Here is a 143,192-nt window from a genome sequence, read left to right as displayed (position 1 = left end):
GCTCACAGGGCAGCCAAAGGCCATCACAGCAGCAGAGGCAGGGGCATCTCCAGGAGCAACATTCATGGTGTCCAGGCAGGGTCAGCCTGCAGAGCAGTGGCTGACAGCGACCTGGAGGGCAGGCTATAGGTCAGAGCACCTCCGAGTTTAAGACTTCCCAGGGATCAGCCTGGTCCTAATCAAGACAACTGCTCCTGGCCCCCAGGTCTCCCAAAAGGCATAGGTAGGTAGTTTTCCAGGTGTGCCAGGTGTTCCCTGGTGGTGGGAGCCCTGGGTAACCTGGCAGGGGGAACCCTTCTGGTGGGGCTGGCAGGGATTGTGTGCTGGGAGCTCCAGCCACCACTCTGTCCAAGTGCACTGCAAGGTGCCGTTGTTAGCATCGCTGCAGGTGCTCCCACCATTGGAAGAGTAAACGTGACTTCCCACAGCAGCACTTCTAGTCTGAAGGTTCCAGGAGGGCTGTGGCTTTTTGCATGGATGCTCAAACTTCAATGGCCTCAGAATTGTTCAAGGAGCTTTATTAAAAATGGAGATGCCAAGGCCCTCCCTCAACACATTTGCTCTGTGTTGGTGACCACGTGTGCAGGCAACTAGCATAAACCAAAACTGGAGAGCCACAAGCTCACGAACTTGAGCTAGGGCTGAAAAGGGAGGCTGGAGGCATACCATGCAGGGAGCCAGGCCTGCACGCAGGTGCTGAGGCAGAGGAGTGTGACACAAGGCACCAAGAAGATGCCTGGACCCAAAGTGGGTAGTAAGAGGAGACACTGATTGGGCGAGGCCTCCGGGTGGGAGCTCAGAGAATCAGGCCGAGATGCTCGTGGCCTTGGATAGGCCCCCTCTCCCATCTAGGTGGCAGAGAGAGAACAGGGCACTGCTGGATTGGTGTCGAAAAGACCTGTGGTGGGGCCAGCGCTGTGGAGTAGCGGGTAAAGCCACCACCTGCAGTGCTGACATCTCATGTGGGCACCAGTTTTAGTCCTAATTGTTCCTCTTCCGATCCAGCTCTCTGCAATGGCCTGGGAAAGCAGTAGAAAATGGCTCAAGTCTTTGGGCCCCTGCACACGTTTGGGAGACCTGGAAGAAGCTCCTGACTCCTAGCTTCAGATCAGCCCAGCTCTGACCATTGTGGTCATTTAGGGAGTGAACCAGTGGATAGAAGACCTGTCTCTTGTCTTTCCCTCTGTCTGTAGCTCTGCCTCTCAAATAAATAAAATCAGAACAAAAGAAGAGAGAGAGATAGGGAGAGAGGGAGAGAGGGAGAGAGGGAGAGAGGGAGGGAGGGAGGGAGGGAGGGAGGGAGGGAGGGAGGAATGGGCCTGTGGCTGGGCCAGCATTGTGGCGCAGCAGGTTAAGCTACCGCCTGTGACACTGGGATCCCATATAAGCACCAGTTTGAGTCCTGGCTGCTCTACTTCTGATTAGTTCCCTGTCCATGCGCCAGGGCAAGCAGTAGGTGATGGTTCAAATGCTTGGGCCCCTGCCACCCATGTGGGAGACTAGATTGGAGTTTCAGGCTCCTGGCTTCAGCCTGGCCCAGGCCTCCCATTGAGGCCATTTGAGGAATGAACCAGTAGCTGGAAGATCTATGTGTGCATGTGTCTTTAACTCTGCTATTCAATTAAGTAAAGAAGGCCGGCACCACGGCTCACTAGGCTAATCCTCCGCCTTGCAGCGCCGGCACACCGGGTTCTAGTCCCAGTCGGGGCGCCGGATTCTGTCCCGGTTGCCCCTCTTCCAGGCCAGCTCTCTGCTGTGGCCAGGGAAGGCAGTGGAGGATGGCCCAAGTACTTGGGCCCTGCACCCCATGGGAGACCAGGAGAAGCACCTGGCTCCTGCCATCAGATCAGCGCGGTGCGTTGGCTGCGGCCATTGGAGGGTGAACCAACGGCAAAAGGAAGACCTTTCTCTCTGCCTCTCTCTCTCACTGTCCACTCTGCCTGTCAAAAAAAAATCAATTAAGTAAAGAAATAATAGAGGGGGGGTACCCTGTAGCATCAGGCCTCCTAGGGCTCTCAGAAGTTAAGGAGGACACAGCTTTCAGCTCCACGTGGCCAGCAGCATCCACCAGGCATCACACTCAGAACCCTGGCTGACTCCAGGGCTGGCTCCATGGCTGAGGGACCTGTCACTCAGGGATCCACTTGCTTTAAGGCCCTGCTGTCACCATCCTGAAATACTTCGTAACTTCTTAACACACAGTATTTTTATTAGGGAAAATCTCACATGAACTTGGCCATTATAAAACATTCCGGGGCATTTGGTGCATTCACAATATTGTGCAGCCACCACCTCCATCGAGTTCCAAAACATTTTCAGGATGGGAGTCGGCCTGGCAGTTAAGCTGCCTGTTGCAATGTCCACGGCCTGGGTTTGAGTCCCAGTTCTGCCCCAGTTCTGGCTCCCTGTCTTTGCTTACCCTGGAAGGCAGCAAGTAATAGCTCAAGCAGCTGAGTCCCTGCCACCCATGTGGGACACCAGGGTTGTGTTCCAGCTCCTGGCATTGGATACAGCCTGGCTCCAACTACTGCAGGCATTTGGGGAGTGAACTGGTACATGGGACCTGTCTCCCCTTCCCCCTTTCATAAATAAAGAATTTTTATCTTAAAAGAAAACCCCATATCCATTATATAGTCACTCCCGATTTCTCTGCCTCCACCCTCTGACAGCCACCACTCTGCTTTCTGTCTGTATGGATTTACCTATTCTGGACCTTTCATATCAATGGAATCACAGGTAGGTGACCTTTTGTATCTGGCTTCTTTTATGTAGCATAACGTTTCTGAGGTCCATCCATTGTAGCGTGCATCAGCACTTCCTTTAGACAGCTAAGCCATATCCCATCACACTTCATTTCAGAACGAGACACTTCACATTTTCATTCTGCACTGGGCTCTAAGATGATGAAGCTGATCAGAGCTGGCCCTGACTGCGGAATGGAAGTGGGCACTCTACCAGACCCCTGCCTCCTGCATTCCCCGCCCTCCATGCACCTGCTGCCACGCAGCCAAAGTGATCCACTCCAAGAGAAGTCTGATGGCGCCGTCTCCCTGCTAGGTCTCAGGCCAGCTCTCCAGAGGGGCCAGGCTGTCAACAGCCTCCACACCTTCTCCCAGACTCCTTCTCAGCCCAGGGGGACCGTCTCTCCCTGCCCACTTCCTCTCACAAATCAAATACCATAACTCTATGATTCTAAGGTCTTCAGCCTCAAAAAGAGGCAAATAGTGGAAGGGCTGTGAGCTCAGTGGTGACAAGGATGCAATTTGCTTCAAAGCTGACCTTCAGGAAGACAGAGAAATTAATGAGTCAATTTAAGCTTCCACACTGACACTTTGGGCAACCGCAGTGCTTACTTACAAGGGGACTTATGTAACCAATGAGATATAAATAAGCACATTAAAATATTCCTGTTCCAGTCTGGCTTAATGGCCAAGAAACTAATTGTAAGAGACTGGAAAGGGTCTGAAATGCATAGGGCTGGAGTGATGCTTGACATCACGGAAGGAACCAGGATGAGGAGGTCAGAACAAATGTAAGGGTCCCCAGACAGCTGCGGACAGTTTCTCATATTGGTCATCAAGTCTTCTACTTCTCGTGTCGGCCTTCATTAAACAATAACCAGCGTGACTTTGAGCCTGGAGGGTGTGGTGCTGGAGGAACCCAGGAAAGCCTGGAGTCGAGGGCTCACCTGACTGGCTGATGCCTCTGTGGTCAGGGGCCTCCCACTTGAGAACCTCGACCTCATAAGTCAGTCTCTAGCTGAACCCAAACCTGTAGGCTGAGTCTCTCAGCTGCCAAAGTCAACACCTGCCGCCTCGGCCCCCACTCCTCCCCCCCCCCCACCTCTGGTCCTGGATCGCTGTATTTGGCTATTTTCCAAGATGACAACGAACTACACGATGCTGGATTGCTTATAAAGAAGAGAACTCTATTCAGCTCACACTTCTGAAGGCTTGAGGGCATGGTGCCAGCACTGCCTGCGCTCTAGTGAGGACCTCGGGGCAGACACAGCACATGCAAGAGGGAGAGATCATGGGTGAGACAGGAAGCCAGGGAGCAAGACCAGGGACCAACTGGGACCCCATGAGAACTATGCCGATTCCTCCCAAGGGCCCACCCCCAGTGACCTACTAACCTCCCAGGAGACTGCACCCCTTAAATCCCCACCCATTTCTCACATTGTCACACTGAGGACCTTTGGGGAAACCCACTCAAACCACAGATCTCGACCCTCAGGACAACACTCATCTATCTTGAGTCCCTCCTCCCTCCATGGATTCCTTTGTGCCAACCTTCGACTGTGCTCATCTCAACATCTGGACAGAGCCCCCTGGTTGACTCTGCCCCTCTCACTCCTTTCCTCCCCCAATGCCTACACCTGCATCTCCTCCTTCCCACTCACCCCAGATGTGCCAGCCTCCAGCCATACCCAACCTAGTCCACCGTCGACCAAGCACTCTTTCTAAAGCACACCTGAACCTAACACTCTCCTGGATAAAGCATACAATAGCCTTTCACTCCCTCCAACAAGAGGCCATGTCTCAAGCTGGGCATTCAATGTCCGCCTTAGCCAGGCCCTCACGACCATCGCATGCCCTGCGGCACCCTCCCCCATTTCCTGCCTCCCACTTCTATGAACCTCAGTTTCCCCATCTTCAAAGCGGTTAGGACCAGCAAATCCCTGAGCTCCTCCATTCTGTCTCTCAAAGAAAATGCACCACACACACACCACTTAGCCTTTGCACCGAGGATCTAAGTGCTTCCCTTGGAAAACTCAGGCACAGGCAGCTAGGATCCCAGCGGAAGCAGCGGACGCAATCTCTCGTGCTTTTTTATCCTCACTGCTTTCAATGTATTTCCCCATCTCACGAACAAAAATAGCCTGGTTTGATTCCTGAGGGAAAAATAGAATGAATGCTGAGAGTGAAGTTAGCATCCACTCTCAGAAAATCAAAAGGAAAAGTCAAGAGAGGAACAAAATGTGATACATCAGATTCACAGCTCAGCTTCTCTGCCCACAGCTGGGATCCAGAGACACTGGGGAAGTTGAGGCAGGGAGAAAGCTTGGGCTAAGCTTTGGGCTCCCTCATAGGACCCTGCTCACAGGTGTTACAACCGATGCAGTTCACAGAGCAACACTGGCACCTGTCAACCCTGACATTGCACTTCACTGTTCTCACCTGGTTCCTCAGATAGACCCAGAAGCTCACCTGGCCGTGAGCAGGCTGACGCTCAGATTTCAAGCGTACGACTGTTCCTATCTGGGGATGTGGTCAGCGTTCCTTTTACTCTTCCTTGGTCCTCCCTGTAGTACTGAGGTACGTCTGGCCTTCTGGGGAGAAAAAAAGAGAACAGAGAAGTGTGTCCTAGAGGACTGGGACCCCGGCTGTCACCTCTGAGTAGTGGGATAGGAGACGGGCAATGAGGAAGGGAGCTTTCACTTTGGTCCTTTTGTCCCACCTGAATTATTTGATTCTCTTTCAATCAGCACATGCTGTAGTTGGCTGGGATTTTGTTTTGTTTGTGTATTTGAAAGGCAGAGAAACAAATGGAAAGCTCTCATTTGATGGTTCACCACTGCTCCCCACCACCACCACCAATGCCTACTGCAACCAGAGCTTGGGCAAAGCCAGGGGCCAGGAATTCAACCCAGGTCCCTAACATGGGTAGCAGAGACATAACTGGTCAAGCCGTCTCCAGTTGCCTCCCAGGGTACACATTAGCAGGCAGCGGAGCCAAGACTCTAACCCAGGCACCCTGATACTGGGAACAGGCAACCTGAGCAGGGTCTTTACTATACCAAATGCTCATCCCTGCCTCATTTCTTTATCATGCACAGAGATCACAGGAGAGGATTCTTTGCCCAGGTTGTTCAAAGGAATAAACAGTGAAAAAGACAAATTAACTTATTGGTTCTTTCTGCTTTGTAAAACCAGCACAAGCCAAATCCAGCCCACTGCTTCTGCAGTGCCACATACTGAGAGTGATTTTTACGTTTCTCTACACTTTTTTAAAATCAAAAGAAAACTATTTTGTTATGTGTGAAAATTATGTAAGATTCAAGTTTTAATGTTCATATATATAAAGTTTTATTGGAACACAGTCATGTGCATTCATTTACATATTGCCAAATGGCTGCTTCTGCACTGCAAATGGGAGTGACTACCCAGCCCAAAGAGCTAAAAAATATTCTCAATCCGGCTCTGCACGCAGTTTGTCAGCCCTGATTCTATTATACCACATCTTGTCATCTCAAGGCTTCAAGAGTTCAGACAATATTAAAAATTGCGATGGCAGTCAAACTTGGCAATGTTCTTGGGAAACACTGCGAATTCTTAAGGACTTTTTAGTGTGACATGGTTTTTCTTTTCTCTTTAAATGTTTCACATGGAAAAAAATTACACATACTCAATAGTACACAGAATACCACCATGAATCCCCATGTACCCACCACCCAGCTTCAACAGTTATCACTTTATGGCTGATCTCGTTTTAATGATACCATACCCACTTCCTCCTTCTGCAATGTTTTGCAGCAAATCCCAGACTGTGTATGATTTCACCTGCACATATTTCATGGTAAGCATTATTTTTAAAGAAAATTTTGTAACTTGGGGAGACCACAGCAAAGCTGTGTGTCATAGGTTTCCCACTGAAGAGTCTTAAGTCCACAAGGGTGGGGGTGGGAGGCACGCTCTAGCACTGGTTGACAGACACCTGTGTGCCGCTACTTCATCTTCAACCAAAAGTCCTGCACAAATGACAGTCAGCACTGTTGAAGCAGGACAGACTCTGCCCCATCTACTGAGAGCAAGGCAAGAAAAAAAGCTCCAGCTCCAGCTCCTGCCGTGGAGTTTGCGGCTTCCAGCCTGCCCTGGGGATCTGCGACTCGTCAGCCCCACAATCCCAGGAGCCAACGCCCTCAAGTAAGTGCATCCTAGATACCCTCCTGTTCTACTCCTCATGGGAATTCTGATGGGTCCATTTCCTTCATATTTCTCTCCCTCTTTGACTCCAGACATTGGTGATAATAACAATAATACCCAACTTTAAAAAAAAAAAAAAAGATTTGAAAGGCAGAGTTACAGAGAGGCAGAGGCAGAGAGAGAGATCCATCAATCTTCCATCTGCTGGCCCACTCCCCAGATAGACGCAATGGCCAGAGCTGGACTGATCCAAAGCCATGAGCCAAGAGCCCCTCCTGGGTCTTCCACGCAGGTGCAGGGGCCCAAGGACTTGGGCCATCTCCCACATCCCGAACTTGAACCATATGGGATGCTAGCACTGCAGGCAACAACTTATCCACTATGCCACAGCACTGACCGCAATATGCAATGTTTATTGGACATATACTACATGCCAGACACTGTTTTAAATGCTTTATGAGGGCCCTTCCTGCAATGCCGGCATCCCATGTGGGCACTGGTTAGAGTCCTGGCTGCTCCACTTCCGACCCAGCTCTCTGCTATGGCCTGGGAAAGCAGAAGATGGTCTAAGTCCTTGGGCCCCTGCACCCACGTAGGAGACATGAAAGAAGCCTGGCTCTTGGCTGTGGATGGCACAGCTCCAACCACTGTGGCCAACTGGGGAGTGAACCAGCAAATGGAAGACCTCTCTCTCTAACTCTGCCTTTCAAATAAATAAATCTTCAAATGCTTTACCTATAGTAACTCAGCTAATCCTCACAACAGCCCCATCAGTGTGGCAAATTTCAGTGTCCCCATTTTACAGTTGAAAAAACTGAGGTACACAGAGGTGAGATCACGGTGTGTTTATAGCAAGACATTGATGCGGGCTGGGAACAAGGGCGAGGAAGATATTTGTTCCACCACTGTGGGTGCACGTGAGATACAGTCTAATTCTCTCCTTTCACTAGAAGCAGAGGACTTGGAAGGCAGATGAACAGGAAGAGAAACAAAAACCCAAGCAGATTGTGTTCAGTCTCTGCTTCTACTGTAGCAGCCTCAACAAAGCATGGAGTAATCCCATTAATTATCCCATCACATTCCTATTACACCTAATGCAGCAAGTGTGTAACGTAGTCAGTCTCCACACTTTCTCCTTTATCTCCTTTCCATGGGTGGGTTCGAGGAGGCACTAATTCAAAGACACCTGTTGCTGGGGGAGGGGCGAGAGAAGAGGCTGCAAAGACATCAGAGAAGCCAGTGGAGACTCCCAAGGGACCCTGGCTAGGGCACCTGCATCAGACAGGGCCCGAGCCCACACGGCTGCTCGCCAGCCTCGCTCTCTTGGGCTGCATTTCTCAGCTCCAGCTCCACCCCCGAGGCCATGCCACGCTTGGGGATGTTTCCCCAGCAGGGAGAGGATCATGTTCCCAGTCCTCTCCCTGGAAAATATATTTGGCTGCTTTGCGATCCAACCCAAACAGCCTGACAGGTGTCGAAGTGCCCCAAAATGCAGGGAGCCCAGAGGAAGGCTTGGTTCTCCTGAGGGAGGGGCCCGCGTGCCGGAGCTGCACAGGCAATCAGAAGGCGTCTTGGGAGAGATGGGATTTGTTTTCTGGTACAGATCAACGAATTTTTTTTAATGTTTAGTTTTTGACAGATTCAATATAGTTCATGGATGCGGTTCTAAGAATATATTCCCTTCCTCCCACCCTCCCTCCTTCTTTCTCCCTTTCTGTCTTTTTTTAGAGATAACATAGTTTTAATTTACATTGCAGACAAGGGCTTAATACTCCACCAAATAAAAAGTTCAACAAGTAAAAAGCAAAAAAGAACCTAGTTTAGCGGAAACTTAGGCAAAGAGCTACAGACCAGCAACTGAATGGAAAGAGGACCATTTCACCCATAAGTAGTGAATTTTAAAGTAATCACAGATCATTAAAGCTACAGTAGAACAGCATTCCTAACCATGGGTTTGACAAAGGTATAAAAATAAGATTGACAAAACCGTATTTGCAGCAATACTGACACAAAAAGGCATTTTTCTTTAATTTCTGCTCCCACTAATAAGGGTCAACACGCAGTGTTTGTCTTTCAGTGTCGCACTTATTTCACTCAACATGATGTCCTCCAACTTGCATCCATTTTGATGTACATGGCATAATTTCATTTTTTAGAGTTAATATTCCATGTGTAAATAGACCACACTTTCTCATTCATCTGATGATGGACACCTTGGTCGATTCCATGTTTTGGCTGCTGTGAGCAGTGCTGCTATAAACATGGTGGTGCAGGTGTTATGTGTTCATGTTGTGGGGGTATATATCCAGCAATGGGGTTGCTGGATCATATGGCAAGTCTACTTCTTTTGCAAGAAATCTCCACAGTTTTCCACAGTGGCTGCACTCACGTACATTCCCACCAACAGTGTGTAAGGTTCCCCCTTCTCCACTATCTCACCAGTGTGTAAGGTTCCCCCTTCTCCACTATCTCACCAGTGTGTAAGGGTCCCCTTTCTCCACTATCTCACCAGCACTTGTTACCGCGTTTCGGATCGCAGCCATTCTGACAGGAGTGAAGTGATATCTCATTGTGGTTTTGATCTGCATTTCCCTGATGGCTAGTGATGTTGGGCATCTTTTCATAGGTTTGCTGGCCATTTGTATTTCTTCTCTTGAGCGCTGTCTATTGTCATAAGTTGACAAGTTTTTCCATGAGCAAAGTGCAGCACTTGGGGCAGCTGGGCAGACCCCAACATGACACATGCCCGTGACCATGGGAAACAGATCAACCAAGGCACCACTGCACGTGGAGCTCAGATGCTGGCGGTGAGCACTGGGAGAGTTTCTGCTGCCTCCTGCAAGTTCTCGCACCACCCTCAAGCCAGCAGAGCCCAGGGAAACGCGGGACAATGTCCCTTCCACAGCTTTCACTTCAGCCCCTCAGCTGCCCAGAAGCTGTCCCCGGGATCCGGTTCTCCTACCTCCCTCTTCCTGCCCACCCAGGCCCCCGTTCTCCCTCACTGCACTCCAGCGGCCCCTGCGTTTGTTCCCATCACGATTAAGCCAGACCACGTCACAGTGGTCTATGAGCAGAAAGATCTACCCGCAAGGAACCAAGAGCTTCCCAAGGGGGTGGGAGGATCTCATGAGATGCAGTCCCGACCCACTCCGCTGACGTCTCCCTCTCCCCCCCCCCCCGGCCCTCACAAGGCGGTTTCTTTGCTCCAGGAATTGCCCTGGGTGCTGGAGAAACAATGGATGTGGCAGACATGGCCTGCGCCCCTGTGCACACTGCCATCCATTTGTGCACGTGATGCATGTCTATTGAGCACCTACTCTGGGCCAGGCACTGTTCCAGTTGTGGGGGGTGGGGGGTGGGGTCAGAGCAGGGGCAGGGATACAGAAGTGCACAAACGAAACCAAAGTCCTGGCCATGGCAAGGTGTGCATTGTATTTTTTTTTTAAAGATTTGTTTATGGGCCGGCACTGTGGCATGAAGGGTTGCACCTCCGCTTGGCAGTGCTAAGATCCCACATGGGCTCCACTTTGAGTCCCAGCTGCTCCACTTCCAATCCTGCTCCCTTCTGGTGTGCCTGGGAGGGCAGTGCAGGGTGGCTGGGTGCTTGGGCCCCTAAGCATGGGAGACCCAGAAGCTGCTCTTGGCTTTGGCCCAGCCCCAGTCATTGTGACCATTTAGGGAATGAACCAGCAGATAGAGGATCTGTGTTTTTCTTTCTCTTTCTCTGTAATTATATATATATATATGATTTGTTTATTTACTTGAAAGAGACACAGAGAAATCTTCCACCCACTGGTTCACTACCTAAGTGCCCTCAATAGCTAAGGCTGGGCCAGGCAAAGCCAGGAACCAGGAATTCTACCCAGGTTTCCCATATGGGTGGCAGGGACCCAAACATTTGAGCCTCCAAGGTGCATTAGCAGGAGGCTGGATCAGAAGCAGAGCAGCAGGAACGTGAACCAGGCTCTCCAAGGTAGAATGCAGGCATTGCAAGTGGTGGTTTAGTCCACAGTACCACAATGATGCCCACCCTAGGGTTTGCACTTCAGAGGCATTAAACAAGTCTTTACCTAAGTCGCTCATTAGAGCTGATGCGATGGAACAGTGCAGCATTCAAGACAGCGCCCAGCAGAAGCAGCCTAACCTGGTATCCATCCCCAGGAAGGGCAGTAACGGAGGCCTGGCAGAAGGGGAGGGATCGGAGGGGCACTGCTGGCAGAGTCTATGACAGATGAAAGGTGAACATGGAAGTGAGAGGAGACCACGGGGAGGCAAGCGCTGGGACAGGCAAGGCTCTGTGCCCTACACACACGGCACTAGGATTTGAGTCTTTATCCTCAAGCCACAGGCAAGGTTTAGGCGAGGGAGTGACCAATCAGATGCGTGTTTATAAAACACGATGCTGGTGGCTTGGCAGAGCAAAGGTAGCAGGGGTGAGAGCAAAAGCATAGAGTAGGAGCCTGTGCAGGAGTCCAGGGAGAGGGTGGTGGTTTAGCCCCAGTGGAGGCTGTGAGGAGCACACCGAGACTCGAGAGGCCCCCTGCAGGTGCAGCTGTCTGGGTTTGCTGGGGTCCCACAGCCCAGGGAGTGGGGGGCTTCAACTGCACCATAGCCATCATCTCCCAGGTCTGAAAGCTGGAGACTTGCAGCCATGGGGCCAGGAGGGCCGAGGGCTCTGAGGGCAGGACCTGCTCCAGGCTACTCTCCTGGGCTGGCAGGCAGCCAACTGCATGTTCACGTGGTGCTCAGTACGCGTGTGTATCTGTCTCCAAAGCCTCCTTCTATAAGGACACCAGTCCCCTTGGACTAGAGCCCACTCTGAAGAGCTCACTTTAACTGCATGACCACTGTAGGGGCCCTGTCTCCAAACAAGGTCCCATGCTGAGGGACTGGGGGTGAAGATTGCAACCCAGGACCTGGGAGGGACACGAGTTACCCTGAACACTGACGCAGGAAAGTCCCAGTGGACTTCCAGGACTGGAGAGAGATACCAGCTAAACCAAGTCGGCTTGTCTCTCTGAGCTGATGAGCCTGGGTGATTGCTTGTATTACAGAGATGACCACATGGCCTGCAGTTCCCATAGGATCAAGGATGAAGTTCGGCCCCAACAGATTTTCCTCTGGGTACTCTAGCCAGAGGCGGAACAGGGGAGGATGGGCTAGATCCGAGTAGGGCCCCGAGCAACACTAGGAAAGGAGCTGGGGCAGGTGCTAGGCACAGTGATTAGAATGTCGCTTGGGATGTTCACATCCCATAGTGGGGTGCTCGGGGTCAAGTCTTGGTTTTGCTCCCAATTCCAGCTTCCTGCTAAAGTCCACCCTGGGAGGCAGAGGGTGACGGCTCAAGCAGATCTCCTGCTACTCACTTGGAGATCTGGGCTGAGTTCCCAGCTGCCAACTTCAAGGCCCAGACTTGACTGTTGCAGGCATCTGAGGAGTGAACCAGCAGATGGGAGACCTCTGTGTGTCTCTCTTTCCACCTTCTAATCATTTCTTAAAAACAGAAGAAAGCACGTGTGTTTAACTTTATTAGAAAAAGAAAAGAGCCTGATCTGGCTGCCTGTTCCTGTCCTTTTCCAAAACATATTTAGAACCTCACCTGCAGCAGTACTGACTCCTCTCAGAGGCCCCCAAACCCGATTCAGAGCCAGCCGGGGTCTTCTCAAGTACACCTTGCACGGCCCCACCCAGGACTCCTGACGGGAGACCCCAGACTGGGATTTTCACCCCATGCCCTCTGGTTCCCAGAGGCATGGGGAGATAGCGGCTCCACAGGCCTCCCTTGACTGGGCCCAAAGATAAACATGTGCTCAGGGCTCTGCGGAGGGGAGCTGGCACAATTCCCCGCCCTTGATTATCCCTGTAAGTTGTTGAGACAGACTCTGATTTCCATTTCTATTCCTGCCTCTCAACTCTGATTACTTCAGCAAGTGCCTTTCAATATGCCCCATTCTTCTCTTTCCTGAAGAAAGGCCCCTAACTCCAATTTAAAATATCTATCAGCTATTTTCCCCTGTTCTGGCAGCTTTGTGCTTCCTACCCCTACAGAGAGGGGTTTAGGAAAAGATGTTATTTGTCCTACTTTTGATTTCTTTAGATCAACAGAGACAGCCTTAACATGGCATTTTGAAGGAAACTTTTCATGTAGCTGGGGATGGCCACAGGTGGGTTGGTCCCCTGGCTGGTGGTTGCCTGCCCATGACCTCTCAACACTCACCTCGAAGCACTAAGGGCCACTCAGGGCACCCACTGCAGCGTTCTACTTCTGGTTATGGGTGCAGGGAACGCCAGGAGACCCAGGGAGTTCACACCCCCAGAAGCAGGCTTCAGGCAATAGACCACGAATTAGTGGGGAAATGCCCCAGCTTCCTTGTCTTCCTCCTCCACGGGCCGGAGCTCCAGCTGCCCGCGGTAGTAACCTGTTTGATAACAGCCCTTTCGTGGACCTCCTTCCCTTGTGTGTCTCAATTCCTGGGATCACATCCCAAATAAATTCCTTGTATGCAAATCCTGGCCCCAGGACCTCCTTCCAAAGGAACTCAAAGCAAGGCAGGCATCCTTCTAAGCTATTCTCCCTCTGCTGGATCACAGAACTCACTCAAGAACTCAATCCAAGCTGGACTAAATTTTCCATTTTATTACAGGATATTAAGGTGGCAACACTGGAAACCTGAAGAGGCCTTTTCTGGCAACGCTAAATCAAATACTATAATTCACACTCGGTCTTCCTCCGAGACTTTGGACCAAACTGGACTTGAGGCTCCAATAAATGACAGCATCGGCAAACACATTTGCACCAACATCAACCATAAGAGAGTTCTTGGAGGTGGGCTTGTTAACACGGAAAAACCACTTTAGAAAACAGTCTGGCAGTCCTTCCAAATGTCAGACACAGAGTTATCACATGACCCAACAATTCCACTCCTAGGTCCGTCCTCAAGAGAAATGAATAGATGTCCACACAAAAGTGTACACTTGAGTGTTCATAGCAGCAGCACTCACAACAGCCGGCAAGTGGAAACAGCCTGAACATCCATCAACAACTTGATGAATGTGATACCAAGCCACCCTTTACCAGGTTCTCCCCAGTGCCCCAAACTCCAAAATCTCTTATTATGTGCCCTGTTATTTTCCTGGAAGTCTCCCTGTCTTATGTTCTAACAATGAGTCTGATGTTTCTTTAGGTCCCTGTTTTTAAAATATATTATATAATTTGAAAGTCCAAGTTACAGAGAGAGATCTTCCATGTGCTTATTCACTCCCCAGAGAGCCTCAACAGCCCGGAAAGAGCCAGACCAAGGCCAGGAGCTTCATCCAGGTCTTCCACATGGGTAATAGGGGCCCTCATGCTTGGGCCATCTTCTGCTGCCTTTCTCAGGCCATCAGCAGGGAGCAGGATCAGAAGTGGAGCAGCTGGGACTCAAACCAGTGCCCACATGGGATGCTAGCCTTGCAGGCGGCAACTCTACCTGCTACGCCACAACACCAGCGCCCAGATCCCTGCATTTTAGGACATGGCCGTGCATGCACACAGGGTACCCAGCACCAGCAGCTTCATGTCAGGCATCCTGAGCATGTGCAGAAGGACTCAAAGAAACCAGAGCCGCATGGGAACCTAAATACACGGGAGCCCTTTCAGAAATGAGAGCTCCCTCAAACACAGAAACTCAGAACCAAAAGTCTGACCTACCCGCTGGCCTGAATCCAAGCCTAACTTGGCTTGTGAGAGGCTTCCACATACCAGCTCTGCTATCTAATCCATAAAGTTCCCTAGGCCCAGGCCAGGAAGCAGACTTGAGTCATTTCTCATGCCTCCTTGTTGGATGGCAATAAGATCGTTCCCTTCTCAAACACCCAGAATCACAGAGCGTGTCTGGGAGTAACAGGCAGGGAATCAGCCTTGTTCTACAGTGAATGGATAAACACGTGGTGTATCCGTTCACTGGGCTATTACTCACCCGTGAGGAATGAAACACTAACACGTACTACTGCAAGGAGGAACCTCGAGGTCAAGCTGCGTCTTGCAGCACCACCATCCCACAGTAGTACCCGTTCAAGTTTGGGCTGCCTGCTTTTGATCCAGCGCCTGGCTTAAGCACCTGGGAAAGCAACAGACGATGAACCAAGTACTTGGGTCCCTGTTACCCACATGGGAGACCCAGATGGGGTTCCAGGCTCCTGGCTTTGGCCTGGCCCAGCCCTGGCCTTCAGGATCATTTGGGAATGAACCAGCAGATCAAAGATCTCTCCGTACTCTGCCATTCATATAAATAAATCAATCTTTAAAAAAAAGAAAGATGAACTTCAAAAACATCAATGCTAAGTGAAAGAAACTAGTCACCAAAAGCCACATTTCATATGATTCCATTTATATGAAATTTTCAGAATAGGCAGATTCACAAAGAAACAAAGTAATTCAGTGGTTCCCAGGAGTATACAAGGAATGATAACTAATGGATGTATGATTTCTTGGGGGGGGGGGTAATAAAAATGTTCTAAAATTAAACAGTGGGAGGCCAGCACTGTAGCATGAGCTAAGCCACCACCTACAGCGCTGGCATCCCATATGGGCACCGGTTCTAGTCCCAGTTGCTCCCCTTCTGATCCAGCTCTCTGCTATGGCCTGGGAAAGCAGTAGAAGATGGCCCATGTCCTTGGGCCCCTGCACCCACGTGCAAGACCCAGAAGCATCTCCTGGCTTCAGATCAGCTCAGTTCCAGCCATTGTGGCCATTTGGGCAGTGCACCAGTGGATGGAAGTCAGTCAGTCAGTCAGTCAGTCTCTCTCTCTCTTCCTCTCACTGTGATTCTACCTCTCAATATATAAAATCTTAAAAAGCTCTGTTTCTTCTGGGTTCAGAATCATTCGGGTCAGATGCGCCCCACTGAATGCTTACAACCTGCTGAGGTCACAGAACCAGCAAGTGGCTGTGCTGGAATCCAGAGTCAGGTCTGCCGGCCCCAGAAACAAATCTTAAAGCAACATTTGAGGAAGGTTGCTCACCCATGTATAGTCAAGGCAATGGAATCTTCCTTTTCCATTTTTAAGATGCATAAAGGGCCCAGCACCGTGGCACAATGGGTTAATCCTCCACCTGCGGCACCAGCATCCCATATGGGTGCTGGTTCTAGCCCTGGCTGCTCCTCTTCCAATACAGCTCTCTGCTGTGGCCTAGGAAAGCAGTAGAAGATGGCCCAAGTCCTTGGGCCCCTGTACCCACGTGCAAGACCCAGAGGAAGCTCCTGGCTCCTGGCTTCGGATCGGTGCAGCTCTGGCCATTGCAGCCATTTGGGGAGTGAACCAACGGAAGGAAGACCTCTCTCTCTGTCTCTCCCTCTCACTGTAACTCTACCTCTCAGATAAATAAATAAATAAAATATTAAAAAAATATATGCATGAAGACCGCGCATGTTTGCCGTGGCCCACATGGTGTTCACAACAGTGCACTGACTGGGTCAGGTGTCCCTCTAACACTGATGAGCCCTCCTCCCTGCAGCCAAAAATCCTCTCCAGAGGACCGAGCTCATTCCCTGGGGTGAGAGTGGAACACTGTTCAATACGCAGTTAAGGTCAACATAATGGTCTTTAACCCACTAGAAAAGTCTTAAAGTCTCAAAACCATCCCGATTTTACAGAAGAGAAATAGAGTCCAGAGAAATCAAGTGAATGACAGTCCCTGGGGAGAAACCTAGAACGGTCAACGATTCAACAGGCACCAACGAGCCGGATGGTTTCTCACAGGATCCAAGGAGATCACAGGTGAGGGTGTGCAGGTGAGCAAACGACACACGAATAAATGCAGTGACTCTCACTGGTCCATGGAGAAGGTGAACACAGGCTCAGATGCTCTTGTAATCTTGCCAGGAGGCAGCAAAATGTGGAAGAAGGAAAATGGGTGGAAACCTGGCTCTGCCAGTCGCACACTGTTTCAACAAGAGCAAATCCAGACCAGTACAACTCCAAGTCCTATGCTCTTTGCCACATGGGTCCCTCTTAGTAGATAACTCCAAACAAAAATAGCTACCTTTAAAAAATCTGGTTTTTTAAAGATTTATTTATTTGGAAGAGTTACAGAGAGAGGTAGAGCCAGAGAGAATCACCTGCTGGATCTGCGCCGATCCGAAGCCAGGAGCCAAGAGCTGCTTCCAGGTCTCCCATGCGGGTGCAGGGGCCCAAGGACTTGGACCATCTTCCACTGCTTTCCTAGGCCATAGCAGAGAGCTGTATTGGAAGTGGAACAGCCAGGACTATCACCAGCACCCAAATGAGATGCTGGCACTGCAGGCGGTGGCTTTACCCACTATGCCACAGTGCTGGCCCCTAAGAATCTTTGTTGAACTTATTTAGGTGTGGGTAGGAAAGGCTGGACATGACCCCAGAAGTAGCAGTTGTGCCTTAGCTTACAGCTCTAAAATGGAAATAAAACTCATGCCACAGAGCTGCTTTGGGGAGTTATGAGTTGATTCATATAAAGCACTTGGTAGGATCCTGGCATATCGTAAGTAGCCTAAATGTTGACTCCTTCCCCTAGACAGGAAGATGGGCAGCCAAGGTCAACAGTCTGCTCCTTGGCATACACAAAAACAGCAAGACTTACTTGTGGCACACGGAATTACAAGACAGAGTAGGCAGGGCTTTGAAGAACATCCAATTCTATCCAGTAACTTATGGTTGAGAACCTGAGGCTTAGCTAGATGGAGCATCTGGACCACGGTCATCCAAAGGATTTGGTCAGAGAAACTTAGACCACATTCCCAATCTTATCCCTGAATTCTGAGACACAGAAATAATTCCTCCTCCAGTAACCCTTGGTAACTCAGCAAAGACACTTACTCTGGTATAAATGCTCAATTGCCTAAATATGGCTAACTCTTAGATAATGCTGGTTAATCCTGGCTAATGTTTAATTCTCCAAAGCATCTTTTCCCATCAATAAACTTTTTTATGGGAAACTCTCATTTGCCTCGTGTTTCTTATGGAAATGTGATTTGTACATACATCCTCTCTCTGCATAAATATTTAGCTCATCATTGTGCAGCACAAATTCCCTGCAAATTAGGTGGAAATCAGCCTCAGCTGACAGAAGCATCTATACTCATCCGGGAGAAAATCATTATTATTTAGAACTTATTAAGCCCTGACAGTAAGTACTGGAGGGACCTGGGAACCTCAATAAATATTGGATGCAAATATACAGCAAACACTTGAGCCTAGATGGCTCTCGTAATTCCTACCTGCCAGAAAGCAGCAAAAGGTAGGGGAAAGAAGACAACCTGAAACTTGGCCCTGATGATTACAAACCACTTCAAACAAGAACAAACCACCAAGTCCATCCTCATCTATGAAATGGGTCTAACTGTATCCACAGGTTTTATGATAAACATCCACTGAGCTCAGACATGGAAAGTACCTAACATGAACATAACTGAATTATGTTCATTTCTAATGAACGAATGAACCCCAAGCAGGTGAGATGTGGAATTGTTAACAGACAGGTTGATTACAGCTGTATCCCATCCCCTGTGCTATGAACACAGTACTTTGCTCCATTAGCAACCAGATTCTATTTGAAGACGGCCAATATGATATATGTCTGAGTAGAGGACCCATTGCTAGAAAGCGTGGGATAGAAATCTAGACCACCTCCATTATTAAACTTTGCAGCTGATGATGTTTGTCAATGTGCTGCTCACCCCCCTTGGACATTTCACTGTGCTCCAGCAACGCCCACCTGTCAATATCTGCACCTGTTCCCAGGCACCAAAGCAAGCTGCCCATCCAAGGCATGGACAGGGCAGATATGCCAGGGAAAGAACACTCCCAGGAGCTACACTCAACCAGTGACTGAGAGAATGGTGTACAGGTCTCTCTGCTTCCTCACCTCCTGCCTAGGATCAGTTTGAGACATGTTCTGTACCAATTCCCCAAGTCTCCCCACAGCATTGAACTATCACGGCTGCTGACTCAGTAACACACTTTGCTGTCTCCATTCTTCCCCCTTCTTCACTTTCCAACTTGTGCGAATTGAAGAAATTCAGAGTCTATCATCCCAAAATATGCCACTCTGGCATAGGGATTATTTTTGAGCTGAAGGCGACTGAGAAAAATCAAGTGTAGGCTTAGCTCTCTGGCCTCCCAGTCTGCCTGAAAGCAGGACATACATCCTGGTGAGGGTGTTCCCCCATGTCACACCAGGAAGGGAATGACAACCTTATCCCCAGAAAGGAAGCAACATGGAAGACGTTTACACAAAGTATCTCTAACTACCCTTATCTGCCTCTACTTTCCCTGTGGTCTGTGCCTATTTTCTGTTGCTAATAGCCCCAGTAGCACAGACAGGGTATGTTGGAAAGCAGAGAGATATTTTTGGCTCCCAGTTCTGGCCCAAGGTTGATGGCCTTCTGGCTGGAGAGTCCCAGGGTGGCTCCACATACCCCACAGCCAGATGCAGGGATAACCTAGCCAGACTGACTCTGACAGCAGACTCGCTCCCCAGGTAATCCACTAATCACATAGTAGATTAATCCATTCACAAGGGCAGAGCCCTAATCACCCCTTAAAAGTCATACCTGGTCACACCTCTTAATATCTCACAAGAGGAATTAAATTTCAACATGAGTTTTGGAGGAGACAAACCATATTCAAACCACAGCACCCACATAGTTGCCACCTTCAGGAGTTCGAAGTCTTTTTCCTCTGTCACGTCACTTCTCTACAAAACCACTGTTCTTTGACAAGATGCTGGTAGGAGCCCTAAGCTCGTGACACACTCCCATCCATGTGAACTCTGCCGTGTTAATAAACTTTTTATTTTTCTCTTGTTCATTTGGCTTTTTCTACGTCTAATTTACAGGGCTCCACCCAAAGTGTATAAGAGTATAAGAGAAACGCTTTTTGCTCCCCTACTTCCTCTGCTTCCCAAATTTTCTTCCCCTGTATTTTTTTTTTTTTTTTTTTTGGACAGGCAGAATGGACAGTGAAAGAGAGACAGAGATGGAGAGAAAGGTCTTCCTTTTGCCATTGGTTCACCCTTCAATGGCCGCCGCGGCCAGCACACCGCGCTGATCCGATGGCAGGAGCCAGGTGCTTCTCCTGGTCTCCCGTGGGGTGCAGGGCCCAAGCACTTGGGCCATCCTCCACTGCACTCCCTGGCCACAGCAGAGAGCTGGCCTGGAAGAGGGGCAGCCGGGACAGAATCCAGTGCCCCGACCGGGACTAGAACCCGGTGTGCTGGCGCCGCAAGGCGGAGAATTAGCCTAGTGAGCCGCAGCGCCGGCCCCCCTGTATTCCTGTCTCAGCATCCAGGAGAGCACAGGCTGAGAAGGTGCCAAACTCAGTGCTGTGCCTGAACTCGAGACCACAACAAGCACCTTGTGAAAACAAACATAACCTCAATTCCCTGAAAAACAGCCCTCCAGGGCCCCAGCCCTGTCACCCAAAAGCACACTGGAAACCCCCACTTGCTGTTCGATTCAGTGTGAAAAGGCAAGCTCTCATCACCTGCCAGTCACCCGACCCCACACCAGGGCGAACTCCAGCATCTACTCACCCTCTCGAGACAGACACACTGACATGATCCCCACTCCTCCCCTTTCCCACCACCGCTTCCGACCCCCTCTCGCCACTCACCAGGTCCTGCCAGTTTGACTTTCTTAATCTTTCCTGGACTCACTTTTCTCCATGTCTCTAACCACTGATCCACACCACCACCAAATGTGGCTTGGACTATTGCAGTGGCCTCCTCCCAACTCAACCTTGGCTCCTCCCAATCCTTTCTCCAGGCCACAGCCAGATGAATTTTTCTTTTTAGCTATAAGTAATAATTACAAAAATTAGCCTAATAGCGACTACTCCCTCGTGTGCTAGGCATTGCTCTGATCCCACTACTCCCCAATCTAAAATCTTCCTGTGGTGCTTAGGATAAAGCCCCCAACTCCTTGTTTCCGTTTCCAAGGTCCTGTATGCTCTGGTGCCTCTTTCCTCGAAGATTGTGTGGGTTGGTTTTCCAGTGCGAGTTTTCCATGGAGAACTGACCTTTGAATGGCCATGGGTGCCACTGTCCAGCCACACCCCCCATGCCTACCCAACATCCCCCCAGACCCTGTCCAAAGCCTCTTCCAGCAGGAGGAAGCCTTTTCTCCTTGGGGTCCTCCCAGGGGGCACCTGGAATGAGTGTGCAACGAAAGGGGGCTCCATTTATCCCCTTTAACAACCCACAGTGTCTACAGAGCAACAGCCATCCCTGTCCTCTCCGCCTCCAGAGCTTGGCACAGGGCCCATCACACAGTAGGTACTCAATGAACACTTGTTGGATTAATGAATGAAGCCGTCCAGCCTTAATCACAAACGTCTGGGATGCTTCCTTCAAACCACCTTCCCTCGAGGGAGCCTATGGTTGGCCGGACAATTACTCCAGTGCTGGAACAAATCACCCTCAGGCGCTCGATAAAACTATTCAATGAATGCTGCTGACAAAAGAGCTGATTGCGCTGCTTTGACCCTGAAAGTAATTACATGCACCAGCATCCATCTGCCCGTGGGGTAGCCCGGAAGGGGGTCCTCACCTCCACGCAGCTCTGTCTTCTAAATAAACTTAAAAGAGCATACGTTGTCATTTCCCCCAGGATCCCAGGATCGTTGTGGCTTGTTAGAAATCAAACAGAGGGCAGGGAAGAGGTGCAAACTGCACATGCAGCCGTCTCTCCAGGCACCAGCAGCGCTCCCTTAATCATCTCTGTCACAGACACCAGACACTGACAGCCCTGGCTCCCCGAGAACTCAGCATGCAGCCGCCACGCCCTCCAAAGAGCCCAGGCTCCACAGTCTCCTCTGCCCTCAGCCCAGCACCATCCGCCCTCACAGGAGCCGGCGCTCACCCGTCCCTGTCTCTCTGCCACGCCGAAAAGGCAGAGTCATCCTTGATGCTTCTAGCTCTTCACACATCCGTTCCATCGTTCTTCCCATGAGTGTTTCCTGAATCCCGCACTAGGCGAGAAGCACGCTGGCACCACTGTGTCTGCCCTAATGAATACCACGGGCATGAGCCCGGACCTCACGAAACTCGCCAACCACATAGATAACAGATGTGTACATTACATTCCAGTTCAACACACCTGTTACCCCTTGGGCATGGAAGCCAGGGTCCCCCACCCGGAACACCTCACTTCCCCGCAGTCCAGCGAAACTTGAGATAGGTTTCTTCGTGACCGCTGGGTCCTGTCCTCCACTTTCCTACAGCATTCACTTTAGAAAACTCTGCTATTGTGGGGTGGAAGAGTGCAGGGTTCCTTCAGGATGTAAGCATTCTCCCCATCTTGAGCCAGTTTTACAGCCAGACAATGTTTTTTTTGAGAGAGAGAGAGGTCTTCTTTTTCCATTGGTTCACCCCCCAAATAGCTGCTATGGCTGGCGCACTGTGGCTGGCGTACTGCGCCAATCCGAATCCAGGAACCAGCTGCTTCCTCCTGGTCTCCCATGGGGTGCAGGACCCAAGCACTTGGGCCATCCTCCACTGCCTTCCCGGGCCACAGCAGAGAGGTGGACTGGAAGAGGAGCAACTGGGACAGAATCCAGCACCCCGACTGGGACTAGAACCCAGGGTACCGGTGCCGCAGGCAGAGGATTAGCCAAGTGAGCAGTGAGTGACACTGGCCAAGGTAATGTTTTTCTTAAGGACCCGAGAGCCATCCCATTAAAATGTAATCAGGAAAGGAAACACCCCATCTCCCAGTCCCTGGGGGAGCAGAGGAGCCTAGCCTTGAGAAGCACCAGCTGGGAACCACAGATGGCCTGGCCACCCTGACCAACATCCTACTAGTGCCCCCAACAACTTCTGCACTAGATCCTCTCAGAGCTGCAAACGCCCGTGTTCTGCTGCAGTGGACGTCAGTTCAATCTCTCTCTCCTACTGCAATTGCCTTAAATAGTCTTCCTGGGGGTGAGCACTTAACTTAGCAGTTCAGATTCCTGTGTCAGTCAGAGTACCTGGATTTCAGCTCCAGCTCCAGTGGAACTGGAAAGCAAGCAACAGATGATAACTCCAGTAGCTGGGTCCACGTCACCCTCGTGGGAGACCTAGACTGTATTCCCAGATGCCAGTTTCAGTCCACCACCGTGAGCATTTGGGGAGTGGGCCAGTGCATGGCATCACTCGGTCTCAAATATCTGAAATTTTAATAGTCTTCCTTGCTTTAACTTTGTCCAGTGCACTCATGGTACAGAAATGAAAACAGGGGACGGCGCCATGGCTCACTTGGTTAATCCTCCACCTGTGGTGCTGGCATCCCATATGGGCACTGGGTTCTAGTCCCAGTTGCTCTTCTTCCAGTCCAGTTCTCTGCTGTGGCCCGGGAGGGCAGTGGAGGATGGCCCAAGTGCTTGGGCCCTGCACCCTATGGGAGACCAGGAAGAAGCACCTGGCTTCTGGCTTCAGATCGGCGCAGCGCTGGCCATAGCAGCCATTTGGGGAGAAAACCAATGGAAAAAGACTTTTCTCTCTGTCTCTCTCTCACTGCCTACAACTCTACCTGTCAAATAAATTTTTAAAAAATTTTTAAAAAATGAAAACAAAGATCCTGACCCCCAAAGAATTTCAGACCTGATAGGAGGACAAATTAAAACATTGAAAATTATAGTAAATGCTATGAAAGAGGGTGTAATAGGGGAAACTAAATTAGATGCACAGGGGCTCAAGGAAGTACTCTCTGGGAAGTCCTATTCAAGCTGGGACAAGTGCTACAGGCAGAGGGCCAGTACACCCAAAGGCTCCTGGAGCGAACATTCAGCCCCAGAATATTAGGCCCCATCACACACCTCCCTACACCCGCACACGTGTCTCTCCCCTCATTTAGTGGAGCGCAGCTCACTGCGCTCCCTCAGCCCAACAACCTTCCACAAATCCCAGGTAGCCCTGACCAAAGCCACTAGCTCACGGCTTCCTCAGCCTAATGGTCAAGGTTGTGTTTAACCTGGCTCCTTAGGTCTCCAGCCATGTGCCTCAGTGACACACAAGCCTTCTGGGGTGTGACAGAGGGAGGGAGCGAATTCTGGGCATGCAGACCACCCAGCAAGCACAGGTGCAAAGCACCCACTGGGTTGAGTCTACTCAGACGGCCAAGTGATAAGAGGAGGGGAAACTATTATTTGCCACTGGACCAGAAGTAGAGCTATTTTGCCTTATCCTGTGACACAGGACCTTCAGCAACAAGAATACCCAAGACCAGGCTTTGATGGGTTCATTTCCCTTTCCCCTCACCTACTCAGGACTCCCCCCACACACATACACACATACAGCTCCTCCCACTCCTTTGATGGGGTCAGAGCATCAAGGTCACTCTTAGGTTAGGAAAGGAAGTGGAGTCTTGATGTGTTTACATCTGGGCACCTTAGAAAGCCTGAAAACACCAAGAAAGTCCAGCCTCCCTGCAGGATTGCTGGGGAGCCCTGTCACACCCCATTATGCTGTGCTGAGTGGCACCCATGCCCAGCCCCCACAAGACTCAGCGGACCTGGGGCTGGAGCCCAGATCTGGGATGCACCTGGCTCCCGGCTTCGGATGCTGTCCCTTAGCACAGGACTGTCACAGAGGAAGCTCCTTTGCTCCAGAGCCATGCTCTCCATCCCAAGGGTGAAGCCCTAGTCTCCTCATCCCCAAACACCTTCCTTTCTTCACACCTAAGGCCAGGACCTACCTAGGCCGGCCTTTGAGCTCTGGATAGAGGCCCAAGCACTCAGCTCCTACCCTCTCCGAGTTGGGAGCTCCCTAGAGCCAGGTCCGCAGCCCAGCAACCCTCCCCGCCCTGACTCTTGCCTCCGAGACGAGCTCTATGTGCATCCCGTCAAGGGCGATGAGTTACCGTGGAGATAGGAGCAGGACTTTTTCTCCTTTAATTCAATTAAGCCACATGCTGACTGTGATACTTTCCCACTATCTAAGGCAGCAGGTGCCTTTGCAATTATGTCCCCTCTGCTGAGGCTGCATGTCGCCTGGGGTCTCCAGGAGACAGAGACGAGGTTGTGCAATCACAAAGTCAATGTGGCGGGGGGAGGGAGGGACTGGCCAGGGAGATCAGAGGACGGCCGGGCAGTTCCGGGCAGGACAGGGCGGGCAGTGCAGACTTTCCAGGGACCGGCTGAGATGCGACTTCCACTGCTGATAACGGCCTCAGAAGCAAAGAGGTATCGCCCCCAAAAGCAGACTTGCGGACAAGGATTTGGGTGCGCGGTGCCTCTTTAGGAACAGATTCAAACAAGTTCAAGGAAGGAGAGCCGACAGGGAATGCAGGAAGTTAATAAAGGCTGCACTCACGGGAGGGTCCATCTCAGGGGGCTGGCGAGGTTTAATCTCACTGGGAACCCCCTGGGAGGTGGTGTGGAGCCCACCTGAGAAAGGAGAAGGAGGAGGTTCAACAGCCTGCACCATTCAGTGACAGCAACAGAAATGGAATTAGGGGAAGAAAAAAAAAAAGGATTTCCTCTCCCTCTTGGCCAGGGAGGAAATCTGCCTGGGATTCCAAGCTTCATGGGTGCCTGAAGGTGCCAACTGCAGGGGGCTGAGCCGGCCCTGCCCTGTGGAGGAGAGTCAGAGCCCCTGGCATCTCCCAGGCAGCATTGGGCTGGAGACCAAGAAAACCAACTGTCATGGTAACATCATCCCCTCCACCCCAGCCAAGGGAGTACGAGGAGGCCAACAAGGAGGAGAAATATTAACAACACAGACATCCCAGGCCCCAGAGCAGCTCCTGAAGCCCCTAGTGGCAGCATTACCACAGGGACCTTCTCCCCTCATGCCCCCCACACACACACGAGGCCAGGAAGGGGCTCACGTTGGACAGTGGCATTGTAGGCAGCATTCAGAGAACTCGACTCATAGCACTGGCGGTCTCCCAGGTTACATCTGTAATGAAACATGTTATGAGTGACAAACAAAATGAGTAAATTTGAGTGCAAAAATACGCCATGTTTCAGGAGTTTGTATCATTAGCAGAATTAGATCATTAAAATCGTAAGCCAGGAATGAGATGCCCTCCTTCTCTGGGTCACCCTGTATGTGAAGGGAGACATTGAGCATAAAAGACTCAGCAGAGCCAGCAGACACAGTGCATCTCCATTAGAAAGGATTGTATTCACACACACACACACACACACCCTACTATACAGCAAAAATTATTTCCAGTAATAATCCTGTTGTAATTAGTAATAATCATGGCTTCCCTGATTCATTCTTTAGCCTTAAAACAATTAATTATGAAGAAGAAGCTTTATTGTTATATAAACTATTCAGACTCAGTAAAATATTTTCTGTAGGAAAATTTGCACTTAGCAAGCAAAAATATTCCAGGTCACCGTCCACATTGCATTCACTGTTCAAAATTTTAGGCACAAACTGAAACCCTACATGGTCATATAGAATGATAGAATTCGAGGAACTCACGTCAGATTTCTTCATTATATAATTAGTGAGCTATCATTGCTGATATTGGATCAACTGTTTAAATGCAGGGAAATATAGTACTCCAGGAGCTAGGGACCTGGACCAAGCCCAAAGCAAGCTCGAAAGATACTGAAATACTAGGAACTTATTCAAAATGAACACATGTAGCTGAGCCCACGTGTATAGAGGAATGACTACATAACAGGGAATTTTTTGAATTAACTCTCATGTAAAATAGAAAATTATTAAAGAATAAATGATTAAAATTATCATTTATTAAAGGATAAATGATTAATATATGCTAATGTGAAGCTTACATGCATATCATTAAAATACAACTCAATTCACAGTAATTTATACCTTAGATCAACTCATTTTCAGTTTTTTTTTTTTTTTTTACTTTCAAGGCAAAGAAACAGATCTTCCATCCTGGTTCATTCCCCAGATGCCAGTAACAGCCAGGGTTGGGCCGGGCCAAAGCCAAAAGCCTAGAATTCAATCCTAGTCTCCCATGAGGGTGGCCAGGGCCCAGCTCCTTGAGCCATCACCTGCTGCCCCCCCAAGCTGTCCATTGGCAGGAAGCTGGATTAGAAGCAGAGTAATGGTGACTCTGATATGGGATGTGGATGTCCAAAACTGTGACTTCACTGCTGTGCCAAGCACCTACCCCTCAACTCAGTATCTTAGAGTAAAGCAGTAGCTTGCCTGTGACGTGGCGTAGCAGGTAAAGCCACCGTCTGCAGCGCCAGCATCCCATGTTGATGCAGCTTTAAGTCCTGGCTGCCCTACTTCCAATCTGGCTCCCTGCTAATGCACTTGGGAAGGCAGTAGAGGATGGCCCAAGTCCCTGAGCCCCTGTCACTCATGTGGGAGACCTGGAGGAAGCTCCTGGCTTCTATCCAGCCTGGCCCACAGCCGTTGTAGCCGTTTGGGCAGTGAACCAGCAGTTGGAAGATTGTTCACTCTCTGCAGCTGTGCCTTTCACATAAGTAAAAAACAATTCTTTTTTTAAAAATTGCCCACACATAAGAAAAAACAGGCTGACCTTGTTGGGCTTTTTCATTGCTTTTAAATTCTCTAAAGATAATGCTCATTACTGTCTGCTCCCGTGGCAACACCTCATCCTCAGGAGGCCATCAGTGAGCTGCCTCCCTCTCGTTCCTTTAGGGAAATCACTCCAGCCTCAAAAAGTGAACATGGGGGCAGGTGCTTGGCATTCATATCAGTGCACCTGGGTTCAAGTCCCAGCTCCACTTCCAACTGCAACTTCCTGTTGATACACGTCCTGGGAGGCAACAACTTGACTCAAGTAGCGGAGCCCCTGCTAGTCCTGCAGGAGACCCAGACTGCGTTCTGGGGTCAGAGTTTCAGTCTGGCCAGGCTTTTGCAGGCATTTGGGAAGTGAACCAGCACAGCTGGCTGTCTCTCTGCCTTTCAAATAAATGGGAGAAAAATCATGAAAAATAGAATTAAAAGATGTTCATTTAAAAAAAAAAAAACAGAAAGTGAATGTAGTTCACATTTATTGTCTGCCATGTGTCACTGTTCTCAGAGCTGCACTTACATGAATTCATTTAATTCTTATTGCAGGTAGGAGGTGGCTATGACACCGACTCAGGGCTCGTTGGCTCACTGGGTTGCCAACACGCAGCCCAGCAAGGTTTATCCGGGGCGTATGCTCCAGCACAAGGCAGACGGCATGGCGGGAAGAGCTTCTACCAACTGGCTCCCTGCTGGGAGTGCCACAGGTGCTTTCGGGGGGGCTGGGGAGGCAGAGCGCTTGCCCTTCGGCACATGGCACATCGGTTTGCACCCCAGCTCCGTGATCTGCACAGCCACTGCTGGATTTTTTGGCAATGACACGCTTTACCGGCTGTGTTTCTCACCACCGACGCCCCAGGCAGGTCACATATAGGTCGAACGGGTTATTCAGGCAAGAGTGCAGGTTGGGGAAGTCCTTACAAAGCAGAGGGGAGTCTTTGCAGTTGGGGCCTGGAGGCTCCTTGCTCCTGATTGATTTGGAGCTGGAGCTGGAGCCAGTGAGGTCAGGAAGGCCCTGATGTCAGGAGTCCTGAGTCTATGCTGTCTCAGCTACCGTCATTACTCCTATTGTACAGATGAGAAAATGGACACATCAGAAGCTTAAATAATGATCGTGAAGTGTAATTGGCCCCCCAGATCCAACCAACCCGATGGGAAATATTTGCAAGAACTGGTGCCTGAACTCAACATGTACAGAATTCTCTCCTTATCGTTACTACCTAAACATATGGTGTAACAACTATTCACAAAGGGCTGACATTGTATTAGGTGTCATAAGGAATCTAGGGATGATTTAAAGCACATGAGAGGATGTGCATCAGTTCTGTGCAAACACTACATCCTTTCATATACAGCACTTGAGCATTGTGGCCTTTGGTATCCACAGGGGGTTCTTGGAACCAATCCCGTGAGGATGCCAGGGCATGGCTGCACTCTGTAAGTCACAAGTAAAATACGAGTGTTCTCAGAGGGGCCAGCGCTGTGGCACAGCAGGTGAAGACTTCTCCTCAACACTGGCATTCCACATGAGTGCCAGCCTGGGTTCAGGTTGCTCCTCTTCTGATCCAGCATCCTGCTAACGTGCCTGGGGAAACAGCAGGTGGTGGTCTGCGTGATTGGGCCCCTACCACCCATACAGGTGACCCAGATAGAGTCCCAGCCTGGGCCTGGCTTCAGCCTGGCCCAGTCCCAGGGAGTGAAACGGAAGTTGGAAGTTTCACCTTCTCTTTTTGTCTCTCCCTCTGTCATTCTGCTTTTTTAAAAAATGCCCCTAGAGATAGCAGTAATAACAGGAGATAAGTATATTTTGTCACAATCATGGCTGTGAACAACATGGGCAAATATCACAGCAAATTCAACAGTGCCACATGGGTGGCAGGGGCCCAAGCTTTCCAGCCATCTTCCGTTGTCTTCCTAGACTCATCAGCGTGGAGCTGGATCAGAAGTGGAATAGCCAGGACTTGAACCTGTGCTCAAATGGGATGCTGGTGTTGCAGACGGCACCACAACACCAGCCTCCTGCCCTCCAACTTCTAAGCTCAACACACCTACCAGAGCATCAGCCACCTTTCCCCTCCTGCATCTCTACCCCAATGCAGTGCCCAGGTAGAGAAGAGGAGCTCAAAGCAACAGTTTCAGGACCTCAGGTCAGCTTTCTAAATCCAATCCCCTAGCCAGCGCCGCGGCTCACTAGGCTAATCCTCCACCTTGTGGCGCAGGCACACCGGGTTCTAGTCCTGGTCGGGGAGCCGGATTCTGTCCCAGTTGCCCCTCTTCCAGGCCAGCTCTCTGCTGTGGCCAGGGAGTACAGTGGAGGATGGCCCAAGTGCTTGGGTCCTGCACCCCATGGGAGACCAGGAGAAGCACCTGGCTCCTGCCATCAGATCAGCGCGGTGAACCGGCCACGGTGGCCATTGGAGGGTGAACCAACGGCAAAGGAAGACCTTTCTCTCTGCCTCTCTCTCTCACTGTCCACTCTGTCCAAAAATAAATAAATAAATCCAACCCCCTATAACCTGAGTCTCCAGCTTGGCCGTGCATCAGACTCTGCAGGAAGGCTTCTTAACACAGAGGCGGGGGCCATGCTTGAGACCCCCACTTCCACTATCGGAGTGCCGGGGTGTCAGCTGTGGCTCTGCTTCCCATCCAGCTTGCTGCTCAATTTGCAGATGGTGGCTCAGAGACTTCAGTTCCTACCACCCAAGTGGGCAAACCCAAACCGAGTTCCAGGCTCCAGGCTTTGGCCTGATCCAGCCCTGGATGTTGTAGGCATTTGGGGAGTGAATCAGTGGCTGGAAGATTGTGTTTATGTGTCACTCTGCCTTTCAAGTAAATAAAAAGTAATTTTTTAAAAAAAAAGACAGAGATGGTTGGACTCACACTCCAAGTTTCCAATCAGCGGGCCCGTGGTCAGACAGGAAAGTTTGCACTTCCGCCACATTCCCAAGTTGTGCCTGTGTTGCTGGTTTAGGATCCTGTTTTGAGAACCGAGAAAGCACAGAGCTTCACTGAGCAAGCTCCTTGAAGGCTATTCCCAGCCATGGGAATGGCTTACAGGTTGGGGCACAGGAGGCTGGGGGCCTCCGGCAACAGTCTGCCTTTCTCACTAAACAAGATGTCCTGAGCTGTTTCAGGCAATGGTGACCACCTACCCTGGGAGGCAGGCGGAGGCTACAAGACCGTATCACCCACACAGCATCTCCACTCGTGCTTTATCTAACCTCTGCTCGTGTACTCCAGCAAGACGCTCACTACTCATCAAAGTCAGCCTACAACCTCTGCTTGTGTATCTCCAAGATGCTCACTACTTGTCAAAGTCAGCCTACCCAATATTCAGTTACTTCTTTCACTGAATGACTTCTCCCCCCTACCGAGAGTTGCCAGATAAAAGGCAGGATGCCTAAACTGGGATCTCACATAAATAATGGATAATAATAGTTATTTGTATTTGCTAAGTCTGGCAACCTTACCTTCCTACCCCTGAGGTCTCCCGGTGCTTGAGCCACATTCCTGCTAACCCTGAAGCAGCCAGGTGAGCCTCAACTCAAGTGAAGCTATAGCCTCTGCTTCACAATAAAACCACATTAGCCAAAGCGAACGAGCAGAAAGAGTCGATCTCAGGAAATACACTTTATCAGATCTACACTTCGAGCCTGAGTCTTCACAGCTGATGCACAGCTTGGTCCCCATCTGCAAAATGACATCCACCTAGGCTCCTCCAGTTGAGGCCCTCCTTGCCCTCAAAGCTGATGTATGCTGGAACCCTACCGACTGTCAACACCTGGTCACCATCCACAACCACACCTTAGGTCAGTGTTAGAGCCAGGACCAAAACGTGCTCCTGACCCCCAGGCTGGAGCCTTTTCATTAATCCAGGAATCACTAAGAGGTGACCCCAGGGTCTAAGTGCAGGTGCTTCCTGTACATATATTATTGAAGAAGAATCCTGCCCACTTTGTGGGGTCCCCTTTAGTTCTCCCTAAATACCATAAAGCCCAGTATCCCTTAGAAGGCCAGTAAGCGGGAAAGGCCACCCAATCTCCAATTCAAACAGAGCTGAGCAAGAATCTAAGTCTGCAGACCCCAGCTCAGACCTCGACCCTCCGCCCTGCCAAGGCCTCTTCTAACCAGAAGGAACTACTGGTGACTGGAACCACACAGGTAAACCATTTTTCTCCCACAGAACCAGCAACAGTAAAAACAACTCTGACAATATCGAGTGTCGGAAAATATGCAAGAAACTGTACTCTGTACTGCTGGTGGGACTTCACATCGCGAGAGCAACTTTGGAGAGCAATTGGTAACACCTAATAAAGTGGGAAAGGCACACGCGTGCACCCTCGTGAATCCACTTCCAGGGACATGCCACCTAGACACGCTCCACGTGAGCCCAGTGAGGTCCATGACAAGGACACGGGACACAGCATGGTTCACTACGCTGAAAACTGGAAACAACCTAAATATGCAACAAGACAGAAATGAGAAACAAAACACGGTCTGTGCACGTGACAGAACACCTCACGGCAGTCAGAATGAGAGCTCAATGTGTCAACAGAAACAGAAGTCAAAAGTGGCCTTCTGTGAAAGAACCATGCGTGAGGGGACCCAGCACAGATCTGTGTGGGCACAGAAAGGCTTTACCACAAGAATACCATTTATTTATTTATTTATTTTTCTTTTGGACAGGCAGAGTGGACAGTGAGAGAGAGAGACAGAGAGAAAGGTCTTCCTTTGCCGTTGGTTCACCCTCCAATGGCCGCTGTGGCCAGCACGCTGCAGCCAGCGCAGCACACTGATCCAAAGCCAGGAGCCAGGTGCTTCTCCTGGTCTCCCATGCGGGTGCAGGGCCCAAGCACTTGGGCCATCCTCCACTGCACTCCCGGGCCACAGCAAAGAGCTGGCCTGGAAGAGGGGCAACCAGGACAGAATCCGGCACCCTGACCAGGACTAGAACCCAGGGTGCCAGCGCCGCAGGTGGAAGATTAGTCAAGTGAGCCGCGGCATCGGCCAGGAATACCATTTTTATAAACTAACAGGTAGTGCATGATAGTTTATATATATGGAATACAAAGCTTTAGAAAATTACTGTAAAAAGCATGGCTTTCATGAACATCATGATGGTGGCTGAGCCTGGAAAGGGGTCATGATTAGAATTTAAGGATGTCCACTAAAAGACACTTCTACTTTCTCTGTAATGCGCCATCTCCTTATTAAAAGTATACTGCAGGGTCGGCCCTGTGGTGTAGTAGGCTAAGCCTCCACCTGATGCCGGAATCCCGTATAGTCACAGTTCAAGTCCCAGCTGCTGCTCTTCCAATCCAGCTCTCTGCTAATACCTGGGAAAGCAGTGGAAGATGGCCCGAGTTCTTGAGCCCCTGTGTACCAGCGTGGGAGACCTGGAGGAGGCTCCTGGCCTCAGATTGGCACAGCTCCAGCCATTGAGGCCATCTGGAGAATGACCCAGTGGATGGAAGACCAATCTCTTCCTCTCCCTCTCTCCTTCTCTCTGCCTCTCCCTCTCTGTAACTCTGCCTTTCAAATAAATAAATAAAATCTTTAAGAAAGTATACTGCAAGTAAACACAACAAAACTTATCGTTATCATCCCAGTGGTGGGCAGGCCAGTTCTTTACTTTGGTATTTGTCTTTTATTTTAAGTTTCTAAAGAAAAAATCATGCAGTTATTCTGAGGTGCAGCTCTCTGGGGCTCCCAGAACCTACGTGACTGACCAAATGGTGTTTCAATAATTCATCAGAGTTGCAGAGGCGTGAGCGTGGGGGAGGCTCTGTCCTTAGGGGGGCATGGAAGAACACATCCAGCGGAGGCTGACTAGAGATGACCTTGGGCTTGAACAAGAGGGAGAGGGCTTAATGCACTGGATGAGGCTCCCAATCTACTTCAGAGAGGTGGAAGAGAAAGCTCACCTGGCTCAATAATTTATCAGAGCCCGATCACGACGAGACAAAGAAACTTCCAGAGGCCTGGGCCGAGTCCAGCAGTAGCTCTCGCTGGCTACTGTCTCTCTGTTGGTGGTGAGGACTCATCCCAACAACATCCTCACCTCCAGGACTGTAAGGGGAACATAAGCTCCATGGTGTGAGTGGTAAAACCCAAAGGTGCACACAGGCCTCACGGGGATTCTGTTGAAATGCAGATCCTGGTTCAGTAGATCTTGGGGGAGGACAGGGGGTCAGGGAGTGGGGGTGAGGGGCCGAGATGCTGCCAGTCCATCAGGAGCCCAGACATTGCTGGTACTGCTGGCCCAGGGATCACACTTTGAGAAGCAAGTCTCTGTACTGCCTGTACCTTCTGCTCCATCACCCTGCTTACAGATAAAAGCACAAACCTCAAGGCTATGTGGGGTCAGGAGAATAGAAACACCAGACTCCTGCCCTGTTCATCCCAAGACAGAGGGCAGCTGGGAGGACCAGAGCATCCTGCTGCCAGAGGCCGTGGGTTTTGTGAAGCAGATGAAGGGGCAGTGGTCGGAGCATCAAGATTGGCTGAGGTAACTGACCACCCCAGATGCAGGACTTAGAGCACTAACACGGGAAAGGTCCCCAGCAAACCAGACCACGTGGGTCACCCCAACAAAACCCGCTTGGAAGATCAACCTGTGCTAGAGAAACCAAAGAGTGGTTCTCTCTGGGAAAAGGAGAACGTGGGGTGGAAGAACTGACAGCAAAGACTCCAGAATCGTGGGCTGATGCGAGTGTCTGTATCTTGGTCCCAGACGTGTACACGACTGTCAGTTGTACTCATCACACTCGAGACACGTGCAAGGAGAGCAGGCATTTAGTCTTGTCATTAAGACGTCCATGTCCCACATTAGAGTGCGTGGGTTTGATCCCCAGCTCTGGCTCTAGACTCCAGCTTCCTGCCTGTGCAGACTCTGACAGGTAGGAGAGGATGGCTCAAGTGATCAAGTCCCTGCCATCCACATGGAAGCTCCCGGCTCTAATCCTGGCCCAGCTCTAGCCTTTATAGGCATTTGGGAAGTGAACCAAAAGATGGAAGTGCTTGCTCTAACTCTCTCTCTCTGCCTTCAAGTAATTTTTTAATTTTCTAAAGATCTATGCGTATTATGGGATGTAAATTATACATCAGTAAAACAGAAACCAGCCTCATCCACCAAATCCCTTGAACTTGAATCTGAATCTTAGCATCGTGCCACCCACTAACTGGCCCAAAGGAAATGGTCCCTGGTGATCCACCCAAATGACGGAGAAGATCCTGGGGACGGGTACTGGGTAACAGTGGTTGGGATGCCCACATTCCAGAGTGCCTGGGGTCAAGCCCCAGCTCCTCTGCTTCTGATCCAGCTTCCTGGAGAGGCAGCAGTAAATACAAGTACTTGGGTCCCTGCCACCCCTGTGGGGGACCAGGATTGAGTTCTGGGCTCCTGGCTTCAGCCTTGCCAAGCTCCAGCTGTTACAGGCATTTGGAGAGTGAACCAGGGGCTGGCGCTGTGGCGTAGCAGGTTAAAGCCCTGGCCTGAGGTGCCGGCATCCCATATGGGCGCCGGTTTGGGTCCCAGCTGTTCCACTTCCAATCCAGCTCTCTGCTATGGCCAGGGGAAGCAGTGGAGGATGGCTCAAGTCCCTGCACCCTCGTGGGAGACCTGGAAGAAGCTCTTGACTTCAGATTGGCACAGCTCCAGGTGTTGTGGCCATCTGGGGAATGAACCAGAGGATGGAAGACCTCTCTAACTCTTTCAAACAAATCTTTATAAAAAAAAAAAAAAAAAGGCATGAACCAATGAACAGAAGACCTTTGTGTGTCTCTGCCTTTCAAATAAATGAAAATAAGTAAAAAAATAAATAAATAAAAAGCACTTGAACCTGAAGAGCCAATCAGGGCACACAGCCTTCTCCCACACAGTGGTTCCACCCCCGGTCAGCACAGTCACGGAGGGGCCTGGAGTTCACCCCACTTAGGAACTCTGCTTTATTTGCAGGAAGGGCCCCTAAGATGAGGCTGGCAAGGACAAAGCTTCTCTTCTCCCCCAGCAGAGACCATCTTCACAGAGAAGCGCAGCTACTGAGAGACTGTGTGGCTAGGGCAGTGGCACCAAACTCTGACCCTGTTACTGCCCAGGGGCCCAGGCTTAGCCACAGACTGTCTTCTCTGGGAATCGTCACAACCACAGTCCGCATGGTCAGCACACAGGGCAGTCTCTCCCAGCCCTGGGTCCCCTCTGACCTCTGCTTCCCCAGTATCCTACAAACAGCAGGCCAGTGGCTCACAAACCAATCACCAGGAGAATCCCTCAGAGACGAGACGACTGGCCTGGACCTGAAAGTGTCTGGGGCTGGAGGATTTGCATTTCTTTTTTATTTTATTTTAATTTCATTATTTTATTTTATTTTATTATTTTAATTTGAGAGGTAGAGTTATAGAACATGAGAGGAAGAGACAGAGAGAAAGGTCTGCCTTCCACTGGTTCACTCCCCAAATAGTCACAACAGCCAGAGTTGTGCCGATCCAAAGCCAGGAGCTTCTGCCCAGCCTCCCACACAGGTGCAGAGGCCCAAGCACTTGGACCATCTTCTACTGCTTTCCCAGGCCATAGCAGAGAGCTGGACTGGAAGTGGAGCAGCCAAGTCTCAAACCTGCGCCCACATGGGATGCTGGCACTGCAGGTGGAGGATTAACCTACTGCGCCAAGGCACCAGCCCCAATTTTCATTTCTAACAAGTTCCCAGGGGCTGCTATTGCTGTTGTCAGCCCAGGGACCGCTCTTGGAGAATCAGTGCCACAGACTTTCAACAACTGTTGGCAGAGGGGACAAGTAACTCGTGTTGGACGTGGAGTCTAGCCAGAGTGCCCGTCCTGGTTCTGCAGCTCTCAGTGAGAGACTTTTTAGGCAAATTTTTTTTGCGACGCATCTTCCCATTTGTGAACTAGGGATAACCATATAGACCTCACGGGATTATGGTGTGAATCCAAGGAAGATTTCCTGAGTACCTATTAGAACCTTCCTCTGCCTGGAAGCCCCCCACGCCCAGGACATCTCCCCCCCAAATTCCATAAGGGTTTAGTTCCCTCTGGACTCTTCCAGCCATAACCACTCAGGACACTAAAAAGCAAACTGCCTTATATGGGAGGGCACACACAGGGTCTTCAAAAAGTTCATGGAACATGTGCATTATGAAAAAAACTCTGCATGGATCTCAGTATTTTTTGCACCAAAATCAACTCACCTTTTGTTTTTCCATGAACTTTCTGAAGTACCCCATATGTCCCCTCAAACCACTGCTTCTGACAGGGGTCAGAGTGGTTCCCAGGCTGGTGGGAGACAGCTATAGGAAGATGCACTTGATGCACACAGAGTCAACACCGGGCCAGAGCCCCGAGCTCAGAGCCACTAACTTTTAGGAGAAGATGCCAGAAAGATTTCTTGTTGGAGGTGATGCATGAGCCGAGGACTTAAGGGTGAGCAAGAATCTGTGATGTGCACAAGACACAGAGCTTCCTTCCATGGCCTAGAAGAGACCTAGCTCAAGGACTCGCCCTGTCTGTGAGAGCAGAGACCTGTGCCCAGGCCAGGGGCTCACACACGTGTTACCGTGGGATTGGTGGGGTGGCCCCTGCAAGGCCTCCAGAAACAGTGCCCTCTCTGACCTGACATTCAATAGACCGTTGGCTCTGATGAACAAAACCTGCCCTGGTTTACATAGCAAAGCAGGTGATCACTTCCTATATGCAAATGAGGAATTCTCCAGCTAAAGCAAAATAAAAAGGAAAAGAGCTCCCCTATGCACACCAAGGCTTGGCCTCTGGCTCAGCCACCATTTGAGGAAGGAATCAATAAATGGGAACTTTCTGTTTCTATCTCCCTGCCTCTCAAATGAACATTTAAAATACAGGGTTAACACTGTGATACAGTAGGTTACCTGGCATCCCATATGGGTACCGGTTCATATCCCGGCTGCTCCACTTCCAGTCCTGCTCCCAGCTAATGGCCTGGGAAAGCAGTGGAAGATGGCTCAAGTGCTTGGGCCCCTGCACCCATGTGGGAGACCCAGAAGCAGCTCCTGACTCCTGCCTTTGGATCGGCCCAGCTCCAGCCATTGCAGCCATTTGGGTAGTGAACCAGTAGATGGAAGACCTCTCTCTGTAACTCTGCCTCTCAAATAAATAAATATTTAAAATAATAATAAAGAATAAAACCAAGAACCCTAGCAGCACCATTCATGGCCAGTTAATTCTCCCACTGGGCCTCAGCTTCTCCATCTGTGAAATGGGGACAAAATGCTCTCCTCTCAAGAAGGTGGTGAAGACCCCGCTCCCAGGTGAGCACCTACAGTCTCCGCCTCTGTCCCTTTCCATCCATGCTGTGGGGCCCGCATGGGAGGAGATGAGGCTTGCTCTGTGGCATCACGAGTGGCGGCGTGAAGGCCAGAGTCCTCTGACTCAGCCTCGGGCAGAAATACCACGCAGCAAGCCTGCGCTGCTGACATTTCAAATCCACAGCGTCCACCGCTCAAGAACTTACAGGGGCCCTCTGTCTCCTTGCCACAGGTCCCGACCGCATCTCACGTGGGGAGGCACTGTACCACATACAGATCACTGCCACACGGCTTGACCTTATTTAATCCTCCCAGCAACGCCATCAAAGAGGAAACCAACACTCAAAGAGGCCAACTCAGGGGCTGGTGCTGTGTAGGGCTCAGTAGGCTAAGCCTCTGCCTGTGATGCCGGCATCCTATATGGGCACCAGTTCACGTCCCAGCTGCTCCTCCTCCAATCCAACTCTCCTCTTATGGCCTGGGAAAGCAGTGCAATATGGCCCAAGTGCTTGGGTCTCTGCACCCACATGGGAGATCCAGAAGCTCCTGGCTCCTGGCTTCCAATCGGCCCAGTTCCAGCTGTTGTGACCATTTGGGGAGTGAACCAGTGGATGGAAGACTTCCCTCTCTCTCTCTCTCTCTCTCTCTAACTCTGCCTCTCAAATAAAATCTTAAAAAGAGAGAGACCAAAATCATCCAGATTTGTCCAGTGGTAAGTGGTAGATCCAGGATTCGAACCCAAGACTTCCTGGCTTGCAAGCCTCACCTTTTGTAGTCACCCACTGACAAGGTAAGGCTGCTGTTCTCTCAGCCTTCAGATGTATCTGCAGCACCAGACAAGAGCTGAGCCCGCCACTGGACAACACCCTCGAACTTTCCAGCACCTGCTTCCCTGTCCACAGACATGCAGTCCGCCTGGGGTCCAGGAGCCCTGAACACCCAACCCGGGTCCCTGTCCTCAGACAAGGCAGCTGGCACCTCCCTGGACAGATTCTCTACAGAGCCTGCCCATGGTCGGCTCCTCTCCCTGTCTCCCCCAACAGCTCAGCCTCAGGGTAAACTGGCAGACAGACCTGGATTTACCCCCAGGCCAGCCTCCAGCATGGGGGGGAGGGGGGGAGACGGGGCAGCACTCGCCTTCTCCATCACTCCTTCTGCCTATCCTCTCTGGATCCCCTCTTTTATATTTAAACATTTTTTGTATTCCTTTCTATTTTATTTGAAAAAGAGAAAGAGAGATCTTCCATCCACTGGTTCAACGCCCCAAATGGCCACAACAGCTAGGGCTGGGCCAGCCTGAAGCCAGGAGCCTGGAACTCAATCCTGATCTCCCACGTAGCAGGGACCCGTGGACATCACCTACTGCCTCCCACCTGAGCAGGAAGCTGGAATGAGATGCAGAGGCAGGACTCAAACCCAGGCATCCCGAGCAGCACCTTAACCTCTTTGCCCAACACCTGCCCCAGAAGCCTTCTTTCAAATAAGCTCATTCCAGGCTTAAACCTCCCCCCAAATGCCCAGCACCTGCACCTGGCTCGGTGGACCGATCCAGCCCCATTTCCCTGCAGCCCTGCTCTGCCCCTCCCTCCCTCTGACCCCAACACACACACCCCCACCTGAAGGCCAAATTCACAGTGAGTGTCCTCTGCTCCTCATTGCCACTCCTGGACATGGCTTCCTCGCCTTAGTAAAGCTGTCTCGTAAAGCCTTCCTCTCCCCTCCTCATCATCTCTTCCCTATTCCAGAGCCTTAGCCTTGACCACCCCAGCCCCGGGAAAGCCACTCCACTGGGCTGTACCCCTCTGCAGGTGAAGCCACCTGCCTCTGCCCTGCCACAGTCACCCAGGGAGCAGGGGAAAGTCAGAGTCTCAGTCACCAACCCCAGGGTCTCAGCTTTTGGCCACTCCATTTGGTCACCAGCCAGCCCAGCTCCCGCACAGCCCCACCCCCTGTAACTGAGACATTCTTGGTTAATATTTCTTCCCTCTGTCTTTCCCTTCGGTCTTTTCCTCCTCCACTAGTTTCTAACTTCCCTGAGGGCAGGAACTTTACCTTCCCCACTGTTCTCTCCCTTACACTAGTGGAGCACTGGGCACAGCAACACTTTACGGAAGGAGGGAGATGATGGGAGGGAAATGAACAGAATAAAGAGCAGGCATTGGCTAAGTCCCCACTTGCCACTTCCACATCCCCTCCCTGAGTGTCTGGGTTCAAGTCCCAGCTCTGCTTTGGATTCCAACGTCCTGCTAATGTGTATCCGGGTAGGCAGCATGATAGCTCCAGTAGCTGGGTCACTGCCACTCATGCAGGAGACCTAGACTGAGTTTCTGGCCCCTGGCTTTGGCCTGGCCCAGTCCTGGCTGCTGCAGGGGAAGTGAACCAGCAGATGGGAGATAGCACTCTAGCTTTCAGATAAAAATAAATAAATAAAGCATTTTAGAAAGGAAGGTGAAAAAATTAAGGTTTTCTAGAAGGAAGGGAAAAGTTTTGCCAAAGAGAGGTAGTGACCAGATGAAGCAACAAAGACAAACCTCACATCTGCCTCACATCCTGGGATATTTCGCAGGTAATAGAAGGAATACAGGGAGACCAGGAAAAGCACCTGGCTCCTGGCTCCTGCCATCGGATCAGCATGGTGCGCCGGCCGCAGCGCGCCGGCCGCGGCGGCCATTGGAGGGTGAACCAACGGCAAAGGAAGACCTTTCTCTCTGTCTCTCTCTCACTGTCCACTCTGCCTGTCAAAAAAAAAAAAATAGAAGGAATACAGTAGCTCTTTCTGTTCACCGACATGGAAATACCCCTAATAAAACCAACTATTTATGTGCCCATCTGTGTGTTTATGCCCAAAGAATTACTCAAATGGTCAAAGTTTTTTTTTTTTTTTTTTTTTTTAAATCACCAAGCAGTGAGATTCCTGGACAGTTTTGCTTTCTCCTTTACTTCAGTGTCCCACACTGAGAATGCATTATCTTTCCAAACAGATAAACTTAAAAATCATGTTTTCAAAGAATATATCTTGAGACAGGAAACCTCTCATGCTAAAATCCCCAGTATATTGTGAAGACGACACACACGGAGATTCTTCCAAGTGTTTATGGGAGGTATGTATTTAAAAAAACCATGCATGGAATTCAAACATGCCTGCAACAAAATAAACTTTTATCTTCTAATTCCATTTTTCCATGGTTGGTTTGAGGTGCCCATGTCTGTTGCAGTTAAAGCAGTTTTTCCATACGTGAGGTGTTAAGATCAGAATGCAGTCGGCTGGCGCCGCGGCTCACTAGGCTAATCCTCTACCTTGCAGCGCCGGCACACCGGATTCTAGTCCCGGTTGGGGCGCCGGATTCTGTCCCGGTTGCCCCTCTTCCAGGCCAGCTCTCTGCTGTGGCCCAGGGAGTGCAGTGGAGGATGGCCCAAGTGCTTGGGCCCTGCACTCCATGGGAGACCAGGAGAAGCACCTGGCTCCTGCCATTGGATCAGCACGGTGCGCCGGCCGCAGCACGCCGGCCGCAGGGGCCATTGGAGGGTGAACCAACAGCAAAGGAAGACCTTTCTCTCTGTCTCTCTCTCTCACTGTCCACTCTGCCTGTCAAAAAAAAAAAAAAGATCAGAATGCAGTTCAGCCCATGTGCACGACAGCAATTCTGAAGAGTGAAGGCACAGGGATAAGATCACGTTGCCATTTGTCTTTTGTACTTTTCCAAGTCCTCAGTACAACACTATTTAGGATGACAGAGAGGTGGGCATTTAGCCTGGTGGTTAAGATAACTACATCCCACATTGGACTACCTGGGTTCCATATCTGGCTCCAATTTTCTGCTAACGTAGACTCTGGATGGTTCAAGTACGTGGGTCACTGCCACCCATGTGGGAGACCTGCATCGAGTTTGCAGCTCCTGAATTCTGCCTGGCCTAGGCTCAGCTGTTGCAGGCATTTGGAGAATGACCCAGCAGATGGGAGGATGTTCCCTCTGTCCATCTCTCCCTTTCATTCTGCCACTCAAAGGAAGGAAGGAAGGGCCAGTGTTGTGGGGTAGTGGGTTAAGCCACCACTTGCAGCTCTGGCATCCCATATGGGTACCAATTTGAGTCCCGGCTGCTCCACATCTGATCCAGCTCCTTGCTAACGTGCCTGGGAAAGCAGCAGGAGATGGCCCAAGTGCTTGGGCTCCTGCACCCACGTGGGACACTGGGAAGAAATTCCTGGCTCCCTGCTTCAGCCTGGACCCTGCCCCAGCTGCTGCAGCCATCTGGGGAGTGAATCAGCAGATGGAAGACCTCCTTCTGTCACTCCCTCCCTAACTCTGCCTTTCAAATAAAATAAATTTTTAAAAATAAAAATAGCCATAGTCACACATGGTTCTTGACATTTGAATGTGGCTAAATGACTAGAGTCCTAAACTTTATATTAACTTAAATTTAAATTAATTTAAATAAAGCTTAACTATAGTAGCTGCTAGACAAGTGGAGAACAGCACTCTAGGATGTTTAAGATGAACAAATACTTTTGGGGTTTTTTTGTTTTTAGATTTTATTCATTTATTTGAGAGGTAGAGTTACAGAGAGGAAGAGACAGAGAGAAAGGTCTTCCATCTGCTGGTTCACTCCCTAAAAGGCCTCAACACCAGAGTTGCACTGATCCAAAGCTAGGAGCCAGGAGCTTCTTCCGGGTCTCCAATGTGGATCCAGGGGCCCAAGCACTTGGCCACCTTCCACTGCTTTCCCAGGCCATAACAGAAAGCCAGATGGGAAGAGGAGCCGCCAGGACATGAACAGGCACCCGTATGGGTTGCCAGTGCCACAGGTGGAAGCTTTACTTACTATGCCACAGTTCCAGCCCCAACAAGTACTTTATACCTATAAAATGAGCACTCAATGCAATTCCTACGTTAGTGAGTATAAACTCAGAACGGAACATCTAAACGCTGCCCCCAGCGTCTGGCTGGGTGCCAGTCCGGCGTTGTGTTCTGCATCTGTTTCTGTAAGATCCAAATACCCCAGCCATCCCTTCTCGGCAGATGTATCCTTTTTAATACTTTTTCAGGAACTCAAGGATGATTTCTTCATCTCTTATTCAGTCTTTGAAAGTGAGAGTCAAAGAACTCACATCTATTCCAGAAACTGAATTCCTTAGACCCCAACAGAAGGTACTTAAGTGCACAGATGTTTGCTGGTTTTAAAGGAGGCCTTGCTGGGTACAAGAAAACATTCCCCCTAATTTTTTGCTCAATTTGTTGTAAGTTGGTAATGAAATCTGTGAATCTGCACTCCCTTTCTTTGGGAAAAATGGAATTTTGAGCTCTTTTAAAAATCAGAACTCAACAAGATAATGGAGGAATCAGGCTCAATGGCACATTTCTTGTTCCCTTCGGAGCGTGATGTGAATATGATGATGTTACATTTTTGGGAACCTTTGAGATGTTTGCCCTAAGCACAGGTGGATCACTGCCTTGTGCGTGCTTCTCAGGTTGATTTTTAACCAACAAATCACACGTCTGCCCTTTTGAAATAAAATCCCACGGCTGTGAATGGCTTTGCACAGAGACTGCCCATTCTGTCAGCACTGGAGAAGACGACTTTGCACCAATCGCTGCTCGCTCTCCAGAAGAGCCGAAGGCAGAAGAAACACTGAGCTCCCGGGCGGTGCCCACTGCAGCCGCGCAGGGGAGAGGTTAGGATAACAACTGAGGAAGGACAGCTTGGCCCCTGGTTTCACAAAATAAATCAGAACATTGTAGAACATCGGGCACTTGTGTTTCATTCAACACCCTCGTGCGTGCACTTTGTAGACTGTGCATTCAAAAAATGCACAACAGCCTAAAGACAAAAAAAAAAAAAAAATGCCCCCAAATCTCACCACACAGATACAAAAATCATCCCCTTTAGGAGAGCAAGCTACCAATTCCTGTGCCAGTGCTCCAACTGAGGGCTTTCTTGTTCCCCACGGGACATTGGCAGTCTGGAGATATATCTGGTTGTCACAACCGGGAGGGGTGCTACTGGCATTTAGCGGGTTGAGGCCAAGGAGGCTGCTCGCCAGCCTACGCCACTCCTTCTCCTACGAGGAATCATCCGGCCCAAATGTTAGTAGTGCCAAGGCCAAGAAGCCGCATTGCAGACATATGGACGTGCGATTCTGTGTGGATGATGTAATCGAGTCCTCGCCACGCAGCTGCCCGTCCTCCCACGAGAAGACACACCCGCTCCTTATAGAGGCTCAGAACCCTGTAAGAGACAGGATCGCTCCCCAGCTCATGCACAAAGAGACGAGGTTCAGAGAGAAGTGCCTCACTGAAGGCTGCACATGAGTTATTCACGGCACCAGGCCTGAAGTCCAGGTGTGAGGGATTCCAACTCTGTCCTTCCTACTATCTAGGCTCAGATTACAAAAGGGAGTTGGGGGGGGGGGAGGCACCAGTGCTGTGGTGTACCACTCAAAGCCACCACCTGTGGTGCCGGCAACCCACGTGGGTACTGGTTCAAGTCCCGGCTGCTCCTCCTCCAATCCAGCTCCCTGCTATGGCCTGGGAAAGTAGAAGATGGTCCAAGTGCTTGGGCCCCTGTACTCACATGGGAGACCCGGAAGAAGCTCCAGGCTCCTTCAGATTGTCCTAGCTCTGGCCGTTGCAGACATTTGGGGAGTGAACCCATGGATGGAAGGCCTCTCTCCCCCTCTCTGCCTCTCCTCTGTCAACTCTGAAATACATAAATTTTTTTATTTTATTTTTTTATTTACTTGACAGAATTAGTGAGAAAGAGAGAGAAAGGTCTTCCTTCCATTGTTTCACCCCCTAAATGGCCACCACGGCCGGAGCTATGCTGATCCAAAGCCAGGAGCCAGGTACTTCTTCCTGGTCTCTGATGCGTGTGCAGGCGCCCAAGCACTTGAGTCATCCTCCACTGTACTCCCGGACCACAGCAGAGAGCTGGACTGGAAGAGGGGCAACCGGGACAGAATCCAGTGCCCATATGGGTTGCAGGTGCCACAGGTGGAGGATTAACCAAGTGAGCCACGGTGCCAGCCCCTAAAATGCATAAATAAATTTTTTTTGACAGGCAGAGTGGACAGTGAGAGAGAGACAGAGCAAGGTCTTCCTTTTGCCGTTGGTTCACCCTCCACTGGCCGCTGCGGCCGGCGCACTGTGGCTGGCGCACCACGCTGATCCGAAGCCAGGAGCCAGGTGCTTCTCCTGGTCTCCCATGTGGGTGCAGGGCACAAGCACTTGGGCCATCCTCCACTGCACTCCCTGGCCTGGCCACAGCAGAGAGCTGGCCTGGAAGAGGGGCAACCGGGACAGAATCCGGCACCCCGACCGGGACTGTGTGCCGGCAACGCAGGAGGAGGATCAGCCTATTAAGCCGCGGCGCCGGCCAATAAATATTTTTTAAAAGGTGGGGAGGGTACAGTTAGGGACTTGGGAATAAGCTGAGGGAGGCAGTAACTTCATTATTTAAATCTTCTCTAAAGCACAATTTCTATTTTTGTCAAAATAACCTGTCAAGAAGTAGGCGCTTCCAAGGCTCTCACCACTTGTGTGTCCATTCCCTGTCTTTCCAACTTTTTTCACATGCACTTATAGGCTACATTACAGTCAAACGGTCGTGTCTTACTTGCAGGCTAAGCACCCCTCCCCCAAAGTCAGTTTGCTCTGAGATCTCTTGATCTGGTTTAATCTACTTTGATTTTTTTTTAAAAGATTTATTTATTTATTTGAAAGGCAGAGTTACAGAGAGGCAGAGGCAGAGAGAGAGAGAGGTCTTCCATCTACTGGTTCACTCCCCAAATGGCTGCAACAGCTGGAGCTGTGCCGATCTGAAGCCAGGAACCTGGAGATTTGTCCAAGTCTCCCCATGAGGGTATAGGGGCCCAAGGACTTGGGACATCTTCTACTGCTTTCCCAGATCCTAGCAGAGAGCTGGATCGGAAGTGGAGCAGCCGAGGCTCAAACCAGCACCCATATGGGATGCCAGCACTGCAAGTGGTAGCTTTACCGGCTACGCCACAGCGCCAGTCCACTTTGATCTAGTTTAACCTTGAATCCCCTTCCTCCCATAGGAGTCTTGTACCCCATGCCTGCTTTCTGTCTACATTTGGCTGATAGATGTGTCCATTCAGTGTCCGACTTCACTTCAGGTGTATGCCTGCAAATCGGCATAGGATTGGACTTTGGTCAGATAGATCCGATCTAAGAGTGGCTTCCTTTCAATGTGTTACTTTAAGCTTGCTTTCCTAGTAGGTATCTTTGGCCTTCTCTGCATTTTCTTGTATTTTTTCTAGGCTTCCATTCCCTTATTTTCTAGTCTTCCCTACCTTCTATTAATTTGGTAAACAGAACGCTTTTGTTGTACAGGTGCTTATTTTTATGTCTTTAACTACCATGCTTTAACTCACACGTCTGAAGTCATCAACTTCAAGCAAGGAAAAGCGGCCACTGAGTCCCCTAATGAAAGCAGTGAAGCCTTGCTTCCCTCCACTTCCTCTCTCCTCACCCCCATCTTCTGGCTTCCAAAGAGATGATCTGGGAACTTCTAGGTTAGGGGGTTATCTTGCTACATATATTTCACATTGAGAATGGGAATAGCTACATTCTGTTCTGTAACTTTTCCATGGTTGTTTACATTTGGTTATTTATAAATAATTAACTTCGAAACCAATCACCATAATCCATTTTCTTTTCCAGAAATGCTACATGCTCATCTCGAGTCCTTTGATTCATCCCTGGGGCGACTGAGGCACCTTTCCGTCTATTTCCTCACCATTCTTTCCCCAAAGAAAGATACATGGATGATGCATTTCCTAACTCCTTACATACCTGGACGTGTATGTCAACCTTTATAAAATGTTGGACCTCTTTTCTACTTCCATTGTCTTCATTGTTTTTTGTTCGTAATCTAATGTCAGAGTTGCAAAGCTGAGGTCTTATGGTTTATATTTTGTTGCAGACAACCTGCCTCTTCTGCCGGAGTTATCACTGAACTCTTTTTATCCTTGAAGTGTAACAATTACATCACCGCATATGTCTCACCATTTGGTCCTTCTGTGCATTGTTTACTTGGTAACCTTCTTTAAGCTGAACACTTGTAACTACCCTTACTTCAGGAATATTTTCTTCTAATTTCCCTTTAAATATTGTTTCTGTTGCATTCTTACTAGCCACAGTTGCAGACCATGCCCACATCAGTACAGGTTTCCTTCTTTTCTGTATCCGTCAGTCTATCAGTCAAGATCTGATCAGGAGACGAACTCTTATCATGGAGGCCAGTGCAGCAGGTTAAGCTGCGGCTTGCAATGCCAGCATTCCAAATGGGCACCAGTTCGAGTCCTAGCTGCTCCACTTCTGATCCAGCTTCCTGCTCATGTGCCTAGGAAAGCAGTAGAAGATGGCCCAAGTCTTGGGGCCTCTGCCACCCATGTGGGAGACTGGGAAGCAGCTCCTGGGTTTGGCCTGGCCCAATCCTGGTCATTACAGCCATCTGGGGCATAAACCAGCAGATGGAAGATCTGTCTCTCCCTTTTTGTAACTCTGCCTTTCAAATAAATAATTTTTTAAAGAAGTTATTGCTCATTTTATTAGAAATAATTGTTAGGGAGCTAGAGACAAAAGTGTTAACTAGGCACTAAAGAAGCAAAAATAAAACACTAAAGTGTAATAGATTGGAACCACCATTGTAGGGCTGGGGAAATAGGAAGTTGGTTATTGAAACTTGAAAACTTGGAGCAAGGGCTCTTCAGCGTCAAAGACAAGACCTCTAAGTAGGGGGCCCCACTCAACTGTGCTGGTGTCTGACCTTGGAGGTGGGCCCTAGGAAGCTGGGCCCCAGACCTAACGTCCCTATGCTCTAAGCAACACGTCTAACATCCCCTTGGAAACCTGCAATACAACGGTCCCATGGCTCTCAACACTGGCAGCACACTGGAATCAGCTGGGTTATATTTTAAACTGTTTGTACCTGGATTCCACTCCCTGAGATTCTGAATTAACTGGTCTGGTCTGGCGTGCTGCCTAAGCACTGAGAGTTTAACAGTCCCCAGATGACTCCACTTGGTGGCCAAGCTTGGTCACCACCGGCCTCGAGTTATCTCTGCATAGAGCCTGTTCCTGAGTCTGAGAACAAGAAGCAGGTTCACGACCCTGGTTTCATATCATAGTAATAGCCTCAGAATGTCTTACTTTTAACTGGTGAGGCTCTCCCTTCCCCCACAGAGGTCCCGACACGTTTCATTTGTGTAGGTCCAACATCGAGGATCTTCAAGCTCAGGAGATTCTCAAGTGCAGCAAAGGTTCAGGGGTGAGGCCAGTTCCTTCGAAGGGCCATTTGAATATTTATAGCATCATTCGTGGGCCACACCAAATTATCGGCTTAAAAACTTGCTTGCTAGGGCTTCACTGAATTTCAAGTAACACCTGCAGTTGCCTTTGCAGGGCCAGACCACAGGACTTTATGGATTTTTTTTTTTTTTTTTTTTTTTTTTAAGATTTGAGAAGTAGAGTTAGAGACAGAGAGGGAGAGAGAGAGGTCTTCCATCCACTGGTTCACTCCCCAAATGGCCACAACGGTAGGACAGTCTGAAGCCAGGAGATTCTTCTGGGTCTCCCACATGGGTGCAGGGGCCCAAGTACTTAGGCCACCCTCCACTGCTTTCCCAGGCCACAGCAGAGAGAGAGATCAGAAGAGGAGTAGCTGGGACATGACCTGGTGCCCATATGAGATCCTGGCACTGCAGGAAGAGGCTTATCCTACTATGCCACAGTTGCTGGCCCCTTCTATGGGTCTTATAGAATACACAGGCTGGACATTCCCCTCCCCTGAAGGAAAGACCTACCACATATGTGCTACCTGCCAGAGTTTTGATGAGTAGATGCCAGGTATCAGAAAGAAGCAAAGATTTCAAACATTAGGTCACCATCAAGAAGACAGGCTAGAGGGTGACATCTGACAGACTTTAAAAGGGAGCTGGTTGCCTTGTGATGTCAGAAATGAAAGGAAATCCAAAAGTTGCACCTGCATCCCTCTCACTCTCTCACACACACACTTGCCATACAGTGGAGAGAACAGCACCATGACAAAATTATGAATGTGAGTTGAGATGAATTTCAAGTGCCTTTGATGTCAGAGAGTAGCTTTGGGCTCATTTCCCTAGGGTAGTGGTTCTCAAGTATGGTCCCTGGACCAGCAGCATAAGCATCGCTTGGAAATGTTTTAGAAATGAACATTCTTGGGCCACACTCCAAACCTACTGAGTCAGCAACTCTGGAGGTGGGCCCAGCCATCTGTGCCTCCAGCAGCCTTCCAGCTAACACTGACACGTGCTCAACTCCGAGAGCCACTGACCCAAGTTGTGACATCTGGAAAAGGAAAAAAACCAAAAAGCCTGTGCCACGCTTTGTGCCAGGAGCTCCTTCAGTGGATGGCCCAGCCATCTCCATGCAGACCAGTTGTATCACCATGGTAACACAGATGCTCCCGGGGGTCTGAGATGTTCACCACCAGAACGTCTTCCAGAATATTCTGGGAAGTTCATGAATTCTGCCTGCTGTACCCTTTATCCCTTTGGCTACCTGCGACAGCCCACACCATCTCTTACCCTTTTTCTTCATCACACTCCCAACTTATCCTAACCCCGCTTTATCCTCTCAAATCAGGGCAAAGTTCTCCCCTGTTTTGCCGACAGATCAGTTGATGGTCTGAGCTTCTACCTGCACTTGTGGATTTTCTTTAGTGATGCTTTTCTGAATGCCTCCTGAGGTCTCTTTCACTAGCTTTTGACTCAACTGTTTCTAAACTAACGTGTGGGTAGGGATTGAGCACAAGATAAACTAGACCCCTTCATTTATTTTCTATAGGTCAGGTTAGGTCCCACCTCCTCCTGTCTTGCCTCTAAGCTGTCAGCACTTTGGACTCAAGTCTATACGACCTCACATCACCCTGTGTGATTCTAGCACATCACCAATTCCACCATGCTGCTGTAGCAGACTTTGTGCCAGGGTGACTAACTTCCTGGTTCACCTGGAGCTGAAAGGCTTCCCAGGTAGTGGAACTTCTGATACTAAGTCAGGAAGCCCCCTAAGCACAGCTTTCAGCCAGTGAAAATGAGACCAGCAACCTTGCTCCCTGGAGGGCGGGACAGGCAGGCTCTGCGAAAGCCCCAGCACCTACCCCTTTGTGTAATCTCCCCTTGCGGGCTGCATCCAGTGATCCAATTCTGATAAACAGAAAGCAGAAGTGATGGGGGTCACTTTCTTTTTTAGGAGTTTTATTTATTTGAAAGGCAGTTATAGAAAGAAGGGGAGAGACAGAGAGCGAGCGATCTCCCACCCGCTGGTTCACTCCCCAAATGGCCCCCATAGCCAAGCCTGGGCCAGACTGAAGCCAGGAACTTCCTCAAGGTCTCCCCATGAGTGCAGGTGTCCAAGAACTTGGGCCATAGTCTGCTGCTTTCCCAGACACATTAGCAGAGAGCTGAATCAGGAGTAGAGCAACCAGAACACAAACTGGTGCCCATATAGGGTGTCAGTGTCGCAGGCGGAGGCTTACCCGCTATGCCACAGTGCTGGCCCCAGGGTGTCACTTCTGATACTTGGTTACAAAAAGACCCAGTTTTTCACTTGCTGACTTTCTCTACCACTTTCTCCCTTGCTGGCTCTGGGAGAAGCCCGTTGCCACCTTGGGAGATGCCCCAAGAACAGGTCTACGTGGCAAAGGGCTTTACCCAGTCAACTGTTACAGGTTGAATTTTGGCCCCCCAAAATATGTTGAAGTTTCACCCTTGGTTTGTGACCTTTTTTTTGGAAATAAAATTCTTGCATTTGCGTTATTTGAGTCATACTGGAGTAAGGTGGGCCAGACGCAGAGACACAAACACACAAAGGGAGACACCATGTGAAGTCAGAGGCAGAGACGGCAATGACACTGCTACAAGCCAAGGAACCCCACCCCGCACTGCCAGCCAACCCCAGAAACTCGGAGGGGCGTGAGACACGTTCACCCTCAAGGCTTTCAATCAACCCTGCCAACACCCTGCTCTTCAACTCCAGCCTCCAGACTTGTTTAGGGATGGGATTCAGTGGCTTTAAGCATCCTGGCTGTGTTAATTTGCTACAGCTGCGCCCTAGGAAAACAAATACACGTGAGGGAGCGTAGAAGCAGCAGGGTCCGCAGTCAAGCCCGAGATGTTGGGCTGCCCAGCCAGCACCGTCTGCCGCATTCTGAGAAACCCCAGGCCAGGAAACCCAGCGAAAACCATCCTGGATTCCTGACCCTCGGAAACTGAGAGGCGGTTTAGGGTAATTTGTTTTTCAGCAACATACAAGTGATACAGCAGAGGCCTGGGGAAGGGGGAACAATCTGTGTGGCTCCCAGGCTAAGCCCTAGTCGCCAACAGTAGCATTGCTTTTAACAAACCCTGTACCATGTTAGTTTTCTTCCCTCCCGGATCAGTTATCTATTGCAATGTAATAAATAGACCCCAAACTCAGAGTAGCGATCACCATTTGCTCAGGATTCCGCAGTCTGGGCTGGGCCCAATCCTGCCGAGGATCCATCAGTGCCCTCGCTTGCATACCAGGGGCTCTGGTGCTCAGGGTGGCTGGGATTTTCTCTCCACGAGGACTCATAGAATAATCTATCTGGGACTTTGTTACTTCAGGGTGGGAGGATGCCAAGTGGGTACGGCTCTGAAAGTGGCAGAGCTTCGCTGATACTGCAGTCTGTTAACCAAAACAAGTCCAGCGAAGCCCAGACTCAAGGCTTGGTCCAGGGCCCTCATCCCTCTGCTCCGATCCTTCCTTAGGAACCACAAGCATTCAAATCTACAACAAAGACTCCCAGAGGGCCACCTCTAGCTCAACCCAGATTTCACATCCAACTCCACTCCCAACAAGTCCATGTTTAAAACGCTGAACTGGCCAGCGCCGCAGCTCAAGAGGCTAACCCTCCGCCTTGCAGCACCGGCACACGGGGTTCTAGTCCCGGTCGGGGCGCCGGATTCTGTCCCGGTTGCCCCTCTTCCAGGCCAGCTCTCTGCTGTGGCCAGGGAGTGCAGTGGAGGATGGCCCAAGTGCTTGGGCCCTGCACCCCATAAGAGACCAGGAGAAGCACCTGGCTCCTGCCTTCGGATCAGCGCAGTGCACCGGCTGCAGCGCACCGGCTGTGGCGGCCATTGGAGGATGAACCAACGACAAAAGGAAGACCTTTCTCTCTGTCTCTCACTGTCCACTCTGCCTGTCAAAAAATAAAAATAAAAAAATAAAATAAAACGCTGAACTGAAGTCCCCCCTCCAATACCTAGCTCCTCTTCCTTGGCAGACATCTCCGTCTCACCTCCATAGGCCCAGCTGCCATCCTAGTTGCCCCTGCCTGTGCTACAGGAGCCCAAATCCAAGACAGCTCATGCATAATATTCACTAATTCCAAAGAAAACCACCCAGAAGTCCAGTCGGGGGTTACCTTCACTCAGGGGAGAGATCACGGCGGCTGGCCGGTCAGTGGTAATCTACCCTGCCTGACCAAAGTACACACGTTAAATAGTACTTGAGTAAACAAGTACAACCGGGCTCCACATGCTGTCAACTCAAAGACACAAGCTGCAGGTGTAGTCGGCTCACATTGGCCCTCCCCAGCTGATTCTACTGACGATGCTTACCCCTGGGGTGGGGGGGTCATCCCAGAGGCCACCCCCAGGGCATAGAACGCTCTTTCTCTTGGGGAAAGGGCAGTGTAGTGAGTCTTTCCTGCTTCCCTCCATCAGCCCAGCTGGTCATGCCAGGAACCTCTCCGAGCCCCATCCATCCCCAAGTCTCAGGTTCCTCTCTTCATCACTACAACTACCACCGCTGTGAGCCAACCCATGCCCATCTCTGCCCTGCACGATTACCACGGCTTCCCGATGATCTCTCTCTGCTTCTGCCTTGCCCCTCAGAAACCGGTTCTCTATGATGTCAGAGACTGCTGGGATGTTTTTATAACGCAAATACTTCACAGTCATGATGTCCCTCTGTTTAAACTCGTCTATGTCTCTTCCACTGACTTTCCTTTTTTAAATAAATTTTATTGGCTCTTCCAGGCCAGCTCTCTGCTGTGGCCCGGGAGTGCAGTGGAGGATGGCCCAGGTGCTTGGGCCCTGCACCCCATGGGAGACCAGGAAAAGCACCTGGCTCCTGGCTCCTGCCATCGGACCAGCGCGGTGCGCCGGCTGCAGCGCGCCGGCCGCGGCGGCCATTGGAGGGTGAACCAATGGCAAAGGAAGACCTTTCTCTTTGTCTCTCTCTCTCACTGTCCACTCTGCCTGTCAAAAAATAAATAAATAAATAAATAAATTTTATTGGGTAGATTTAAAGAATACAATGTGCCAGGCAGCTAAAATGGGCTCATTTAGCATGAATCCTGTATACAGTGAAACTACCACCTGCAGTCCTCAAGTTGTGCTTCAGATCTCCAGCCTTGTTCACCCTGCACATCTGCTGCTAGGTGTCCTCTGCCCTCTGTCTCCACATTGCTTTCCCCACACCCACCCTCACTCCAGGTGAATACTGCTTTGTTCTCTATCTCTGCATATTTGAACTTTTTTAAGATTCCACATGAGATTATGCAGTATCTTTCTATGTGTGGCTTATTTCAATTAGAAAAATATACTCCAGCCTCATCCATGCTGTGACAAATGCCAAGATCTTGTTTTTATGTATAGGGCTGAATAATATTCCATTGGATAGATGTACCACAGTCTCTTTATCCATTTGTCAATGAAAACTTAGATTGTTTCCATATCTTGGCTATTGTGAATGTGGCTGCAATGAACATAGAAGTGATTATATCCTTATGAGGTTGTGACTCAATTTCCTTTGGGTATACAAGGGTACTTCAAAAAGCTCACAGAGGAGCTGGCATTATGGTACAGTGGGTTATGCTGCCACCTGCAACACCGGCATCCCATATGGGCACTGGTTCAAGTCCCAGCTGCTCTACTTCCAATCCAGCTCCCTGCTAATGTTCTTGGGAAGGCAGCAGAAGATGGTCCAACACTTCAGCCCCTGCCACCCATGTGGGAGACCCAGATGAAGTTTCTGGCTCCTGGCTGTTGCAACCTTTTGGGGAATGAATCAGTGGATGGAAGATTGGTCTCTCTCCCTCATTCTCTCTCTCTCTTTCTCCCTCTCCCAGCCCCTTCTCTGTAACTTTGCCTGTCAGATAAGTAAGTCTTAAATTTTAAAAGGTTCACAGAAAAAAAGGAACTAAAACATAAGTTTATTTTGATGCAAAAAATATGAAACCCGTGCAGTTTTTGAAATTTTTATAGAAGATAATCTCTTTGAAACCATTTATTTATTTATTTATTTATGAGTCAGAGAGAAAATACAGACAGAAAGGTCCCATACACTAGTTCACTCCCCAAATACCTGCAACAGTGAAGATAGCTGGTCAGACCAAAGCCAGGAGATAAGAACCCAATCCCGGTCTCCTAAATTGGTGGCAGACCACAACCACGTGAACCATCACCTGCTGTTTCCCAAGGTCCGCATTAGCAGGGGATAAAATTGGGAGCAGAGCTGGAACTTGAACCCAGGCACTCCAATATGGGATGCAGGTTCCCAACCAATGTCTTAACCACGATGCCAAACACCTGCCTTGGCGTTCTATTTTCAGTTTCTTTAGAAATCTTCGTAGTATTTTCCATAATTCCCCCCAACAGTGAACAAGAGTTCCCTTTACTCCACCTCCACTGACTTCAAAGTCCTAAATCCTACCTTTCTAGCCATTTTTCACATCACTCTCTCCTGTCTTAATCTCTGTTCCAGCATTACCAGGCTTCCTTGAATATATCATGATTTATTTATCCTTCTTCAGGGCCTTAGCACAAACTGCTACTTTTGTTTAAAGATTTATTTTATTTTATTTTATTTTATTTGAAAAACAAAGTCACAGAAAGAGGTAGGGACAGAGAGAGAGGTCTTTCATCTGCTGGTTCACTCCCAAAACAGCCGCAATGGCTAGAGCTGCGACGATTCGAAGCCAGGAGCCAAGAGCTTTTTCCAGGTCTCCCACGCATGTGCAGAGGCCCAAGGACTTGGGCCATCCTCTACTGCTTTCCCAGGCCATAGCAGAGAGCTGGATCAGAAGAGAAGCAGCTGGGACTAGAACCAGCACCCATATGGGATGCTGGCGCTTCAGGCCAGGGCTTTAACCTGCTGTGCCACAGTGCTGGCCCCAAACTGCTTCTTCTAATTTATATATTCTATCTACTTCACCTCCCATATCCCGTTAGTTCTTCCAGCTACATTCCCATTCACCTACACAAGAATAAAAGAGATCAGGAAGCACTCAGCACAGAGCACTTCTCCCTTCCTGTGTGTGTGTGTGTGTGTGTGTGTGTGTGTGTGTGTGTTTACAAGCAGAGATAGAGAGAGAGAGAGAGAAAGGTCTTCCTTCTGTTGGTTCACCCCGCCAAATGGCTGCTACGGCCAGCGTACTGCGCCGATCAGAAGCCAGGAGCCAGGTGCTTCCTCCTGGTCTCCCATGGGGTGCAGGGCCCAAGGACCTGGGCCATTCTCCACTGCACTCCTGGGCCACAGCAGAGAGCTGGACTGGAAGAGGAGCAGCCGGGACAGAATCCAGCGCCCCATCGGGGACTAGAACCCGGGGTACCGGTACCACAGGTGGAGGATTAGCCTATTGAGCCACAGTGCCGGCCCCTTCCTGTGTTCTTATTACCATCTAAGGTTGCCCAGGACTGAGGGGTTTCCTGGAATATGGAACCTCCATGTTAAAACCACGGAAAACCCTGGGCAAACAAATAAACTGACCACCCTAGGGGAAATGCCGTTTTTTTCTACCGACAGCTGCTTAGAAACCAAGAAGAAGAGCCAAATAGTCCTGCCTGGCCCATGACTGCACATTCCTCTGCCCTTTCCAGCTCAATCATCCAGTTACTGAGAGCCACTGTTAATTAATAATGTTATCAACCACAACTAATTGCAATAAATATTTTCCTAATTCTCAAAGGTTGGCTTCCATTAACCAAGTGTGAAAAATTTGATTATTGTGGTTTGCACCTATGCCCATGGTTACGTGCTCCAGTCAGCAAGCTCATGCCCTACACGCCCTCCCTAGTGCATGCATTTATGACATAGCAACAAAAATAAAAAGCTGTGATGCCATGGCGTAATTTTTTTAAACTCCATGAAGGACAATCAAAAAACATGTTTATAGGGGCCAGTGCTGTGGCATAGGAGATAAAGCTGCCACCTGCAGTGCCACCAACCCATATGGGTACCAGTTTGAGTCCTGGATGCTCCACTTCTGATCCAGCTCTCTGCTATGGCCTGGGAAAGCAGTAGAAGAAGGCCCAAGTCCTTGGGCCACTGAACCCGCATGGGAGACCTGGGAGAAGTTCCTAGCTCATGGCTTCGGATTCGCCCAGCTCCAAATATCGCAGCCATTTGGAGAGTGAACCAGTGGATGAAAGACTCCTCTCTCTCTCTCTCTCTCTCTCTCTCTGCCCCTGTGACTCTACCTTTCAAATAAATAAATAATCTAAAAAACAAAGAAAGTTTATGCAGGATTGTAAAAACAATCATTGCACATTATGACATAAAATCCAACCACATTTTCAACATGTTTGCCAAGTGTGCCATCCCACATAAGTGCCTTACATGGAAATGCTACTATGTCTTATATATAATTGGCTCTTAATAAAAGGTTTTTGACTAAAGTTGCTGCATAGCAGAGCTGCACAGATTCTTGGAATTAATTCTGTGCCGTTATGAGGCTCAGAAAACTTAATTTGAGGCAGGTGTGCCATTTAGTGGTTAAGTCACTGCTTGGGATGTCTGCAGCCCATATTGGAGTGCCTGGTTCAAGTCCCAGCTATCCCACTTCTAATCCATCTTCCTACTGATACGCACCCTGGGAGGCAGCAGATGGTGACTGAAGCATTTGGGTCCATGGTACCCACACAGGAGACCCAGACTGAGTTCCCAGCTCCTGACTTCAGCCTGGTCCAGTCCTGGTTGTTACAGGCATCTGGGGAGTGAGCCAGAAAACTGAAAATCTCTCTCCATTTGTCTTTCTCCACCTTTCAAATGGAATTCATTTTTTAAAATTGTGAAGTGACCTTGACAGGATATCCCAGCTCTGAAGTATGGCTAGGACTTACAAACAAGAACATCTCGACTTCAGCACTGCTGATATTTTGGGTGGACGGTTCTTTGTTGCAGAGGGCTGTTCTGTATTGCAGGATGGTTAGCATCCTTGGTGTCTACCCACAGACGTTAGTAGTATCACCCTACCGAAACATAGCAACCAAAATTATCTCCAGGGGTGGGCATTTGGCCTAGCAGTTAAGATGCCTGCATCACATACAGGAGGGTGCCAGTTCAAGTCCCAGTTCTCCTGATTCCAGCTTCCTGCTGATGTACACCCTGGGAAGCAGCAGTGATGTCCAAGTATTTGAGTTCCTGCCATGCACACAGAAGACCTGGACTGGGTTCCTGGGTTCCTGGCTTTGGCCTGGCCCAGCCCCAGCCATTGCAGGTAATAGGTATTTCTGGAGCGGACCACACACATCTGTCTATGTGTGTGTCAGTTTCTTTCTGCCTCTCAAACAAATAAATCAAAATTTTCTAAAAAATATTCATTCCAGACACTGCCAAATGTCTCCTGGAGAGGAGGGCAGGGGCAAAGGTGGGGAGAGGGTATCAGCAAGGTGCCACGGAATCTTCCTCCACTGAGAACCACACAAATGTGGACCACCAGTCCTCAAAGTTCAGCTCCCATCAAGTGGTGTGTCAGCACCACCAAGAACTTACTAAAAACACAGCTTACCACCGGCGCTGCGGCTCACTAGGCTAATCCTCCACCTTGCGGCACCGGTACACCGGGTTCTAGTCCCGGTCAGGGCGCCGGATTCTGTCCCGGTTGCCCCTCTTCCAGGCCAGCTCTCTGCTGTGGCCAGGGAGTGCAGTGGAGGATGGCCCAAGTACTTGGGCCCTACACCCCATGGGAGACCAAGAGAGGCACCTGGCTCCCGGCTTCAGATCAGCGCGGTGCGCCGGCCGCAGCGTGCCGGCCGTGGCGGCCATTGGGGGGTGAACCAACGGCAAAAAGGAAGACATTTCTCTCTGTCTCTCTCTCTCTCACTGTCCACTCTGCCTGAAAAGAAAAAACACACACACACACACACAGCTCAGCTTACCAGACTACGCCCCAGAGCCGCTAAGTCGGAAACCCTGGCAGTGGGTCCCAACCATCAGCCCCCAGCAGGTTCTAACGCACCTGCAGCTCTAACTCAGGGGCATGGATCAGGGTCTTCTCTAATCCTGGCAAAATGGCTGTTCTTGTCCCTGTGTCATAGGTGAGGAAACTGGAGCCCAGAGAGGCTGCCTGCCTCGCCCACGTTCTGATTTAACACTGAACTTCAAGTGTCAGTTACGACACCAAAGACCCACTCTTTCAGCTCTGCTCTGCTCCTTGAACACAAAAAGCAGGGAGCGGGAAGGTCTGGATTGGACCACAGCCTGTGTCTCCCTGACGAGGAGTGTCACAAAGGCAAGGCCACGAGCACCAGGACTCCTTCGGTGATCGGCCTGGCTCTGGAGGGTCTGCAGTAATGAGGGAGGGAGTCGGAGCCTGGAAAGGCTCATCAGTGCTGACTGGACGTTCCTGGGGCCAAACGGAGCGCCTTGGAAGAGGCACGGTGTCTGCAGACCCACTCCCAGATGGGTGAACCTTTACAGAACACACGCTTTACCTCCCAGGCACCCTCTTTTCTGACCACCCCCACCCCGTTCCCATGGTTACTGTGGAAGCAGCCAGCTTGTAGATGGTGACGTCCCTGCGCTGGCCACAGTCGGCTGGCTTGGAGTAGATGCTTGACCTAAACTGAACCAACGACTCCCTGTCTTGGGACTTTGACATCAGGCAAAGTGAGAACTGACTCCAGCCCTCCCTATCGGAGCTGAAACTGCCAGACTTTGAAGCTATTCTTTTACTACCCTGTGCACATTCCATTCCCTTATTCAGATAAGAAATAAAAGGTCCATTCCCCACCATAGCCAGCCAGGGGTGAGGGCAATTTTTGTCAAGACATTCAGGAGACAAGGGGGAAACAAACTACCACAGCCTTCACCCTAAGTCAGAGAGGTTTGATCTGGAAGATCCCTGCCCCTCTTCTCCATGACCCACGGCCTCTGAGGATGGTTCCAAACTGCCCTGAAAAGCCAGAGCCATACTGGACCCCCTGGTCCCGGGAGCTGTCACTCAGGTCTCCCTCTCAGGCCCAGCACCGCTACTCAGGCTGATGACAAAATTGCACATGGCAAGAAGCAAGGGAAAACACTGTGAGTCAGAGAGATTGCAAGTTACCAAAGAATAGAGATTGATTCAGTAGACAAGGAAATGCAGGTGCCTGGGAGAAAACAGACAAGAACTATTTAGTACAACAGCTGTGACCCCAGACCCTCCTTGCTTCAGTGGGGAGTTCCTGTCCCCCATCCCCCCACCATAGTCACCTCTGCCTCCCCAACCACAAAAAGTGAGGCATGGACAGCATCAAGCTTTTGTTAAATGCAGGGAGGGGCTGGGGAAGGGAGGAAAGGCTTCGGGTGATCCTTGCAACACCTTTCGGTGGTGAGATCTCTTAGGTGCGTGAACGTCACCACAAGGGGTGTGCAGAGGATTCCAGAGGGGGAAACGCGCCCACCTGGAAGTGACCTGCTGTGGGACTTTCAGGCACTCCCTTCACCTCTGTGAGCCTCAGTCTCCCCCCGACACAAATGCAGGGCTGCCTAGCTTCTCCCTCTCTGGTCCCTCCCCTCTCCCAAGTCTGAGCACACTTCACAGGGTTTGGGTGCCTCCGAACAGCTAAAGCAGAGCTGTGTTTCAGGCCCTCTGCAGAACAGGTCTCTCTGCCCATCTGCCAGCCCCGTGTGTGGAGTGACACCAGCACGGGTGGGCAGTTGGGACGTCTCCAACTTCTCCGAGAACATCGCTGCAGATGCTTCTGAAAAGGGTGAGACGTGGGCCTTGTGGCGAGCGAGAAGTTTGGAATGCTGCCACTCGGTCCTGTCCCCACGCTCAGCACACAGGCACCAGCCCCCGGATGCTGTGAACTGCCCATGCCAGGGGCAGGGAGCACCATCAGAGACCACACCCCATCACCCTGCCCACGTGTCAAAGGCAGACTTCAAGGGATGAATTGCAGGAGCCACCAGGATGATGGTGGTGGTGACCGGTACAACCCTCCAGTCCACAGCTACACACAGGGCCACCTTTGGGACCATCCTTTCCCCTCAGTCTGGTCCACTCTCCACTCCTGAATGCCCTGGAGATGGCTGAGTCTCTTCTACAAGGATGCTGCTTAGCCCCCAGGGACTCGGTAGACGCACAGGTACAGCACTGAGGGGCTCTCAAGTCCATACAGCAGGGGCCGGCACTGTGGCATAGTGGGTAAAGCCACTGCCTGCAGTGCCAGCATCCCATATAGGCACTGGTTTGAGTCCCAGCTGCTCCTCTTCTGATTCAGCTCTCTGTTATGGCCTGGGAAAGCAGTAGAAGATGGCCCAAGTCCTTGGGCCCTTGCACCGGTATGGGAGACCCAGATGAAGCTCCTGGCTCCTGGCGTCAGATCAGCACAGCTCTAGCCGTTGTGGCCAATTGGGGAGTAACCCAGCAGATGGAAGACCTCTCTCTCTCTCTGCCTCTTTCTCTCTCTCTCTCTCTGCCTCTCTTTCTTTCTGTGTAACTCTGACTTTCAAATAAATAAATAAATCTTTAAAAAAAATTCTACAGAGCCAATCACCTATTAAAACCAGCCAGGACATCTTGGTGCAACATGCTAATGAATCATTGCCTCTGAGTACTCCCTACTACTAGGGGCCACATTCGGCTCTTCCATCGGTTCCTGGCAGCAGCTGTATGCAGGAGGAGGCGGTCTGTGCCCAGGAGAACCCTGATGAGGGCACAGGGTGAGCGAGTGGCAGAACTGAGATGCAGTTCTGGTCTATCCACAGGCTTGTGCCACACGGCTTTCCAGCACAGCCCAGATCTGAAAACCAAAGGCTCTTCTACTTGGCCCCATCAGCCCTGCCCTCACACACGCTGGCTGCAGCCCCAGCAGTCATTTGCTCTCCCTGGAATACTCCAGGCTCTACTTGTGGTCCCTCCTCCACAAAGACCTCCTGACCCTCCGCAGCCCCTAAGGGAGAATTCACTCACACCCCCACTGACGGCAGGGACCCCTATCGCAGGAAATGATCCCCCCATGGATAAGGCTGTCCATGTCGGCCTTCTGGTTTCCAAGTTTCTGGTAAATGCAGGTCATGCCTTATCCATTTCTGCCTGCCCAGGAAGCAACACGAGGCCAGGCACCCAGAAACTCTCAACAAACAGGAGGTGAATAAGCATTTTCATTAGAAATCCCATCTCAAACTACCCAAGGTAGCAAGTTCACGGTGCAGGGGTGCTTGGCACTCACACATGCTTACTCAATAACAATTTACTTCATGGATGAAAGAATAAATAAATGAGAAGACAGCTGAGCCCTTCGATCCTATTTGGATTGATTCTCCTTCCAGCTGGCCTAGAGGGTTGGGTCAAGTATAATCTCAGGATTTAGAAATGGAAACATCAGGGACTTCCTAGTAAACTGACCACCAACCCTGAAGTTCCAGAGTGGCTTCTTAAAGCTTTGGCCACCTTTAAGAGATGACAGCACCTTCAAAATGCAACCAGAAAACACCTTAACACAAAACCTTGACAATAAAAGGCTATCAGTCATTCTGCATTGCAAACAGGCTTGGCCTACACTGGGGGTGGGGAAGGATGAGCGAGACCCTCAAAGTCCATGTGTATCTATGAAGCCTTTCTTAGCACTGGGTTGCCCCAGATGCAGACCCTGAGACAAGGATTTGAAGCAGAAGCAAGAGAGAAGGGAAGAGAGAGAAGAGATGGGAGCCCAGTAGCAGTGTGTTAGCAGTCTGGTTGCCAATGTGAGCTACAGCAACTCAATCCTACGGTGGAGCTCTGGGAGGCACAGTGGAAGACCAACTCTGAACTAACCCACCTATGGGAAAAGAGACATGGGGTATTTATCTCCAACTCCCATCCGCCATTGCCTATTCTCAGAGTCAGTAACTCCTCAGTATCTGCAGCCCACCCAAGTACCCAGGAGACCTGCAAGTGGAGAGTGGCAGGTGCCTGTGGTAGGGCACCATGACAGGCACAGGAATGGTGAGTGCCACCTGTATGCATCCTCGGGGTGAGCAGAAATCCACTGTCAGCAAAGCCTGCTACAAAGCTCAAGAGAAAACCCAGGTGTGTGGGGAGCAGTTTGTCTTCAGTGAGCAAATAGTCCTGAGAACCCACTGGAAACTAAGGCAGAAGGTGGACGTCTGAGACAGAAGCAAGTGCTGGGGCCCGCACTGGGGCGTAGCAGGTAAAGCCACCGCCTGCAGTGCCGGCATCCCATATGGGTGCCAGTTCGAGTCCCGGCTGCTCCACTTCCAATCCAGCTCTCTGCTGTGGCCTGGGAAAGTATGGGAGACGGGAAGAAACTCCTGGCTCCTGGTTTCAGATCAGTGCAGCTCCGGCCATTGTGGCCATCTGGGGAATGAACCAGTGGATGGAAGACCTCTCCCTCTCTCTCTTTCCTTCTCTCTCTGTGTAACTCTGACTTTCAAATTAATTAATTAATTAATTTAAAAAAAGCAAGAGCTGAGCGAGGGAGAAGCTAGCCCCTCCCAGCAGCTCCTCTTCTCGCCTTGCAGGACACACGACGGCCTCACCCTCTGCTCTGCCCCAGCCTGGAGATCTACTCTCCTCTCAGTCTGAATCCTGCTTCCTCTTCCCCCTCGGGAGCTTCCCACCCACCCCTCCTGTTCCTATTTTTCCCATCCCTTAAGAGCCCATAACACGAAAGCCAAGTATCCTGCTTAATATTTGTTTACTTAGGAACAGCGAGTTTTATGTACACTGTTCTTAATTAAATTCTCAGCAAGTTTCTATTTGTGGATGGAGAGGCATTCTGCCCAAAAGGGGAGGAGCTCTCTAAAATCCTGGCGCTTTATCGCCGACGCACCCCCAGTGCTTAGAGGGAACATTTGGAATGCAATCTTCCATTGGGAGGCCCGTGAAGCTATTCGCGTTCTCGGCAGCGCCAATTATTGGCAATTTCCCTCTGTGAGGACATGGCTTTCCTTCCAGACATCCTGTAGTGGCGCTTCAGGAGGCGTGACTCACGGCGCCATCTGTGTGGGCGGCCCAACAGATTGATGCTCCTGCGCAGGGCCAGGCCCGGAATCCACAAGGAAACACTGGGGCGCCACCAAAGCCCCAGCCTGGAGGCCCGCCTGTCCTTGTGAGGAGTCCTCTCTGAATGGCCGCTCCAAGAAGGCAAGCTTCCCGCCATCTTCCTGACGCCACTCCTCTCCCCTTCCAGTTTGTTTGCTACCTGACTTTGCTCAAGGTTGCCCGTATGGTGCCTCCTCCAAGGAGCCCAGATTGTGTTCCTGCCTTGCCACACTATGGGCGCAGGGCTGACAGAGTCCCAGTCCTGATCAACTTGTCTCTCTGAAGATTAAGCACAGAGCACAGCTTGGTCAGTGTTTGTTGAATGGATGCGAGGGAGACTTTCTTGAGCTTTGGAGAAGCTGTGTGGGCTCTTGGGCCAGAAACGTAAGGAATCGGGCTGATCTTGTAGCACAGTGGCAAAGTTGGTGGAGCAGTTGCCTGTGATGCCAGCATCCCCTTTGGGCATCGGTTTGTGTCCCAGCTGTTCCATTTCCACTCCAGCTCCCAGCCACTGGCCTGGGAAAAGCAGCAGAAAATGGCCCAAGTCCTTGAGCCCCTACCACCCACGTGGGAGACCCAGACGAAGCTCCTTGCTCCTGGCTTCAGCCTGACTCAGCCCTAGCTGTTGCAGTCACTTTGGAGTGAACCAGTGAATGGAACAGCTGTCTCTCTCACTGTCTCTGTAACTCTGACTTTCAAGTAAATAAAATGGAGTAAATCTTAAAAAAAAAAAAAAAAAAAAAAAGGAAGGAAGGAAGGAGGGAGGGAGGGAGGGAGGGAGGGAGGGAGGGAAATGTAAGGAACCCAAAGCTTAGGAATTCTCACTCTAGGGTCGGTGTGGGGACCAGAGGAGGCCCAAGTGACTGAATCTGTCCCACTCTTACTGATTTATAGACTGTGGTTCTGGAAATAGAATTCCACTTCTTTATCAAGGTAGAAAACATTATTCCCCAGCTCCCTAATGCTACAGTGTTCTGCGGGATTCTACAGCAGAGCCGACATGACGCACACAAGGGAGGCTGGTGTATCCGTCCCTTTGCTGTTACTCTCATTAACACGACCTGAGAGGAGCTTCTCGGGAAGGAGAAGGCTTATTTCAATTCACAGTTTGGAGGTTGCCATTCAGAACCGGCCAGTCCTACAGTCTGGTGTCTGGTGGAGGCTGGCCACGGCAGGTGCACAGGAATGATCACGTGGCGAGCCAGGGTGCAGGGCACAGCTAGGCAGAATTCAAACTCAAATAGCAAACCCTCTCGTGAGAACTACTCTGTGAACCCACACCCCCAGCGACCTAAAGACCTCCCAGCAGACCCACCTCTCAGACACCACAATTAGATCAAGTCCCCACCCTTAATCCCCTGACCATTTAAGACACCAGAGTTTGAACACACACAAAGTCCTACTCAACATCAAAGCCAGTCTTGACCTCAGGTTACTGACTTTGGGTCCAGTGCTCCTCAGCTCAGTACCTAGCCAAGCCCACCAGATGTGGGGGGTCTGCTCTCGTTGAGAGTCTTGCACCTAGGGGCTCAGCTGCAGAGGACGGCTCTCCCAGCCCTGAAAGGGGAATCAGGGATGGGTAACAGGCCTGGGAGACATGGGGCAGTGACATCAATATCCCTCACACAGAGCAGGGCAGGAGCCAGCCTTCTGGGTGTGGGCGGGGTCGGAAGAGATGGAGAAACTCCAAGATCAAGGTGAAGCTCAGGAGCCTTGCTTAGCCTGGACCCAGTGGGTCCAGAACAAGGCCCCTTCCCCCAGCCTAGATCAATGGAGGTCAGGAGAGGCTTGGAGCATGCACTAAAAAGGGCAAAGCCACACTGGACCCCAGAAACCCCACTCCTGGCATCCCGCTTTGTATGGGAGAAGCCAGAGCAGCTACCAGCAGAGCAGTGGCACCCTCTGCTGGCGCCTGTGGGGTTTGCGGTTCACATCCAACCAGCTTCAGGCCTCAAGGGCCCAGAAAATAGAAGGGGCTGTTCAATCTCCTTTTTTAAAAACATACTATGATGGACATTTTGAAATATTCACATAGGGCGTGAGAGCTGTGGCCATGAACTCCCGCCTTCTGCTTCAGTTTATTAGTTCATGGCCAGCTGTCTTCCTCTCTACTCAGCCTCTACTTTCCCAACACAATTTATTTCAAATAAAACCAAATCCCACATTTCCTATCACTTCACTCCTAAAAGCTTCAAAATGCATTTCTCTAAAATAGGTATCTATAGATATTTTAACAATGTAACCATAAGATCATTATCTCACAAAGAAAAATCTTTAATATCCATACCAAATTATCTCATAAATTCTTAATTCTGTAGATTAATCACAGTTCTAATGAAGTTTGCGCATTACAACTAGTTCAGTGTCTTTGAGTCCTTTTAAATCTGTGTTAGTTCCATTTTTGCTCCTTTTAATTCATTAACTGAAAAACAGTGGGCTGTTTGCCCTGACATGTCCCATAGTCTAGATTTACGGGGTTGCATCTCAGCAGTATCATTTCACACAGTCCTCGTTTAAAAAAAAAATTGTTTTTATCCAAGAGACAAAAAGACAGAGATAACCCACATCTGCTCCCCAGATGCCCACAATAGCTGGGGCTGGGCCAGGTCAAAGCCAGGAGCAGGAACCCAAGCGCTTGAACCATCGTCTTCCGCCTCCCAGGGTGCACACCAGCAGGAAGCTGGAATCAGAGGCAGAGCCTGCGCTCTACCTCGGGCACTCCAATATGGGACGCAGACGTCCCAAGGGGCTTCTTAACCAAACACCCCAGGATTCTCTGGCTTTCTGAGTGGTCGAGTGGAGCTGGATCCTAGTGGAGTCTTGTGCATAGAAGTCATGGTGTTCTATCAGGAGACAGGTGCCATCTCCCCTTGTGATGTGAGCAGGCACTGATGACCATTGCCTAGAGCCACTGTGCCCTTGGGGACTGCAAAATGGTGGTATTCTAGCCGCAGCATTAACTGTTTACTGTCAAATCAGAAAGTCCTTATTAACTTGGAACTAGTTCTCACAACAGATTCACCTAGGAGAAAACTCTTTTCTAGACTCAACCCTCAGTCAAGTCTCCTCCCCTCCAGAGCTGTGCCATCCAGTGAGGTAGCCACTCCCACCTGTGCCACTGAACACCTTACAAAGGGGCTAATCCGGACTTCGGATGAACTGTACGTGTAAAATGAATTCCAGACCTCAGTGACTCAAGATGAAAAAAGCAATAAAACGTATCTCACTAGCAATTTTTATAGTTTGCTATTAAAATAATATTTTGAACATGTTGGATTATATACACTTATTAGAATGATGTATGCTTTGATCTGTTTGACCCTGAATGTGGCCACTAGAAACTGTTAAACTGCAGGGGTGGTTCACATGGTCTTTCTGTTGAATACCGCCAGCCTCGAGTACTGTTGCCTCCATGAACTCATGGACTCTTCCTTTAAGCTCTGCCTATGTGACAGGCACAGTCCAGAGGAGCCCCTGCCCTCACATAATCTGGGCTCTGGAAGGCAGAGGCACATAATTAGCAGATCTCTGCAACATCAGGAGGTGATAAAGTGTTGGGGGTGGACATCTTTAATCGGGAATCTGAAGGACAACAAGCAGGTGAGGAATGCTGGGTACACGGGATGCAACTTGCAAGACCAACATAAGGACTTGGACAGGGTTCTTTGTAGGTGAGATATAATTAACATGTAGCAAAACTCACTTTTTTAAAGTACACAGCTCTGTGGATTTTGACAAATGTATACAGTCACAAATGCACCACCATCACAACCAAGATACAGAATATTTCCATCATCTGCAGAGACTCACCTTGCCCCTGTCTAGTCAACTTCGCGCCTCCTCCCTTAGACTCCCCTTGCCTGTCCTCTGTCCCCACAGTGTCGCTTTTCCAGTAGGTGATATAAATGGAAATACTCAGTAGGTACGCAGTCTGCTTCCTTCGCTTCGTGGAAAGCTTCTAAATCTTATCCATACCATCACGTGTATCAGTAGCGTGCTCCTTTTTATTGTTGAGTAGTATCCCATTGTATAGATGTGCCAGGCTGTTTATCCATTCACTGGTTGATGGACAGGAGAGAATTTGAAAGCAATAAAGGAGAAAATGAGAAACAAAAAGAAAATACGGCAAATGGAAAATATGAAATAATAGCAGATATGAAGCACAATACAGCAGCATTTACAATAAAGATATATGGGTGGTAGTCACAAATCAAAACAGAGAGAGTCAAAGATCGAATGAGCAAAATAAATCCAGGAGTGAGCTATGTACTCGCTTAAAGCAATGGGACACAAAGAGATTGAAGTAAAAAAGGATTAAAAAGGATATACCAGACAAATATGAACCAACAGAAAGCTGAAGCAATGATCCTAATATCTGACAAAATATAACTCAATACAAACAAAAGGACCATGAGGAAGATGTATAGTTTCACATTTCCACCCACAAGTATAGATTTTCACTAAAAACTGTAGCTTTGAAATACATAATGTGCCAAATTATGGAACTTCATAGAAAAACAAATAAGCCAATAATTTTATTAGGAGAATTTAATTCATCTCTTCTAGAAACCAATAAAGCAGGTGAACAAATACCTCAATCAGCAAGTGGATGCATGTGTACAGAGCTCCACCGTTAGCCAACATTCTTTGCTAGCACACATGGAACACTTAGTAACATGTAACACAGCATTAAAAGAAACCCAAATGAGGCCGGCGCCGCAGCTCAATAGGCTAATCCTCCGCCTACGGTGCCGGCACCCCGGGTTCTAATCCCGGTTGGGGCACTGGGTTCTGTCCCGGTTGCTCCTCTTTCAATCCAGCTCTCTGCTGTGGCCCGGGAGTGCAGTGGAGGATGGCCCAAATGCTTGGGCCCCTGCACCCACATGGGAGACCAGGAAGAAGCTCCTGGCTCCTGGCTTCGGATGGGTGCAGCTCCAGCCATTGCGGCTATTTGGGGAGTGAACCAAGGGAAGGAAGACCTTTCTCTCTGTCTCTTCCTCTCACTGTCTGTAACTCCACCTCTCAAATAAATAAATAAAGTCTTTAAAAAAAGGAATAGAAGGTCTAAGCCTAAAATGGCTCATCTTGTTGAGTCCCAAGATATGTTAGGTGTAGAGATGCTGCCCCAGACCTGCAGGGCTCCCAGAGCCTGGTATCCAAACCAGAACACCCAACAAGGAATGCAGCTGTCAGGTAGACCAGATATCATTCTCATTACACCCATCATCAACACCACTGTCTGCTTGTTCATTCATTTTTCAGTATCTTATGCAGATATTATTGTCTCTTATATGAATGGGGAAATTGAGTTTCAGTGAATTCTAATAATTATCTTAGTCCATTCTGCTATAACAGATACCTCGAACAGTAATTTATAAAGAAAAAAATTTGTTTCTTTTTGAAGTTTTATGCATTTCTTATTTATTTGGAAGGCTTAGTGAGAAAGGGAGAGGGAGAGGGGAGGAGAGAGGGAGAGGGAGAGGGAGATCTTCCACCCCATGGTTCATTCCCCAAATGCCCACCACAGCCAGGGCTGGTCCAAGCTCAACCTTGGTCTCCTACATGCGTGGCAGGGGGAATTCCCAGTACTTGAATCATCATTTGCTGCCTCCAGGATGTGCATGAGCAGGAAACTGGAACAGAGGTGAAAAAACCAGAACACAGAACAAGCACTCCAACACAGGACGCAGGTGTCCCGAGTGGCAACCTAATCACAGAGCTACAACACCAACTCCAAAATCTTTATAATACAGCCCTGGAGGCTGAGAAGTTCACGTCCACAACCAAGAGATTACACTCAATGAAGGCCTTCAGGGAGGCAGGGACCCTCTTGCAGAGTCCCAGAGAGGCACAGGGCATGCACATGGCAAGACACGGCAAGCTGCCACGGCGAGCTGCCAGAAAGAGCTTGCTTTCATAACAAAGCCAGTCCTGTGACAGCCCAATAAGCCACCAATCCTTGGATGGATTAAAGCGTTCATGAGATGACCCCGTCACCTCCCACATGCCCCACCTGCAAATACCATCAACAAATGAATCTGGAGACTATGTTTCTAACACATCAAATGTGGGAACACTTTCAGTAAACAGTGCTGGCAAAACTGGATGTATATATGTAGAGGAGTGACATTAGATCCCTACCTCTCACCTTATCCAAAAATCGACTCAAGGTGGATCAAAGACCTAAATATAAGACCTGAAACTATGCAATTGCTAGAAGAAAACATAGCAAAAATACTGTAAGACATTGCTGTGGGCATTGATTTTATGGATAAGACCCCAAAAGCACAGGCAACAAAAGCAAAATGAGACAAGTGGGATTGTATCAAACTCAGAACCTACTGCACAGCAAAGGAAATGATCAATAGAATGAAAAGACATCTGGTGGAATGGGAGAAAATATTCACGAGCTACATATCTGACAAAGGATTAACATCCAGAATGCATCTGGAGCACAAAAAAAAAAAAAAAAGTAAGCAATCCGGTTAATAAACAGGTAAAGGATATGAACAGCTAGTTCTCAAAAGAAGAAACACAATGGCCAACAAATATATTAAAAAAATGCTCAATGTCACTAGCCAGCAATCAAAAGGTGAGATATCACCTCATTGCTGTTACAATGGATATTATATAAAAAAAAAAAAAAACAGTAACAAATGTTGGTGAGGGTGTGGAGAAAGGGGAACTCTTACACACACCGTTAAGGGGAATATAAATTAGTACAGCCACTATGGAAAACAGTATGGAGATTTCTTTAAAACCTAGAAATAGAACTATTGTCTGATCCAGCAATCCCACTACTGGGTATGTACCCAAAAGACAGAAATTCATTGTATCAAAGAAAGACCTTCTCCACCATGTTTACTGCAGTGCTGTCCACAATAGCCAAGATACAGAAGGTGTCCGTCTTCAGATGAATGGATAAGGAAAATACATACACACAATGAAATACTATTCATCCATAAAAAAGAATGAAATCCTGTCATTTGTAGCAAAATGGATGGAACTACAGGATATCATGTTCAGTGAAAGAAGCCAGACACAGCAAGACAAATACTGCAGTTCTCCCTCATATGTGGGGACAAACAAACCAACAAAAACCCTCAATATTAACACAGAATGGTAATTCCTAGAGGCTGAGAGGGGTGGGAAGAACAGATAGAGTTTAGATAAAAACAAATTGGGGAAAGAGGGTGTGGCCCATAGATTGTAAATGCATTATACTAAAATAAAATGTTAATGATAAGGGAAGCCGGATAGAATGATATGGGAATTCTTCATACTTCACAATTTTTGTTTTGTAAATTTAAAACTCTTCTGAAATAAAATTTTATCTTTAAAAACATTGTGGGGGGGGGGCGCTGGATTCTGTCCCGGTTGCCCCTCTTCCAGGCCAGCTCTCTGCTGTGGCCCGGGAGTGCAGTGGAGGATGGCCCAAGTGCTTGGACCCTGCACCCCATGGGAGACCAGAAGTACCTGGCTCCTGCCATCGGATCAGTGCGGTGCACCGGCCGCAGCGCGCCGGCCATTGGAGGGTGAACCAACGGCAAAGGAAGACCTTTTTCTCTGTCTCTCTCTCTCTCTCACTGTCCACTCTGCCTGTAAAAAAAAAAAAAAAAAAAAAAAAAAAACATTGGGGGAACATGCTCAAGACAGTCAGTAATTGTATCCCCCCAGAGGTAGGATTCAATCCTAGACTTGGGGCCCTGCCCTACCAGTGCAAGGATGCTCACCATCACATTGTCTACAGTAGCAAGAGAAAAAGAGAACCTGGAAACAGCTCAGTGAGGGGGAGTTGAGACAACTACAGGTCCAAGAGATAGGTCCATACCCTAAGATCTAACCTGAAATCCAGCAGCAAGAGTCCTGCACCTGGAGTCCGCCAGCGGGGCCCAGTAAGCTCTGCTCCGCCAGTGATGTGGGTGTGGCCTGTGCTGAGCCACCTACCTCAGAGCCCAGCATCCTCATCCCGTCAACAGTGGCTGAGATGCCCTTTGTGGTGACCCACAGGTCTATGGCAAGCGTCAAATACAAAATGAAGGTACAGAGCCTCCACTTCAGTAGAGAGATGTGCTGACTGTGGCTTCCAGAGTCCTCAACAGGCCTGGCTCCACTCACATGTTTCCTAGAACCTGGGAGGCCCAGTGCTGCTGGTCATGTGGGAAGGTCAAATCTCAGATCCCCTGCCTTGGCAGCTCGGCAGGCACACGAACAGAACCACCCCTAGAGTTCAGCGACCAGGGCCTGCTCGCATGGGGCCCCTACTACAGAAGGTCCTTCTCCACCCTTCTTGCGGCCATGCCCCTACCATCCAGGCGAGAAAGGAGAGCATGTGCCCACTTGTAGACCCTCCCCATCCCAGGCCACGCACAGTCCCCCAGAACCCCAGAATCCCCCAGGCCTGGATTGAGGTCCAGGCCCTCGGCTTCACCTCAGTGGCCTCACACCTGCTTCCAGGACTTGTATCTTTCTTCCTTTGGAGCCTTCCTCCCAAGGGTGACAGTCCCCAGTGAGTGCACCCCTGGACTCACAGGGCCAAGAGAAGGTTCTTCGCAGGGGCTGAGGGTGCAGAGTGCTTGGATATGCCCTTGGGACGCAAAGAGAGGAGGATAAACCCCAGGTCGAGCACAGGCTTGCATTCTTGGCCCAGACTCCCCAGATTAGGGTCCCACACAAACATCGCAGCCCCAGTCACTCCACTCCCCTTCCCCTGGGAAGCCGGCAATAAAACACTCATTGCTGGAGGCCTAATTACAGTGAGCAGGCTGGCAGTGCTGTCTCCAGAGTCTGCTTGGGAGGAACGTGCTGATTTATGCGCTTCCCAACATTTAAAGGTGGAGACCAGACTGTGGCTGAATCACATCTCATCGCTCCCTGGGACAAACTGCATGCCTGAGCTGCTGAGCAAACCCTGACAAGGACTGGCTGTCTCCGTCCTGTCCCTTCCTCCCCCGACCTGCCACCAGCTGCACCTGGGGGGTTCTCTGACCATTCCTTTGGGTCAAACGTCCATGTGGGCCACACAGGCATCAGAAGTGAGTAACGACTAAACACCTGCTCCGTGCCAGCATCTGCAGAAGTCAAGGCTCACAGCCTAGGGGGGCACACAGTCACACAAGCACACAGATGTTCCTGTCGTGAGGGCTGTCCCGCTGTGAAGACTGCAAAAAAGGAACCAAATTTCCTCCCCCACCCATACCCTCTATACCCTCTGCCCCTGAATCCGCACCTTGTTAGGTCACCTTGATGCCCTCTCCCTTGGACTCCGGACCCAGCTGGGTGCAATCTGGCCAAGACAAGCAGGCACAATGATGCAAGCAGAAGTTGAGAAAGTACCTGAGCAATGGAGTTTGTCTTCTTTTGCAGCTCCGGAAATTCACCCCATGGCTGGCCTCCTGGGGAGGGGATCACAGGGAGCCACGTGGAGAGAGACAGCCCATCATCTTGGGCAATGATGCCATCATAAACCAGTCAGCCCCACAACAGCCAGCACTGGGCCAGGCCAAAACCAGGAGCCCAGAACTCCATCCAAGGCCTCCACTAGGGTGATAGGGATCTAACCACTTGAGCTATCACCTGCCATCTCCCAAGGTGTGCATCAGCAAGAAGCCGGAATCGGGAGAGGACTTAGGACTCAAACCCAGGCACTCCAATGTGTGAGGCAGGCATCCCAAGGGGCATCTTAACTGCTTAGCCATATGCCACCCTCAGCTCTCTACTAACATAGCCTAAATAAGCTTTCATGGCAGCCACATCAGTAGTGCCCTGCCTCCCCCAACCCCAGGATCCTCTCTCTGGGTACAGCTGGGTTTTGTACTTCCTTCCATCTTATCTGAATTATAAGTATTTTCCCACACAACAAGATTATTCAAAACCAGACCGAGAGCATGTCCATCTTTGTCCCTCCCTGCCTAGCCCAGCCCAAGGTGTAGCACAGAGTGGCAGCTCATCCTGTTGAGGGACCAGCACTGTGGCACAGTAAGTTAACACCTTGGCCTGAAGCACCAGCATCCCATGTGGGTACCAGTTTGAGACCTGGCCACTCCACTTCTGATCCAGCCCTCTACTATGGTTTGGGAAAGCAGTAGAAGATGGTCCAAGTCCTTGGGCCCCCACACCCACGTGGGAGACCCGGAAGAAGCTCCTGGCTCCTGACTTCGGATCGGCTCAGCTCTAGACATTGCGGCCATCTGGGGAGTGAACCAGTGGAGGGAAGACCTCTCTCTGTCTCTACCTCTCTCTGTTACTCTTTCAAATAAATAAAATAAATCTTTAAAAAAAATAGTCTGTTGAATGGATGCATCTACTTCCTTAAGAGTGGCCTTCCTGGAAGGGACACACTAGGCAACACAGCCCACCTAGTGCCAAACATAAGGGACACTCACCATGGGAGGCCTGGACTCCCGTTGGAGTTCCAGGCTCTCGGCTTCACCTGGCCCAGCCAGTATTGTGGGGGAGTAAATCAACAGATGGACTATTCTCTCATTGTCTCTCTCTCTTAAAAAAAAAAGACAAATTTTAAAAGATATCGCACATCTGGATACTGCAGCATTGGGGGTGGGGGGTTCAGAGTACCACAGATTCTATCAAATGTTGGAGAGAAACACAGGACTACCTGCAAGACAGAGCTCAAGGCAGATTGCAGCTGCAGGGTTAGCTGTGCTGAGCTGCTTCTGCTGACCTCTGCCAGTGGTCACTGTGATACAGGGCAAGCTCCACGTAAAACTCAGTGAAGAACAGGAAACAGGGTGGCAACGTCCAACCTGATCCATTACGTTGTGCAGTGCCCAACGGGCATAGACTTCCCATTATTAAGTAATCCTGGATACTTGAGATAGAATTGTAAAATGTATCTTTCAATTTTGTGCAAGTTTATTTTTTTTTTCAAATGACTAAGAAATTGTTAGGCCATAAAGACTTGTAAGCTGTTTGAACCTAATTAGTAAACAAAATTACTTAGTATTCCTTTTGACCTTAGGGAACCATGAAAATTTTACTCAGGGCACGGGGCACAAAGAAATGCTGGGAATCTCTGTTTTCAGCATTTTCACTTCACCTCTCTGGGCTCTGGGGTTAGTTTCCCCACATATAACTGCAGATGGTAATCATATATCATAAAACTGCAGGTAAGATTGAGGGTATTTGCAATATTTCGATGGGTGCCTGGTGTGTAAGAACTGCTACATACATGTTGGCCCACACAGAGGGGCCAAATCAGCAGCTGGCCTTATTACAGGAGAAACGTGTAAAACACAGCAGAGAACAATTCTATAACACTCTCTTCTTTCACTAATACTCTATCATATGCCAAGTATTTTTTTAAGGTTTATTTATTTATTTGGAAGTCAGAGTTACAGAAAGAGAGAGAATGAGAGATCTTCCATCCTCTTGAGAAGCCAAGAGCTTCAACCTGGTCTCCCACGTGGGTGGCAGGGGCCCTAACACTCAGGCCATCCTCTCTCTGCTGCTTTTTCCAGGCCATTAGCAGGAAGCTGAATCGGAAATGGAGCAACCAGGACATGAACCAGGACCGTATGAGATACTGGTGTCACAGGCAGAGGCTTAAACCCTATGTCACAATGCTGGCCCCTGCCAAATACTTTGATATACACCACAGGGAGCACTGCACTGGGAGTCATAGAGGTGTTCCAGGTGGCTGTGTCTGGTGCAGCAGTTAAGACTTCACTTGGGAAGCCTGCATCCCATATCGTAGTACCTGGTTTGAGTTCCAGCTCTGCCCTCTGACTCAGTTTTCCTGCTAATGCACACCTGGGAGGCAGCAGGTGATGGCTCAATCCAAACAGAAGACCCTGGTTCTTGACTTCTGCCCATCCCAGCTCTGGCTCTTGCAGTCATTTGGAAAGTGAACTAGAGGATGGAAGATATGTGTTGTGTGTGTGTGCCAGCCTTTCAAATCTAAAAAAAAAAAAAAGTGTTACTGTGGTGCAGTGGGTTAAGCCACTGCCTACAATGTTGGTCTCCCATTTCAGAGTTCTGTTTCCTATCCAGCTCCCTGCTGATGTGCCTGGGAAAACAGCAGAAAATGGACAAGTGATTAGGCCCCTGCCACCCACATGGGAGACCCAGATGGAGCTCTGGGCTCCTGGCTTCAGCCTGGCCCACCTCTGGTCATTGCAGCCACCTAGGGAATAAACCAGTAGATGGAAGATCTATTTTTCCTTTTGTCTCAGTCACTCTTTCAAATACATCAATCTTAAATAAACAAAGAGAGAGATGTGTTCTGGCCACAGCTGAGCCTTGACACCTTGAGCAAGTCCCCCTCCCCCAAGCTAAGTGCAGTGATAGCCACAGTGCCGCTGGCTGAGGCAGGGAGGTTGACTCTTTGTTCAGGATGGAGAAGAGCTCCCTGGATGACACACTGTACACGCAACAGGAAGCAGGTGACTCACAGTGCGCAGATGAGCCGCTCATTACAAACCATCTTCATCAGCTGTGGGGTGCGTTCTCCCGGACTCCGCAGGTAAAAGAATGAGTTCCTGGCTGGCTCTGCGTTGAAAGTAATTAAGCACGTCAGAGTTGCAAAACCATCCGCTTCGGCCTGATTCAAGCTTTCCACCAAATCAGACCATTTCAGAGTGCGTTGCAGTGGAGAAGTTTTCCCAGCTGTATAATCAGTTCTGTATTCAGTTCCTTAAATAGAGATTCGTCGATAAACCAAACGACCATTTTTAAAATGCAGTTTTGTCTTTGGGAAAAAAGAAAATAAAGCCTCCCTTAAAAAAAAAAAAAAAAAAAAAACCTGCTTTCATCAGATCAGATTTCCTTTGGCATTTGCCTCTAGGGTTCTTAGGGATTCTGATTTTTTTTTAACGCTGAATTTATTCCTTTATTAGATAGTCATTGAAATCGACCTCCTTCCCGTAGAGGGGTGATTATGGATTCGTTCATTTTACGAGGCTAGTGGCTGACAGAAGTGATGCTGCTGGTAGCGTCAAGAAAATGTTGTGTTTTATAAAATGAGGACTGAGACGGTTATGAAGTTGATTTGGACATGTTTTCTGAAATTAAAAAAAAAAAAACAGAAATGGAAAAATGGTTTGTTGCAGAGGAAGGGCTCCATGCATACAGACGGACACTGCAGTCTAACCCAGACCCTTGAATAAGGCGGTGTCACTGCCTGACCCCTGCCTCCTCCCAGGTCTGTCTCAATCTGGGGCAGAAAGCAGACCCAGCTGAGGTTCCCAGCCCCAGCCCCACCCAGGGCACGTGACATCTGGACATAGCATTGTGTAGACTGAAGCCGGCAAAACAAACCACTGATCTTTTGGCCTTCAAAAACCGCCTTGCCCCCTCCTTGAAACGGACCCCATGGCCACACAGGCACCTCAGGTAGAAAAGTGAGAAGGGAAGCTCCCGCCACAATTACAGGAACACTCTTCCCACACGGCTTCCAGAACCAGGTGGTCCAGATTCCAATCCCGCCCTGCCACACACCAGCTGTGGGACGCCGAGCAAGTCCTGTAACCCTGCTGTATTGTTCCCTGGCCTGCCAGGTGGAAGTAGCAATTGGGAATCGAAGACCTTAGTATCTGCAGAGCACATGGAGCAGGGCCTGGCACGCATATTTTATGGAGGGCAGCTGCTGGCCTCTGTCTCACCTCTGGCTAACAGATGCTCCTTGCCTCCTGCCTGCACTCCACAAGGTCCACTTTCAGGGGGCTCAGCGCTCCCGCCCCGGGCCACGGGAAAGCCCGCCACGTCTGACACTGCCCAAGGACCCTCTGATCTTCCATGGCCCGCCTTCTTGCCTGCCCATCTCTCCGCGCGGAGGAAATAACACCCTCACACAGAGCCCCTCGACTTCCCTCCCCACCTCACTCTGTCCTGCTCCTGCCCAAACCCTCACTCCCCACCCTCCTTCCTGCCAGAGTGGAAAGGGGCCCCTAATTGCACCACCCAAGGGTGGGGATCACCCCTGGTGGGGCCTGCCAGGGGGGCTGTGCGGCTCATGTACCCAGCCCAGGTGCCAGAAGGAACTGAAACCCCATCCATTCTTGCTTTCCAGGCAGGACAGGCATGCCTTCTAATCCATCCACCCAGAGGGGTCCACATTTCAAAGTTAAGTAAAACTATCTTGTAGGTGAGCGGAGGCCCTGACACCTGGATACCCGTTTTCCCAGAACCCTTTATCACTCTGTCATCTTTGTCAGCCTCTCCCTTCCCAGCTTCTTCTTCAGTTCCAGAGCTGTCATGGGCAGAGGCCGGCACTTGGGGAAACTGGCCAACACCTGGAATGGGGCAAAGCAGTCACCGTGGGCTCCTTCGGGGCTGCCTGTCACCAGGCAGGTGTCCCATTCTCCAGTTACCTGATTCTGTAAGGGCCACACCATCCTGCAGAGTAGCCACTGGCTGCAGGCAGCACTTGAACATTTAGAATGTCCCTGGTCCAAACTGAGGTGTGCTGTAAGGATGAAATACATACTGGATTTCAAAGACTTCGTGAGACAAAAAGAATGTCAAATACCTCATTAACACCTGTTCTATCAGAGGCTTGCTGGGATTGCTGTAACCAAGTCCACAAACAGGACGACCTGAAACAACAGGAATTTCTAATCTCACAATTCTCAAGGCCACAGGGCCCTGGTCAAGGCATCAGCAGGGCCCTACTCCCTCCGAGACCCGTAAGGGTGAACCTGTCCTGCCTCTTCCTAATTTCTGACCGTGGCCATCAATCCTGGCATTTCTTGGCTGGCGGCAGCATCCCTCCAATCTCTCTGGACCTCAGTTGTCACATGACATTCTCCATGTGGGTCAGTGACGTCATGTGACATCCTTAAGGACTACCCTACTCCAGGATAATCTCGTCTCAACTAATTATATCTGCACAACCCTACTTCCAAACAACACCACATTCTGAGAATAGGGAATAGGACCTCAACAAACCTTTTGGACGGGATACAACTCAATCCACAATACACATTTAAATGATACAATTTGGGATGTATTACGTTAAATTAAACAAAATGATTAATTGCATTCGTGGCTCACACGTGGGGCCCACATAATATTTCTCTTGGACAGCTTTGCTCTAGAATATGTACTGTGATTTTCTTGCTAGTTGTGATTGATTAGGTCACTCTGCAGCTACGGAAGGGTAAATGTTAACTGTAGAAAACAAAAGGCAACCAATGAATTTGATCCTGTACAGATGCAAAAATTATGGATTTTTATATGTATTTTGGCAATCTTACTCCAGTTCTTTTTCTAAGTGGCTATAAATATTTCTTTCTCTCATACTTTTTTTGAACTCTCCTTACCATCTTGCTGCTTCACTCATTAATAAGTTAATTAAATCTTTGACCCATGCTCACTTTATGGAAAGTTAAGTTTCCTCTCTACTCTGAAGAAGGGACTCTGAGGACAGTGCAGCCTGAAAGGCCTCTCTTCCCTTCCCTTCCCAATCCCAGGCTACTGCCTTTTCTAAGCAAGACTTGATCCCTACAGAAATCACTCATAGGGCAGTGATGGGGGAGTTGAACATGACCATTCCAGGGGAATCAGGGCTCTGAAGTCCCACAGACCCTGTGTGAAACTGCTGAGCCTTCCTGAACTTTAAAAGGCCAAGATGTGACTGACATGGACTAAGTTAGCCACCTGCAAGTATGGGAGGATTCAGAGATGCAGGGAGTGGGAAGCCTCCCTTGGACACTTGGCAGGGGGCTGACAGCCTCCCAGGAAGCATGGACCCTCAGGATTACATCCTTTGTCCCCAGCCATCTTCTAGGACACTTCTCAGCCAGATCTAAACCAGAAGAGCAGACAACAAAAGACAACAGCACAACAGAGCGATCCAGAGGAGAGTGAGGTAGGACAGTCAGATCACATGTCCACCGAACAGAACTGTAGCCAAAAGAGACAAATTCATACCTGAATTTTGAGACTGACAGTAGGCTTTTAGAAGCCCTAAATGTAGGGCCAGCACTGTAGCACAGCAGGTTAAAGCCCCAGCCTGCACTGCCAGCATCCCCTATTGGTGCCGGTTTGAATCCCGGCTGCTGCACTTCTGATCCAGCTCCCTGCTGGTGCACCTGGGAAAGCAGTGGAAGATAGCCCAAGTGCTTGGGCCCCTGCACCCACATGGGAGACCCAGAAGAAGCTCCTGGCTCCTGGCTTCATATAAGTGAAACTCCGACCATTGCGGTCAATTGGGGAGTGAATCAGCAGATGGAAGACCTCTCTCTCTGTCTCTACTACCTCTCTCTGTAAATGACTCTCAAGTAAATTTAAAAAAAATTTTTTTAAAAAAAAGATGACCCAAATGCATCGCAAAAAGAACTTTTGAAGTTTAAAATGAAAATTTGAGCTTGAAAAAGAAAACAAAGAACAATAGGTAAATTAAAGGAGAGGATGTCATTGTTGAGCCCTGAATCAGAAAGCTGGAAGATCAAGAATAAGAAATATCTTAGAGCTTAGAGAAGAAAGGTAATGAGACAAAGTCATGAGGGAGAAGATAAAAGATTTAGAGGAGAGTTTCAGGAGACCTAACATGCAAAGAACAGAAGTTCCAGACAAAGACAAAGTAAGAGTGGGAGAGGCAATAATTAAACACACGACAGAAAAAAATTTCCCTGAACCCAGGAAAGACTTGAATCTCTTGTTCAGTCCATGGCGACAAAAGCACTGGCTGGCTAAGAAATGATGCACTTGCTAGGATGGGAGAAAAGACACTGGAGCAGGTGCAAGACCTCACAGGTGAGCCTGCAGGTGGGAGACAATATGTGGAACCACAAATGAGCGCTTCGTCACCTCTGCCCTCCAAATAACCCACAGGAACCTGTCTTGTGACCCACTTGGGACTTTATAGGTGAGGGAATTTGCGCAGTGTGGTTCAGTCCAGCCAAGTTCACACATTTCAAAGCCACCATGCCAGCTAAGGCTAAAAGGACTCAACAAGCTATTTGTAGCCCTATGTGCTCTGGGTGGCCTCCAGTCAATGACCGAGGAAGGTAACAGCACAAAATCGCAGCCTATCTACCCAACAGAAGATTGCTTTACTGGGCAATTTTTTCTTGTTTTTTTTTTTTTTTTCAAGATTTATTCATTTGAGAGGCAGAGTTACAGAGAGAGAGAGAGACAGAGAGAAAGGTCTTCCATCCATGTTTCATTTCCCAAATGGACACAATGGCTGGAGCTGCACCAATCCAAAGCTAGGAGCCAGGAGCTTCTTCCAGGTCTCCCACGTGGGCGCAGGGGCCCAAGCACTTGGGCCATCTTCCACTGCTTTCCCAGGCCATAGCAGAGCGCTGGATTGGAAGAGGAGCAGCTGGGGCTTGAACAGGCGATCACATGGGAGGCTACGCCACAGAGCCTGCCCCTTACAGAACAATTTTTACAAAGCTCTCCTGCCAGGCTGGCAGCTGATAGGATTACATTGTGACGGGGTAGCTCCACCTGCCCCAACCCGTTTCCCCTCACTTCCTTTCACAGACGTCACGCTACAAAATCCTTGGTTCTTCTGACTCTGCCTCAGCACCTGCTTCTCAGAAATTCCTGCCAGCATAAAATAATGCGAAGCAGCTATTGTGATTATGCTCAACACGCCAAGGAAAATACGCTCCAAACAAACGAACCAAACGGAAATTCAAACAGCTCAGTACAAACCATAGAAAAGAACCAAGTGAACATTCTAGAACTAAAAAATATAATCTTTGTATTCTTTTAAGTTCACTGGATGAGTTTAACAAGCAATTAGAGGTGACAGAGAATCAACAGATTTGAAGATAGAGCAATAGAAATTGTCCAATCTGAGAAAGCAAAAGACTAAAAAATTGTAACAAAACCTCAGTGGCCCTCTGCAGAGCAATAGCACAAAGTTTAACATTTGTTTAATATGAACCCCAGAAGGCAAGCAGAGAATGGGACAGAAATCTTTGTGAATAAATAATGTTCCAAAATTTCCCACTCTAGTACAAGTTATAAATTTACAATTTCAGGAAACTCAAACCCACACAAGAAAAAAGCACACAGAAAATCTCACACAAATACCGCATAACAAACTACTGGAAACCAAAGATAAAACAAATGCCGCAGGGCCAGCCTTTGGAGCAGCGTTCAGACACTTCAAATGCGTGCATCCCACACTGCAGTGCCTAGGTCTGAGTCCCGGCTCTGCTTCCAATCCCAGTTTCCTGTTAATGCACACCCTGGTGGGCCGCAGGTGAGTCCTTGCCATCTGCATGAGAGACCCAGAGTGAATGCCTGGCTCCTGGCTTCATCCTGGTGCAGCCTGGGCTGTTGTGAGCATTTGGGGAATGAACCAGCAGACGGAAGATCTCTGTCCAGTGTCTGTCTGTCTGTCTCTCTCCCCCCTTTAAACTAAATAAAAATAGATTTTAAAAAAGAAAATGTCATGAAAATAGACATGGAAACAACACTGGTATACTGGGGAACAACAACTTGAATTACTTCTGACTTCACATCAGAAATAATGGAGGGCAAAAGACAACAGAGTAACATCGCTGGAGAGATGGAAGAATCATCAGCAACCAGAATTCTACATGCACTAAAATATACGTCCAGAATGACTGTGTTGGGAGTGCACATTAGCCTAGCAGTTAAGACACCCACACCCCACTTCAGACGGCTGAGGCTCAAATCCAGGCTTCCGCTCTTGACTCCAGCTTCCTGCTAACATGCACTCTAGGAGGCAGAGGTGACGACGGCTCAAGGAGTGGATGTCCTGGGTTGTGTTCCTGGCTCCTGATGTGACCCAGCCCAGCCCCAGACAGTGCAAAAATTTGGGGAGTGGACTAGCAAATGAGTGTGCTCGCTCATTCACTCACGCCGTGTGTGTGTGTATACACGCACACCCACACATACATGTACATGTGCACCTCTCAAACAGAAATGTTAAATGCATTTTAAAATGAGTGCACTGCTATGTGACAATTACTACAATGCACATTATTGTCCCACGGTCTCAGTGGCTCAAATGTCAGAGCACAGCTTGGCTGGGTCCTCTGAAGGCAGCAGTCAAGGTGTCAGCCCAGGCTGAGTTCTTATCTAGAAGCTGGACTGAGCAGGCCCACTGAGGTAGGTAGCAGGATTCGCTGCTTCGAGTCGGCAGGACAGGAGCCACCCTGAGCTACTGTCTGAGATGCTGCCTGCAGTATTCTGCCCTGTGTCCCTGATCACTTCATCTTGCTTGGTCGAAGCCAGCAGGAGAAAGAGACTCTACAGTCGGTGGGCAAGAAGGAGCCTTCGTAAAGCAAAGTAAAACAATCACTGTCGCCTAACCACACTCATGGGAAACTACGCCAAGAGGTGACTACCAGAAGCTGGGGGCTGTTGAGGGCCACTCAAGGTCTGCCCACCACAAGGAGAGGAAACACAAACATGTGCAAATGAGTGAAAGCCAAGGGAATTCACTGTCAACAGACCTGTGGCACAGGAACCCTGGATGGAGTTCATCAGATGGAGGGAAATGACATACATGGGAACTCATCTCTTCAAGAAGAAATTAAAATTCCTGGAAAGTTAAATATGCAGATAGAGTCATCTTAATTTCTATTTTATTTTTTTTATTTTTATTTATTTATTTTTTTTTTTTGACAGGCAGAGTGGACAGTGAGAGAGAGAGAGAGAAAGGTCTTCCTTTGCCGTTGGTTCACCCTCCAATGGCCGCCGCGGCCGGCACGCTGCGGCAGGCGCACCGCGCTGATCCGATGGCAGGAGCCAGGAGCCAGGTGCTTTTCCTGGTCTCCCATGGGGTGCAGGGCCCAAGCACCTGGGCCATCCTCCACTGCACTCCCTGGCCACAGCAGAGGGCTGGCCTGGAAGAGGGGCAACCGGGACAGAATCCAGCGCCCCGACCGGGACTAGAACCCGGTGTGCCGGCGCCGCTAGGCGGAGGATTAGCCTAGTGAGCCGCAGCGCCGGCTAGAGTCATCTTAATTTCTAAATGCATCTTTTTCTTTAAAGAAAAAACTCCAATGATGTCTGTGGAGTTTATAATGTAAGTAGATGCCATGTATATACGACAACAGTATAAAGGTTGAGAAGGCAAATGACCCTATTATCATTGCAAGGCTCTTAAATTTTGTGTGAAGTGGTAAAATATTAAACTTAAGTAAAATGTAGACTCTAAAGCAAGAATAAATATTGGAGCTGGAGTTGTGGCATAGTGGGTTAAGCCGCTGCCTGCAATGCCAGCATCCCATATAGGTACCAGCTCATGTCTCAGTTGTTCCACTTCCAATCCAGCTCCCTGCTAATGTGCCTGGGAAAGCAGCGAAAGATGACCCAAGTGCTTGGGGCCTGCCACCTACATGGGAGACCCAGAAGGAACTTCTGGCTCCTGGCTTTAGCCTGGCTCAGGATCTGGCTATTGCAACCATCTGGGGAGTAAACCAGTGGATGGAAGATCTCTGTGTGTGTGTGTGTGTGTGTGTCCCTCTCTTGGTAACTCGGACTTTCAAAAACATAAATAGAGCCTTTAAAAAAGTAAATATTACAATCACATATCACAACTACCTTTAAAATGTGAAGTTGCAAAGCTTAAAAAGCCAATTAATAAATTAAAATAGAGTTCTAAAAATTATTTAACCCAAAAACAGGAAAAAGGGGGAAGGAAAAAAAAAACTTGGGGCTGGCATTGTGGCGCAGTGGGTTAACACCCTGGACTGAAGCACTGGCATCCCATATGGGCGCAGGTTCAAGACCCAGCTGCTCCACTTCTGATCCAGCTCTCTGCCGTGGCCTGGGAAAGCAGAAGATGGCCCAAGTCCTTGGGCCCCTGCACCCGCGTGGGAGACCAGGAAGAAGCTCCTGGCTCCTGGCTTCCGATCAGTGCACCTCCGTGTGGCCATCTGGGGAGTGAACCACCAGATGGAAGACCTCTCTCTCTCTCTCTCTCTCTCTCTCTGCCTCTCCTCTCTCTGTGTAACTCATTCAAATAAATAAATAAATCTTTTAAAAAAATGAAAACAAAAACTTGACAAATAAAAGATCTATTTTAAATCATGCCCATAATTACTGGATCAGTATATAGACTAAACAACTAAAAGACAGAGAATGTAGGAATAGTTTTAAAAGAAAAAAAGGGCTATATTCTGACTACAAGAAGCATTCTTTACATTTTTAATTATTTATTTGATAGGCACAGAGACAGAAAGACAGAGAACTCTCATCCCCTGATATATTCCCTAATTGCCTACAACAGCTGGGGCTGAGCCAGTTAGAAACTGGAACTGGGAACGTAATCAAAGTCTCCCATTTGGATAGCAAGGACCCCATCACTCAAGCCATCACTGCTCTCACCCAGAGTGTGCATTAGCAGAAAGTAGGAATTGGGAACAGAGCCAGGATTCCCTACTCAGGTACTCCAATATGTGATACAGGCACCCCAACCAACATCTTAACTGCCAGACACAACCCCCATCCAGGGATGTATTTTAAATGCAACAGGACAGCTAGGCAAAAGGAAAGGGATGAGAAAAGATGCATCACACAACATACAATCCCTGCGTAAGGAAACTAGGATTGTGGGCATGTGTTTTAACACAGCAGTTTAGGTAGCCATTTGGGACACCCACAGTCCATACAAGAGTACCTGGAATCAAGTCCCACCTCTGCTTCTGATCTACCTCCCTGTTAATGCACCTGGGAGGCAGTGGATGATGACCTAAGTACTTGTGTTCCTGACACTCACGGGAGACTATAATGGAGCTCCTGGATCCTGGCTTCACCCTGGGCCCAGCCCCAGCTGTTGGAGGCACTGGGGAGTGAACCAGTGAATAGAACATCTCTCTCTCTCTCTCTCTCTCTCTCTCTCTCTCTCTCTCTCCCCAGATAAGCAAATAAATAAATAAGGGTTTATTTTTGTAAAAAAGTTGGAATGAGGATTAGGCTAATTTCCAATCAGATAGATTTTCATGATCATTTTAAGTGCATAACTGATCATAAAGATAGGAATAAGTGTCAAAGGGATCACATAAATAAGACCAAGTATCTGCTAATAATGATAGAATTTAAAAAGAGAAAATGATCCAACATGGGAAGCAGGTCACACAGCAGACTCATAGAATGACAAAAGCCCTAAATAGCACTCTGGCCTCAGAATCAGCCCTTAAGGCATTCGGATCTGGTTAAAAAGCCTATGAGAGCATCTCAGGCATGGAAAGCCAAGACACTGTGGCAAAAAAATGGCCTACATAAAAGATCTCTGTGAGATCTCAGTGGAAAGAAGAGACCATCAAAGAAGGTGATACCTTTCTCTGAAGGGAGGAAAAAAATTCCACTTTGATTATGGACCTGCCTAAATAATGTTGGAGTTTGTGGACTCAAAAGGCTTCCATAGCCTTGGCAGCTCATGACAAGAGCCTCAGGTGATTACTGACATCATAAATAAGAGTGTCAATTGTTAAATCAATGAGAGTCACTGTGCACTTACTCCCAATGTAGGACCTCTGTCCTTAATGAGTTGTACTATGAGAATTAACAGTAAAACGTGTCTTCAAATAGTACTTTATACTTTGTGTGTCTGTGTGGATGCAAACTGTTAAAATATACTTAGAGTTGGTCTTCTATATATAAAGATAATTAAAAAGGAATCTTAATGAAGAATGAGATAGGAGAGGGAGCAGGAGGTGGGATGGGAGTGAGGGTGGGAGGGCGGATATGGGGGGAAGAGCCGCTATATTTCAAAAGCTGTACCTATAAAATTTATATTTATTAAATAAAAGCTTTCCTTTAAAAAAAAGGTAGACTTTAAAACAAAGACTTAAAATGGACAGTTTATGATGGTAAGATGGTCCATTTTCATCAGAGACATAAAAATTATTATTAGTGGGGCTGGTGTTGTGGCGCAGTGGGTTAAGCTGCCACCTGCATACCAGGATCCCATAGAAGCACTGGTTCCAGTCCTGCCTGCTCTCTTCCCATCCAGCTGTCTGCTGGTATTCCTGGGAAGGCAGTGGAAGATGATCCAAGTGCTTGGGTCCCTGCCACCCACATGGAAGACCCAGGTGGAGTTCCAGGCTCCTAGCTTTGGCCTGGTCCAGCCCTGGCCACTGTGGCCATTCAAGGAGGGAACCAGCAGATGGGAGATCACTGTCTCTGTAACTCAACCTTTCAAATAAATAAATCATTATTTAAAAAGATGAAAATAGCTATACTAGAAAGTAAAATAGTTGTGAAAATAAATGGCCAAAGGTTCTACTTCAAGTAGCTACAAAAAGAAGAGTAAAGGAAATCCAAACTTAGTAGAAATAAGGAGTATTAAAATAAGAGCACAGGGGGCCAGTGCTGTAGTATAGTAGGCTAAGCATCCCATATGGGCACTGGTGTGTGTCCTGGCTGCTCCTTTTCCAATGCAGCTCTCTGCTGTGGCCTGGGAAAGCAGTGGAAGATGGACCAAGTGCTGGGATCCCTGCACCTGCATGGGGGACCCGGAAGAGGCTCCAAGCTCCTAGCTTTGGATCAGCCCAGCTCCAGCCATTGTGGCCATTTGGGGAGTGAATCAGCAAGGGAAGACCTTTCTGTCTGTCTCCCCCTCTGTCTGTCTGTAACTCTCTCAAATAAATAAATAAAATCCTTAAAATAAAAAAGAGGGGCTGGCACTTTGGCACAGTGGGTTAAAACCCTGGCCTGCATTGCTGGCATCCCATATAGGCAATAGTTCATGTCCTGTCTGTTCTTTTTCTGATCCAGCTCCCTACTAATGTGCCTGGGAAAGCAGTGGAAGATGGCCCAAGTCCTTGGGCCCCTGCACCCACACAGAGACCCAGAAGAAGCTCCTGGCTTCCTGGCTTCCTGGCTTTGGATTGGCTCAGTTCTGGCTGTTGCAACCATCTGGGGAGTGAACCAGCAGACAGCAGACCTCTCTGTCTGTCTCTACCTCTCTATCTCTGTAACTCTTTCAAATAAATAAAAACAAATCTTTAAAAAATAAATAAATATAAAAAAGAAAGATATCAATTATCCCAAAACTGATGTACACACTTAATGCCTTCCCAACCATAATTAAATCTGACAGTTTTGTAAAATGTCACAAACTGGTTCTAAAATTCATATGAAAATGTGAAGTACCCAGAAATATCCAAAGCAATCTTAAAAAAGGACAAATCTGTAGGTCTGCAGAGTGGACTTGGAGACCCGTGACGCAGCTGTAGCAGCTGCCGCACTGCGGCACCGTCTTAGGGACAAACAGATCAAGGACCCAGAGGCAGGTTCTCACAGGTGAGATGACCAAATCAACCCAATAAAGACAGGAAATGTTTTCAACAAACAGCACTGGGATAACTGAATATCCAATATGGGGGAAAAAATGGTCTTCAACTCTACCTCCTCCCACCACACACAGAAGTTACATCAAGATGGATCTCGATCTATAAACCTAAAAGAACACAGAACTTCTAGAAGCAAATGTAGAAACTTAACTTGAGGACTATATTTCTTACAATAACCATGAAATTTTTTAAAATGTACAAATTAGTCTTATGCAAATTTAAAGAAGCCAGCACTGTGGCACAATAGGCTAAGCTTCTGCCTGCAGCACCAGCATCCCATATAAGCACTGGTTCCAGTCCCAGCTGCTCCTCTTCTGATCCAGCTCCTTGCTTATGGCCTGGGAAAGCGGTGAAGATGGCCCAAGTTCTTGGGCTCCTGCACCTGCATGGGAGACCTGGAAGAAGCTCTTGTCTTCGGATCAGCTCAGCTCCAGCTGTTGCAGCCATTTGGGGCGTGAATCAGCAGATGGAAGACCTTTCTCTCTGTCTCTCCCTCTGTCTGTAACTCTACCTCTCAAATAAATAATCTTTTTTTAAAAAAAATTAAAAAACAAAATTTAAAAACTTCTGTTTATCAAAAGACACCTTTAAGAAAGTGAATATGCGGCCGGCGCCACGCCTCACTAGGCTAATCTGCCACCTTGCAGCGCCGGCACACCGGGTTCTAGTCCCGGTCGGGGCGCCGGATTCTGTCCCAGTTGCCCCTCTTCCAGGCCAGCTCTCTGCTGTGGCCAGGCAGTGCAGTGGATGTGGCCATTGGAGGGTGAACCAACAGCAAAGGAAGACCTTTCTCTCTCTGTCTCTCTCTCTCACTGTCCACTCTGCCTGTCAAAAAAAAAAAAAGTGAATATGCAAATCTCAGACTGGGGGAAAATTTTACAAAATATATAACTGACCAATGGTCAGTACTATACTATTCAGAATATAAATTTCAAAAAAAAAAAAAAAAACTCTACAACTGAATTTTCAAAAAAAAAAAAAAAGACCAACCCATGTGAAAACAAACAAAATATCTCAACACTTCACAACAGAAAATATATGAATTGTACATATATGCGTTAGGATGTTCAACAGCCTTCACTAGTTACTGGAAAAGCAAATTAAAATCATAATGAGATACCTCCACATATTTACCAAATGGCTATTTTTAAAGATTAACAACAGCGGCCGGCGCCACGGCTCAGTAGGCTAATCCTCCACCTTGCAGAGCCGGCACACCGGGTTCTAGTCCCGGTCGGGGCACCAGATTCTGTCCCGGTTGCCCCTCTTCCAGGCCAGCTCTCTGCTGTGGCCCGGGAAGGCAGTGGAGGATGGCCTAAGTCCTTGGGCCCTGCACCCCATGGGAGACCAGGATAAGTACCTGGCTCTTGCCATCGGATCAGCGCGGTGCGCCGTTCGTAGCACACCAGCCGCGGTGGCCATTGGAGGGTGAACCAACGGCAAAGGAAGACCTTTCTGTCTCTCTCTCTGACTGTCCACTCTGCCTGTCAAAAAATAAAAAAAAAATTTAAAAAAAAGATTAACAACAGCAATTATTGTTAAGGATGTGGTATAACCATAACTCACACATTGTTGAGCAAAGTATAAAATGGTATAATCACTGGGGGGGGGCGGAATCTGTCAATATCTTATAAAAGTAAACCTACACCTGCCCTATGAACCAGCATCCTACTCTTAGGTGCTTATTCAAGAAAAGAGAACATGTCTGCAAGAAGTTTTGTACACAAACGTTCACAGTAGCTTTATTCATAATAATCAAAAGTTAAGGGGCCAGCACTGTGGCTCAGTGGGTTAAAGCCCCAGCCTACAGCGCCAGCATCCCATATGGACGCCAGTTCGAGTCCCAACTGTACCACTTCCAATCCAACTCCCTGCTAATGTGCCTGGAAAAGCAGCAGTGGATGGCCCAAATCCTTGGGCCCCTGTACCCACATGGGAGACCCCAGAAGAAGCTCCCAGCTCCCAGCTTCGGATCAGCTCAACTCTGGCCATTGTGGCCATTTAGGGAGTGAACCAGCGGATGGAAGATCTCTCTCTCTGTCTCTACCTCTCTCTGTAACTCAGTCTTTCAAATAAAATAAAAGAAATCTTTAAAAAATCAAAAGCCAAAAACAGCTCAGAAGGACAAATACACTGTATAAATTCATAAAATAGAAGACTACTGATCAGTAAAAAGGAACAAACAACCTTATGCATTCCTTATGCAGAGTTAAGACCTGTACTAGAAAGCAAAGACACTGGAATTACAGGAAATTCTGCACCATGTCAAACTACGCTATCATGAGAAGATCAGAGCAGTGGTTCCTGGGCGTGAGGTGGGAACTGTTGAGAAGGCACACAGCAGAACTTTCTGGAAGTGATGTTAATGTCCTATAACTTCATTGGAATTAAGGATACAAGAGTGCATGCATTTGTCAGAATTCATTGAAAGGTACACTTGAGATCTGCACAATTTAGTTTATATAAATTATATATAAAAAACTCTGTAAACAAATATGAACTAAAGTTAATAATATGCATACTAAAGGATTTAAGGGCGAAGTGTACTCTTTATCTTTTACTTTGAAATGTACCGAAAAATCAGACAGATTGATAAATGGAACGACGAATGAGTAGATAATAAAGAGGTAATAAAGCAAAGGTGTCTCTTGGGGGCACATTCCAACCACAGCCACACCGGAGCAGGATTCACCTGAATAAAGTGTGGCACACGAGGGACATTATGGGCCATACAAGGACTCAATCCATAAACAGTTTAGAGGCGTCGCACCGAGGTACTGGGGAGGGAGAAAAGCTGGTGTGAGTAATCTCATCCTACGGTTGTAAAGCACACACATGGACACACGCACATGCATGCATGCACAGGATTATAGTCACACAAAGGAAACTCTGAAGAACACGAACTAGATTGTTAACACAGCCACGGAGACCGGCTATGATGAGAGGCTGCATGCTAAGGTGGGGATGAACCCACGATAAACCTAGCATGATGTCATCTCATCCAAGTTAGCCTTTGTGCATGGGCAGGAAGTCGTTCTCAGGAGACGCGGAGAAGCAGGGAGGCACCAGGACGTTCATGACGAGCATCTCAGAGTGGGGTTCCAGGGTACTCTTCCCTCATTTTGGTTGAAAGGAAGGGAGGAGGGGAGGCGTTGTCTCTACTGTTCCTCATTCTGCTTCGTATCGTCTCCTCCCCCACTGCACTCTCCTCCCATCTGCCCCCTGCCCCAGCATCTCACATCTTCCACTGACTTCCATGGCACCCTGCTCCCCACTCCAGCCTCGATTTCTTCCTCTTTCACCCCTTTCCCTCACCTGCCTGGATTTTGTCCTTGGACATTTCCTTTCCTCGATTTAATTACCATCTAGACATTAATGTCTCCCAAGCTGCTTTCCTGAGTTCCAGCCATATATCTCCGGTTGTCCCACGGGTTCATCCAGCTCATCAGAGCCAAAATTAATCTTGTCATCCTTCCCTCAACCCCGCTGCTCCTCCTGCAGCCTCATCTCAGGAAATGGTACCACTCTTCCAGGAGCTCAAACCATGAGCTCGCACACCTCGACTCAGTCTTGGCCCTCTATGGAACCAATCACCAAGTAGTACCAATTTTAAATTCTGGGGTCTCTATCAAATCCATTCTCTGTCACCCCTCCACTGCTAGCACATTGGTTTGGACACCATTATCTCTCTTCCAAATGATTGAAGCAGTCCACCATCCCCTACTCATCTCCCATGGATCTTTCCAAGCCACAAATATGATTTTACTTCCCTGCTAAGAAACTCTTTGAAGGTTTCCCCAACACTGGTTTAAGGATATGCTCAGCCTCCCCAGACACACATCACCTCCCACCTCTGATCTCTGTGTCCACCCCATGTCTAAGGAGGTAGCACTGCTGTTCAAGGGTCAACACATCCAAGGGCTAAGGATGCTAAGCTGCTATACAGCTGGAACACTTAGCAGAGGTGAGGATGTCTTTCCCTCCTTGGAAAATGACTTTCCAAGTGGGTCCCTACTTTCCCCTGGGAAGGAAGTCTGTCATCTCTCATTAGTCTCCCTGACTCTGTTATTCTCCAGAGGCTGGGGCAATGGGCTGGTTGGAAACTACCGACCCCAGAGAAGAAAAGCCTGGGGTGTAGAGGAAGCTTGCTTCTCTTTAGTTGTAGGGAGGAGGTTTTGTGCCAACTTCCTTTACAGCATCCTCCACCTAATTCCTGACACCTTGACACCAGAGCTTGGGACCAGGCCCAAAGGGCCCCTTTGCTAGGGACTTTCTTCCCCACATACCCAGCACAGCACTGAGCACCACTATTCACAGGAATCCCCTTATCCAAAGCTTTCTTTGCCTCAGTTTCAGTTAGACGTGGTCCACTGAGGTCCAAAAATATTAAGCGGAAAATTCCAGAAGTCAACACTTTCTAAGTTTTAAATTGTACACCATTGTGGGTAGTGGGATGTCATCCCTCTCCCGGCCACTCCATCCACCCAGGACGTGACTCATCCCTTTGCCCAGTGTCGCTATCCCGTACTCACCTTCCTTTAGCCACCTAGTGTCGTCTCTGTCATCAGACCCACTGCTGCGGTATTGCACTGCTTCTGCTCCAGCGACCCTGGTTTTGCTTGCTGATTCCGAAGTGCGAGCATAGTGACAGAGGAGGCACCACCAAGGCAAAAAACTGGGAAGGAAAGGTCGACTCTGGGATTATGTGGCAATGCTGCAGGGCTTATAGGGAAAGACATAATAGAAGTAGTGCTCAGGGCCGGCACCTCGGCTCAATAGGCTAATCCTCCGCCTGCGGCGCCGGCACACCGGGTTCTAGTCCCAGTCGGGGCGCCGGATTCTGTCCCGGTTGCCCCCCTTCCAGGCCAGCTCTCTGCTGTGGCCAGGGAGTGCAGTGGAGGATGGCCCAGGTGCTTGGGCCCTGCACCCCATGGGAGACCAGGAGAAGCACCTGGCTCCTGCCTTCGGATCAGCGCAATGTGCCGTGGCGGCCATTGGAGGGTGAACCAACGGCAAAAGAAAACCTTTCTCTCTGTCTGCCTCACTGTCCACTCTGCCTGTAAAAAAAAAAAAAAAAAAAAAAAAAAAGGAAAAGAAAGAAAGAAAAAAGAAAAGAAGTAGGGCTCAGTACTATCCTCAATTTCAGGGATCCAATGAGGGTCTTAAAAGATATTCTCTGAGGGGCCGGCACTGTGGCGCAGCAGGTTAATGCTCTGGCCTGCAGTGCCAGTATCCCATATGGGTGCAGGTTCTAGTCCCGGCTGCTCCTCTTCCAATCCTGTCGGGGAACGGGACAGCCTGGCCAGCTGTGCCGCTCCCGACAAGAAGTTTAGTGCTGGGCTTTTTCCACCCTGCCCGTTGCTAATTGCAAGATCCTGTTTTGACTTTAAGCATCCTGTTATTGCATGTTTCCCACACTTAGTTGGTAACATGTTTTCCGTGAATGATATATATAAATAGGTGGACGGTGGGCGGGAGTGAATGAATGAACGCTGGTAAAAGACGGAGAGTGAATGAACGCTGGTAAAAGACGGGTGAGTGAATGAATGCTGGTAAAAGACGGGTGAGTGAATGAATGCTGGTAAAAGACGGAGGAGTGAATGAACGCTGGTAAAAGGCGGAGTGATGAATGAACGCTGGTAAAAGGCAGAGGAATGAATGAACGCTTGTAAAAGACGGAGTAATGAATGAACGTGAATGAACGCCGGAAACAGGCGGGAGTTATGAATGAACGCCGGTAACAGGCGGGAGCTGTGAATGAATGCGAGTAGTAAGTAAGGAGTTGTGAATGAATGAGTTGTGAATGAATGCCGGTAACAGGGCGGGCGTTCGCGACATGTAACGCGAGTCTGCTGAAAAATAAAGTGGAAGCTGAAAAGCCGATAAACGCGTCTGGTGTCTCCGAGGTCTCGCCGGCGTTAACCTATCCGGAAGGTGTACGCCTGCAACTGGTGCCGTGACTCGGATCGCTGCGACGCGGAAAGAAGGTAAGAAAAAAAACGTCTATAGACGGGAGTCTAGGGGAAAAAGCCTAGGAATACCGCGGTACAATGGGGAACACAGTCCACCACGAAAATGCGCTTATTGATTAGCCGCCTTTTAAAGGCAACGGGGACGCCCGTAAAGAGTGTAGCTGTGTGCAATTTTATGAGGATACTATATAAAACTTGTCCTTGGTTTGTTGAAGAAGGAGATTTATCACAGGTTCGGTGGAGACGGGTGGGACGTGAATTGCGAAACGCTGGAGTCGAGGAGGGAGTGATCCGCTTGTGGTATCTGATAGATACTGCTTTACGGTCAGAGGATGACCAGATCGGGGAACTCTTAGATGAAGGCTCTGAACTACTGGAGGAGCTCAGCGAAGACTCCCATGATAGTAGCGAAAAAGGAGATAGTATAGAGGAACAAAGGATGGAAGCAAGCGGAGGAGCCCGACCAAAAGCGAAACATTCGCAGACGCTGGCATCGCTTCCACTATACCCAGAGTTGCCCTTAATGCCCTCCGCTCCTCCTTACGAACCACCCCGTCATCCTATGTGCTGTTGCTGTTTTGCCGGCAATGCTTCCAGCGAGATGAGGCCCATAGTTTTAGAGTCTGGGCCGGAGAAACAGACTAGAAGGCAAATGCTTGAAAATGAAAGTGCTCGTAATGACGATGAAGCCGCTTTTTTTATAAATACTGGGGATTCAACTCCCCACCCACCGCGGCGCCTGAAACCAAATTGGGCAGAGTTCTTTAACCCCCATCATCTCCACTCATCATGTTAAAACCTTAAATGACTTACAAAAATTGTGTGGAAATTTAAACTGGATTCGGCCTTATTGTAAAATGACTACTGAAGAAATGCACCCTTTGTTCCGACTTCTGGAAGGTGATGCATGCCTAAATTCACCCAGACAACTTACAAAGGAGGCAAAAGCAGTATTAAAAAATTTTGAACAGTGCCTTAAGAGCACCGCTATGCAGCGGTGTGACCCCACTATGCCCTTAAGTATTTTGGTGTTCATACAAAGTCATTATCCCTATGCTTTACTCTGGCAAGAAGGACCATTGTTGTTTATATACCCACATAACCATATGCCCAGATCTATTACCTCCTATGCGGAGGCTATGGGAAATTTAGTTTTACAGGCCATCCACCGAGTCGTAGAAATTGCAGGGAGAAGACCACAGTCCTGCATTCTTCCGTTAGAGTCTGTAGTCATTCAGGAGTGGGCTAAGGAAACTTGGCAATGGTCCCACATCACCATCACCCTTGACATAAGTGTAGATAACCATTATCCCAATCATCCCTTTATTAGATTTTGTGACATGGTACCCTTACACTATTTTAAAAGAGTTTATTCTAATCCCATTCCCAAAGCACCCATAGCTTTTACTGATGGAGCAAAAGGAGGTACCAGGGTGGCTATTTTACAAGGTCAGGTGCATCATGCAGTTACTGTGTCTCCCTCACCTCAACATGCAGAGCTAGCTGTAGTGGCTAAGTTATTAAATATGGTTGAGGGTCCTCTTAATATCGTTTCTGATAGCTTATATGTTGTTAATGCTGTTAAGAGGCTAGGCTCTCCTTCGTTAATATCCAAAAGTTCTACAGTGTTTCCTTATTTTGAGCTTGTTCAGCACGCTTTATTTAGGAGATCAGATCCCATTTTTATCACCCATATTAGAGCACATACCTCCCTGCCAGGTCCTCTCACCGCGGGAAATGCCCTTGCCGATCAATATTCCCGCTTCCTTTTAGCTTGCACTGCCATGGAACAGGCAACAGAATATCACAAACTTTGGCATGTTAATAGTAAGACCTTAAGTATGAGGTTTAATATCCCTATTCGTAAAGATAAAAAATTGCGAAAAATGTGTTATTCATCAGCCTGTTACTATGCCTACTGGAGCTAATCCCCGGGGCCTTTATCCATGTCACATTTGGCAAATGGATGTAACTCATATCCCTGCCTTTGGCAAGCTATCCTGTGTCCATGTTACGGTGGATACTTACTCAGGAGTAGTTATGGCTACCGCCGCCGCCAAAGAGTCCACTTCCCATGTAATGCAACATATGCTACAATGTTTTGCTTCTTGGGTAATTCCTAATATAATAAAAACTGATAATGGACCTGCTTATACTTCTAAGGTTTTTGCTGAGTTTTTAGCAACTTTTCATATCTCTCATTTAACCGGCATCCCATATAACCCTACTGGACAAGCCGTTGTGGAACGCACTAATCTGTATCTGAAAAACTTTGTATTAAAACAAAAAGGGGGAATAGGGGCACTATCCCGTTCCCCTAAAGACATTCTCAACCTCGCCTTACTTACCATAAATTTTTTAAATAAAAAAGCTGATGGTCTCACCCCGGCAGAACGTCATGTAATCTCAGAACAGACCCCCAATAGTAATAAACCCTATGAACCGACAGAAGTTCAGCCACACGTTAGAAAAATGATTATGTGGAAAGACCCACAAGATAACAAATGGAAAGGCCCATACCCTTTAATAAGAAGGGTACGAGGCGCTGTTTGTTTTCTCCCACAGGAAGAAAAAAAATCCAATCTGGACTCCAGAAAGACGGACAAGAACAATAGAGTGGCAAGATGACTAATAATGACGCCACTGTCACCAACGATGGCCAAGCTGGATGAGTATTGGGGTCTCTTGAGAGCCCTACCTCTCCCTCTCCAGTTATGTATTTGCCTGAGAAGGACTTCTCTATGGCTGTTCAACACAGGAGAGACTTTGGAGTCACCGTGGTTGTCGTTGCAGTAATTGCAGCGTTATCAGCTTGTTAGGCAGCTATTGGCATGGCCGTGAGCCAAACCTCCACACTATCCATACTTGATAGCATCACAAGATCTACCGCCCAGGCACTTGATGATATACTGCTATTCAGCTGTTAATGAACGGATTTATTGCAAGATTAGGCCTGGTTGGCATACCCTGTGTTATTCGATCTACTGCAGTTTGTGTTACCACCTACCCCTACAACCACTTTTCATTTGCTGCTAATCAGTCCCGTCTTTTGGGTAGCATGTTAATAACAGGATCAATTATTGTTCGGATCTTGCAAGGGCTGTTAATACGCAAATGGTGGTTAAACAAGCCAGCTAACATTCAATAACCAGTACCCCATGCAAAATGGACAGATTCAGGTGTGGCTGAATCTGCTGGAATGGTAGTCAAAGACGGGTAAGTTCTGAGAGGTCTTCAAGGCAACCTAAGACAGGGCATGAACGCTCCCTCCACACCTCATGTTCATGTGCCAATGACGGGTAAGCCTGATAGATGCTCTTGGTCACCTAAGACAGGCACAGTACCACTCCATTTTGCAAAGAAATAAGGGGGAGATGTCGGGGAACGGGACAGCCTGGCCAGCTGTGCCGCTCCCGACAAGAAGTTTAGTGCTGGGCTTTTTCCACCCTGCCCGTTGCTAATTGCAAGATCCTGTTTTGACTTTAAGCATCCTGTTATTGCATGTTTCCCACACTTAGTTGGTAACATGTTTTCCGTGAATGATATATATAAATAGGTGGACGGTGGGCGGGAGTGAATGAATGAACGCTGGTAAAAGACGGAGAGTGAATGAATGCGAGTAGTAAGTAAGGAGTTGTGAATGAATGAGTTGTGAATGAATGCCGGTAACAGGGCGGGCGTTCGCGACATGTAACGCGAGTCTGCTGAAAAATAAAGTGGAAGCTGAAAAGCCGATAAACGCGTCTGGTGTCTCCGAGGTCTCGCCGGCGTTAACCTATCCGGAAGGTGTACGCCTGCACAATCCAGCTCTCTGCTGTGGCCCACGAGGGCAGTGGAGGATGGCCCAAGTGCTTGGACCCCTGCACCCATGTAGGAGACAAAGAAGAAACTCCTGGCTCCTGGCTTCGGATAGGTGCAGTTCTGGCCCTTGCGGCCATCTGGGGAGTTAACCAGCGGATGGAAGACCTCTCTCTCTCTTGCTCTCTGTCTCTACCTCTCTCTGTAACTGTCTTTCAAATAAATAAAATAAATCTTTAAAAAATAAATATATACCTTATTAAAAATATATATTCTCTGAGAGTAAGGAGCAAGCACTGTACTTCAATCTTTATCAGTGGAGTGTGCAACTCACTTCCCCTCAGCTCCAAGTTCCAAGCTTGTTAAAGAAAAAAAAATCACATTAAAAAATAAGCATTTGTAGGCCGGCGCCGCGGCTCACTAGGCTAATCCTCTGCCTAGCGGCGCCGGCACACCGGGTTCTAGTCCGGTCGGGGCGCCGGATTCTGTCCCGGTTGCCCCTCTTCCAGGCCAGCCCTCTGCTGTGGCCAGGGAGTGCAGTGGAGGATGGCCCAGGTGCTTGGGCCCTGCACCCCATGGGAGACCAGGAAAAGCACCTGGCTCCTGGCTCCTGCCATCGGATCAGCGCGGTGCGCCGGCCGCAGCGCGCCGGCCGTGGCAGCCATTGGAGGGTGAACCAACGGCAAAAGGAAGCCCTTTCTCTCTGTCTCTCTCTCTCACTGTCCACTCTGCCTGTCAAAAAAAAAAAAAATAAGCATTTGTGACACTTGTTAAAAACAACAGGCAAACACAGTTCAAGAAGGGCCATCTTGACAAGCACAGAGAACTGCAGTGGGCACCTGAGCAGGAGAGAGACTGGACTCAACCCTGATTCAGCAAGGACAAATGGAGACTTACGCCAGAGAGCAGGGTGGCAGGTACGGACACAAAATCACTCACAGGACACCTAAAGGGTAGGGGATCAGTGAGTCAGTTCAAGAGAGCGCTTGCGCAAGGCAAGCTAAGGCGAGATTTTTCTCTAAAGCAGCGTGGCAGGATCCTGCAAGGTCAGAGAGGAAGCTCAAGGTCGGTCTGATCCTGCTTCAGCCTCAGAGGGGCAATAACAAAGTTCTGATCAAACAAAGCAAAGAGTCTACGCCAGCCTGAAAAGCCTGAAAAAACTCAAACAAATGAAGAGATGGAGTGGGAGGCTGCGGTTGGTGAGGGGCCCCTGACCTTTCAGGAGCCCCACAGAAGGCCAAGTGCTGGCTTTGGGGTCCATCCTACTGGCTCTGCACACTACTCACGACGTTTGGAGTCCATCCTACTGGCTCTGCACACTACTCACCAACAGGAGGCGGTGCGGCTTTCAGAGTCTGTCTGGACTCCAACGAAGCCCGCTCCCCACAAAGTCCCAACTTGAATTTGCCTAAAGAACAGGAGCCCGCTCTCTCTTTGACACCATCCACATTTACATATAAATTGCTATCTAATGGCTCTGCCCTCCTTTATCTCGGCTCGAGATTCTAATGAGCAGGAAAAGTGTCCTGTGCCTGGGAACAGTGACGCCTCCAGGCAGAGCAAGAGAGAGAATGCGGGGAAAGGATGGGGGGTGGCTACGGCGCCCTGTCCCACTGGAACACCCTGAGGAAGGGTAAGAAAACAGCTGGAAATATGGTGGAAAATCAAGCATGCAAGTATGTGAAATCCGCTACACAATTGTGAAAAGTGAGTCATAATTCTATTTGTTCTGCCCAATGTACACATCACAAATATTTCAGACAGATGGAAACTAAAAGGAAAGATGAGCCAGGAGCGCCATCTGGGGTGTAATCTGGTACTAACATTACCTGCTCACATCCAGGCATCCCTGCAGGCACTGTGGGTGGGAGAGAGATGTTATAAAGTCCCCCTCCCCGCCCCGTGCACACAACACACACACACACACACACACACATACACAAACTCTACTGGGCGCCAGGCCTCTCTTAAAGCACTTTAAATACATCCTTTTATTTAATCCCCACAACCACCCGTGAGGTTGAAGTTCTCCCTTTACAGACAGGAAATGAAGGTTTGCCCACCGAGGTAACCAGCAGACTTGGAATTCACACCCAGTTCTGTCTGATCCTGAGGCCCTAGTTCATTTACACTTTACCACCAAATGTGTCCACTAGAACAGAGGGGTTTTTTTTCCCCCTTCATTTTGTTTTTTGGCTCTTTTTTATTTGGGAGGAGGCAGGGAGAAAGAGAACAAGTTCCTCTCCATTGGTTCACTCTCCAAATTCCTACAGCCGGGGCTGGAGCAGGCTGAAGCTGGGAGCCAGGAACCCAACTCATGTCTCTCACCAGGGTGCAGGAACCCAGCTGTTCCAGCCATCACCACTGCTTCCCAAGAGCAGGAAGCTGCAATTCGGAGCCCAAGCCAGGAGTGGGGACATGGGCTGCGGGAGCACATTCCTTTGGTTTTTGTTAAACCACACAAATTTTTTGATAAGTTTTATATGACACAGGCGACTTCGGAAGGAAATGAGGACCCAAAGAAATATGCAAATCTGTGCATTTCTTATGCCAGGCTTGATGAAGCAGTAGATTGCAGGTCTGATCTACAGTAGGAAACGGCGACTTAGCAAGGTCTGTGTGTTCAGGTTCTTCTCCACGTTCCCCTTCAGAGACAAGGTGTTCTGAGCTCCAGGCATGGGGAGGACCCCTCTTGTAGGAGGGTGAGGCGGCCTGCCACCAGGGAAGGGGCCGGAGGAGGAGTCAGGGAGCCTCCCATTTCTGCCATCTACTCAAAGGCCTTCCCTGAAAAGACTCCATAGTCCAAGGTGCCATATTTGGGGGCAGCATGTTCTCAACCTTGGTCATCTGAATCATGGGCATGATTGAAAAGAAAATAATTTGTATTCTTTTTTTTTTTTTTTTTACAGGCAGAGTTAGACAGTGAGAAAGAGAAAGAGACAGAGAGAAAGGTCTTCCTTCCATTGGTTCATCCCCCAAATGGCCACTATAGCCAGCGCTGCGCGGATCCGAAGCCAGGAGCCAAGTGCTTCCTCTGGTCTCCCATGCGGGTGCAGGGCCCAAGCGCTTGGGCCATCCTCCACTGCCTTTCCAGGCCACAGCAGAGAGCTGGCCTGGAAAAGGAGCAACCAGGACAGAACCAGTGCTCCAACCGGGACTAGAATCCGGGGTGCCGGCACTGCAGGTGGAGGATTAGCCTAGTGAGCCGCAGCGCTGGCCAGAAAATAATTTGTGTTCTAGTTCAACTCATAACACTGTGTCCCCATGAGGCTATTTCCCCCAAGGAAGCGCAAACAATCTAGAATCAAAGCAGACAACTGGCTCTAAGTAACCACGGCAGCAGGTGCAGAGGTTCTTAACCGAGGTCCGTGAGTAGAATTCAGGGGGGTCCATAGACCAAAAAAAAATACATCCTTAGTTCCTCCTACTTCTACCTGAAAGTCAGCATTTCCTTCAAATCTGCAAGGGTGACTTTGTCACCACTCGAAATGACAGGCTTTGGTGTCCTATCGGAGCAGAGCCATTGCTGGTGTCTCAGAATGTCGTCTGCCTCCAGCACTCTATCAGACTGGAAGTGGTTAACAGACCTGCCACAAGGTCTTACCATTCAGCATATTAACAGAGAAGCACTGTGGCCAGCCAGGTAGCTCTCAGAAAATAAAGTTCTGCCATGCCACGTAGTGCTTGCCAATTCCCACAGCATAAGCACCTCTACCCTCGCCAGCTGCAAGGATGGCTGTGCCTGACAACCCGTTCGCAAAGTTTCCTGAAACATTAACTCTCATAGTTGGCAGCACAGACAGAACAGCTCCGGTGCACCATCTCCACAAAAGTCGATTTTCCCGGGCTGCCTGCCTCCCTACACGCGCCTCTCTTCCCTGAAACTCCTGTGGCCCTCAGGCTTACAATGTCAATAATCACAATATTGTATTAATTTTAAAAGTGTACATATACACATATAAAATCCTTATTCCATGCCAGACGTGATGACAATAAGCACATAGCATGACCTATCACTTTTAAAGTGCCACCAGTCCCAGAAGGCAGGTATTACTGGAGCGGTTTTCTTTGGGAGGAGCAGATGAGGCCGTGCTCCCGGGGGACATCCGACAACGTTGAGACATTGTTGACTGTCATAACTGGGTTTGCTGCTGGCATCTAGATGCTGCCAAACATCCCGCAATGCATGGAACACACAGTCCACCCAGCAAAATCGGATCCAACCCAAAATGTCCATGGTACTAGGGTAAAAAAATCCTGTATTACTGTTATTCCATTCTTTTTTTTTTTTTTTTTTTTTTTTTTTTTTTTTTTTTTTGTGACAGGCAGAGTGGACAGTGAAAGAGACAGAGAGAAAGGTCTTCCTTTTCTGTTGGTTCACCCTCCAATGGCCGCTGCGGCCGGCACATCACGCTGATCCGAAGCCAGGAGCTTCTCCTGGTCTCCTGGTCTCCCATGTGGGTGCAGGGCCCAACCACTTGGGCCATCCTCCACTGCACTCCCGGGCCACAGCAGAGAGCTGGCCTGGAAGAGGGGCAACCGGGACAGAATCCGGTGCCCCAACCAGGACTAGAACCCAGTGTGCCGGCGCCGCAGGCAGAGGATTAGCCTAGTGAGCCACGGTGCCAGCCTTCCATTCTTAAATGTGGGAAAATTGCAGTCTACAGGGATTAATTTGTCCAAGTTCACAGTTTTCATACATGGATACTTCAAAAGTTTATGAAACCACTATATTCCTAAAGTTGTACTTATGAAATGCATGAAGTTTGTATTCCTCAAATAAGAGGTTTCTTTGGGGAAAAAAAAAAAAGTTCATGATAAAATGGAATTCAGGGCTGGCACTGTGGTGTAGCAGGTTAAAGCCCTGGGTCTGCAGCACTGGCATCCCATATGATTGCCAGTTCGAGTCCCGGCTGTTCCTCCTCCAATCCAGCTCTCTGCTATGGCCTGCGAAAGCAATGGAAGATGGCCCAAGTTGGGGCCAGCGCTATGGCTCACTTGGTTAATCCTCAGCCTGCAGCACCAGCATCCCATTTGGGTGCCAGGTTCTAGCCCTGGTTGCTCCTCTTCCAGTCCAACTCTCTGCCGTGGCCCAGGAGGGCAGTGGAGAATAGCCCAAGAGCTTGGGCCTTTGCACTCATATAGGAGATCAGGAAGAAGCACCTGGCTCCTGGCTTGTAGCGGCCATTTGGCCATTAGGGAGTAAACCAATGGAAGGAAGACCTTTCTCTGTCTCTGTCTCTGTCTCTGTCTCTAACTCTACCTGTCAAAAAAAAAAAAAAAAAAAAAAAGATGGCCCTAGTTCTTGGACCCCTGCACCTGCTCCTGGCTCCTGGCTTTGGACTGGCGCAGCTCCGGCCATTGCAGCCATCTGGGGAGTGAACCAGCAGATAGAAGACCTTTCTCTCCCTCTCTCTGCCTCTGTCTCTCTGTAACTCTTTCAAATAAATAAATAAATCTTTAAAAAAATTAAAAAATGGATTCAAAGGTAAGTTTTTTTTGATGCAAAAACATTTTGACATCCACGCCTAGTATCTTCATAATATATATTTTATGAGTTTTTGAAGATGCTTGTTATGCATGGATTTCAAAAATGTTTTGCACCAAAAGAAACTTTTCATCCCATTTTCCATGAACTTCTGGAAGTCCCCTTGTAGTAAGTTCTGAGTAAAAATTAGCTTCTACTCCCTGACTTCCCCTCACCAGATGCCGAGAGAATCGCTTACTGGAAAGGAACCATAATCTCATGCAGTTGTGGAATCTAGAAAAACTCATCTCATCTGAGTACAGAATAGAACAGTGGCTACTAGAAGCTGGGAGGAGTGGAGGCTGCAGTGACGGGGAGATTGGTCAACAGCCACAAAAGTACAGCCAGCTCAGAGGAGTAAGTTCAGCAGTAGGGTGACTTAATTCACAGTGTTGTGGTGTATATCCCCCTAAAAAAGTAGTAGAGAGAATTGTTAATGTTTTCACCACAAACATAAATGTTTGAGGTGACAGATACATTAACTACCCAGTTAACCATTACACAATGTATACATGTATTGAAAGATCACATTATATCCCATACACACATATAATTATTATATGACAGTTAAACATTTAAAAAAGAAAAGAAAAGCGGCACAGCAGGGTTAGACTTGGCAATGCAAGTACAAGATAAATTCCAGGGAGGCTCAAGCACTGCACATTGGATGATCCAACCCCAGCTGCTTCTGAGGAGTTGAGAAGAACTGACCCCAGAAGTTATTCCCGGTGTGAGTCAGCCAGATGGCCCAGCGGCTGCCTGTGAAATTCGTGTAAGATGATGAAGTAGAAAGGGGAAGTGCAGATGCGTTCCCAAGTGTTTATACTGATCACATCCTACGGGCTGGTGCCGTGGTAAAGCTGCCACCTGCGGTGCCGGCATCCAATACGGGCACTGGTTTCGTTCCAGTCCCGGCTGCTCTACTTCCCATCAAGCTCCCTGCTGATGCACCTGGGAAGGCAGTGGAGCGTGGCTCAAGTGCTTGGGCCCCTGCACCCATGTGGGAGACCAGGAGAAAGCTCCTGGCTTTGGTCTGGCCCAAACCTGGTCGTTGCAGCCATTCGGGGAGTGAAGCAGCAGATGGAAGATCTCTCTCTCTGTCTCTCTCTGTAACTCTGCCTTTCAAATAAATTAAAAAAAAAATCCCATTCTAGGTGCTGCGGATAGAGGCGCTGGCCCTTGTGGGGTGCAGTCTGGTGGAAGGGACAGACTGTGACAGACGCCACGAAGGCAGTGAGGTGCTATGTCTGTAGGACTCACTTTATGCAGGGCGGGCCAGGAAGACTTCTTTGAAGAGGGGACCTGAGAGCCAACACCTGAGGATGAGAAGCAGCCATGGGAGGAGTGGGGGAGGCGACACCAGCACAGGGGGCTGGCAGGGCAGGTGGGAGGCTCAGAGGGGGCCACCAGGACGATGTCATTGTGGCTGCAGCAAGAGCACAGAGGGGCTGGGCGGGTCAGGACAGAGGAGGGCCCCAGGGGTCACTGCACCCTGGGATCTGTAGCTCTGTCTCAGCCACCTGTGTGTACACTGACCTCGGAACAGGTGTGATGCAAGTTCTCAGGGCTGGACAGGTGAGTGATCTGGCAAGGGGTGGATGCAGGTACCTGGAGGGACCTCTGGCCTCTCTACTGTTTCCCCCACTCACTTCCCTTAACCCAATACCTCTGCTGATCCAAGCTTCCCACACAGGAGCCAGGGCCCACAATGTGTCCGTGTGTGTGTGTGTGTGTGTGTGTGTGTGTGTGTTATGACAATAATGATGATGATTAAATAATCAGACCACATTTGGGAATCCTCAACTCCAAGGTCAATCGCAGGCCTGAACACCAACACACCTGGCTCTGTGCTGAAGCAATCTCACTAATAACCAGAGCTCTGGTCAGCTGCTGCCCACGCACACGGGATCCCTGTTCAACGACAGCCACACAGTCAGGTGCTGGAGAGCTGGGTTATCTTTCACAGGTGATTTAACAAACTAGGCTGTGCTGGGGGCGGGGCTGTGTGTGTGCAGGATTCTAAACTAGGGAGGCTGAGCTCAGAGAACAGGGGAGGCAGGAGGCCATGGAAACAGAACACAGAGCAAGTCCGGGCCAGCTGCTGCACGAAGCATCACGGACACACATCATCTCATTTAATCCTTCCAGCAACCTGTCTTCCCACTGTCCACTCGGAGACCTCACCAGAATCAATCAGGTCCAGGATCAGGACCCAGGTCTCCCTTTTCCTCGTGGAAATGTCCATCCCAAATCTGGATCAGGGACTCAAGGAGCCCCTGTATCCACTAGGGACTTAAGTGAGTGAGCCGAGTGGGTGGCCCCAAGACAAACTCGCCTCTGAGACAAGAGGACACACCACCCTGTGTGGAGAGGAATGAGAACAGAAGTGGCCAGAACTCTCCAGAAATAACGAATGCCCAGGAGATGAGCACAGGTCCTGGGAACTTGGGGATTCATCTGTGCCAAGGGGATAGTATTTCTAAAACCATCAGGCAGATGAGCATTTCACCCCCTCATTCACAATGTTCCATGTCCCTTCTCCCAGCACTTCCTAGACGTGATATCTAAAGCGCTGATTCCTTTAAGAGGAGTGCTGACATCACCTAAAATCAAGAGGTCACAGGTTAGCCCCAAGTCTGAATGAAGGCAGCACTCTTAAAAACTGGCCTGGTTGGGAGGTGGAAGGAAGTTCCTAAATACAAAACCTGCCCACTATACAAGGGCAAAGCTTGAGGCCCTGCGTCTGGAGTTTATTATAAGCAATGAGAGGTGGGAATCCATGGGTGAGGTCAGAAACATGTCCACCCCATAATAGGTAATCTCCATGCCTGGAGATGAAACCAAGGAAGGAGAGAAATGTAGAGAAAATGTAATTAGAAGAATAACATTGGGACAGTGTTGGGTCGTGGCCAGCAGGTTAAGCCACTGCTTGCAATGCTGGCTTCCCTCACCGAAGCGCCAGTTGGAGTCCCGGCTGCTCCTCTTTGGATCCAGCTCCCTGCTAATGTGCCTCGGATAGAGCAGATGAGAAGGCCCAAGTACTTGGTCCCCTGCCACCCACGTGGGAGATCTGGTTGGAGTTCCAAACTCCTGGCTTAGGCCTGTTCCAGCCCTGCTCATTGCAGCCACTTGGGCAGCAAACTAGCAGACAGAAAATCTCTCTTTCTCTTCCTCCTTTTCTGTCACTCCACCTTTCAAATAAATAAATAAAATAAATCTTTTAAAAAAAAAAAAGTCCCACTATTTCTTAACATAGCCACAGTAGGAACCAAACTTGCAGCACATGAACTTTGGGAACAAACTACATCCAAACCCTGGCATCAGAAACAGAGCCCCATGGGACCAGTACTCTGGTGTAGCAGGTAAAGCCACAGCCAGCAATGCCAGCATCCCATATGGGCACTGGTTCAAGTCCTGGCTATTTCACTTCCCATCCAGTTCCCTACTAATGTGCCTGGGAAGTAGAAGAACATGGGAGACCTGGAAGAAGCTCCAGGCTCCTGACTTTGGATCAGCCCAGCTCTGGCCATTGCAGCCATTTGGGGAGTGAACCAGTGGATGGAAGACCTCTCTCTCTCTCTCTCTCTCTCTCTGCCTTTGAGTCCGCCTCTAATTCTGCCTTCCCAGTAAATGTGTGTGTGTGTGTGTGTGTGTATCTTTTGCAAGCAGCCTGGGGTAAGAGATTTCATCCTGGAAGGAGAGTGAACACAGAAGAGAGGATCTGCAGCTGTGAGGGGACCAGAGACTCTCACAGCTGCCAGGAGCCCTGACCTGCAGGACACAGCAGAGCGTGCAGGGAAAGCCAAGCAGCCACTCCTGTGGGGGTCACGGCAATGAGATGGGGAAAGAGAGCAGACGTGACAGAGACTTGGAGGTGGGCTTGGAAGATCAGGAGGGGCACCGCTCAGGGAGGATGGGGGGAGGAAACCCCAGTTTTTTATGTTTTTATTTACGTGAGAGACCTTCCATCTGCTGTTTCACTCCATAAATACCTACAAACAGCTGGGGTTGGACCAGGCCAAAGCCAGGAGCTGGGTCCAAGACTCCCACATGAACAGCAGGGAACCACACACTTGCTGCCTCAGAGGGTGCACATTAGCAGGAAGCTGGCACAGAAGCGGAGCTGGCACTCAAACCCAGGTGCTCCAACATGGAATGTGGGCTTCCAAGTAGCACCTTAACCCCTGCTCCAAACATGCGGCCCCCAGTTTCTTTTTTAAAGATTTATTTATTTATGTGAAAGAATTAAAGAGAGCAAGAGGCAGAGGCAGAGAGAGAATCTTCTATCCTCTGGTTTATTCCCAAATGGCTACAACAGCTAGGGCTGGGCCAGCTTGAAGCCAGGAGTCAGGAGCTTCATCCAGATCTCCCACGTGGATGCAGGGGCCCAAGCACGTGGACCATCTTCCACTGTTTTTCCCAGCCCATCAGCAAGGAGCTGGACTGGAAGTGGAGCAGCTGGGAATTGAACCAGTGCTCAAATGGGATGCAGGTGCTGTAGGCAGTGGCTTTACCCACTACACCGCAGTGCTGGCCCCAGCCCCCCACCCACCTACCATTTCTACCTTGAGCAGCTACGTGGACTGAGTATGAGTGCTCACCCACCGAGAAAGGATGCTTAGGATGGGGCAGTAGGGCCAGGACTGGGATGAGCAGAGATGCTCCCTGCAGGGAACCAAATGTAAAGGTGTACCAAAAAACTCAGTAATCAAGATAAATGGTGTTTTAATGCGGTAATTTTTAAAAGTCAAAATGAATGCAAAAGGCCCACGCTGAACAAGATCAGAGTACTGATTTATCCTCCTGCCTCAGGCTTCCGTGTGGCTGGGCTCAGCACCGTCACTGATTCAGCGTTGATTAAGAATTTTGATATTTTGCTCATCACGGATTTCCCTGCATTCATTCTTTAATGTAGCAGTAACATATTATCTGATTGCTGTGTTTTCTGATGCTCCCTTAAACCGTGCACCTGGGAAGAGGTCTTCACCCACCTCCCCTGGTCCCAGCCCTGAACAGCAGATCCGTGAAAAGGAGGTGACACGCAGTCCATCCTGGATGGTCGTGGGGATTAGATGAGATCAGAGGTGTCAGAGCAGACCTTCGGGCCATGCTGGAGCAGACTCTGTGGGTACCTGGCTCACCCCCGAGGCCTCAGCATCTCAGAGCACACCAGCTGCCAACTGCTGTGACTCCTGTCCTAGAACTTGGAAGGATGGGTCATTAACACCCCTGGGGCTGCCCTCAACGAACAACCCCCGAGTCGGTGTGTAAGTACCCGCCACTGGGTGGGATGATCTGAGAGGCAATTTGCATACTCATTACCCAGCGTCACCCACAGTGCGGCTGGCTTGTTGGTGCATCCCCGTGCCCCATCTCTGTTCTCTACCCCTGTCACGGGGATTCCAGGGGTCATCCCCCATAACCACGGCACATACCTGAATCCTTCTCCTGCGGCCCACTTCTGGGACAACTCAAACCAGGAGGTACATGTGCCCTCTTCTCTTACACTGTTCTCTGTGGGAACATGGAATGTCTTTGCACACACTTACAAGTCTGATCATAGCCTCCAAGGAAGGACCCCTGACACCCCTCTCCTGGGAGGGGGCTTGTAAGGAGGAAATTGCCTGCCAGTGCTGGGAGGCCTGGATCTGAAATGGGCTCAGCTGTGTTCTTCTAATCTCTGCACCTTGAGTGGAAAGATAATTGGCAGACACCTTTCCTGGCCATTAATTCTTTCCAGACACCACTGAGCCCTTGAGGCAAGAGCTGATTGTCTGCAGCTCCTGCCAGCCTGGGCCTGAATTCAGAACAGGCCGCTTAACTCTCCCCTCACCCTCCTCACAGCCAATCACGCCTCTCCCTGTGCCTTCCACCGATCTCCTCCCAGAGCCCACGAGGGGCCAGAGGAGGCTGTTTGCACAGATCAGAGACAAGAAATGATCTTCAATCCAGAGGAACTACGGGTGAAAAGCCGTGCATGACAAATCCTGGAAGATGGGGCGGATGCTCTGGCTTGGCGGGTTAAGCCACTGCTTGCAACGCTGACATCTGCACTGGAGTCCCAGTTCAGGTCTCGGCTGCTCTGCTTCTAATCCCGCTGGCTGCAACTGCGCCTGCAAAAGCAGCAGATGTTGGCCCAAGTGCTTGGGCCCCTGCACCCACGTGGAGACCTCGATGGAGCTCCTGGGTTTGACCTGGCCATTGCAGCCATTTGGGAATGAACCAGCGGTCTTTCTCTCTCTCTCTCTCCTCCTCCTCTCTCTCTCTGTCCCTCTGTGTCACTTTGCCTTTTAAATAAACTTTAAAAAAAAATCCTGAAAGGTGGAGCCTTTGTTCATGCTTTCTGTTTAGAAAACATCTTTGCAACACCCACACTTGTGCCCATGGCCTCCACCCACACTGGCAACAGCTGGATGCCATGGCATCATTACCACACCCATCTGACGGGTAAGAGGCTTGGGGAGGAACGGGGTCTTCAGGCCACACAAAGAGTAAGGGGGGAGGGCATTGGTCTAGTGGTTAGGATGCCACTCAGGATACCCACAGCCTATCTCAGAGTGCCTGTTTCAAGTGCCAGCTCTGTCCTGATTCCAGCTTCCTGCTAATGTGTACCCTGGGAGGCAGCAGGTAGGTGATGGCTCAAGTACTTGGGTCCTGCCACTCACATGGGTGATTCAGATGGAACTCCTGGCTTTGGCCTGGCCAAGCCCTGGCTGTTGTCAGCATATGGGTGTCTGATTCTCTCTCTCTCCCTCTCTCTTTCTGCCCTTCACATAAAAATAATTTTTTTTTAAATTTACCCATTTCAACTATACAGTTAGAGGGGTTTTCGCAAATCAATCTACCAGAACCAGAGAGGGTACATTCCTGTCACTCACTCCAGGAAGATCTCCTGCCGCCTTGCAGTCAATCCCCTCCCCAAGTCACCAGCCCCAGACAGCCACTGATCGGCTTTCCGTCCCCTTAGTTCTTCCCTGTCCAGTATGGTGACCTGGGCTGTAGTCCTGCGGAGGATGTCAGACACAGAGATCCCGAGAGCCACCTCTCACCGTGGAGCCCGCACGGTGAGCAGGGCTCACTGACGTCTGAGCACCGTGGCCTTGCAACACAACCGTGGGCTGGCCCGACTGGCTCTGTCTTGTTCCTGGTGACGTGTCCTGCCTGGGCCAGGAAAGGTGCAGGAAGGACTCGCTTCCCTGCACTCTCCCAGGAGGGCATCTGTGCCGCTGGCTTGCTGCAGTTTCGCTCACTCCCCCGCCCTGTGACCCCGGAGGGCCACCGTTTGCTGCGGCCTCGCTGTCAGAACAGGGCTGTGGTGAGTGGAAGGCACGAGCAACCTCAAGGCACCCAGCAACGTGCTTCAGCTTCGGTCTGTCCAAGTGACAGCACCTGGAACTAACGATGGCTAAAATGACTGCCAGCCACAGGCTCAGGGCCAGCTCAGAACAGAAAACCACGCGTGCCAGCTCCAGAGAAGTCCTGCGCCGGGACCCCAGCTTTGCCTCCTGCAGGACTTCCTTTTTCATTCCTTGATAGGAGAGCGAGCGTCCACCCACTGGTTCCCTCCCCTAAATGCCCACAACAGCCAGGGCTGGGCCAGGGCCAGAACAAGAAACCAGGAATTCAATCCAGGTCTCCCACGTGGGTGGCAGGGATCCAACAAGCTGAGCCTTCACCTGTTGCCTCCCGGGGTCCGCACTGGCAGGAAGATGGAGCCAGGAGTCAGCGCCAGGACTCCAGCCCAGGCACTCCAACGCTAGTAGCTGGCATCCCAACCAGCATCTTAACCACCAGGCCAAACACCCACCCCCTCATGAGATTGACAGGCCTGCGGCCCACAGTACTGACAGGAGTGTGCTCCCAGTGCTGAGTGTTATCTTCTGATTTGCCCCGTGGCCTTGTGCTCTTCGCTTAACCACAGCCAACCAGGCCCTCCCCCTCAGTGTCTCCATCCCCCCACTGCCCGGGGACCCTGAGCAGCGCCCCCTGCCCAAGGTCAGCAGACACTGCGTTTCTATTCTGCCGCCTGCCCGCCCTACTTCCACGCTGAACACAAACATTGTCCGCCACAGGGAGCTGGCCCAGGGGACCGAGTCAGGAACCAGGCACCAGCTGCCACCATGCAAACAGCAGCCGTGGCTCATAACTAGCGAACAACACGACTGCAGACGCATCCAGGAGGACCAAGGTCAGCTCTGAAGGTCACACCTCAGGTCTCCTGTCTGAGCACAGGAGAGATCGGCAGGCAGACAATGGAGACTCAAAACCAGCTCACAACAGGGAGATTTGGAGGGCTAAGGACATTCGGCCAGAAGACAAGTCACGCATGGAGGACCCGGGTGCCGCCCCAGTGTCTGAAAGACCCTCTTGGTGGGAAACAGATGCAGTATTTGCACAGCTTCAAGCAAAACTGGGACACTTCAACGCAGCAATGGTTTACTTTATATAAAGAACAACGCACAGTGAAAGATGTCCAACAACAGCCTTGGGTGTCTAGTTAGGCAGCAAACTCGTCAGAGGAGTTAGTCAAGTAAGAGCCAGGAAGTTTCTGGATGAATACAGAGGTTGGCAATTAGAAGACTTGGATTCAGGGAGCCTGCAAAGACCTGTCTGAGCTGGCCAGAGGGCTTTCTGCCACTGCAGTCACAAGGATTAGCCACCAGGTGGCGAGCAAGCCACGCCTTCAGGGCCCTGGAGCACCTTAACTTAGAGAAAACCTGATGGGAAAACAAAGCCTCTCCCCTCCCACCCACCCACCCCCCAAAAAAACCATAAACAATTAATTTAGACAAATTGGCATTCAAGGGTAAAGACTAGAAATCAAATCCTTAGTAGAGGTGTAGGGGGGCTTAGATAAAGTAAGAAGTTGCAATTTTTCTCGAGATTTATCACCCCTACTGGTTTCCATGTTCAAGTGAAGTACGACAGACAGACATACGGCCAAGTGCACAAACCGTGCGTTTACACTGCAACAGAGTTTTGCAAAACAGAGAGCACCTGTGTAACCAGCATCCAGCTCAAGAAACAAAAACTGACTGGGACCCCGGAGGCCCCACTGGTCACCACCACGTGTTCTAGCACAGTGGAGCAGTTTTGCCTGCTTTTCCACCGCACAAACCTAGAAGATGCCAGGGAGGGGGCCTTCGTGTCTTCCCTCTGCATCATTCAGGACCTTCGCTGATGGCTGAGCGGTGGCATGAGCGGCATGCGACTCGTTTGCCTGTTCTGCAGATGGTCCACTGGAGAGCCGGGGAGCTTAGGGGCTACTGCATGTGGCGCTCAGGTGAATCCCCAGCATGGGTCTTTGGCGGGGCTTCTGTTCACGATTCCCTTGGGTATGGAACTGCCAGGTCACAGGGGAAGCCACTGGCAGCTTTCAGCTTTTGTGGACACTTTGGCAGACATCGCTATGTGGTTTTCCAAAGCGACTGTCACAATTCACACTCCCACCAGCAACGTCTGTGGCCCCCTAGCCACACCGCAATTTCTGTTTCGGTGGAGGGAAGGTGGGGCCCAGAGAGGGCACCCCTGAGCCTGAGGGCCCTCCAAGGGGTGCATCTGGGCAGCATTCGCGAGCAGGCACAAGCCCCAAGGTGGATGATTCCAGCCCTCGCCTCCCCAGCCCCTGCCGCTAAGCCAGGGCCCAGCGCAGTCTCACCCCACGGGCTCTGAACAAGCCCAGACGGCGTGGCTCTACTTACACAGTGACTGTGTCCAGCGCATTCCTCGGTGCTGGGGACACAGGAGTGAAAGACAGCATTCCTGCTCTGTTGAACCTTGCCTTCTACTGGGGCTGGGAGGAGAGGGCAGGTCCCGGTCCTGCTCTGCCCCCAACCCGGCTTCTCACCAATGTGCACCCTGGGAGGCAGCCGGTGAGCAGAGGGTTCAAGTATTAGGTCCCTGCTGCCCATGTCGGAGACCTGAGTTCTTAGGAAAAGGCCGCACACAGCCACGATGCTGAATTTGCTGCCAGCTCTGGGGCGTTTAACTGATTCAAGAGTCATTTCTCGTTGCCTACCGGAATGGCAGTGGCGAGCTGGAGCTCTGGATACATCGCAGGGAAGCTGAGGGAGGAAAAGAACTTCCTGGGACAATCTGGTGGAGCACACCAAGGCAGTCCAGCCGAGGACAGCAATGCCATACGGCACAGCTATGCAGAAGGCGACAGCATGCAGGCTGGTGTAAGCACGTGCCCACCATCCACGCCTAGCCGCGAGCTTCTAAGAACCGGCCTCATCGGCACGCGATGTGTAGCCATACCCCAGGCATTGTGGGCAGGGTGCTGTCTGCTACAACTGCTCAGTAAAATGACTACTCGATACACGGTTACGGCCATAGGCAGTGTGCAAATGAACAGCTGTGCCTGTGCTGCCACGGAACCTCACTGACAACACAGGCGGTGAGAAGTGGCTGCGGCCACAGCTTACAGACGCACGGCCCCTCGTCGCTGCCTCCAACATGGATGGCAGTGGCTGGCACACGGCAGTCGTGCAGCAAATACCTGTTCCGTGCACCTGACTCTTTGCAACGGCAAAGAGCATTCCACTGCTGGAGCATGCAGCCGTGGGCCTACAGCTCTAGGAGGGAGGGTGCTGCTCAAAGGCGATGGACCGGTGCCACCACTTCCTGGAGCCCCTCCCCACTCCTGGCTTCAGGGGTTTGCCCACCTCATCAGGCGCTCCTTCCCAGTCACCTTCCCTGCAGTCCTCGTAGGAGGCAGAATAACAGCCCCCCTGAAGATGCCCATGCCCTAACCCCCACAACCTAGGAAGACGCTGCCTTACACAGCAACGAGACTTGGCAGGTGTGACAAGGGAGGCCAATCCTGGGTTGCTGGGGCTGTCCCAGTGCAATCACCAGGGCCCTCCCGGCACGGAAGCAGGACAGCCAGAGAAGATGGGATGTGGGGAGCAGCGCTCAGCGGCAGAGTGGGCACGGAAAGGTCTGGACCAGAGCGAATGGCTTTGAAGACACAGAAAGGGCCCACACGCCAGAGAATGAAGTCAGAACTGGGAAAGTTAGAAGCTGGGAAACACCGACAGAAGGAATCGTCCCCGAGAGCTTTCAGAGCAAGGCAGCCCCGCTGCCACCTCCACCGGAGCCCAGCGAACCACTGCAGTCATGTGACCTCCAGAGCCGCAGGAGAGTCAATGTGTGTCCCGTTAAGTTACTACACTGGGGCTGGCACTGGGACGTAGCGGATTGAGCTCCCGCCAGCAAAGCTAGCATCCCGCACGGGTGCCGGTTTATGTCCCAGCTGCTCCACTTCCAATCCAGCTCCTTGCCAATGCGCCTGAGAAAGCAGTGGACGATGGCCCATGTATCTGGGGCCCCTGCACCCACGTGGCAGACCTAGAGGAAGCTCCTGGTTTTGGCCCAGTCCTAGCTGTTGCAGCCATTTGGGCAGTGAACCAGTAGATGGAAGGTTGTTCTCTCAGGGGCTGGCACCATGGTGCAATAGGTTAATCCTCCGCCTGCAGCAGAGGCACCAGTTCTAGTCCCGGCTGCTCCTCTTACAATCCAGCTCTCTGCTGTGGCCTGGGAAAGCAGTTTAAGATGGCCCAAGTGCTTGGGCCCTGCATACACATGGGAGACCAGGAGGAAGCACCTGGCACCTGGCTCCTGGCTTCAGATAGGCGCAGCTCTGGCTGTTGCAGCCATTTGGGGAGTAAACCAATGGAAGGAAGACTTTTTCTCTCTGTCTCTCCCCCTCACTGTCTGTAACTCCACCTCTCAAATAAAATCTTGGCCAGTGCCGTGGCTCAACAAGCTAATCCTCCACCTGCAGCGCCAGCACCCCAGGTTCTTGTCCCGGTCGGGGCACCGGATTCTGTCCCAGTTGCTCCTCTTCCAGTCCAGCTCTCTGCTATGGCCCGGGAGTGCAGTGGAGGATGGCCCATGTCCTTGGGCCCTGCACCTGCCTTGGAGACCAGAAGAAGCACCTGGCTCCTGGCTTCGGATCAGCGCGTTGCGCTGGTCGCAGGGCACTGGCCGCAGCAGCCATTGGGGGGTGAACCAATGGAAAAAGGAAGACCTTTCTCTCTCTCTCTCTCTCTCTCTCACTGTCCACTCTGCCTGTCAAAAAAATAAATAAATAAAATCTTTTAAAAAAAGATTGTTCTCTCTGCCGATCTCTACCTCTATCTGTAACTGCCTTTCAAATAAATAAACAAATCGTTTTTTAAAAAAAAAGTCACTAAAATGGTAGTGATTTGTTATAGCAATCTTTGGACTTATTTCAGGAATACAGAACCCCAGGGTATGGTCTGATAAATACATAACACATGGAGAGAAGTGAGACAGGATTTCTTAAGGGAACTGACTCAAGCAATTATTTTAACAGATTTGAAATACTGACAATTTGATGAATAGAAAATGTTATCATGCTATTGAATTCTCATTTCCCTAACTACAGCTCACAAATTTTTAAAAATTTTATGTCTACCTATAGTTTTCAATTACTTATTTGAGAGGCAGAAAGAGAGAGAGAGCTGTCAGCTACTGGCCCATCCTCCAAATGCCTGCAAGAGCCAGAGGCTGGAAAGTCAATCCACACTGCCCACTGGTGGAAGGGACCAATGACTTGAGCCTTCCCCCTGCTGCTCACCGCAGTCTGCGTGAGCAGCAGGCTGGAATCAGGAGGCAGAGCTGAGTGTACAGGTGCTTCGGTGGGAGACGCAGGCATCTTTAGTGGGTGGCTTAACCACTATCTATCTATCTATCTATATATATATATATATTTTTTTTTTTGACAGGCAGAGTGGATAGTGAGAGAGAGAGACAGAAAAAAAAGTCTTCCTTTTTGCCGTTGGTTCACCCTCCAATGGCTGCCACGGCTGGCGCACTGTGGCCGGCGCACCGCGCTGATCCGATGGCAGGAGCCAGGTGCTTCCCCTGGTCTCCCATGGGGTGTAGGGCCCAAGCACTTGGGCCATCCTCCACTGCACTCCCGGGCCACAGCAGAGAGCTGGCCTGGAAGAGGGGCAACCGGGACAGAATCCGGCGCCCCGACTGGGACTAGAACCCGGTGTGCCGGCGCCGCTAGGCGGAGGATTAGTCTATTAAGCCACGGCGCCGGCCCACTATCTATATTTTTAACCTAACTTTAAGTGTGACTTCTACCCACTAAATGCCAATATTAATGTATCTCTTCCCCAGTCAAGTCAACCGGCATCTCCACTCTTCCAAATGTCTCCTGTGGGGCAAAACTGCCCCCATTTCAACCAGAAGCCAAAGGATACTGAAGTTGTCCCACTCAAGGGGGGGGGGGGGCATTTTGGCACAGGGAGTTAAGCCACTGCCTACAATCCCCACATCCCATTTAAGGGCTGCTCCACTTCCAACCCAGCTCCCTGCTAATGCACCTGAGAAGGTAGCTGAGAATGGCCCAAGTACTTGGGCCCCTGCCATCCACATGGGAGTCCTGGATGGTGTTCCAGGCTCCTGGCTATGGCCTGGCCCAGCCCTGGCTGTTGCAGCCATTTGGGGAGTGAACCAGCAAAGATCTTTCTCTCTCCCTCTATGTAACCCTGCCTTTCAAATAATTAAATAAAACTTAAAAAAAAAAAAAAAAGCAGGAATACAGAAACATCTAAAGAGCAGGTGTTCTTAGAGCTGGCATTGTAGAGTAGCAGGTAAAGCCGCCACCTGCAATGCCAGCATCCTATATGGGAGCCCATTCAATTCCTGGCTACTCCACTTCCCATCCAGCTCCCTGCTAACGTCTGTGAAACCAGCAGAAGATGGCTCAAGTCCTTGGGCCCCTGCACCCACATCGGAGACCCGGAAGAAGCTCCTGGCTCCTGGCTTTGGCCTTACAGAGCCCCGGCCATTGCAAGCATTTGGGGAGATTCTCCCCTACTGCAGGCCCTGGCCCCATAACTCTGCCTTTCAAATAAATAAAATAAATCTTAAAAAAAAAATAAAAAACAAAGACCAAGAACAGGTATTCTCAATGATAACCTTTACCCTCTTAGGAACCTGCTCCTCTCACTACCTTCCGAGTCACTGGTACCCCAGGGCTTGGTGCTGGGGCTTCTGCTTTCCGTTTAAGCCTATTCCTTTGTGCCTGGATCTGGCTCCCAATTCCCGACTGCAGCTTCCTGCTGCTGCAGAACGTGGGAGACAGGCGGTGGTGACCTTAACTAACTCAGGTCCTGCCCCGATGCAGGAAGACCTGGTTGGAGTTCCTGACTCCTGGCCCTGGCAATCGCAGGCATCTAGGCAGTGAACGAGTAGATGCAAATCAATAAAAAATAAGTTTTAAAGATAAATGTCAGGGGGCCAGCGCCGTGGCGCCGTAGGTTAATCCTCCACCTGCAGCACCAGCATCCCATACGGGTACTGGTTCGAGTCCCGGCTGCCCCTCTTCTGATCCAGCCTCTGCTATGGCCTGGGAAAGCAAAGGAAGATGGTCCAAGTCCTTGGGCCCCTGCACCCATGTGGGAGACTGGGAAGAAGCACCTGGCTCCTAGCTTCGGATTGGCACAGCTCCAGCCACTGGGGCCATCTGGGGCGTGAACCAGCAGAAGAAAGACCTTTCTCTCTGTCTCTCTCTCTCTCTCACTGTCTGTAACTCTACCTCTCAAATAAATAAAATCTTTAAAAAAAAAAAAAAAAAAAAAAAGATAAACGTCGGGGCCACAACTATGCCCTAGCCAGTTAAGCTGTTGCCTGTAGCACCGCATCAGTACAGGCACCGGTTCCAGTCCCAATTGCTCCACATCTGATCCAGCTTCCTGCTAATGTGCCTGGAAAAGCAGCGAAAGTCCTTGGGCCCCTGCATCGACAAGGGAGACCAAGCCACATGTGGAAGACTGGGAAGAAGCTCCCGGCTTCTGGCTTCGGATCGGCGCAGTTCGGTCCGTTGTGGCCAATTGGGGAGTGAACCAGCGGATGGAAGACCTCTCTCTCTGTCTCTACCTCTTCTCTCTGTGTAACTCTGACTTTCAAATAAATAAATAAAATATTTTTTTAAAAAAAAAGTACTTTAAAAAATGTCATTTCAGTTCTCGCCTCGTTCTCCAGCACTAAATGCCATCTCTATTGATAAACTCACAAATGCATATTCCCGCGCTTTCCAACCCTGGGAGTAGAGACTAGCATTTAGGACACGCTCTCCGCCGTGGGAGGGCTTGCTCAGCCTTCTCGGGCACCCGCAGCGAGCGTGGGATTCCCACGCACAGCCCAACCTTCGGGCGACTCAAGAGGCCGGCGCTTCATGAGGGGGAGGGGAACGGCTGAAGGGGGCGGAGGAGCCCCCGAGGGGCAGCGGCCCCCACGGCTGGGCGCCCACAGCGCGACCTTGGCAGAGTCACCGCGACCCCCTCGCGCGCCCCGCGGGTTCTGCTACACAGGCTGCTCAACCGCGTTCCCCACCAAAGTGAGCGCGAACCAATAGGCGGCGGGAACCCGCAGCCTCGTTTGGAGGACCCAATCAAAAACCAAGGGTCTTATTATGACAACCTTGAGAACCAATGAAAACCGGGGAATTTTTTTTTAGCGTCCCGCCCAAGCACCAGCCCCCAGGCGATCGCCCTATGGAAGTTTTTTAAAGGTGTAAGTCCGAAGACAAGTCCGCGGCTGAACCACGGGACACTGTATTCACAAAACTTTGTAGGGAGACTTGAGAAAATCAAGGTCGCGAACAAGCTAACACTTTTTACCGCAATCTCACGGGCTGCGGAGTCCACCGGCACCCTCCAGCCCCGCGCTCGCAGCGGGAAGGCAGCGTGTTGCGCGCTGACGTCACGCGCCGGGCCACGCCCCCTCCGGCCGCCCATATAGCGTAGCCCTGGCGCGCGCGCGCACCATTGTGTGGCTGGACTCGGCCGCCGCTGCGGTGTGAGGCGCGTGTTCGGGCTTTCGCCGTCCCCGCACCCGCACCGCGGCTACCGCCTTGCGGCCAGCCGTTCGACAGCCAGCCTCCGGGACCACGCCCGCCACGGACATGCCGCGCGTCTACATAGGACGCCTGAGCTACAACGTCCGGGAGAAGGACATACAGCGCTTTTTCAGTGGCTATGGCCGACTCCTCGAAGTAGACCTAAAAAACGGGTGAGTCGGGTCTGGGCGCCCGCGTCCGCGCCCAGCGCCCCGGGCCTGGCGGCGGCGGCGGGGGCCGTCCGGCAACGCAGGCCGCTGAGGCCGCGGCGCCGCGTGGCAGGGCCTCCCAAGATGGCGGCGGCGCGGCGCCGCGGGCGCGCGCGGGCGGCCGCGGGGGCGCGTACGTGCGCGCCCCCGGCTAACGACGCCCCCGCCGGCCCGGCCCTCGGCCGCCCCCAGGTACGGCTTCGTGGAGTTCGAGGACTCCCGCGACGCCGACGACGCCGTTTACGAGCTGAACGGCAAGGAGCTCTGCGGCGAGCGCGTGATCGTGGAGCACGCCCGGGGCCCGCGCCGCGATCGCGACGGCTACAGCTACGGAAGCCGCAGTGAGTCGCATCCCCGCGCGCTCCGCGTCCTTGGGACCCCGGGGGCGGACGCGGGCACCGGGGTGGAGGGCGGGGCTTCCCAGCCCGGGCAGGCGCGGGGGCCGGGGGTCGTTTGGTCCCGGCGCGTCCGGGCCCCGCCGCTGCCCCGCCTGCCCGGGGAAGCCGGGGGACACCGGAGCGCGGGGATTGGGTCCGGGTGTTTGCCTTGGGGCTTGGTGCGGGCCGCGGTGGGAGGGGGTGGCGTGTGCGGAGCCCCGTTGGCACTGACGTGGGTGCTGCCCACGGAGGGAGCGAGGGGCGGCCGTACTGACCGAATCCCCCGGCTCACCTGTCAGTGCCTTAGCTAGAAGTGGGGGAGTTGGTGGGGGCGGGGGCGGGGAAAGGGGCGGAGCCTGTAGTTAGGAGTTAGGAAAATTGGTGGGGGCAAAGAAAATGCGATTCTAACGTGGTACTTTACCACAAACTAAATCTAAAGAAGCTTTATGCTGCATTTGAACTGCCGGGGCATGTTATTGGGAGGACGGGTGGGGGTGGTTATTTTAAATGTTTGATGTTGAAATTGTTGCATGTTGAATTCAAACTTTTTAACAAGTCCTTGATGTTTCAATTTGAAAGTGACCAATGGGGCTGAGGCTGTGTCCACTGAGGCTAAGATGACTGCCTTTCCTGATTGGCCTTGGCTTTTCCATACATTGTGTGACCCTTGCCCTATGACCCTTTGGCTGACCTTACCGGAAGCCATGACGACAGCAGCCTTTTGCCATTAGACGCAGGGTGATGGTGAGGATTCCAAGGGTTAGACAAAACTGGTTAATCTGAACTAGGTGACTGTTACCTTGCGTGTTTTGTGGCCAAACCACCACCAAAAACCTCACACTGTGATGTAAGTACTTAGTGTAACTAGTAAACATTTTTGTAAAATGTAGAAATGCATGTAATCAGTTAAGTTTTATATTTTACAATGTTCTGTAAAATAAAACTTAGCGAGGTAAATTGAATAAAGGAGCAGTCACTCTCTAACAGATTGTAGGAGAGGTTTAGTCGGATTTAGTCTATTTGACTTGCCCTTAATTTAATTTATGGCAAATCACAAATGTATCAAAGGTTTAGCAGTGTAATAGCAAAGTCCTACTCCAGTATATGAAAGTTGATATGTTTGTACTAACTTTCAAAAACGTTATCCATCCTTACCATTGCAAGCACCTGATTGTTCCCTTCGTGTGATAAAGGTGGTGGTGGTGGATACAGCAGTCGGAGAACCTCTGGCAGAGACAAATATGGACCACCTGTTCGTACAGAGTACAGGCTAATTGTAGAAAATCTTTCTAGTCGGTGCAGTTGGCAAGATTTAAAGGTAAGTGCTACAATGAAAGGGGTTAAGATTCATGCTGAAAGTAAACTCTTTTGCAATCTTTATTTTTTTAAGAACTCAGTATGGTATAGATACTTTCCCTCAGATTTCTGCACCTGAGCAGTCTTGTTGCTGTTTTAGGATTTCATGCGCCAAGCAGGTGAAGTAACCTATGCGGATGCTCACAAAGAACGCACAAATGAAGGTGTAATTGAATTTCGCTCCTACTCGGACATGAAGCGTGCTTTGGATAAACTGGATGGTACAGAAATAAATGGCAGAAATATTAGGCTTATTGAAGATAAGCCACGAACAAGCCATAGGCGATCTTACTCTGGAAGCAGATCTAGGTAACTTGTTTGAAGAACATGGAGAGCAGTAACTGGTACTTCTGGTTATGCATCTTGGGTTCTTTGCCACATGCTTTGTTAGTGCATTTAATTTTGTGGTAAGCAAATGCGTTCTGTGTGTGTGTGTGGCTGATCTGTTGATAAGGCACAAACATTGTTGAGGTTAAGGGCTCCTTGTGGGTTCTGTTACAGGTCACGTTCTAGAAGAAGGTCACGAAGTAGGAGTCGCAGGAGCAGCCGCAGTAGATCTCGAAGTATTTCTAAAAGTCGCTCCCGGTAAATATTGTGTTGTCCTTTTTTTCTGGCTGCTGCTGTGCTTGTTCGTGGGGTGCGTGTGTGTGCTGCAAGGCATTAAAAGAAATTGGGCTTTTCTGTGTCCAGATCCAGGTCGCGGAGCAAAGGTCGATCACGTTCTCGATCAAAAGGCAGGAAATCTAGATCGAAGAGCAAATCCAAACCCAAGTCTGATCGGGGCTCTCGGTCACGTTCTCGAAGCAGATCTAAGGATGAGTATGAGAAATCCCGAAGCAGGTCTCGGTCTCGCTCTCGGTCCCCCAAAGAAAATGGAAAAGGTGACATAAAGTCAAAATCCAGATCAAGGAGCCAATCTCGTTCCAATTCACCCCTACCTGTTCCGCCCTCAAAGGCTCGTTCTGTGTCCCCTCCACCAAAAAGAGCAACTTCAAGGTCCCGTTCTAGATCTCGTTCGAGGTCAAGGTCCAGGTCGAGTTCCAGAGATTAACTCAGAACTCTCCATTCTTTGCACACTAGTACAGAACTCTTTCCTACTTGCTTAGGCAGTTACTCTTCCATGTTTGTACTTGTCCTCTGCAACAAGAGGAATCTCCTGAAAACAGGGGCACACAGAAATTTGATTTGTGGCCAAATTTGATGAAAAAGATGAGGTTCTAAAATGGTGGCATGAAAGACCCTCTCCCTTCTTTGTAGAATTAAGATAACTTTGATTTTATAGCTTTTGAGCTAAAATAACTTTTGTAAAGATTAAGCTCAATTAGATTTTTTTTAAGTATTTCAGCAGGATCTGCTGCAGGGGTTTTTGTTGTTTTATTTGTTGCTTATTTTTAAATTAACAGTTTCAAGCTTTGGATACTTAAGGCTTTAGAGGGAGAACCCAATTTTCAATTATGTTGGCTTTTTATAAAGCTTGAGTTATGTAAGATTTAAATAAAAGTTTGCTACCAAGATGATTGCCTTATTGAATAGGTCACTATTAAATTCTTTCAATGTTTATCTGCTATTCGTGGAAAAAATGTAAATTTTGCGGAAGTGTAAAACAAGGCAAGCCTCAGACCAGCAATAAATTATTCAGTTTGAATAACACTATTTTGTGCTGTTAATCAAATTTGCCAAAGTTTTCATCTGCCCCCTTTAACAAGAAGGGTGAAAATAAGTAGTAGTTGGTAGTCGGTCTGTTACACACAATTTTGTCTAAATTAATGGGTTTTAAATAATGAGACTTTTTCCAAACTTAAATTTGATTGAATGCCTCAAGAAATAGCTCCTAATCCTTTGGGTCTTACTCAACTAACAATCCCACTTTCTGGAAGTAGTCAGTGTAATTAATGTTGTTGGAGTATGGTTCATTGGTCTTTAATGTTTGTCACATAAAAAGGAAAGTAGCCTTTCTTTGAGAAACTTGGTGTAGTTGAAGTAGAAAAGCATGTACTGCATTTTCTGCTGAAAGTTCATTATATTTCACAGGCACTTAACAGATCACTTGGTAAGATGAGTCACTGATTAAAGGAAGATTCCTCCCAACAGTCTCCTTGGTAGTTAGTGGGGTTATATGATAATCGGTTAGGTCATCTTTGTAAAGTTTATACTTCGTGTTGTTGATTTGGAAAGCAATTATATGGGTAAACTCAACTCTTTGTACTTTACTATGAATGAATGCATACTGTGGAAACCATATCCAATATTACAAATTTGTGGGAATTACTGGGTTAGCAATTAGTCCCTACATCTATAAGCATAATTAGTTGAAACTGCAGTTTGAAAAATTAATTACCTTATTTCCCTTTGTTAAATACTTTTCAATTTCGTTTTTAAAAACCTACTAACTATAGTCTGAGGTCAAGATGTAGAAGAATGGGCACGGTTTTAACAACTTTCCTGGTCACTGCCACTATGCAAGGCCCCAAGAGCTGGGTTATGATGAGGCGTGATGATGCAGCATGCGCTGTGCTTGGGTGTGGCTAGAAGGCATGGTGGTGGTCTGTGTTCTGGAGTTGGTTTGTAGGTTCAGATAATCCAGAAGATGTCCCTAACAAAATGAGGCTGAGTGAAAAGAATAGATTCAAGAATCCAGATGTCAGTCATAGTAGCTAGGAGTACTCAGTGGAGAAAACTTGTTTTTAAGGAAATTCCCAAGCTTCCTGTTAAAACCTTAAAGCCTAATCTTAGGAATATCAACAGTGCCCCAAAAGGTTGCCACTTCTATTATTTTCTTCAGTACTTTTTTTGTTTATCTAGATGTTTATAAGAAATAGGTTTATTTTTCCATCATAAGAAAATTGTGTCTGTATTTGTAGTTCATTATTTTGCCTGTTCAAAGAATAGAAGTAATGATTCTTAAGAATTGGCTTTAACCAAAGTTCTCTTGTTTTCAGGGAAAGAACCTAAAAGCTTTTGAACCACAGCCTTTTAAAAGAAGGGAGGGGTGGTATTATGATGAGCGTTGGCCATAAGTTCACAGCATCTTCAGCTGGGCTCTTACGACATCCATGGTAATGGGCATTTGACTCCTTTGTTAGCTGCCCTAAAAAGCGGGTAATTGTATTGGTAAAACCCTGTACCCAATCACATTTTTGGTAATACAGCAAAGACCAGTTTATTTAAAATTCTTAGTCCGTACCTATAGACTTTTTAAATGATTGGATGCAGCCAACCGCTGTGTACAACTTTGGCCCATTTGAAAACGTAGTTGACAGATATGTTTAGGTCCTTGCTAATTTGTGAGTAGAATCTGAGTCAACAGTGCATGCCGTGTGCTCATCAGAGGCTGGATGCAGTCTTGAGCTGATCTAGAACAAGGAGAAATGAGGAACATCTTGACTACCCTTTTGTTTACTTGATAATGTTTAATGATATGCCGTAGTGCCTTTATGGCCAGTGTTAGTCCTACCTACTCCTTCAGTTTTTACGTTCCCACTCTGTGTTGCTACCTTCATCTTGGTATCTTCTCTCTCCCACTTTGTTCATCTATTTTATGCTTCATCAATAAAATGCTTACTGAGGGAAAGACTGGTTTTCAATTTTTTTTTATTTTTTGCTCCCCCTCAGCACCAGATTCTTGGCAAAGGTTTCCTGAGTCGGAGTTGCCATTTGCAAAGCCATTTCTTTCTTGAGTGCACAAAGAGTCTGGTTCTCAGTTCTTTAGGAGTTTGTGACCAACATATAGTACAATGGCTTGTCTTGGGCAAGTCATTAACCCCTGTGCATCACTGTCAAATATGGAACCAGGTTTGTGAAAATTAAAGGTTAATGCCTGAGAATTGCATAGATGGGTGCTACAGGGGTTGTCAGCTGCTAGGATGGATGAGATAGACCTGCTAATGTCTTACAGTGGTTTGAGAATTTTCCAACACTGTAGCGCCTCCCACTAGGAAGCCTCAGTGGAGACTGGCTGTTTACATGGAGACACCATCACGTGTTTCTTCCTTATCCTTGCTTTCAGACAGCAGTGTTTTCCAACTTCCAATTCCTGTTGAATGCAGAACCTAGAGGAAAGGGTTTCATTGTCATACGTTCTGGTTGGATTTTCTTAGCAGATGGTCTGAATCCACTCATTAAGGTAGCCAGTGTTAGTATCTGCATCTGCTCAGATGGCTGTGATGTTGCGAAGGGTGTCCAGAGTTCATGGGAGGTGAGCCACTATGAAAAAGCTGTGCCAGGAGCTCAATTTATTTTCAGTACCCTCGTATATGTCCTTTGTTTTTGACAATTTGTTAATATGAATAGTACTTCCTTGGCATATGTTATGGATCTTAAGTACTTGGGACTTTTAATATATAAGATACTATTTGAGAGTTCTTAAGTTTTTCCACCTGGTACACTAATTAACTGTTCAGATGCCCATCTTGGAGTTTTCTTAGCCAGTGGCCACATCTTGAATAAGATTTATTTTGAAAGAGAAGCAGAGGGATATTCCATCTGCTGGTTCATACCGCAGATGGCCACAATGGCCAGGGCTGGGCCAATCTGAAGCAAGGAGCTTCATCCTGGTCTTCCATGTGGGTGGGGGCATAAACACATGGGACAGCATCTGCTGCCTTTCCCAGGCCATTAGTAGGGAGCTGGATCAGAAGTGGAGCAGCTGGACACAGCCAGCATCACAGGTGGCTTTACCCTTAGGTCACAATCCTGGCCCCAACATTTTCATTGAATGGAAAGGAATCATGGGTAGAAAGGAGAAATTAACCTGTGGCCTCTGGAAACCCGGGTCTTGAGTTTCTTAGGCACCTTTTTGGAGATGCTTTATGAAAATCTAGAGAAATTCACATTGCAAAGGTGGCTCATCTCATTTGTACAAAGGCAAAGTGATAATAATACTTAGATCTGTTTGGCATTGTGTTCACGGTTAATATTGTTCTCCAGTATTTCTGAGCCATTAAAGGTAAATTGGAGACATCTCTATTCTCCCTAATGTGTATACGATCGTCCCTCTGCACCTGCAGTGCATTGGGTCTTAAAGCTTTTGAAAAGTTCCGCAGGAGGGGAGAGACATGTCTTCCATCTGCAGGTTCACTCGCCAAATGGCCGCAATGGCCAGGACTGGGCAGGGTGGAAACCAGGAGCTTGATAGGGGTCTCCCAGATGGGTGGTAGGTGCACAAACTAGGGCCATCCCATTCTGCCTTTCCCAGGCCATTAGCAAGGAGCTGGATCAGAAGTAGAGCAACCAGGACACGCACGAGCCAATGCCCACAGATGCTGGCCTCACAGGCAGCTGCTTTACCTGCTACATCATAGCTCTGCCCCAGGTTCTTGGGCTGGAGTGTGTGGACTTCATGAACTGGTTTTACCCATCTGAGGCAGAGCACCATGTGGCCAGAGGGCCTGGAAGGTACCAGAATTGAAAGCTGCATGACGGTAATCCTTGAAGATAAGAAGCTGGGGTTGGATCTGCTAGCCACTTAACAGGGCCCAGCCGTGACCCCGCTCTAGCACCCCAGGGGAGTGAAGCAACAGCTGGCTCAGTGTGGTAACCTGTGTAGGAGGTGTGGGTGGGACTGTGGGTGATGGTAGTGACTGTTGTGGAGTCAGCTCAGTATCCACGGAGGTTTGGTTCAGGACCCACATGACTTGGTTCTATCACCAGTTACGATGCAGTTGTCTATATAAATCACTGATGTTAGCACAGAACAGCCTCAAGGCACATTGTGTTCGACTGTCACGTCTGCTGGTCGTCATCCCCTTTTCTGCACAACCCCTGTCATTAACACGTGACTGGTCACGCTATTGTTTAGTGCATAGTGACAAAGTACATGCTTGGCATAGTTTTTTAAAAGATTGATTTATTTGAAAGGCAGAGCTTCCATCTGCTGTTTCACTCCCCAAATGGCCACATCAGCCAGGGCTGAGCTAGGGGCTTCTGGGTCTCCCGTGTGAGTGCAACAGCCCAAGGACCTGGACCATCTTCTCGTTTCCCAGGTGCATTAGGGAGCTGAATCGGACTTGAACTGGCACCCATATGGGACACTGGCACTGCAGGCTTAGCCTTCTGTGCCACAGCACTCACCCCAGTGTAATTTTTTCCCTTAAGTATTTTCAGTCCATAGTTGATCTGTGAGTGCAGAATCCACAGATGTGGAGGACTGTTTGAGGAGCAAAGAGCTTTCAAAGCAGTTAACGTTACCACGATCCTGTTGGGTTCGTGACTCATTTAAATTCTATCATTCCCAGGAGGCCTGTGTTATGGCATGGCCTATAAAGCTGCTGCCTGTATCCAGCATCCATATGGGCTCTGGTCTGTGTCTCAGCTGTTCCACTTCCAATCCAGCACCCTGCTAATGGATCCCTGGGAAAAGCATTGGAAGCTGGCCCAAGTGTTTGGGCCCCTGCCACTCACTCGGGAGACGTGAATCAAGCATCTGGTTTTGGCCTGGCCTGGCACTGGCCATTGGAACCATCTGGGGAGTGAACTAGTAGATGGAAGTAGATTCACTCCCTCTTTAATTGTGAATAAATAGAAGGTTCCATCATTCCCATGATGGTCCTTTATGTCATTTGTCACATTTTGTTGCACGGATCCTCTCAACCCTGTCGATGTGGAAAGGACAGTAGTCTTGAACAGAATTTCCCTCAGTTTGGGTTCTCCTGCATCTACGTTGACTACTTTTTGGCAGGGGTATCCCAAGAATGAGACTGCTCAGTGCTTCCTCACTAGGGACCCATGGTGATAAGCTGGCTTCCCTTAAAGTCCCAGTTTCTCTAACATTTTGTGGGAAGGCAGTGGGCCTATAAAAAGCCTGCTTCAAACTCACTCTTGGGATGTGCCACAGTACTGGTGATGTTAGAAGCTGTATTTGTGGGCATTCTGTAAAGCAGGGGCTTGGGGGTTCAGATTGCTTCAAGACAATACTGGGAAAAGCAGGCTGTCAGTGCTTGGTGTCTGGGAAAACATACGAATGGAACAGCTTAGCCCTAGAGTCCCTCCTTTTTCCCTTTGCAGTCACAGTGAAAGAAGCAGGTCAGTGTCCTATAGTTTCCCATTCTTTGCTGGATGCAGTCTTGTGTCACCTCTCAATTGGGTTTCCTGTGAACTGATAACACCTGAGCCAGTGGTTTTCAAAGTGTGGTCCCTGGGCCAGTGACAGCATCTGGGGATTGTTAGAAATGCAGCTTCTCGGCCGGCGCCGTGGCTCACTAGGCTAATCCTCCACCTTGCGGCACTGGCACCCCGGGTTCTAGTCCCGGTCGGGGCGCCGGATTCTGTCCCGGTTGCCCCTCTTCCAGGCCAGCTCTCTGCTATGGCCAGGGAGTGCAGTGGAGGATGGCCCAGGTGCTTGGGCCCTGCACCCCATGGGAGACCAGGAAAAGCACCTGGCTCCTGGCTCCTGCCATCGGATCAGCGCGGTGCGCCGGCTGCAGCGGCGGCCATTGGAGGGTGAACCAATGGCAAAGGAAGACCTTTCTCTCTGTGTCTCTCTCTCTCACTGTCCACTCTGCCTGTCAAAAAAAAAATAAAAAATAAATAAATTAATTTAAAAAAATAAAAAAAAAAAAAAAAAGAAATGCAGCTTCTCGGGCTGCATCCCAGACGGAGTCGTGCACTATACAGGCCGGCCCGGGGTTCTGCACGCTACACTGTAAGACCTGCTGTGCCCTTCAAATCCCAGTGCTTTTCTTCCCAAGACTGGGTATCTCTTAAAACAGTGGCACCCGTTGATGATCTTTGCCTGCAGTTCTTACTCTGCCTTTTGTCAACAAGACCCAACTCATTGTCCGCTGAGTTCTTGAAATAGTCCTGAACTTGTGAGCTTGCTTGCTTCTGGACAGTAAGGTTTCCAGGCTCGTCTTGTGTATCTCCGGTCCCAGAACTAGCAGCCGTCTCTCCAAGGGGCCCTGATTGTTTTTACTTGGGAATGAGACTTCAGGTACCACTGTCACCACTGTCTGGGCCTTGGGTGCTTGTTGCTGCTGGCTTGGCTGTGGGCCTTCTCACTATGTGCAGGCTGGGAAGTCATTGCTCGGCTCCAGCCACACCAAAACATGTCACCTGAAAGTCCCCCGTTCTCCAGGCAGCCACTCCCTCAGCCCTGTCTCAGTGCCACAGCTTTGAATCCTGTGATCGTCCCGGTTGACTTCCTGTGTTCTCGTGTCTGTGTCCCTCCAAGTGGAACCCACTAGTAAACAGCCCTGTGTGCTGTACCCACTCAACAGCACAGCACAGTGAGGACCTCACTGCCCCAGGAGAGGCTTCCGCAGCTGACTTCTGGGCCATGGCTGGCAAACAGGAGGAGTTTAAAGGAAACCTTCTGAACCCTGCAGAGTCCTTTCTGCACTTTTGGGAGGTTCAGCAAAGATACACGTCATCTCGCCAAACCTCGGTTTTGGTGTGACTGGAGTGCACCATAGCACTGTAAATACGTGGATCAATGCCTATGGTCCCATCTGCCTTTGGCACAGGCAGGGCTACTTGCAGGGCCAGCAGGAACTCGCAGAGACAACAGCTGTGAGTCGATCCAAACTCAGGGGTGTTTTAAGGAATCGTAGATTGTTAGCTCCCTGAGTCACTATGCTCCAAACTCAGCTTCAATAAACATGAAAGGCCTGACAGGTGTATGGGTGGTTAGAGCACTGTCAGGAATAATTCACTGTCTTCCCCATTCAACCCCCATAAGCAAAGTACTTCCCACCGCCTGACTTTGGCCATAGAAGTGTTAGCAGGTGTTACATATTTGGTAGCTGAATTAAGTCCTCCCTGCCCAAGAGTATTGACGTTTGGGGCCAGCATTCTGGCCTAGCAGGTTCAGCCACCTCCTGCAGCGCCAGCGTCCCATGTGGGCTCCAGTCCAAGTCCTGGCTGCTCCACCTCCCATCCAGCTCCCTGCTAATGGCCTGGGAAAGCAGTGGAGAAAGGCCCGAGTGCTTGGGCTCCTACACCCACATGGGAGACCCAGAAGAAGCTCCTGTCTCCAATCTGGTCCAGCCCTGCCTGTCGCCGTCATTTGGAGAGAGAACCAATGGATGGAAGACACTTTCTCCCTGTCCCTTTCCCTTTCTGCAACACTGCCCTTCTAATAAATGCAATAAAAGGTTTAAAAAAAAATGTTCTAGTTCCCAAAACTCACCTGAGGGAAGGAGCCTTGCTGATGTGAGGAAGGGTGTGCAGACGCAGGGGCTGGGGTGAGGGGCAGGGGAGGAGGTCGCAAGTCAGAAATATTTGCCATGAAATAGCAGCAGTCGGCCGGCACCACGGCTCAATAGGCTAATCCTCCGCCTTGCGGCACTGGCACCCCAGGTTCTAGTCCCGGTCGGGGCGCCGGATTCTGTCCCGGGTGCCCCTCTTCCAGGCCAGCTCTCTGTTGTGGCCCGGGAGTGCAGTGGAGGATGGCCCAAGTGCTTGGGCCCTGCACCCGCATGGGAGACCAGGGGAGGCTCCTGGCTTCGGATCAGCGCGGTGCGCCAGCTGCAGCAGCTGTTGGGGGTGAACCAACGGCAAAGGAAGACCTTTCTCTCTCTCTCTCTCTCACTCTCACTGTCCACTCTGCAGTCACACTTCGGAGACGCCACGCGGCTGGCGCAGGAGATGCAAGGAAACACGCTTGTGCCCGGGAGCCCCTGGCAGGGGTGTGGCCCCGCGAAGCTCCAGGAAGCATGAGAATAGAATTGTGCTGTTTTAAGCCACTGAGTTTGTGGTACTTTATTACCACAGCTACAGAACACGAACATGACAGAAATTTTAAACATTTCACGGCTAAACTTAAGGTCTTGCATCTCTGTGGTCACTGAAGCCAGCCAGTTGGTCCAAGGAGGAGAGACGCAGGGGCCGGAGCTACCCTGTTAGTGCCAGTCACCCACAGCTTGAAACATCCCAGCCCTGATCTGCCAACATGCAGAAATGTGAAAAAGTGAAGCGTGGTTGTGTGCCACTCAGTCTGGGTGTTAGCGACAACAGCTAACTGAGCCAGAGCGCTGCTAGTGAACCACGTGGGGCAGGAAACGCTAGTCAGTGTTTCAGATGATTGAATCTGTCATACACGGGTACTCTGAAGACGTGTCTTTCATTTTGCCTAAACAGACTGTCTTTCACTGCCCCTCTCATCCCCATTCTCACTTCTGAGCTTCAGCCCTTGCCCTCTGGTTTCTGCCGGGGGTTCAGCCATCCGCAGTACCGGCAGGAGGAAGGAGATTGAGGTGGGTGTGTTTTCCCCCACTCCCTCCCTGCGGGGTAATTGAGACCACTTGGCCCAATTTCCGCTACCCAGTACCTCCTTGCCTAGCCCCTGGTTCTTATGCTAGTAAGTGTGACTTCCTCACATTGTGCCCGCACTTTTGAATCCGTGCCAGGCACTGTTCTAAGACTAACTAGAGACTCAGTGGTGAAGAGAACCAGCAACGCATCTGTCCTCTCGGAGCTCCTACTCCGTGTTAAAAAAAAAAAAAAAAGGTGAGGGGTTGTCAATGACCTCTTTGTTGTATCCTCTTCAAATTAGTTGCAGTGTGTGTGTGCACGCTTGCATTTTATTAGGGAAAGGGAGGCAGAGACAGCCAGATCTTTCAGATCTTCTGTCTGTTGGTTCACTACCCCAGATGCCTGCGGCAATAGGCAGAACTAAGCCAAACTGAAGCCAGAAGCCTGGAATTGAATCCAGGTCTCCGTGTGGGTGGCACAGACTCAGGTACTTGAGCCATCATCTGCTCCCTTCCAGGATGCACATTAGCAAGAAGCTAGAATTGGAAGCAGAGCCGGGACTCAAACCTAGACACTGATAGGAGACGGGGAAGTCCCAAGCAGCAGCCTAACCGCTGTACCAAACACCTGCCCTTCTAGTGCGCCCCTGGTTTTTCTCATGATCATAACAAATGATAGCAAGTCAATTAAGCAATATACTGTGTGTTTCAGTGCACTGTAAGCTATTATACTTGTTTGATGTAGATTAAGCAAATTTATCAAGTTTGCTATCAAAAGCCAGGGAGAGTTCCCTGAATTGACCGTTGTGCCAAGGGATCTTATCCTTGACCTTTAGCTTTCCGGGGGGGAAGCCACCCACTGCCCCTCCCAAGTACCTGACTGACGCATCAGTCCCACTGTGTCAGTGCCTGGCTTGTTCCAGAAAGCTGATGTGTTTGCTCCTTAATTTGAGTGGAGGAAAGCAGGAGATTAGCCAGTCACTTCCTGGCAGCCCCATCGTAACAGCTGAGTGTGGAATGTGAAGCTACCTGACAAATGGAACAGAAGGCTGCCTGGGGCAGACAGAGCCAGAGCAAAGCGAGGCAGTGGCGGCTTCAGAGACTCCCAGGTTCTCGGGTCATCTCTCCTAAGTGATACCTGTCTCCATGTGCCAGGAAATTCCTTGGGGAGGAAGTCTGTGGTACAGGAAAATAAAGCATTTCATCCTACTTCAGGGACAGGATTCATCCATCGTATAATACAGTCCGGGGGCCGGAGCTGTGGCGCAGCGGGTTAACATCCTGGCCTGAAGCACCGGCATCCCATATGGGCACCGGTTCAAGACCCGGCTGCTCCACTTCCGATCCAGCTCTCTGCTAAGGCCTAAGAAAGCAGTGGAAGATGGCCCAAGACCTTGGGCCTCTGCACCCGCATGGGAGACCAGGAAGAAGCTCCCGGCTTTGGATCGGCCCAGCTCCGGCCGTTCTGGCTATTTCAGGGGTGAACCAATGGATGGAAGATCTCTCTCCCCCTCTCTCTGCCTCTGCCTCTCCCATTCTGTTACTCTGACTTTCAAATAAATAAATAAATCTTTAAAAAATAAATATGCTACTTGAAATGTCTGCATCGCATATCGGAGCGCCTGAGTTCGAGTCCCTACTGATTCTGTCTTCCTGCCAGTGCACACCCTGGGAGGCAGCAAGTAATGACTCAACTTCTGGAGTCCTTGTCACACACATGAGAGACCTGGATTGAGCTCCAGGCTGCTGACTTCAGCCTGGCCTAGTCCTAGCTGTCGTGGGCATTTGGAGAGTGAGCCAATAAATAGAAAACCTCTCTCTCCCTCTTTTTTTCTCTCTCCCTCCCTCCCTCCCAACCCCTCTCTGCCTTTCAAATAAAAATAATTTTCTTTGAAAAGTTGAGAAGCGGTTACATGAAAATTCAAGGAGGTCGTTCTGGGTAGGGGGAACAGCAAGTGCAAGGGGCAGAGACAGAAGCAAACTTAGTTGAAAAGTCGTGAGGCCTGGAGATGAGGGGACAAAAGACCAGGGGAGTAGCCAGCCTCCACGAGGAGTTCGGGTTTTATGTGAATGGTCACAGGCAGCCTGCGGAGTTGACACTCCTTGAAAACCCTGGCTTCAGTGCGGTGGAGACTTCCTGGAGTCCCAGAGAGGTGTGGTGGATGGGGAGAGGACTTGACAGCCTGTGTTGGATCTGGGCTCTGGGAGGCAGTACTGATGGGACTTGCTAAGACAGGGAATGAGGAGTGTGAGTATGAGGCAGTGTTTTATTACATTTTTATTTTTAGGCTAACGGTCTTTTGTTAGGAGAACTCAGAATCTGAGCATAATTGAAATTATAGTGAAACATCAACTGGTAATTAATTTATAACTATCGAAAGGCAAATTTGGTTTAGAGATCTAATTGGCTTTTATTTGAGATTCTGAAGTCAGGCGCCACCTCTTAGTATGAAATAGAGTGAGTGTTCCAGTGAGCCGAGCCAGCGGAATTGGCTTTATGGGCAGAGATGAGCTGAACAAGGCAGAAAAGGAGCAGAAGGCAGACTGGGGAGAGGGCACTGGGCCTAGCCATTGACTCTCTGGTTAGGATGTCACATCCCACGTCGGTGTGCTTGGGTTTGATGCTGGCTCCATCTTCCTGCTAATGCAGACACTGGGAGACAGCAGTGATGGCTCTAATAATTGGGCTTCTGCCACCACAAGGATTGAGTTCATGACTTCTGGCTTTGGCTGGTCCAGCCACCGTCATGGCCATCGTTTGGGAAGTGAGCCAGCAGGTGGCAACTCTGTCGGTAAGTCTCTCTGCCTCTCAGATTTTTTTTAAAGAGAGACAAAGCAAGTAGAGGAGGGAAGCAGAGCAAGATGGCAGCTGACTGAAGCTCCAGCGTCTCCCCATGGAGACTCCAATTTGCAAAGCTGTTCACACATCAGGTCCCCATCACAAGAGCCAGGGAAGTCAAGTGAGAGACGGCAGTGCCTGGTTTTAGTCTAACAGGAAAGGACACCCTGGGGAAGCAGGCAGGACAGAGTTACTGGGTCCCCTTCCACCAGTTCCAGGTAGCGCAGTGCAGAGAGGAGAGGGGAGGTGGGAGAGATGATGTCCAGCCTAAACTTAAAACAGTCCCAGGCCTGCTCAGAGAAACCCAGAGTTGGACAGGACCCCACAGCCTCTGCCTCCAGGCCAGTACCTGCAGACTGAGCCTGTGGCCAAAGGTCCACCTTTACAATTCCTCTCTCAACTTCCCTCTGGCACATAGTAGGGCAAGACTCCAGCACTGGGGAGAGAGATAGGAAAGTGAACTCGGGCTGTGCCTTGAAACTAAGCTGGCTTAGCTGGCATCAGGCCAAGACATGCACCCCGTAGGGATGGATTCATTTCACTCGTATCAGTGCCAGCATCGCTCAGGCCAGATGTCCACGCCAGGATTGCACAGTGCAACCTGGTGACCGAGAGTCAGCTGCCACCCAGCTTAGCGTCAGCCAGGGCAGCTGAGGAACTGCACTTCCTCTGCCCTCTGGCACGAAGCAGAGCGAAATTCTAGCCTCTGGGGAGTAGGATGGGCAAGTGAACTTGGCTTTTCCTTGAAGCTCAGAGCAGAGCCAGCCACAGTGAGACTCAGCAGCCAGATAAAGCCCAAAGTCCACTATGCCTTGACCATTACTCACAGTCTCAGCCTCTAGGCCTGCCCTGGCATCAGGCAGATGCCTGTGCCCTGGTAAGACAGACAAGTGTTTCAGCCTGCATCACCCCCCCGCCCAGCCTCGTGCATGCTTGTTGTGCATACGCAAAACTATGAGTGCAGGGCCCCGTGGCTGCAAGACCCACGTGCAACCCAGGTTAGTGTCAGCCTGAGCAGCCAGGAAACTGGCTTCATCACCCTCTCCCAGCTGTACACAGACAGCAAAGAGCAAGATCCAGCCCAGCCAATAGGGCTCCAGAGCGAGAATGAGACTGCATCTCGGATCTGTCAACACCATCACAGCACAGATAATAATGGTCACTGGGGTTGGAGCCCCTGGAACTGCCCTGGTTTCAGCTAGAGCCTCACGGCCCCGGTCAGTTGGACTTAGATCCCAACCAGCATCAACAGTGGGTGACTGCAGTGGCCTCAGGCTACAAGTGGGCCTTGGCCCTACCCCATGATGTGCTGGGCTTTGGGGGCTGCAGGTTTTGGCTGTGATCTGGCAGCTGTTCCTCCCCCCCCCCATCCCCCGCCATTGCTCCCCCAGCACCAGGAGGCATAACTCACAAGCAGTTGTCTGCTTGAGGCAAGAAAGGGCCTATGGGTGCCAATACACTGCATGGAATTCTGAGGCTGGCACTGTGTGGACTTGGTGCCCCTGCTGGACTTCACATTGCCACAATTCCAGGTAACCAAGCCGGTAACCAAGCAACCTCTCCAGGACTCCAGGCTGGTGCTTCTACAGTTCCAGCCACTGGCGGGCTGGGGCTGGTGTTCCATGATTCTGGATCCTGCTACTGAGACCCATGCACCCTGCTGAGTGTGCGGAGAGCACCCCATGCCTCCACTGCCACTACCATCATGTGCTGTGGAGAAAGAATACAGGGAGGCCAGCGCTGTGGCATAGCGGGTAAAGCCGCTGCCTGCAGTGCTGGCATCCCACCCATATGGGCGCCGGCTCGAGTCCCGGCTATTCCACTTCCAATCCAGCTCTCTGCTATGGCCTGAAAAAGCAGTGGAAGATGGCCCAAGTACTTGGGCCCCGGCACCCCCATGGGGACCTGGAAGAAGCTCCCAGCTCCTGGCTTCAGATCAGTGCAGCTCCAGCCGTTGAAGCCAATTGGGGAGTGAACCAGCAGTTGGAAGACCTCTCTCTCTCTCTCTGCCTCTCCTTCTCTCTCTGGGTAACTCTGACTTTCAAGTAAAATAAATAAATCTTTAAAAAATAAAAAAAGAAAGATATGGGGAGACTATACTACAGCATCCAGCTGGAAATATAGCCAAACTAGCCCACGAAACCGAGATCTGAAGACACATCTTAAAAAAAAAAAAAAAAAAAAAAGCCTTCTGCCAGTGTAAATGCAGCTCATTAAAAGTAACAGGAGGGGCTGGCACCATGGCACAGTAGGTTAATCTTCCGCCTGTGGCGCCTGCATCCCATATGAGCGCCAGTTCTAGTCCTGGCTGCTCCTCTTCCAATCCAGCTCTCTGCTATGGCCTGGGAAAGCAGTGGAGGATGGCCCAAGTCCTTGGGCCCCTGCACCCATGTGGGAGATCCAGAGGAAGCACCTGGCTCCTGGCTTCAGATCAGCGCAGCTCCAGCAGTTGCAGCTATTTGGGGAGTGGACCAACAGAAGGAAGACCTTTCTCTCTGTCTCTCCCTCTCACTGTCTGTAATTCTACCTCTCAAATAAATAAATAAAATCTTTAAAAAAAAAAAAAAAGTAACAGGAAGATCTGCCAGATGCACAAATATCAATGTAGGGACTCAGGAAGTATGAAAAAGCAAGGCAAGAAGATGCCCCAAAGGAGCCCAATAATGCTTTATAATGATTTATTTATTTGAGAGGCAGAGTTACAGAGAGGGAAAGACAGAGAGAGAGAGGTCTTCCATCTATTGGTTCATTCTCCTAATGGCCGGCCACAGCCGGAGCTGGGTTGATCTGGAGCCAGGATCCAGGAGCTTCTTCTGGGTCTCCCACATGGGTACAGGAGCCCAAGGACTTGGGCCATCCTCCACTGCTTTCCCAGATGCATTAGCAGGGAGCTGGATCAGAAGTAGAGCAGCCAGGACTTGAACCAGCACCCATATTTGATGCCAGCGCCACAGGCAGAAGCTTAACCTACTGTGCCACAGCCCAGCCCCCCAGTAATGCTGTAGTAACGGACTCCAAAGAAAAGTAGATTGATTAAATGCCTGAGAAGTAATTCAAAAGAATTATTATAAAGATATTCAGAGATACAAGTGGGCCGGCACTATGGCATAGTGGGTAAAGCCACCACCTGCAGTGCTGGCATCCCATATAGGCACCGTTTCAAGTCCTAGCTGTTCTGCTTCCGATACAGCTCTCTGCTATGGCCTGGGAAAGCAGTAGAAGATGGCCCAAGTCCTTGGGCCCCTGCACCTGTGTGTGATACCTGGAAGAAGGTCCTGGCCCCTAGCTTCATATTGGTACAGCTCCGGCTGTTGTGGCCAATTGGGGAGTGAAACAGTGGATGGAAGACCTCTCTCTCTCTCTCTGGCCTCTCCTTCTCTGTGTAATTCTGAATTTCGAATAAATAAATAAATCTTAAGAGAGAGAGAGAGAGATACAAGGGAATACAAACAGTTGAAAAAAATCAGGAAAACAATGCATAACATGAATAAGAAATTTAGGAACAAGAACTTTAAAAAGAACCAAACAGAAATATTGGAAACAAAGAACTCAATAATTGTTCAAATAAAAAACAGAGTTGTGGCAGAATGCTGCTGCCTGCGTTGCTGGTATCCCACATGAGTGCTGGTTTGAGCCCCAGCTATTCTATTTGTGATCAGCTCCCTGCTACTGTACCTGGGAAAGCAGTAGAAGATGGCCCAAGTGCCTGGGCCCCTGCAACCCATGTGGGAGACCCAGATGGGGTTCCGGGTTCCTGGCTTCAGTCTGGTCCAGCCCTGGCCATTGCGGCCATTTGGGGAGTGAACCGACAGATGGAAGATCTCTCTCTCTCTCTCTCTCTTCACCTCCTTTCAAATATATCAATTTTTAAAAATACAGTTGAAGGCCTTGGTAACAAACCAGATCAAGCGTAAGGGTCTCTGGATTTGGGGCAGGCACAGTGAGTTCAGCTGCCACTTGGGGTGCCAGCATCCCGTTTCAGAGTGCCTGGTGTGAGACCTATTTAACACTTCCAATCCAGCTTCTTACTAATGTGCCTGAGAGGTAGCGAATAATGGCCCAAGTGCTTGGGTTTCTGCTACCTATGTGGAAGCCTGAATGGAGTTCCTGCCTCTTGGCTTTGGAAGCTCACTCTGCCTTCCACCTCACTCTCTGCTTGAAAAATGGATTCAGTAACGTTGTAGGATGCAAAATTAACATGCAAAAAATCATCAGCCTTTTTATACCTTAATAAAGAACCCACTGAGAAAGAAACTATAGGAGTAATCTTGTTCACAGCAGCTGCCAAAGAAAAAATACCTTGGAATAAACTTAACTAATGATGTGTTAAGATAGCTATTTGGTATTTGGCCTAGCAGTTAAGATGCATGCTTCTCTTGGGCCAGCATTGTGGTGCAGTGGGTCAAGTAGCCACCAGCCAGGCTGGCATTGTGGCATAGTGGTTAAGCCACCACCTGCAGTGCCAGCATCCCACATGGGAGTCCCATCTGTTCCATATCTGATCCAGCTCCCTGCTAATGTGCCTGGGAAAGCAGTGGAGGATGGCCCAAGTGCTTGAGCCCCTGCATCCAAATGGGAAACTGGGACGAAGTTTCCAGCCCCTGGCTTTGGGCTGGCCCAGTCCCAGCCATGGTGGCCATTTAGGGAATGAACCAACTAATGGAAGAACTCTCTTTCTCTTTCTCTCATTGTAACTCTACCTCTCAAATAAATAAAATAAATCTTTAAAAAAAAAATAGCCACCTGTGATGCCAACATCACATATGAGCAACTCCTGGTTATTCCACTTCCAATCCAGCTCTCTGCTAATGCACTTTTTTTTTTTTTTTTTTTTTGACAGGCAGAGTGGACAGTGAGAGAGAGAGACAGAGAGAAAGGTCTTCCTTTTGCCGTTGGTTCACCCTCCAATGGCTGCCGCGGCCGGGGCACCACGCTGATCCAAAGGCAGGAGCCAGGTGCTTCTCCTGGTCTCCCATGGGGTGCAGGGCCCAACCACTTGGGCCATCCTCCACTGCACTCCCGGGCCATAGCAGAGAGCTGGCCTGGAAGAGGGGCAACCGGGACAGAATCCGGCGCCCCGACCGGGACTAGAATCCGGGGTGCCGGCGCCGCAAGGCGGAGGATTAGCCTAGTGAGCCACGGCGCCGGCCCTGCACCTTTGAGAGCAGTGGAAGATGGCCCAAACAGCTGGGCCTCTGCTACCCATGTGGGAGACCAGGATGGAATTCCAGGATCCTGATCCGATGCATTGCTATTTGGGGAGTGAACCAGAAGATATCTCTCTCTTGCTCTCCCTCTCTCTCTTTCAAATACAATAAAAATAAATTTAAAAATTTTTTTAAAGTTAGATGAAAATTACCTTCTCAGAGAAGAGAAGAAGTGAACTTGTCTCTTTGATCCAGTTACCTGCCTTTTTTATTGAAAATGCAGACATCAGTGCACTGAGTAACTGTGACCTCGTGCCACATACAGACAAGGCTACCAGTAATTAATTGTACCCAGTTCTCCTGGCTGTAATAAATCTCCACTGACAGCCTGCTGGCCTTTTCCGACACTGGAGTCTGCCCTTGCTATTTTATATCCAGTCTGCTATGCTGGCTCATCTTTTTTTTTTTTTTTTTTTTCTTTTTTTTTTTTTTTAATATTTATTTGAAAGAGTTTCAGAGAGATAGAGATAGAGAGAGAGGTCTTCCATCTGCTGGTTCACCCCCCAAATGGCCACAACGGCTGGAGCTGCACCGATCTAAAGCCAGGAGCCAGGAGCTTCTTCCGGGTCTCCCACGTGGGTGCAGGGGCCCAAGGACTTGGGCCATCTTCTACTGCTTTCCCAGGCCACAGCAGAGCTGAATTGGAAGAAGAGCAGCCGGGACTATAACCAGTGCCCATATGGGGTACCAGCACTGCAGGCCAGGGCTTTAACCCGCTGTGCCACAGCGCCAGCCCCAATGCTGGCTCATCTTTTGCATACCTGGAATTCTCTCGGTGCTTTTTTAAAAAACTATCTGTTTACTTTTTTGAGAGGCAGAGAGATAGAGAGCAGTCACCCCTGGTTAATTTCCCAGGTGCCCACAGTGGCTGGGGTGGGCCTGGCCGAAGCCACCAGCTAGGAACTCAGTCCAGCTCTCCCACATGGGTGGCAAGAGCACAATGACTTGAGCCGTCACGGTTGCCTCCCAGGCTCTGCATTAGAAGGAAGTTGAAGTCAGGAGCTGGAGGTGGGTGGGCAGACACTCGGATGTGGGCCTCAGGCATCTGAACCAGTAGGCTAGAAGCCTGGCTGCCCCTTGCATTGTTTTGTTTTGTTTTGTTAAGATTATTTATTTATTTATTTATTTGGAAGGCAGAGTTACAGAGAGGCAGAGGCAGAGGGAGAGAGAGCTTCCATTCACTGATTCGCTCCCCAAATGGTCACAATGGCTGGAGTTGGGCCAATCTGAAGCAAGGAACCAGGAGCTTCTTCTGGGTCTCCCACACGTGTGCAGGGGCCCAAGGACTTGGGTCATCTTCCACTGCTTTCCCAGGCCATAGCAACAAGCTGGATTGGAAGTGGAGCAACCAGGCCTTGAACCAGCACCCATATAGGAGGTTGGCACTATAGGCAGCAGCCTCATTCACTATGCCACAGCACCGGCCCCGCCCCTTGCATTTTTAAAGAACCCGAGTTCCATGGTCCATGTCGTCCATGTCTGTCACAGTATTGTCCGTTTCCTTTACTCCTACTCTTTAATTCCTGTATCCTGCCCCACATTAGGCAAGAGAGAGCACAGATGTCCAGGCTCCAGCAGCTGAGGATTCAGACGAGGCAACGTGGCAGCATCAGTGTGAGTGTGGACGGAGGAGCTAAAAGTTCGGCTATACTACCCGTGATGATATAATCTCCCTGTTAAATGACATCTATGGGAGGCCCTTGTTTGTTTGTTTGTTTGTTTTTTGACAGGTAGAGTTGTAGACAGTGAGAGAGAGAGAGACAGAGAAAGGTCTTGCTTCCATTGGTTCACCCCCTCCAAATGGCCACTATGGCTGGAGCTGCGCCGATCCGAAGCCAGGAGCCAGGTGCTTCCTCCTGGTCTCCCATGCGGGTGCAGGGCCCAAACACTTGGGCCATCCTGGGAGGCCCTTGTTTTGAGCTGAGCTCTTGCACTAGGCCCCAACAGATCAGACCAAAGCAAATGGAGTTACTCATGCCAAAGATCTATGTCATTAAATGGGAATTCTGAGAAGTCAGGAGAGAGATGAGAGCCAAATTCCCAAACAAGCCAGTGGTAGCTGCGTGATAAGGACGTCGCCCCTGCTTTAAGCCTTATGTGGGAAGTGAGCTGCAGTTCCTTGTTGCTATCCAGTCTCTGTGTGATGCTGCTTCCTTCTGCCTGCTCCAGCCACTTTACGAAAAGCAACCGAGCCCCTTTCTCAATCTGCTGGTGACGCACTCCCCCATTCATGAATCACTAGAAGAAACCAGTTCGATCTTTAAGCTAAATGTGTTGAAATTTTGTTTTTTAATGTTGCTAAACAGAAAGGGAAAAGCAACCGCTGGCAGTGGGGAGCTGCCTGGGCACTTGCTGTGGGAGACGGGGCTCTGTCGAACACACACGTTTTCACAGAACACCAGCCTCAGACAAGGCCACTCTGAGACCACAGGGGAGCGAGACAGAAATAAAACTACTCCATAATCATAGCACAAACAAAACCCAGAACGTTGTCTAAACCTCAAAATGACTGTGTATACCCTGAGGCTGTCTCATGAGTCACAAGCTGTCTTTACCAATTATAGGGTAATCTCTGCTCTGCAGTTCCACTTTCAAAAAAATTATTGGAGGGAGCATTGTGGTGCAGCGGGTTAAGCCACCACTTGGGATGCCCACAGAGGATGTGGGTTGAAGTCCCAGCTACACCGCTTCAGATCTAGCTTCCTGCTAGTGGACCGGGGTAAGCAGCTGAGGATGGCTCAAGTGTTTGAGTCTCTGTTGCCCACATGGGAGACCTGGATGCTACTCCTGGCCCCTGGTGTCAGCCTGGTCCAGTCTTGGCTGTTGCAGGCATTTGGGAAATGAACCAGTGAATGGAATCAATCTCTCTCTCTCTCCGAAAGCTCTTTAAAAAGTAAAAAATTAATTTTTAAAACATCATTTTTACCAAGTCATTGAATTACCCCTGCTTCCGGACCTCAGCAAATCCAGAGCAAAGCCATTGTCGAGGCTCAGAACATGGTGCCCTGCAGGTTGCGTGCTGAGAACGTTCAGCATTAAAAGCAGTCCCAGAATCAGAGTCTCTCTGTCTCTCCCTAAGCACAGGGAGAGGTTTTCCCTTATGTGACAAAAGGAAGTTCTTGCAGAAGGAATGCAGTTGTCATAAGCCTACTCCCTATAATCTCATCAAACACCCAAGATTAACTCAAAGAAGACGATGGTGGATGCCACACCCAGAATCCAAACAGTCTTGGGCTTTTGCCTGGCTTTTGGGTCCCTTCATTTCCCCTAAAAAACACTACTATTCCTCTAAAACTGCCTATCCTCCCCTCTGAAGAGGGTGTTTAAGCTTCTAAATCTTTTTTTTTAACCTAGAAACCTTTTATTTAAGGTATGCAAATTTCATGCATTTCATGTATACATTCAGTATACATCCGGGACAGTCACCCCACAGGCCAAGTATGAGCTGAGCTGACAGAGCTGTCGAGAGCTTCCCAGGCACACCCTGGAAGCCCTGTGCCCTGCGTTTGCCACTCACTCCATATATCCACTCCAAAAAAGAAGCCTGTACCTGGCTCCACCCTCCACATTGCCTCTATAAACTGAGGATAAGGTTGGCAACATTTACAAGACCAACCTCACCAGTGCTGGCACAAGCCCTTTGCTTATTCCAGAAAACGTATTTTAAGTTTGTGTTTCCTGTATTCTTCAGATCTCCATAATAAAAGACAGAGACAGAGCTATAAATAGACAACTCCCATCTGCTGGCCCGCTCCCAAGATGCGTGCAGCGGCTCCCGGTTGAAATCAGGAACTCCAAGTTGGGATTGGGGAACTTAATCCAGGTCTCCCACACGGAGGTAGTAGGAACTGAGTATTTAAGCTGTCATCGCCACCTCCTAGGGTCTGCCGCATCAGGAAGCTGGAATCAGAGCCAAGAATGGAAGCCAGGCAGGAAGAGCCGCCCATGGATTCCCTGAAGTTCTCATTCATTTTCAGAAATTTACACCCAGAATTTTGTTCTCCTTGGGAGCCAAGCACCCTCTGAATCCCAGATTTAAAATTCTGTGCTTTGATGGATTCTCTCTTAGTCTTTTATCATCACATCAAGCCCTCCACGAACACAGCGTTGCTTGCCACTTATTTTGGTGTTCTTTAACTTCTCTCATCAATGTCTAATGGTCTTCAGTGTACACAGCGTGTGTATCACCTGTCTCATTTCCCCCTAAGTATTTCATCGTTGTGATGCTATAGTAAATGTTATTTTTAAATTTCAATATCTGGCCAGTGCCATGGCTCAATAGGCTAATCCTCTGCCTGCAGCGCTGGCACTCTAGGTTCCAGTTCCAGTTGGGGGCGCTGGTTCTGTCCTGGTTGCTCCTCTTCCAGTCCAGCTCTCTGCTGTGGCCCGGGAGTACAGTGGAAGATGGCCCAAGTGCTTGGGCCCTGCACCCACACGGGAGACCAGGAGGAAGCACCTGGCTCCTGGCTTTGGATCGGTGCAGCGCGCCGGCTGTAGTGGCCATTTGCAGGGTGAACCAACGGAAGGAAGACCTTTCTCTCTGTCTCTCTTTATCACTGTCTAACTCTGCCTGTCAAAAAAAAATTTCAATATCTGATTATTTGTTACAAATATGTA

General features: G+C 49.6%; 1 protein-coding gene and 2 long non-coding RNA genes across 8 annotated transcripts; 1 reads left to right on the top strand and 2 right to left on the bottom strand.

The window, feature by feature from the left end:
- Positions 1-65,230: 65,230 nt before the first annotated feature.
- Positions 65,231-70,574, bottom strand: LOC149123357 (uncharacterized). Its single transcript, XR_016216578.1, has 2 exons — positions 70,449-70,574; positions 65,231-67,030 (listed from the first exon to the last, which is right to left on the bottom strand). It is a non-coding gene; the product is annotated as an uncharacterized LOC149123357 (long non-coding RNA).
- Positions 70,575-71,419: 845 nt separating this feature from the next.
- LOC103352311 (uncharacterized) lies at positions 71,420-118,311 on the bottom strand. Of its 5 annotated transcripts, XR_016216577.1 has the most exons (6): positions 118,183-118,278; positions 91,753-91,895; positions 77,300-77,394; positions 75,383-75,991; positions 72,309-72,367; positions 71,420-71,559 (listed from the first exon to the last, which is right to left on the bottom strand). It is a non-coding gene; the product is annotated as an uncharacterized LOC103352311 (long non-coding RNA). The 5 variants fall into 5 exon arrangements; XR_016216574.1 differs by lacking the exon at positions 91,753-91,895 and having other exon boundaries at positions 118,183-118,311; XR_016216575.1 differs by lacking the exons at positions 71,420-71,559; positions 72,309-72,367 and having other exon boundaries at positions 75,147-75,991.
- A 14-nt stretch (positions 118,312-118,325) lies between these two features.
- Positions 118,326-121,992, top strand: SRSF6 (serine and arginine rich splicing factor 6). Of its 2 annotated transcripts, none has more exons than XR_016216573.1 (6): positions 118,326-118,573; positions 118,802-119,833; positions 120,180-120,304; positions 120,443-120,651; positions 120,844-120,927; positions 121,033-121,854. XR_016216573.1 is itself a non-coding variant. In XM_051846089.3 (6 exons), the coding sequence occupies exons 1-6, from the start codon at positions 118,467-118,469 to the stop codon at positions 121,391-121,393; spliced, it is 1,035 nt and encodes a 344-aa protein (XP_051702049.3). In that variant the 5' UTR covers positions 118,326-118,466; the 3' UTR covers positions 121,394-121,992. The 2 variants fall into 2 exon arrangements, 1 of the variants encoding a protein (XP_051702049.3); XM_051846089.3 differs by having other exon boundaries at positions 118,802-118,950; positions 121,033-121,992.
- The last annotated feature ends 21,200 nt before the right edge of the window (positions 121,993-143,192 follow it).

Source organism: Oryctolagus cuniculus, chromosome 11, assembly GCF_051225735.1.
Source record: "Oryctolagus cuniculus isolate XC-2025 breed Fujian yellow rabbit chromosome 11, ASM5122573v1, whole genome shotgun sequence".
Classification (NCBI taxonomy): domain Eukaryota; kingdom Metazoa; phylum Chordata; class Mammalia; order Lagomorpha; family Leporidae; genus Oryctolagus; species Oryctolagus cuniculus.
This window is presented reverse-complemented; position numbering and strand designations above follow the sequence as displayed.

Coding starts and splice junctions, on each gene's coding strand:
- SRSF6 (XM_051846089.3), top strand. CDS start 118,467: ATGCCGCGCGTCTACATAGGACGCCTGAGCTACAACGTCCGGGAGAAG. Junction 120,305..120,442: donor GCAGTTGGCAAGATTTAAAG/GTAAGTGCTACA, acceptor TTGCTGTTTTAG/GATTTCATGCGCCAAGCAGG. Junction 120,652..120,843: donor TACTCTGGAAGCAGATCTAG/GTAACTTGTTTG, acceptor GTTCTGTTACAG/GTCACGTTCTAGAAGAAGGT.